Source organism: Amblyomma mixtum, chromosome 10 (genome assembly GCF_055824585.1).
Source record: "Amblyomma mixtum isolate Tamu chromosome 10, ASM5582458v1, whole genome shotgun sequence".
Taxonomy (NCBI): Eukaryota; Metazoa; Arthropoda; class Arachnida; order Ixodida; family Ixodidae; genus Amblyomma; species Amblyomma mixtum.
This window is the reverse complement of record NC_143021.1, coordinates 155,377,177-155,521,355: the sequence shown is the minus strand read 5'-3', so window position 1 is coordinate 155,521,355 and position 144,179 is coordinate 155,377,177. Positions and strand designations below refer to the sequence as shown.

Below are 144,179 nucleotides of genomic sequence, written 5' to 3'. Positions count from 1 at the left end.
GTTATAAAATTCCGCTGGGTTCCCAGTCACGTTGGTACAATGGGACACGTTGGGACAATAAGAGAGCCGACATGTGTGCTGCACAAGCCAGAACCATGGAAATAAAACATGTGAATTTGCCTCCTAGGGATTACATGAAGTTAGTACGTAGAAAACTAAGAGCCAAATGGCAAGCTTCCTGGGAAAATGAAGGAAACAACATGCTGCATACTGTAAAGCCCATTTTAAAAGAATGGAAATCAAGCCGCCATAAAGAGCGTTTTATAGAAGTAATTTTATGTCGTTTACGCATAGGTCACACACATCACACATAGCTTCTTATTAACAAAAAAAGCCAAACCTGTGTGTGAAATGTGTGGTGAGGACCTCACGGTAATTCACATTTTAATTTCTTGTTCGCATCGCGAAGAACTTAGAAAAAATTTTACGGTATTTTACAATGCACACATTCCATTTTATCCTGCATTGCTTTTAGGCGAGCAAACACTTGTCGAGTTTTGGCTTTTTCGTAAGTTTCTAAAGAAAGCTAATGTTTTAAATCTATTATAATGTAACCTCTATACACTTAACATAACATCATGTAACCTTGTGTTTGGCGCATGATAGCCATAGTCGCTTATGCGCCATAAACCCCATATAACTAACTAATATTGTCACGGGTCGTTCAAGCGACGCGGATTGTGGGGACACTAGAGGACCAGGACTACAGGAGAGCAGGCGCCAGATACAGTTCAAGCGGTCGCGGCCGGGCTCACGAGCGATTTCCCACCGAGCTTCTTCCTCTTTGCCGGCGATCGGCTCCCCGCTGGTTGAAGATGACGTTAAGTGGAAAATAACACACATGACATTGCTCTCCTCCCGAAAGGCGCATCGTCCCGATGCGCAGAGAAGCAAAATTAACGCTGAAAAACGCGTAAGGCGCGAAGAGTTAGGCCACGTGCTCCGAGCGGTCACAGTACGGTTTGAGGCGAGCGACGTGAACAACCTCGGAGGCAGGCGGGCGGCGGGACGCACGCGTTACTATCGGCAGCACTTCGTAATTTAACTCGCCTATACGGCCAATCACTTCGTACGGGCCAAAGTATCTTTTGAGTAGCTTCTCGCTAAGGCCACGGCGTCGAATTGGAGTCCACACCCACACGCGATCACCAGGATTGAATTGAACATCCCGATGGCCTTGGTTGTATTGCCGAGCATCGACTTGCTGGCGGGCTTGGATGCGAAGGCGGGCCAGCTGTCGGGCTTCTTCCGCATGTTGGGCGACGAGTTGAGCATCGGCGTGAGTGTAGACGTCTGGCTGGTGGGGCAGCATAGCGTCGAGCATGGTAGTGACTTCCCTGCCGTGCTCCAGGCATATTGGTGAAAATCCGGTAGTTTCTTGAACCGCGGTGTTATACGCAAAAGTGACGTAAGGTAACACTTCGTCCCAGGTTCGGTGCTCGATGTCTACATACATTCAGAGCATGTCAGCCAAGGTCTTGTTAAGGCGCTCGGTCAGCCCGTTTGTTTGCGGGTGGCATGCGGTAGTTTTGCGGTGAGCGGTATGGCTTCAGCTTAGTATCTGGGAAAGAAGTTGGGACACAAACGCGGCACCACGATCAGTGATAAGGACCTCTGGGGCACCGTGCCGAAGAACAACTGACTCGACGAAAAACTTAGCCACATCCGAAGCCGTTGATGACGGCAGAACACGTGATTCGGCATACCTCGTAAGGTAGTTCGTCGCAACTGCGATCCAGCGGTTCCCCGATCGCGACTGAGGAAAAGGTCCGAGTAGATCCATGCCAATTGGCTGGAACGGACTGAGCGGTGGCGTAATGGGGTGAAGGAGTCCCGTAGGCTTCATCGGAGGGGTCTTGCGCCGTTGACACTCGCGGCAGGTTCTTGTGTAATGGCGAACTGTCTTGTCAAGTTGTGGCCAATAATACTTCGACCGTATTCGCGCGAGCGTTCGACTGAACCCCAAATCTCCTGAGGAGGGGTCATCATGAGACGCTTCCATAATTTCGTCGCGTAGATCAGTGGGCACGACCAAAAGCCATGACCTCGGGCTCTCGGCAAAGTTGTCTCGGAGGCATAAATTAGGCAGTACGCGCACAAAAGGACGTGGAACTACGCCTCCTTGACCCTCCCAATGTGAGATCACGACGCGAAGTTCGGGGTCGAGTCGCTGCCGCGCAGCCATATCTACAGGACTTAGAGTACCTAGGAAGATGTCAAAGTCGTCCGTATCAGTAGGCGCAGATTCGAAGGGAGCGCGGGGGCAGGCAGTCAGCATCAGTGTGTCGGCGACCAGACTTTTAGACGATCGTAAAGTCGAATTCTTGCAGTCTGAGAGCCCACCACGCAAGTCGGCCTGCAGGGTCCCTTAGATTGGTCAACCAACACAGAGAGTGATGGCTTGAAATACAAGGTTTGACGAAATCTCGTCTGGTCGGGTGAATACATGTTAAAAATAAAAAAATAAAAAGGCACCGACCAAAAAGGTGTAGTCAATATGACAGGCGTTTCGACTTCCACGCGGAGTGATGGTCTGTGACCACCTGGGATGGGCGTCCGTACAGATAGTGTCGGAACTTTGTGATCGCCCAAATTACTGCGAGGAATTCTTTTTCGGTGGTCGAGTAATTGATTTCTGGCTTGGATAGAACACGACTGGCGTATGCGATGACACGCTCGGCGCCATTCTGATGCTGGATCAAGACGACCCTGAGACCCGTGTTACTAGCGTCAGTGTGGACCTCAGTCGCGGCGTCCTGATCAAAATGGCCTAGTACAGGGAAGCCTGCAGGCGCCGTTTCAGATGGTCAAATGCAATCTGCTCTTCATCAGACCACTGGAAGTGGACGGACTCTTTCGTGAGGCGAGTAAGCGGCGCGTCGATATCTGAAAAGTTGGGAACAAAGCGTCTGTAGTAAGCGCAGAGGCCCAGGAATCTCCGCACGGCGTTCTTGTCTGACGGCATCGGGAAGGAAGCGACGGCCACTGTTTTATCGGGATCAGGACGGACGCAATCGTGACTGACAACGTGACCCAGAAACTTCAGTTCGTCATAGCCAAACTGGTACTTCGTAGGCTTCAGGGTGAGGCCGGCGTTTCTGATAGCCTGCAGGACGGCTTTTAGGCGAACCAGGTGTTCATGAAACGTGCTTGAAAAAATGACGACGTCATCAAGGTAGACAAGGCATGTTTGCCATTTGAGGCCAGTGAGCACGGTGTCCATAACGCGCTGGAAGGTCGCTGGAGCTTTACAGAGTCCGAAGGGCATCACCTTGAACTCATAAAGTCCATCTGGAGTGACGAAAGCAGTCTTCTCTCTGTCGCGCCCATCCACTTCTATCTGCCAATACCCGCTTTTAAGGTCGATGGACGAAAAATAACGGGCATGGCGCAGGCGATCAAGAGCGTCATCGATGCGTGGAAGTGGATATACGTCCTTGTTCGTGACTCTGTTGAGGCGCCGGTAGTCAACACAGAAGCGAAGGGTGCCGTCTTTTTTCTTCACTAGCACCACCGGAGCAGCCCACGGGCTGTGAGATGGTTGGATAATGTCATCAGCCAACATTTCGCGCACTTGATGTTGTATGGTTTCACGTTCTTTCAACGAAACTTGATAAGGTGACTGACGAACAGGATGGACAGCGTCGTCGGTAATTTTTCTGTGCTTGGCTATTGGCGTCTGGCGAACCCCTGGTGACCCTATTGTCACATCGTACGGCGGCGACGAGCGACGGACGACGGAGGCGTACGTCACGGCGGGCGGTGCCGGAGGAGGGGTGACGGTGCAGCGAGGAGAAAGTGCGCGTTGCACTTCTTCTCGGTCGACCTCCGTGAAGGGGGACGAAGAGGAGCAAGTGGTGGGTGGCAGACACTTCTGGAGTTCCTCCCTAACAACTGCGCGGATGACCTCGCGTAGGTGCATGGCGTCGACGGGTAAGCCACCCGGGTAAAGCGCCGGGTGGTCAGCGCAAAGACTGGAAGCAGCAGAAACTCCAGCAAGCCGACGATAATGATCTGCTCTGGCTGCCAGGGCGCGCTCGATGTTAGTCGCCTCGGATATAAAGCCGGCCATGGTTGTGAGAGGATCCCGAATGAGACCGCCGAAAATGTCTGACTTCACTCCTCGCATATGAATGCGCACCTTCTTGTCCTCCGTGGCGCGGGGATCAGCTCGGGCACTAAGGCGCAACACGTCTTCGACGAAACTTGTGACGGTTTAATCGGGGCCCTGGAACCTGGTTTGCAGGAGGTCCTCTGCGCGTTGGCGGCGATGCTGGTTAGCAAAAGTGAGTCGCAGTTGTGCCTTGCAAGTATCCCACGACGTATGGGTGTGCTCGTGGTTCTCATACAAGTGACGGGCGGCGCCCTCAAGGCAAAAATACAAGTTTTGCAGGCAATGTTCCGCAGACTAGCCGTTGTAGCGGGCCACGCGTTCATAGTGCTGAAGCCAATCGTCGATATCTTCGGAGGCTTGACCACGGAACGGGAGAGCTGAACGAGGCGCGACAGGGACGTAAACCATGGCAGGCACGGGCGAAGAATCCGTCTGCTGGCCTTGGCTCACGGTAGACCGAGCCATGTGCACTGCCGGAACGGACCTTGTTGTAAGGTGCGGCAAGAGGCCGAATTCGGGGCCGAGTCCTTGAATTCGCCGGCTGGCACGTATCTCGGCCTCCTCAGCGGAGGGGCGGCGGCCCGGGCTGGGAATGGGACTCGGCGAATCGGGAGGTAGGGGATGACGTCGCATAAGACGGCACCTCCACCAGAATGTCAGGTGACAGGAGGTGACAGTATGCCTAATATGCTCGTGTTAAGGGCTATAACACCATCGGGGACCTCTTACGGACCTCCACTGAATACAGAAAACGCGGCCAAAACATGTCAGGGATGTTCGCGGCAGTTTACCACACTTCCTGTGGTTGTCGGCATGTCTTTTAAAGATTTCGCAATGATATTCCTTGTATGTTCATGTTGTCACTGTGAAATGATTTTAGTTGAACAGATTTGACGCTTAACTACCTTCTCGTGACGTAGAATCTGATTGCATGTCTCCAAAAAAGCCATTTCATTTTCAAGCAACGATAGTGAAGGCGTGCTGCCGCAGTTATCAGCCTTCTTGATAAAGAAAGCTTCCATGATTTTGTGCTGAAGCTTGTCAGTAGCGTAGCTTAGCAACTGCGTCTTATTGTACATTTGTTGACATCTGCATTTCTAGTAAACCAGTAATACCACCTTTTACTCGATTGAAGTGTTGTAGAGCTCTTTCATTCATACATCGCCCTGTTTGGCAAATGCACAATTTTTTAGAAGCAATGGGAATACTTAAAACAATCTGGACAGATTTTTGTGATATTCGTGACGTGATTAGTATTGCGCGGCGCAGACTTCTTGTTATCATCGAATAAATTTTTGACTGCTTGCATGGGGCAGAACAAGGCGTTAACGTTGTATCGGTATTGATCAAAAACTGCTTGGCGATTCTAGACAACGGGCATTTTTCATCTTTGACGACGCTGTTGGCGACATTATCACGTCTTTTAAGGTCACTGAAGGAGGCTTAAAGTTCACGTACGAATTTCCATTCGTAAACAGCATAGTTTTATAAGTGAGAATTTCTTTCGTTGAGAACCACATCTATTGTATGTATAACGTTAGGTAACAAAATACCCTTCTGCCTTATAACAGCTCATACTCTAAAATACAAGGAAACCTGGGGTTGCTATGAATTGCATCTAAGCCGCCTTGGAAAAAAAAGAAACAAAATCGCCCACATATATTAAGCGATATTGTCAAATGAGGCCAAGCGGATACGCATGTCTGCTTTCCCTGCTGACAGTATTTCAGCTGTTTGCGGCAGTTTTCTGCAGAAAAGAAGGGAAAAGGAAAAAGAACAGCAGATAAAGAATAGGAACAGAACACTCAAGTCATTCCGAATCTGCATACAATATCCAAAGACCTTAAATATAGCCAGCCGATAAAACGTTGTTTGTTTTTTCTCCACCATGCAAGTTGTCAGATATGCCCGATAAGAATACGCCGTCCAATATTAATCACGTAACGAAGTTCACAAAAATCCGTCACGAAAGTAGTTTACAGTATTTCCCTGGCTTGTTAAAAAGTGCAGGTTGGCTTAACAGGCCGATGTGTAAATGAAAGAGCGCTACATTACTTAAATCTGATAAAAGGTGGTATTAGTGGCTATCTTGCTGTCCATTGCCGGAAAAACAAATGTCAACCCATCTACAATACGATGCAGTTTCTAAGCTACGATCATTGACGCTTTCTTTATCAAGAAGTCTAACTGGTTTGATTCACATCTGCTTAGGATGCATGTTTTGAACAAAAAACGCACCTTCTCTGTGTAGCCGTAACTTATTTTCATTAGTGAACTTTAGTGAATGTAGTTTTTGAACACATTTCTGTGAGGTTGTTTTAATCAGAGCTGGTGTTCACGAGAGAAGCCCGCGTCCTTCCATCCGCTTCACAAAAAAGCAGACAGCTAACAGTGAGCAGGTGGCAGCTTTTGCACGGCACATTAGTTGATTGGTCGAGAAAAAAACAGCCTCCCAAAGACTTATTTATGTAAATATGAGCCTTACGGCAGCTCCGAATCAGCAACCTATCTCGCAAGCTCCTCCAGTGGCTGTTGGAAACAGCCACTTGGCGGGGCAGTGGCACATTGCTTAACCGCTGCAGCGCTGCGACAGTAGTGGTATGAGGACTCCCCGCATTATATAAATCTATGAGAGTCTTTGCGTGGGAGGGATGTCGCATTGTACTCTTAAGGGTAGGTTAAGCGTCGTCAAATTTGTTCTGTCCTTTTCATCAACACATACCCGCAACTTGAATTCTAATTATGGCCTACAGCCGCTTCTTTGATTTTCCGCAGTGGCCAACTAGCTTGCGTTAGGAAACGCATACTATCGACAGCACTATAGGGTGATATTATTGCTTGAAGTTAATGACAAGATGATTCTGGGGCATGTTCACATGCCTGCAGTTTTATGATCGCTCCAGTACGAAAATGACCAGTGTGGCATTATTAAACAAATCCTTATCAAGATAGAGAATTGGGTATATTTCTGCACATAACCGATATATGCAGCCTTGTATATCCAGATGTACCCAATTCCCTATAAATTCGCATCTGGATTTAGGTCATCTGTGGCGGTAAATGTAAGTTTGGGCCATATATGGTCTGATCTACCCAATTCCTTGTCTATCTATATCTGGAAATTAGATCAGATCTGGTATTAAATGTAAATACAGCCCATATATATGGTCATATCTGTGCATTACCTTATATGTCCATATCTGAGCAGAAAAACAATATCTAGAACCATGCGTATATATGCACGTAAAAAGCGAGGTACGCCCCTTCCCTGCAAGTTCACATAACTCTCCTCGCATTGAAATGGTTGCAGCTAAAGCTTTGTCTTTGGGCTATTAGTTAAATATACACTGCTGTCATGGCAACTCTATCAATTACAGCTCATTAGTAAATCACAGGCGTCGCGCGAACTTAATAAACGACGCCGAATTGTCCGTTTCCTTCTGTATGACAGCCCTCCACTTTCGGCAGTTCCGGAACTTCTTTTCGCACCAGTGGTACGAAGTTGCGCAACTGCAGAAAGTGGGTCATTTACGTCCTCATTTATGCTGCAGACCACATTTACGTCGAGCATTTGCGAACAATGACTCTATGCGTGCCAGCCGGTTTACACGGCTGTTTCCGGTTATCGAGTGCAGCTGTTCCAAATACCATTAGCTCACCCGTCGATCGCTAAACATGCCGTAGTTGGCAACTTGCCGCGAAGGCCATCGTGGCATCAAGCGCTGCTGCTTTATTTGCAGCGCTCCGAAGCGGTATAGGGGTTAAATACAAAGCCATCGTCTGCTGAATCTAGCCACCGCGCATCGCCACAACTAGTGGTGAGGCTTGACGGTCCGGATTTGTAGAAGCTGTCAGCTGCTTTCGGGATCACACGATATCCTCCGTGCATCAGCGTTCGTAGTGCCCTCCGCGAGAGCCAAGCAGACATTTTACTATGAAGCGAAGCAGCCGGCCCACGCCACACAACTAGCGGGAGCTACACAATCATCAAAAAATGTTCCCGCCGAATCGACGAGATAGCAGACACGAACGTCGTTCGCAAACAGCGATTGCGGACACTTGCAGCACACTAGAGTACTGAAACTTTACAAAGATTTTTTGAAGTTCTTTTTTTTTAGAAGATCTTTTAGAAGTTCTGCAATTTATAAAGATTTTTCAGGTAGAAGAGCGCTGTTTTCGGCACAACATTGTGTGCGGTGTAGCGCATCAGACTAGAGCTAGGACGCGCTAGCTAGAAGGATAGTTAACTAATACTGACTAGGGAACCTCTTTTACTGTGTGTCCTTATTAATTGAGAGGCGTGTAGCCATCCATAAGTAATATCCATGATGTAGCAATAGCGCAAATGGAACGCGAGGAACGGAAAGGAAACGACGCAGACAAGCGTCGACTCGCAACGGTGGTTTTTCGCGCTATTGTTACTTCATGGACGTTATCCAACTTGCACAACTTTCAGCTTTGCGACAGTAATATCCGCACCACTTTTTTAGAATTTCGAAAGCGCAGTTGCCCTCTGCGCTGTGGCCGAACAAATTTACGCTACATCCGGCCAAGATACATTCGTGCGAAAAGCAACCCCCCCCCCCCCCCCCCAGTACAAGTAGCTCTGTGAAATAGCCGAAATGTGGTGGGCCACGGCGCCGAGAGTAACTGCCTTCTCGAAATTTTAAAAACTGATGTGGATGTTACCTACGGTCACCTACACGCTTCTCAATAAAGGGATTAGCATTAATAGCTAAAAGCTTAACAGCCGATATTAGTTACCAAGCCTACTAGTTAGCGCGTCTCAGGTGTATTTTGATGCGCTAGACTGTTCGTAATACTATGCCGAAAAAAGTGTTCTTCTTTCTCAAAAAGCGTATTTTTAAAAGTTGCTTAAGTTCTTAGGAGAAACTCCCTTTATTATTGTCGTGTAAAGCTCCTTTATCCCATAACTTTCGCGTAATATTTATGCCGATCCAGAGTACCGGCTCCGTGATTTTGACGTTCGGCTGCTGATCTCGCCCGCGGCAGAGGATTTCGATTGATCGAGGCACAACACAAAAACACCAGTGCATTGTACGATGTCACTTGTAAGTAACCGAAGGCGGTTTAAATTGAACCGGAGCTCTCCTTCGTAGCGACCATCGATCATAGCCGATCTGTCGTTTGGTGTCTTTGTAAACCACGCAATTCGCAATGTTTGCAGCCGCTCAGACCGCGGCATCTCAACGAAACAAAAAGAAATGAAGGACACAAGTTCCGCCTTAAGGCTATGATGTGATAGCGTAAGAAGTTTATTCCCATATATACATAAGGTCGATCCGTACTTTACATTCATAGATGCCTGGAAGTCCGCATACCCCTCTGAGGGCAGTGGTGCAGCGGTTAAGCGACGCGCCACTGGCCTGCGATGGCAGGCGCTCCCAGCAGTGGGAGGGCACTATCCGATGGGCAGGTTGTGATGACTCCGTGGAAGGTCACGTGACCTTGTGGCCCTCCTGCCTCCTAGGTTGCTCCCTGGGCGCCACCTGCCAGAGCCAGGCTCGTGACTTCTCCCTCACACGCCGGACACGCAGACGCCTGGCTTTCTGGGCAACGAGGCCTCAAAACTCTCGCGCTACAAGAAAAACTTCCTCACAGTGCACCAACGTAGCAGAGCACATACTGGCCTCTTTGCCTTTCGCCTCTACCTGAATGCGGTCGTCGCGCACGGATTTCTCTCAGACGTCCTTGCGATTAGAAGCCAAACACCACATCCATTAACACCATTAAAGTTTCAAGGGACAAAATAGAAGCGGACCAACGTCAGGAATATCCGCGACGCTACGCCATCTGCTGTAATGCCTCGCTGCTTCGTCAGACAGTGTTTCACCACTTCTTCGACGGCACGGGGGAGACAGGAACGGCCCCGCGAGTGGGCAAGCGGGGCTCGCAAGAACGCACCAGGAAACACACACAAAACATAAGCTCGACATCACAAACATCAGTCTCGTTCATCGATCAGTTGTTATGTCTTGTTGCGATGCAGCACCAGTGTGCCCCTCCCTGCACATAGCATATTTCCGTGCAGTGCACGATGTCTGCCCAATAAGTCTTGTATAAAATTCGTTTTTAGGGCTCCGTTTCTAGGCGTTACACGTGCTTAAAGCGCGCAGAAGTGATGTCCACCTCCTGTCTTGGGCATTTTCTTGTTTCTCGGCTGAAATAAGATGCTGTGTATTGCGTGTACTTCGTGACTAGCCACACTGTGGTGACCGCATTAGAAAATACTTTACTGTTAAGCGACGACACACATGGGTAACCCACTGCGGTGGCTCAGTGGTTATGGTGCTCGAGGTGCGGGTTCGATACTAGCCATGACGGTGGCATTTCGATGGAGACGAAATGTTAGAGGTCCATGTACTGTGCGATGTCTGCGCACTTTAAAGAAACCCCGGTGGTCTAAACTATCTAGAGCCCTGCTCTACAGCGTCCCTCAGAGCTTTAGCAAAAAAAAAATTGGCTGTGGTTTAGCTGTGGTTAAACCTGTAGTGACGCGATAGCTACAGCTGGTCGAGTGTGTGAGCGCCAGCTCATCCCCGCGGACGGAGATCCTTCGCCGGAGGGCGAGCAACCCGAGCCGCCCATGGGAGGAGAGAGTGATGTGAGGAGAGGATGAGGAGGACGAGCGCTCGCGCGGCGCGAAAAGAAGAGACTCAGGTGTTGGACACGAAAGAAACAACACGGCCTCTTGTTAACCCAGAGCTCCTTTGTAACGGAAAGACGAATAAACGTCTTTTGAATTGTTTTAAGGATCCTAACAATTCAGAAGTGGGATAGAGTGAACGTTCGCCCGACCTTACGAAGTCAACCGGCAAGCCCCACCATGCCTATCACCCGCACCGGAGCATCTTCAACGGATATGGCAAACGAAGATGGCGGACGACCGAGCAACGATGGCGGGAACGACGACGCCGACGACTCAAGTGAAGGCGGATCCGACAACGTGGTGACAAGTGGAAACTTATCCCCGATACCTCCGTCAACGATTAACGTGGCGGAAATCCTGCAGGCCAGCGTTCAGGCCGCAGTGAGAGAAGCCATCAATGGAATTGCCTTGCTTCAGACGCAGCAAGCAGCGGCCACACCCATCATCGGCGCGGGAGAGACAGCTCGGTTAGTGCCATCGTTTGATCCTGTGTCATCCAGCTCTCCGACAGTAGACGCTTGGATAAGACGCGTGGACGACTTGGCACAAGTCTACCATTGGTCCGACTGGCTGACATCTGGCAACGCACTCTCGAGGTTGGAAGGGCCTGTGAAGACATGGTATGACTCCCTCTCTTCCGTCAACAAAACATGGCCGGAATGGAAAGAAGAAATTAAGCGCGCCTTCCCCACGACAGCGGGGTTCCAACGACTCCATCGAAAAATGCAGGAGCGACGACAAAAGCGCGGTGAGCCTATCGAGTGTTATTACTACGAGAAGCTCTCGAAAGCTCGTCGTTGCAACCTCACAGATGAAGATTGCATTCAATACCTCATCACGGGAATATACGATGACGACGTAACTAGAGCAGTGAGCATACGCACGTACGAGTCGCCGGAAGACCTTCTTCACTGCCTGAAATGCCTCGAAGAAAGATTGGGAAACACTGCCCCCAAAAGTTAAAAATCAAGTGGTCCCCCGAACCATTCTCGTTTCCCTGCATATTCCAACGCCTATGGCAACAAAAGCGAAGCAATGGCGTCGACCTTGAACACTACCGACCACAAGAACCTTTCTCCGAAGGCGAGGAGGAAGCCGCGATGAAATGAAAGAGGAGAGCCCCTCTGCTTCAACTGCAGCGAGTACGGTCATGTGTCCCTCAATTACCCGACACCACCGCGAAAGGCGAGATGCAACGCTTGCGGACGAGTGGGCCACGGAGAAAAAGACTGCAGGGCATAAACGGAGAGAGGAGCGCGCGTCGCTCAGAACGTGTTGGGCTTTGACCTCTGAGCCGCTGAAGAGGCGAACGAAAAGTACTTTATGATGGCGAAAGCGAACGGCTGCGACATACGAGCATACGTCGATCTCGGTAGCCAATGCGTAACTCTGCGGGAGGAGGATGCCAACTGAATCGGAGTCGCTTACACGAAGATGACCAAGCCGTTCACTATCGGGGGCTACGGGTCCGGACATGTGACACCGTGTGGGGAAACGAACATCACCCTCACGGTCGACCAAGCTACAGCGGACGTTCCCGTGCTGCTCGTGCCGGACGCGTCACAGTCCATACCCGTGCTACCTTTCACCGAGCAACCACACGTCACGATTGTGAGGCGGAAGAACACAGTGCAAATTTTTGAGGAGCACAGGAACGAGGACAATAGAGGCGACAGCATTGAAATTCCGGAGCTCCCAGAACGACCTGTATGCCTATGGGCGAAGGAAACAACGGTTGTGCCCCCAAAATAAGCGGGTTTCGTTAAGCTCTACGCCACTGGTAGCGCACCACGCTCAGATGTCTTCGTGGACATGCAGCTCAGGTGCCAAGACGGTCGAGAGCATTGCATACCACGCTGTGTCCTCAGTGTGACGGGACCAACCAAACAGTAGTCCCTATAATGAACATTTGCAATCATGAACTGACCATCGAAGAGAACGAACGAGTCGCACGAGCGGAAATTTGCTACCCAGACGATGCATCGCCACGAGAGGGTGAGTCGGACACCAGCGTTGTCCAGCCCTTAATGATACCGAGCAAAGAAATTCAAGTAGGTCCTGGTGTTGCTCCTGAGGAACGTGAAAAGCTCGAACAGCTTATTTTTGAGTATCGGGACTGCTTCGCAACCACCGTTTCAGAGATTGGCTGCACAAATGCCGCTGAAATGAGCATTGAGCTAACAACGCTGGAGCCAGTGAAATTTCGTCCCTACCGACTCTCTCACGCCGAACGGGCACGCACAAAAAAAATGATTGAAGAACTAAAGCAAACTGGCATTGTTGTCGACTCCAAATCGGATTATGCAAGTCCTCTCCTACTGGTGCGAAAAAAGACAGGGGAGCAACGAACTTGCGTGGACTACCGTGCCCTCAACCGTGTCACAAAAAAGGACCGGTATCCACTGCCTTTAATTGATGATCAACTGGACCGTCTGAGAGGGAAATGCTTCTTCACGAGCCTAGATCTTGCGTCAGGCTACTACCAAATTCCTATGGCCGCCGCGGTGGCTCAGCGGCTATGGTGCTCGGCTGCTGACCCAAAAGACGCGGGTTCGATCCCGGCCGCGGCGGCTAGAATTTCTTTGGAGGAGAAATTCTAGAGGCCCGTGTACTGTGCGATGTCAGTGCACGTTAAAGAACCCCAGGTGGTCGAAATTTCCGGAGCCCTTCACTACGGCGTCTCTCATAGCCTTAGTCGCTTTGGGACGTTAAACCCCATAAACCAAACCAACCAACCAAATTCCTATGACCGAGGAATCGAGACACAGGACTTCTTTCGTTACTCCAGACGGCTATTACGAATATGCTCGAATGCCATTTGGCCTGGCCAACGCACCGGCAGTGTTCCAGAGAATGATTAACGCTGTACTGGGTCCCCTACGACACACCGTGGCTCACGCCTACATGGATGACATCCTGTTGCCCACAGCGACCGTGGAAGAGAGGCTTGACCACCTGCGGATGCTTTTGGATGTCCTCCGTGGAGCGGGATTAACGCTGCGATTAAGCAAGTGCCGTTTCTTCTTCGAGAAAGTCGATTACCTTGGCTACGACATTTCTGCCAGAGGAGTGCGACCCGGAAGTTTAAAGTTCCAGAGCATCGCTGACTTTCCCGAACCAACGAACGTACACCAGGTGGCCTGCAAGGGCACCTTGTGTAACGAGGTGTTGGTGCTTGGCGCCACCACGGACCCTTAGCCCCCATACCGAAGCTGTCATCCGTACCGTGGCGATAGGTTGAAAGGTGGAGGGAAGAAACCTTGAACGGTGGCGGTCGAGGAAGTGGTAAATCCTCGGCCGATGGGCTTCTCGTCTGTCTACCAGGCGGGGAGTCCCGGGACCTTCCTCTGTGTATAAGGGTGAATCATAAGCGACAAAGTATGAGGAACCCTTAGCCAGTACATGCCGTACGGAAAAATTTGCAAAAAAATCTGATCGGCCCCCAAAAAGGGGTCGCACCGATGCGAAAAAATTGATACCACAGAAACCAGAAACGTTTCCAAAGTCTTTCATGGTTCACTCAAATACAGATGAACCTGTAGCCAACTTGTGTGCATTTGTGATCGCCAACACCCTAAAAAGGTGTGTAGGCAAAGATTACAAAGCAAAAAAGCAGCGAACCGGAGATCTCCTTGTAGAAACTAACACAAAAGAACAGAGCACTAAAACTGATGTCGTTATAGAATCTTGGAGAAACAAGTGTACAGGTAACCCCGCACCGAACCCTGAACCACTCAAAGGGCGTCATATCTGAATATGAACTCCTACAGAGTACCGATGCGGAAATGGAAGAACTATCTGAACAAGGAGTTATAGCAGCCAGACGAATAACCATCAGGAGAAACAATGTTGAAATCAAGACAAAACTCATTGTCTTAACCTTCAATACCACAACTCTGCCTGACTCCATCCACGCCGCATACCTCCATTGTAAAGTCCGCCCATACATACCGAACCCGAGACGATGTTTCAAGTGCCAGCGCTTTGGACACAGCATGTTGGCTTGCCGAGGTAAACCCGCTTGTGTCACATGCGCAGAAGACGCACATACAGAGGAAAGATGCGAACGCACACCGGAATGCATCAACTGCAATGGCGCACATGGCGCGTACTCCAGGTCGTGCCCAGTCTGGAAAACAGAAAAACAAATTATAACTTTGAAGACCACAGAAATCCTGTCCTACCTTGAAGCAAAAAAACGCGTCTCTTTCCAACAGAAAGGGACATACTCTGAAGTGGTGACGCGGAGACCGTCGCCGCCTTCAGTTTCTGTCGGCACACAGGTCGATCCGAAGGACCTGGGGTCGACAACCAAGTCCCCACCACAGAAGTCGGTGACACAGTCCACAGGGCTGAACATTTCGCGGGAAGACCACGCGATCCTCGCCGCAGGCCCTCAGGCCCCACTTTCAGCAGCGGCATCCTCGGCGACAGACACCGATAACAGCTCTGCTGAACTGGACCTTTCGCCACACCCCTCACCTGCTGGCCCAAGAGACTCTGCCGCTGGAGCAGGGACTGGTTCAGCGGTGCCAACAAAAAAGACGAATGCGAAGGCCACGGGCCATCGCAACCAAGAAGCATCCTCCACGTCCACCGTGGAGGAAATGGATGTCAGCGAAAGTCCGCCGACATCTAAAACACACGCACCCGCGGCGTCTCCGCGGAAATCCAGCGCCACGAAAGTGGCGATGGATTCAACTCCTGGCTCGCCACCGCTGCAGCGGCGGCGAGACTCCCTAGAGAAGAAAGGGAAACCGCGAATCACTGCTCCTGAGAATAAATAACTTTCCCCAATCCCCAGCTTATCACAATGGCGTATATAATACAATGGAACTGTAGAGGTCTACACAGAAACTACACAGACATAACCGAAATGCTGAAAACAATGGCACCTACAGCTGTGTGCCTGCAGGAAACAAACCTTGGGCCACAGCACACAAACATCTTTAAAAAATATAATATTTTCCGGAAAGACCGAGTGCAAGCTAGCCGACTCTCAGGAGGCGTCGCTATCATTACGCAAAGCGATGTCTTTGCAAGAGAGATATCATTAAAGACAAACTTAGAAGCGGTCGCAGTAAAAATCATTAGCCATAAAACGATAACAATATGCTCTGTGTAGATACCACCACACAACACAATTGCCATGCGTGATCTAGAAGAATTTCAAGAGCAGTTGCCTGAGCCATATGTGATAATTGGGGATTTTAACGCACACTCCTCATTCTGGGGAAGTGAGCATACTGATTCCAGGGGTCAGCTCATCGAGGATTTTATTCTTTCGAATAACATATGTTTAATGAATACGGGAAAAGCCACGTACTGTTGCCCCAGCTCTGGAAAAATGACCTGCCTCGATTTAGCATTTGCATCTCCATCGGTTTTGAATGATTGTATTTGGGATGTTTTAGACGACCCTCGGGGAAGTGATCACTTACCTACGGTTTTAAAGCTAACATCAACTACAGTCATCCTCTCTAAGAAGCCACGGCGATGGAAAATTAACCTCCCCGACTAGGCACTTTTCAGAACGAAAGCCACACTAGAAAAAGATTATGCCTAAACCCTTACTATAGAAGAAATAAATGAAAAATTTGTCACATGCTTTATATCTGCAGCAATAGAAGCCATCCCACAAACGTCTGAAATTGCACGAAAAACGCATAAAGTTTGGTGGTCAAATGAATGCTCATTGGCTAAAAATCAGCAAAACAAGGCTTGGGGCAACCTTCGCAGACATCCCACTGCAGGAAACTTGCTCATCTTCAAAAGGTCCAGAGCCAAAGCGCGATCCATTAGACGCAACGCAGAAAGGGCATCATGGCAACAGTACATATCCTCCATAAACAGCTCAATATCATCAAAGAAAATGCGGGAGCAGGTGCGTAAATTCACAGGAAATTTTACTCCATTCACATTTCCAATGCTAACAACACCCGGTACTCAAACAACATTAGAAGAGCAGGCCAACATATTGAGCATTTTTCCACAGTTTGAAGGTCATCCAACTACACACACACATTTCAAAAGCACAAAACAATAGTAGAAGAACAAAGCCTACCACTTGGAACATGCATACATTAAGACAACAATCAGCTTATTACCATGCAGGAACTAAACACAGTACTAACATCCGGTAAAATGACAGCACCAGGCCCAGACAATATACATTATGCCATGCTTGCTCACCTCTCTGAGACTGCCATAGACGCTCTCCTAAAATATTTCAATAATATATGGATGAGTGGAGAAATCCCCCAAGCATGGAAAGAAGCAATCATAGTACCCTTCCTAAAACCAGGGAAACCACAAACTAGTCCCACCAGTTACAGGCCAATAGCACTCACTAGCTGTATAGCAAAATCATTCGAAAGCATTCTAAACATCAGACTAACCTTCATACTTCAGTCCCAGCAACTTTTAGATATACACCAGTGCGGTTTTAAAAAGACATGTTCCACAACCGATCACCTTGTACGCTTTGAGAACACAGTCCGGGAAGCGTTCATCCACAACCAACACTGTATGGGGGTCTTCTTCGACCTGGAGAAGGCTTACGATACCACGTGGAGGTTCGGTATCCTCCGTGACCTAGCGGACCTAGGTATCCGCGGCAGGATGCTGAGCTGTTTGTGCGACTTCCTGACCAATCGAACGTTCAGAGTCCGCCTAGGCGCAACCTTCTCAAAGACGTTTATCCAAGAAACTGGTGTGCCCCAAGGGTGCATCCTCAGCACGACCTTATTTGTCATCACAATGAACTCCATAGGAAAAGTAATCCCAAAATCCATAATGTACTCAGTTTATGTAGACGACCTCCAAATAGCATGCACGTCTTCCAGCATACCTACCTGTGAACGGCAAATACAAATAACAATAAATAAACTGGCTACCTGGGCAGATAGAAACGGATTTAGATTTTCCCCTCAGAGAACGGTAGCGGTTCTGTTCTCTTTGAGACGAGGCCTACAGGCCGACCCCAGACTATATTTAAACCAAACCCCACTGCCTTTCAAACAAGAGCATAAATTCCTAGGGATAACTTTCGATAAAAAGCTCACTTTCTTGCCACATATAAACAGCTTAAAGAAAAAAGCTTCCCAGGCCCTCAATGTGCTGAAAATACTATCAAGAAAACGCTGGGGGTCTGATAGGGCTTCCCTGTTACATATATATCGTTCTCTGGTTCGCTCTAAGTTAGACTATGGGTCCATAGTATATGGCTCAGCAAGACCGTCCTACATAAAACTACTGGATCCTGTCCACAATCTTGGTTTAAGGTTGTCTTCCGGTGCTTACAGAACTTCACCAATAGCAAGTCTGTATGTGGAAACTAATGAACCTTCCTTAGAAGATCGAAGAACTGCACTAACTTGTAGATACATCCTCAAAATCCTTTCTCAGCCCAAACATCTCTGTTAACCAATTGTCCCGAAATGCTCATCCCGAATACTGTTCAACAACAAGCCCCATGCGATTAAGCCATTGCTCTTGCGCTTCGAAGAAAAATGTTAAACTCTGAACATACTAAACGAAATCAAAAATATTGCCCCAAGACACGAAGCGCTACCGCCGTGGTACACTCTCCCCACAGTGTGTGACGTCACACTAACACGCCTCAGGAAAACCTGTACACCACACGACCATATAATACAAGAACGTCTAGCACTACAACAAAAATACAGAAATTATACTGAATTTTATACTGATGGGTCCAAAACTCATGCTCATGTAGGAAGCGCAGTAACACAAGGAAAAAATAAAAATGCAGTACGACTGCCCTCATGTGCTACAGTGTTCACCGCTGAGTCTTATGCCATTTGTGTTGCGGTACAGAAAATAACAAATGAGAACATCAAAAACAGCATCATTTATACAGATTCACTGAGCGTCCTTACAGCATTAAACTCCAAAAATGCCTCGGAGCCACTGATAGGGAGCATCATGCACAGTATATAAAAGGCACAGCACAAAAACATGTTATAAAATTCTGCTGGGTTACCAGTCACGTTGGCATTAGGGACAATGAGAGACCAGAACCATGAGAAACCAGAACCATGGGAAAAAAAATGTGAATTTGCCTTCTAGGGATTACATGAAGTTAGTGCGTAGCAGACTAAGAGCCAAGTGGCAAGCTTCTTGGGAAAATGGACACAACAAGCTGCATACCATAAAGCCCATTTTAAAAGAATGGAAATCATGCCGCCATAAAGAGCGTTTTATCGAAGTAATTTTATGTCGTTTACGCATAGGTTACAGACGCATAACCCATAACTTCTTATTAACAAAAAAGACAAACCTGTGTGTGAAATGTGTAGTGAGGAGCTCACGGTAAATCACATTTTAATTCCTTGTTCGCATCTCGAAGAACTTAGAAAAAAATTTTTTACTGTATTTTACAATGAACACATTCCATTTCATCCCGCATTGCTTTTAGGCGAGCAAACACTTGTCGAGTTTTCACTTGTTTGTAAGTTTCTAAAGAAAGCCAATGTTTTAAATCTATTATAATGTAACCTCTGTACACTTGACATAACGTCATCTAACCTTGTGTTTGGCGCATGATAGCCATAGTTGCTTAAGCGCCATAAAACCCCATATAACTAACTAACGTTGTCAAAGGCCTTAGTGACGTCGAGTCCCAAGATAGCCTTGGTGCCCGTGCCCTACCCAGGATTAACCACGTCTTTTTTGAGCTGTATCATGACGTCCTGCGTTGATAAATTAGCCCTGAAGCTAATCATTGTTTAAGGTATCAACTCATTGTCCTCTACATAACCCTGAAGCCTGTTCAGGACTACATGCTCCATCAATTTGGCCACACACGACGTTAGCAAGATGGGACGCAGATTCTCAATGCAGAGCTTCTTCCCTGCTTTAGGAATAAATGTAATCCTAGCATGCTTCCTCTCTGGCGGAATCTCTCCGGCCGCCCAATATTTATTCATCAAATTCGTGAGTGCTCCCACTGACTTGAAATCCAGGTTCCTCAGCATTTTATTAGTAACCCCGTCCGGACCCGCTGCTGACATGGTACGAAGCTGGCCCATTGCAAACTCCACCTCCGCCACCGTAAAGTCTGCATCTAATTCAAGGTTTTCCCTCTCCTGAGTAATCCGGCAAGCAACCGCCCACCTCTCTGTTTATGTAACGACTTCGCAGTTCATGTATAAATTCCCCATTCGCGCCTTGATACCGATGCACTAACCTAGCCATTTGCCCCTTCTGCGCAGATTTGATTGCCGCCGGGTCTAAAAGGTGCCTCAACAACTGCCATGTTTTTTGCATCCGAATTGCCCATTCATCCGGTCACAAATCTGCCCCCATTGTTTGCACTGCAACTCCAATGTGTAGGTTTCGATTTCTCGTTCTAGCTTGGCCATCTTCCTACGGAGGACACCATTACACCTTTGTTTCCTCCACCTCCGAAGGAGACTCGCATGTGCTTCCCACATGTGTAACAATCTAGAGTCAGCCGTAAAGCCCCCCTCCTCCATCGGAACCTCTTCTGTGGTACTCTTCACGGCCTGCTTGAGTGTGTGCAATCCAGGCTCCTAAGTCCTCGATTTCCCCCCCGTTCACTGTGTCATTCCTGTATTTCCGAAATCGGTCCCAGTCTGTCACGCCAGTTCCTTTAACCGTGTCTTTGTGCTTAGCAGCACTAAATATCGTGGAAAGGATATAGTGATCACTTCCCAGTGGCTGTTCCGTGTTTACCCACTTTGCTACCCTGATATCATTCACAAATGTGAGGTCTGGAGAGGTGTCTATGCTCACGCTGTTGCCTATCCTCGTATGATCTAGGGGGTTGTTCAAGATCGTCCATCGCAGGTCCTGGGCAACATGCCAAAGCTTATTTCCCTTCGGGCTGGCTCGGATGTAGCCCCACTCCGGATGAGACGCATTGAAATCTCCCACCACGATGAGTTGAGACCTAGCCGCTAGCCGTTGCGTCTTTATCAGGAGGTGTGGCAAGCCCACCCCCTTATCTTATGGAGAAGAGTATACATTAAGAACAAAGACTTTTATCGTCCTTTCTTTTGGGCAAAATCTCCAGCAGGACGTAGTCCTCCCTGCTGCTATCTATGGTATGCTGAATCACTGTGGTGTTGCGATGGACTAGCACGGCCGTGAAGACGCTCGATACGCCCCCTTGATCAATCTCTGGTGGTGTGAATGTCTTAAATCCCGGTAATTTCACCGAGCCGCTAGCCTCCTGCAAAGCTATAATGTCTGGCTTACTATCCAGATTTTGTATATGCAACTGCAGGTTCCCCGCTTGCGACGGAAGCCCCTGCAGGTCCACTGCCAAACCTCAATTTGCTGGCGAGGAGCCATGGTGAGGCGCTAGGTTTACTAAAATCGGCTCTACGCATAACCTCAGTCACCATGTTCTTTTCATTTTTCCGAAACAGAGAAACACAATATGCATCGCGCCCGTTTTCTGCATCCGTGCAGTATTATGGAGATAGCTCTACTGAAACATATAATCATTTTCATGAGATTTGCCATCGCATACATGATATAGTTTGATGCCCTTACATAGGAATAGCGCTTGCATTCACGCAACTTTTTGTTGACACTCTTCGCGCGCGCTCACACACGCACACACGCACACGCACACACCTAACATCTGATATAGGCCTAAGAGCTAGACCACCGATAGGCCTCCACCAGTGCTGGTGGAGCCTTACCAGCGGTTAGAAGGCGTTGGATCGGCACAGGACGTGATGCTTTGCAAGTGCAGGCGTCTGTCTTGTGATAGTGTAAATAAAATTCTAGAACGCAACAGGCAACCAGATCCTCCGGCTGTGTCGCTTTCGTCATCTGCAAATGATCTGTAGAGAAATGGATACCTTGGTCCATACGACTGGTTTCATGACACAGGCTGATAACACGTGGTTTCCGAAGCTTTCACCAATTACGTGACCGCACAAAGGTCTCGCCTGTTCATAATGGTTGTGTAATGGATTGTTTACGAAGTAAAGGCTCTAAGGTAGAGCTTTTTCTTGTACCGTCTTCTTCATTAAGTCAACAGACGAGGACCATGGCCGCACGATGATGCGTTTACACCGGGCGGTCGGAGAACACCTTGCCGTTGCCTCCGCATGGCTTATTTTCAGCATGAAATGCTTTTAGCTCCCGTTGTCGGCAGTGTGGTGACGTCACGCCGAGACCGAGAGCCATCATCCGGGCTCTGAAACGAGAACATCCGGGCACCGTACGAGACTTAACGAGATTTAACGAGACTCTCTAAGCCCTCCTACGCGACCGGCATGCAAGCGCCGGTTGGTCTCCAGACGAGTCAAAAAAATAACTGCTGCCAGTGCCTTCTCAATGTTTATCAAGATATCAGTCGAGCTGTGCGTTTGATAATGCACGGAAATATAATTTCCGATTTCTAATAACGTGCAAAAAGCACATAAATGCCACGATACACTTCGTTGTCATACGTGATCTCTTAGGGGCTTCGCGCATCGAAGCAAAGCCGCGCAGGCGCACAGGGGCCCGGGGGAGAAGCGCTGCGTTCAAATGGCAAGGCATCGCGATGAACGGGTGGTGGCATTCCTCCCTTCCTGTACGGTGCGGTTCGGGTGTCCACCGAGATGACATTAGGCCCGTAAACATTTCATGCATACTCTACTCTCTGTTACGGGAGAGGAAGAGATTTTTTTATCCGGCGGTGAGGCTTTCAATCTTAGGTCCGTCTGTATGTCTGGAGTTTTCTTGACCTTAAATAAAATTAACTAAAAGAAAATACCTTGCGGTCGCGAGTGGGTTTCCAATACGGACGGCGCGATTAGATTAGTTTTGCTGGCCACTGCATCAGACCACTACATCATCGCCTTTTGTTCTATGTACATGAACCATGTACAAACCATGCAGAAAACAGTGGCAGATGGACATGACACGTAATACGACACTCTACAGCAGCACAGCACTCGCTCTTACATCGCCGCAGCCGATCATCCCGTGTCCTAAACTACCAGTCTCTTGCGCTGTGCTTTATCTTCTGCATCAACTTCCAGCCGTGAGCAGTGGATCCCAAATCGAAACTGCAGAGCTAGCACACCTAATTCGCATTTGCCGTAGCCTCGCCAAATTGACCAAAATTTGTTTTTGTGCCACTCTTTGTGCCTTGCACTGCGCTCTTCACAAAGCTGGTGGCAGTCCTGCGTAACCAGGACGTCAACGTATGCAACTGATTCTCTCCAAAAACTCTGATGTGATTTTTCAGAAATTTTTGACCGCTTCAGGACTGACCCTTCGCCAGGAGTGACACATTAGCCGCTGTAAGGTTTTTTTAGGTGAGCCGGCAAGGATGCGTTCATGCATGAGACCTTTCAGGACCGGTTTGGCAGACGCGCCAGCTTTGTCGTTCTTCAGCGTCGGAAGTAAAAAAACAGCGCACTTTAGAAGAATTCTCGGCCTGCGGTCCACGGCTCGAGAAAAAGTAAAAGGAGAAAAAGAGAAAGGCGCACGCAAAGGAACAGCAGGAGACAGCACCCTCTCCCTACTGCCCTTTGCTCTCTCCTCCCCCTTACCCCCGCAACCGGTCACCCACGTACCTCTTGAAAATAACGCCCATTTCTCCCTGTGACCTGCTCACGTCCTTCTTCGCGCATAACACCATCGTCCCTCCCTATTCGTCATTAATTTAATTCTGCGAATCTTGTGTCGCGTTGTCATAGCCTTTTTGAGAGGAACTTTGTCAAAGAGTTGTGTCGGAAGGGTACGGTGAAATTCAAGCAAGTTTAGGTTGAAAGCGATTCCCAATTCTTCCTTGTTTATTTTGAAATCAGCGACAGCAGTGCTTTGCACATGCGGTTGGAGGGCGGTTTGGTTGTTCGATTCCCAGTGTCGCCGGGTAGCTATCAGTTTCCAATGCATACAAATTTTCTCGTGGTTTCTCTTAGGTGAAATGATTCAAAAAAAGTCTTTCACCTAACCTTATGTAGAAGAAAACACTGTTCCATAGCGCTCTTTGGTGCAAGGCTGCCCTTGCACCATTAAAACTCGTCGACAAAAGAAAACATCCTTATAGAAAAACACGGAACGAAAACAATTCTATGCATAGGCTAAGTATGCGTCAGGAGCAAAAACGCGTTTGCAATCCGTAGGTAAAAGGCGTCAGCAAAACCTTGGCCAGCATTCTCGGAAAGGAAGCAGTGCAAACTGGGTACCAGCCGGACACCATTATCAGGTGCCTCCTCCACTGTCCCAAAGACTCATTGTCCTATAGAAAATATGCAAGGCGTGGTACACAAAAACCCTGCTCGAGTGCTTGGCGTCTAGAGTGGCGTTTACTTGACGGGATTGAGTTGAGGAGTTGTGTTGAAAACCGGTTACTGGTTTCATGTAAACATCGCACAGTCGGGTCCGGGAGTCGAGGAAGTGAGTACAGTCGACTCCGCTGCCGAAGGGGGGTGGGTTGACTCGCTCAACCCCAACGGAAGATAGCACGTAAACCAGATCGAGATGAAGAGTCGGGTTAGCAGGAGGGGAGAGGATAAATTGCGATCCTGTTTTTACGCTTGTGCCATCGCGCCTGCGAGACAGCGGTGACATGCCGCAATCTTGGAGGCTGCCACTGCCCTCACCGCTACGCTGCTCGACGTTTGGTGTCGCTGCATTCGAACCGGTCTCGACTCGCTAAAATCTAGTTCATGCAAACACGCAATCGTCGAGTCGGGCTGACCTTACACAACTCGACCCCCGGATTCAATCTACCGCAGTCCGGTTCGTGTAAGTAGCGCTTAGGCTGGGGACACCAACAATATGACGGAAAGGGTGAAGCAGCACAAAGCTTATGCCAAGCAAATGAACAGCAGCACAGTGGTCGTACTTCCCAGCCATGCCACCACAGAGGTGACTTTGACGGCACTTCACGGCGGAATTCACGGAATTCACAGCGGGCGGAAGTCACAGGGAGAGCATAGCGAAGAAAAGTACACAGGACAGCGACCGGCAGACAAGACGGGGAAGCTTTGTACACAATAGACCTCTCCCGGCCACACAATACACCTCTCCCAGCGCACGTGTTTCTGGTCGAATGGGCAAAACATGCGCCGTACCGTGAAGGCTCACACCGAGAAAAGAAAGGCTGCGAGGCGTTTCGAATCAGGGAACAAAGGTGGTGGGGGAGCGCTCGGCACCAGAAAAACCGGTTCAGAACCGAAGTCGACGATTTTGCCTATCGGGGCACACCTTTTTAATGTCACACTGTTTACATCAGGGAGAGGTATATTGACAAAATACAAAAAAGTATCAAGTTCGCGTCGCTCGCAAGCTAGTGCCTAAGCATTGTTGTACACTTTACAACACGCATAAATGCACTGCATATTCAAGGCCGCGTGCATGTCGCGTCCTGTCGCTAATGAACAGCGTGAGCGGCGCATTGCGCAAGTGGCCCGGTTGGAGCGCCCAGCTGCTGCCTTAAAGCAGAAACAGGGCCAGTTTTGAAACATCGTGTTATCCTACAAGATCTTATTTAGCTGGGGTTTACTTCTCAATTAAATGGAAATTATAATCATAAAATTTAAATTGGATTTGCCTCTGCATTGCAGTTTTCTGACAAAATTTGTCAGAATAGCTCACAACATGCCGTTCTATGAACTCTTCGTTATTGCTTCACAGTTTGCACACACTTTTGACATAAAGGCAGAAATTAGCAGCGATTAGCGCTGCTAATAAGTTATGAGAATATCAGACTACTCAGCATGTGTATGGCCGGTGCGGAAAAGGCTTCATGCCACATGGATACTTTTATTTTCTGCAGTCTGCAGTCTCTCTTCTACAGACCTTCTCGCTTAGCTTTTTGAAAGAAGCAGGCATACATGAAAAACTAATTTTTGACCCGCTCGCACACTTTATTGCATGACACACCTCAGCTACTTTTTCATTCATAAGAAGGGTGAGGTTTTTATTTACCTGTTTGGGAGCCTCGGGATCCTTGCCCAGCCATGGATTGGTGCTGAGATGACCTGACCTTCTTCATTCCCAACTTTTGCCAGTTTCTTACTGCAGGCCATCTACACCAGCGATGATTTTTATCATTTCTGAAAATTCTACAGTAAACATATCCTAACCTCGAGCTTGGCACAAGATGGCCTAACCTGCCTAGTGCCATAAAACCCAACACAACACCCAGTCTCCAACATTTCCACCATGCCCGTCATTTCCACCATGCCCGTCATTTCCACCATGGCTAGCATTTCCAGCCCACTCTCCTTCCGAGAAGGACAAGAGAACTTTCATGATGAACGAAAACAGATTTGGGGGCCCCACCTATTTCTCGCGTCGTTATACAATAGCCATCATGGGAAGTAGCGGGGCCAGTTGGTTCATTTTTCTACTTCAAACAGTGCGCAGGGACAGGACGTAGTCGAGAAACACAGCAGACACAGTGCTCGAGAAACACAGCAGTCGAGAAACACAGCAGACAGTGCTGTGTCTGTGTGTTGCTCGACTGTGTCCTGTCGACCAGGCTCAGGCACTAAGTGAGATGCCACTGGTGGAGATGCCCGTCATTTCCACCATGCCCGACATTTCCACCATGCCCGACATTTCCGCCCTCCGCGCACGTTCATCACCACTATACCGTCATCCCATGCTACATGATGCCCTCATTTCCTCCCCCAGATACCTGTCAAACCGCATTGATCATTGTCACAAAGTTGGCATTGAAACGTGTAACACTGCCAACTGCCAACTGCCAACTGCCAACTGCCAACTGCCAACTGCCAACTGCCAACTGCCAACTGCCAACTGCCAACTGCCAACTGCCAACTGCCAACTGCCAACTGCCAACTGCCAACTGCCAACTGCCAACTGCCAACTGCCAACTGCCAACTGCCAACTGCCAACTGCCAACTGCCAACTGCCAACTGCCAACTGCCAACTGCCAACTGCCAACTGCCAACTGCCAACTGCCAACTGCCAACTGCCAACTGCCAACTGCCAACTGCCAACTGCCAACTGCCAACTGCCAACTGCCAACTGCCAACTGCCAACTGCCAACTGCCAACTGCCAACTGCCAACTGCCAACTGCCAACTGCCAACTGCCAACTGCCAACTGCCAACTGCCAACTGCCAACTGCCAACTGCCAACTGCCAACTGCCAACTGCCAACTGCCAACTGCCAACTGCCAACTGCCAACTGCCAACTGCCAACTGCCAACTGCCAACTGCCAACTGCCAACTGCCAACTGCCAACTGCCAACTGCCAACTGCCAACTGCCAACTGCCAACTGCCAACTGCCAACTGCCAACTGCCAACTGCCAACTGCCAACTGCCAACTGCCAACTGCCAACTGCCAACTGCCAACTGCCAACTGCCAACTGCCAACTGCCAACTGCCAACTGCCAACTGCCAACTGCCAACTGCCAACTGCCAACTGCCAACTGCCAACTGCCAACTGCCAACTGCCAACTGCCAACTGCCAACTGCCAACTGCCAACTGCCAACTGCCAACTGCCAACTGCCAACTGCCAACTGCCAACTGCCAACTGCCAACTGCCAACTGCCAACTGCCAACTGCCAACTGCCAACTGCCAACTGCCAACTGCCAACTGCCAACTGCCAACTGCCAACTGCCAACTGCCAACTGCCAACTGCCAACTGCCAACTGCCAACTGCCAACTGCCAACTGCCAACTGCCAACTGCCAACTGCCAACTGCCAACTGCCAACTGCCAACTGCCAACTGCCAACTGCCAACTGCCAACTGCCAACTGCCAACTGCCAACTGCCAACTGCCAACTGCCAACTGCCAACTGCCAACTGCCAACTGCCAACTGCCAACTGCCAACTGCCAACTGCCAACTGCCAACTGCCAACTGCCAACTGCCAACTGCCAACTGCCAACTGCCAACTGCCAACTGCCAACTGCCAACTGCCAACTGCCAACTGCCAACTGCCAACTGCCAACTGCCAACTGCCAACTGCCAACTGCCAACTGCCAACTGCCAACTGCCAACTGCCAACTGCCAACTGCCAACTGCCAACTGCCAACTGCCAACTGCCAACTGCCAACTGCCAACTGCCAACTGCCAACTGCCAACTGCCAACTGCCAACTGCCAACTGCCAACTGCCAACTGCCAACTGCCAACTGCCAACTGCCAACTGCCAACTGCCAACTGCCAACTGCCAACTGCCAACTGCCAACTGCCAACTGCCAACTGCCAACTGCCAACTGCCAACTGCCAACTGCCAACTGCCAACTGCCAACTGCCAACTGCCAACTGCCAACTGCCAACTGCCAACTGCCAACTGCCAACTGCCAACTGCCAACTGCCAACTGCCAACTGCCAACTGCCAACTGCCAACTGCCAACTGCCAACTGCCAACTGCCAACTGCCAACTGCCAACTGCCAACTGCCAACTGCCAACTGCCAACTGCCAACTGCCAACTGCCAACTGCCAACTGCCAACTGCCAACTGCCAACTGCCAACTGCCAACTGCCAACTGCCAACTGCCAACTGCCAACTGCCAACTGCCAACTGCCAACTGCCAACTGCCAACTGCCAACTGCCAACTGCCAACTGCCAACTGCCAACTGCCAACTGCCAACTGCCAACTGCCAACTGCCAACTGCCAACTGCCAACTGCCAACTGCCAACTGCCAACTGCCAACTGCCAACTGCCAACTGCCAACTGCCAACTGCCAACTGCCAACTGCCAACTGCCAACTGCCAACTGCCAACTGCCAACTGCCAACTGCCAACTGCCAACTGCCAACTGCCAACTGCCAACTGCCAACTGCCAACTGCCAACTGCCAACTGCCAACTGCCAACTGCCAACTGCCAACTGCCAACTGCCAACTGCCAACTGCCAACTGCCAACTGCCAACTGCCAACTGCCAACTGCCAACTGCCAACTGCCAACTGCCAACTGCCAACTGCCAACTGCCAACTGCCAACTGCCAACTGCCAACTGCCAACTGCCAACTGCCAACTGCCAACTGCCAACTGCCAACTGCCAACTGCCAACTGCCAACTGCCAACTGCCAACTGCCAACTGCCAACTGCCAACTGCCAACTGCCAACTGCCAACTGCCAACTGCCAACTGCCAACTGCCAACTGCCAACTGCCAACTGCCAACTGCCAACTGCCAACTGCCAACTGCCAACTGCCAACTGCCAACTGCCAACTGCCAACTGCCAACTGCCAACTGCCAACTGCCAACTGCCAACTGCCAACTGCCAACTGCCAACTGCCAACTGCCAACTGCCAACTGCCAACTGCCAACTGCCAACTGCCAACTGCCAACTGCCAACTGCCAACTGCCAACTGCCAACTGCCAACTGCCAACTGCCAACTGCCAACTGCCAACTGCCAACTGCCAACTGCCAACTGCCAACTGCCAACTGCCAACTGCCAACTGCCAACTGCCAACTGCCAACTGCCAACTGCCAACTGCCAACTGCCAACTGCCAACTGCCAACTGCCAACTGCCAACTGCCAACTGCCAACTGCCAACTGCCAACTGCCAACTGCCAACTGCCAACTGCCAACTGCCAACTGCCAACTGCCAACTGCCAACTGCCAACTGCCAACTGCCAACTGCCAACTGCCAACTGCCAACTGCCAACTGCCAACTGCCAACTGCCAACTGCCAACTGCCAACTGCCAACTGCCAACTGCCAACTGCCAACTGCCAACTGCCAACTGCCAACTGCCAACTGCCAACTGCCAACTGCCAACTGCCAACTGCCAACTGCCAACTGCCAACTGCCAACTGCCAACTGCCAACTGCCAACTGCCAACTGCCAACTGCCAACTGCCAACTGCCAACTGCCAACTGCCAACTGCCAACTGCCAACTGCCAACTGCCAACTGCCAACTGCCAACTGCCAACTGCCAACTGCCAACTGCCAACTGCCAACTGCCAACTGCCAACTGCCAACTGCCAACTGCCAACTGCCAACTGCCAACTGCCAACTGCCAACTGCCAACTGCCAACTGCCAACTGCCAACTGCCAACTGCCAACTGCCAACTGCCAACTGCCAACTGCCAACTGCCAACTGCCAACTGCCAACTGCCAACTGCCAACTGCCAACTGCCAACTGCCAACTGCCAACTGCCAACTGCCAACTGCCAACTGCCAACTGCCAACTGCCAACTGCCAACTGCCAACTGCCAACTGCCAACTGCCAACTGCCAACTGCCAACTGCCAACTGCCAACTGCCAACTGCCAACTGCCAACTGCCAACTGCCAACTGCCAACTGCCAACTGCCAACTGCCAACTGCCAACTGCCAACTGCCAACTGCCAACTGCCAACTGCCAACTGCCAACTGCCAACTGCCAACTGCCAACTGCCAACTGCCAACTGCCAACTGCCAACTGCCAACTGCCAACTGCCAACTGCCAACTGCCAACTGCCAACTGCCAACTGCCAACTGCCAACTGCCAACTGCCAACTGCCAACTGCCAACTGCCAACTGCCAACTGCCAACTGCCAACTGCCAACTGCCAACTGCCAACTGCCAACTGCCAACTGCCAACTGCCAACTGCCAACTGCCAACTGCCAACTGCCAACTGCCAACTGCCAACTGCCAACTGCCAACTGCCAACTGCCAACTGCCAACTGCCAACTGCCAACTGCCAACTGCCAACTGCCAACTGCCAACTGCCAACTGCCAACTGCCAACTGCCAACTGCCAACTGCCAACTGCCAACTGCCAGTTGGTTTGCCGGTTTCTGCTTGTTGGGCTTTGTACCTTGCTGGTTGAGACCGTTACAGTTGTCAACGAAGCTAGAACCTTTGGGCCCAGCTGTGACCAAAAGCTGAACGGACACAACTCCAGGTCTCTGCGCGCAGCAGCGTTGGCTGCAACCAATACGAGGCCTCATCGGGCGGCGGACGTGCTGTTGTGTTTCTACCCCCCCCCCTAACTCTCTTTGTGTGTTCCCGTCACACCTGTCTCCACTTAGGCCATGCCCAGATGCAATGCGTGATTCTGCGAAAGGGGTCTTTCTTCATGCACGCGCTCCGATGCAACCTCCTGACAGGTGGAACCGAACACGAGGGACGCATTCGACTCCTGGTTTCCACGTACCACCACTTCTGCCTAACTGCCACGACATGTTTTCCGGAGTTCCCCTTAAACGGCACCCAAGGCAGCAGTATTGACCCTGCGACTTTGTGTGTGTGCATCTGTCAGGGTGACATGTCTTATCACCTGCTGCCACCTGCGGATACGAGCGTCTGCCAAGCGTCTGCCATTCCTCTCTCTTTTGTCAACCGCGGGGTGACGCCGCAGCAGGTGTTCGCCTTTGGGGCATTTGCTTGGAACAAGATATGGAATCCACCTGGCCGGAAACCACTAGCCCGTCAACACGCTCTTCTGGACATTTCCGAGTACCCAAGGGCCTCAGCGGATGAAGCGAGGTGACGACGCTGCAGGTGTTCGCCCTTGGCGCTTCCTCGAAACAAGATATGGAATCCACCTGGCCTGACGGGCCACTTCTGAGTACCCAGGGGCCTCAGCCGAGGAAGACAACGAAGCGGTGAACGACCTTGGAGCACCCGGACGAAGTCCCTACGATTGGTTGGAAAAGGCGGGAATATCTCGGGAGTGTCTATTTGAAGCGCTCGACACATTCATCGAGGAGCCATTCCCGGGCGACTCCCTGAGCGATTCCCTCAACGTTTCCCTGAGACTTCTCAGTTTTTACCTTGTTTGTCATTTTTGTAAATAATCATGTAAATATTTTGTAAGCACGACATGCGACCTTCGTCTTCATCTGTACAAATCCATCATCATCGCTCAAAGCACGACATGCGACCTTCGTCTTCATCTGTACAAATCCATCATCATCGCTCAAAGCACAACATGCGACCTTCGTCTTCATCTGTACATACCATCATCATCGATCATCATCTTCTTCGAAGGGTTGGTCGCCATACTTGCGGGTGCCATTAAAGCGCGCTCCATCCTGCGCTCTGTCTCCTGTCTCACAAGTGGTGGAGTGTGCTCTCGATCCCTGCGTCCTCTCCGCCGCAAGACTGCAGCTACGTTCCGGTCGCCACGTGCTCGTACCATCCGCACCGATGGATACCGTCAGCGACAACACCACTCGTACTCCCGGTGGGCCCCCCGTTCTTCTTCCTCTCGATTCGAACCGTCTGGAGCCAGCAATGATGAGCCAACCCGGTTCTTCCCAATCTTCTGGACACCCCACTTGGACCATCACCGCACTCCAGCGCGAGCCTCCCATTTTTGCTGGTCTTCGTGGGGACGATGTCGAGGACTGGCTCGACCAATATAACCAGCTCAGTGCCTATAATCGTTGGGACTCAGCGATGAAACTTGTAAACGTGTCGTTCTACCTCACTGCCGTGGCCAAGACTTGGTTCGTCAACCACAAAGATGCCATCCCGGACTGGGCTCACTTCTCGGCACAGATACGACAAATCTTTGGCACATCTGGTGCAAGCCCCGCTGTCTACAAAAAAAAGCTAGATACGCGCGTTCAGCTACCCGGTGAGTCCTACACATCCTACATTGAAGACGTGCTTGCCCTGTGTCGACGTGTCAACAGCGCTATGTCAGAGAACGATCGGGTACGTCATCTTCTGAAAGGGCTTGGGTCATTTGCCTTCAACACGCTTGCTGCTCAGAATCCAACGTCAGTCCAAGACATCCGAACAACTTGCCATCGTCTTGACGACCTTCAGTCGCTTCGATTAAAAGACATCTGGGACACCCCACTTTCACCCGACGTGGACTTACGCTCCCTCATTCGCTCCATTATCCGGGAGGAACTGCATGGCTCCACCTTACCGCCAGTTGATTCCCACCCGCCTCCAGCCCCGTCGTCCTCGCCTTTGCGTGATCTCATCAAAGACGAGCTCGCTTCGGTCACTCGCCCCTTGGCTGCGGAACCACCTGTACCGCGTTTTGTGCCTACCTATGCCCAGGTTGCTGCGACGCCTCCTGCTGCTGTTTACCCGTCGCATCCACAGCCCGTCCAGCAAACTCCGGTCTCTGTGTCCCCGAGCCCCGCTATGTGTCCTGTTTGGAGTCCGCCTGCACGTCGCAGCGCTTCTCAAGAAATACCGACTGTAAGCGGATGCATTCCGGCGCCGTTTTAGAGATGCCAGGCGGAAACAGGGCGAGACGTTCCAAGAGTTCTCATACAAGCTAAAAGCCGATCTCATTGAGTGGCTGAAAGCGGAGGAGGCTTATGAGAGTCGCGACATGGTCATTGAAGCAGTCTGCCTCGAACAGCTTTATGGTTGTCTGGGGGAGGAAATGCGCTTGTGGGTGCAAGACAGGCCAGATAAAAAGACCGTAGAGCGCGCGGCAGAACTTGCTGATGAGTTCGTGGCCCGTCGGGAATCGGAAAGAGCACGTGTTCGGCCCATGTCTCAATCTGACAAAGATAGTCGGGCGCGTTTTCCAGCAAATGAGAGAACTAAGAAATCGGCGAGAAACATGTCGTCGAATAGTCCTCCCGCACCCAAAATAAAGATGCTAGCAACAAGGAAGACGCTAAGAAGGAAAAGGCTTTTGAAGCCAAAAAGACGATCGTGTGTTTCCGGTGCCGAGAGCCCGGACACCTTTCGACCAGCTGCCGTAAGACAAAACTTATCTTCTCATTTCTGGACAACGAGGACGACAACTTCCGATTGTTGCAGCCCTATCCACGAGACCTACAGGTTAACGGAAAACCATGCAAAGTTCTCCGCGACTCCGCTGCAACGATGGACGTTGTCCGGCCAGAGTATGTTAAGCCAGAAGAATTTACAGGTGAATGTGCCTGGATACGGCAGGTAGTGGAGGAGAATAGCGTGTGCTTGCCAATTGCCCGCGTCGCAATCGAAGGACCATTCGTGGTACTTCACACCGAAGCAGCAGTGTCACAAAACCTGCCCAAGCAGTATCCGTACATTTTTTCTAATCGCTCGGATATGCTGCTCGGAGAAAAGGGCCTTCGTTTTGGGGATCACGCTGTCCAGGTTCTCACTCGTGCAAAGGCTCGAGAAATCGCAGCGCAAGCAAAGCGCCTGGAGGAAGAGGGCAGGAATGAAACTTTGATCCAAGAGCATGTCCACAGTGACGAGCCAGACCAGGACTTACTCACTTCTAGCACAGGGGTAAAGAGTACCGATAGTAGTGCAGGCTATAGTGAGTCTTCCGAATCAGGCGCAAGTGATGAGCTGGGGCTAGGTGAGGAATTGAATACCGATCATGTGTTGCCCCACTCGGATGGCTTTCTCGAACTCCTTCGTGTGGACAGAGCAACGTTCACCGCTGAGCAAAAGAAAGACCAAACTCTACGAAACTTGAGTCACCAAAGTGACATGGGTGTGTCACGGAAGAACTTTCCAACTCCGTTCTGGCCCGCTATACCGCCAGTATAAGGATAGGAAAGGTATCCAACACGACCCACTTATTGCCCGCGTCGCGATCGAGAGCCCGCTCGGGGTGAGTCTGACCGAGGCAGCCGTCTCCCAAAACCTGCCTAAGCAGCATCCCTCGATTTTCTCTAATCGCTCGGATATGCTGCCCAAAGAAAAGGGCCTGAGTTTTGGAGATAACGCTGCGCAGGTCCTTACCATTTCGAAGGCTCGTGAATTCGTAGCGCCAGCAGAGCACGTAGTTGAAGAGGGCAAACCTGACAGCGACTGTGGAGCTCCAAGCCAGAGCGTGGCGTTAGCTGAAAAGCGCGATGCCGCACAGATTGACCTTGCAACCCAGAAAGGCGTAGGCGCAGCGCAAAAATGTAGTCCTCCAGAAAGCAGTCGCGCGCTGAAAGCGGCAACTGCAAGTTCTATTGTAAGCGAGGAATGCGCCTCAGCGCTGCCTCGAAACAATGATCAGTTCAACGATGAGGGAACGACAGCCGCTCGCGACCAAACACCCGAAAATGAGTTATGCTCCAATGAAACCAGTGTGTCTTTGCCCATTGCCTGCGTCGCGATCGAGAGCCCGCTCGGGGTGCGTCTGACCGAGGCAGCCGTCTCCCAAAACCTGCCTAAGCAGCATCCCTCGATTTTCTCAAATCGCTTGGATGTGCTGTCCAAAGAAAAGGGCCTTAGTTTTGGAGATAACGCTGCACAGGTCCTCACCATTTCGAAGGCTCGTGAATTCGGAGCGCCAGCAGAGCACGCGGGTGAAGAGGGCAAACATGGCCCTGTAAGCCTGTCAAACTCTCACAGTAGTGAGCCAGAGCAGGCTGGATCACAAACTGACAATTAGGCGGACGCTAGCGACTTAACCTGTGACGGTTCCACGTTAGGTAGTGACGCGTCGGGCAAATCAACAGCGAGGGTTTCCACAGAGCGGCAGCGTACAGAGGTGGCCAAACGGGAAGTGTTAATGAAGGGGAAAGTGCGGCTCATGTTGATTGCTGCACGAAAAACCGGACAACCGTGTAACCGCCCCAATTTGGCACCTCAGCGCCGCATTAAAGGAACACAAGCCAACAGAACGCAACGCGCGAACCCCATCCGAGAGAGGCGGATACGCTGGCACGGCATTCGCACTCGTTCGTTCCCTTCTCGCATTCTGCTTTCTGAGCGTCAGCCAAACTTCAGAATCGCGAGACTTGGACGAGGAACAGTTCAGGGTCCCAAGCTGAAGCTTCTATCCTTGTGTCATTTTGCACCTGTTAGAGTAGCTATCGGACCGCGGCCGCGCATGGGGCGGCTGAAGAACAGGAATCAGTACATTCCTTGAGTCGGAACGCTGTTTGTAGGCGGATTTGAGGAATAATCCCGTCTTGAGTTAAATGCTTGTTTCTTTTGTTCATTTAACTCACCTGTACAGAAATGCAAGCTGAAATTCATAGCATTGTGTAAATGTCTCATCTGCTAAAGCAGCTGTCGGACCGCGGCCGCGCAAGGGGCGGATACGAGGCATAATCTCATAGTGAGTTTAATGCTTATTTTTTGTCTTTTGTTCATTACACTCTCTTATGCGAAATGAGAACGAAATTTCGGAGCTTCGCGTAATAGGGCGAGAAAATGGCAACGCTGATGGCCTCAGCCGAAGCTTTCCCGTGCAATGCCCTTTCCTGACTCCCCAGACGTTAATCCGCTAGGCAAAATTTGTATTTTTTTTTGCTTTAGCGGGAATCATTTTTTTGTCTGCTTGTATGTGTGTTCAGCAGCTCCACCTTCCCTTTATGCTCTCACGGGAGGTGGCTTTCTGTGACATAAACCGTGGTACGGCACCCCCCCCCCAAAAAAAAAACAAAAAATTTAGAAAATTTTTCTCCCTTTTGGCTAAACAAGCTCTGTGTATTCTGGTTTGGTCAAACTTGTCAACTTTCGGAGGAGGACGTAAATTTCACACGACAGCTCATTTACTCGAAGGAGGTTTTGTTGACCGCAGACAGCTTGGCAGGTCTTAAAGTTGGTTTGCCGGTTTCTGCTTGTTGGGCTTTGTACCTTGCTGGTTGAGACCGTTACAGTTGTCAACGAAGCAAGAACCTTTGGGCCCAGCTGTGACCAAAAGCCGAACGGACACAACTCCAGGTCTCTGCGCGCAGCAGCGTTGGCTGCAACCAATACGAGACCTCATCGGGCGGCGGACGTGCTGTTGTGTTTCTACCCCCCCCCCCCCCTAACTCTCTTTGTGTGTTCCCGTCACACCTGTCTCCACTTAGGCCATGCCCAGATGCAATGCGTGATTCTGCGAAAGGGGTCTTTCTTCATGCACGCGCTCCGATGCAACCTCCTGACAGGTGGAACCGAACACGAGGGACGCATTCGACTCCTGGTTTCCACGTACCACCACTTCTGCCTAACTGCCACGACATGTTTTCCGGAGTTCCCCTTAAACGGCACCCAAGGCAGCAGTATTGACCCTGCGACTTTGTGTGTGTGCATCTGTCAGGGTGACATGTCTCATCACCTGCTGCCACCTGCGGATACGAGCGTCTGCCAAGCGTCTGCCATTCCTCGCTCTTTTGTCAACCGTGGGGTGACGCCGCAGCAGGTGTTCGCCTTTGGGGCATTTCCTTGGAACAAGATATGGAATCCACCTGGCCGGAAACCACTAGCCCGTCAACACGCTCTTCTGGACATTTCCGAGTATCCAAGGGCCTCAGCAGATGAAGCGAGGTGACGACGCTGCAGGTGTTCGCCCTTGGCGTTTCCTCGAAACAAGATATGGAATCCACCTGGCCTGACGGGCCACTTCTGAGTACCCAGGGGCCTCAGCCGAGGAAGACGACGAAGCGGTGAACGACCTTGGAGCACCCGGACGAAGTCCCTACGATTGGTTGGAAAAGGCGGGAATATCTCGGGAGGGTCTATTTCAAGCGCTCGACACATTCATCGAGGAGCCATTCCCGGAGCGACTCCCTGAGCGATTCCCTCAACGTTTCCCTGAGACTTCTCAGTTTTTACCTTGTTTGTCATTTTTGTAAATAATCATGTAAATATGTAAATGCAGTTTTTCCTTCACTTCCCCTACTCCCCATCTCCGGCCCACGTTCCTTCCTCCTTCGGCACTGCGGCGGTGCTCCTGGACCCGATGCCTGGTGGGACACGCTACTAGTACGGCAAAACATATCACCCTCCAGTGAATAGCAGCGGCTGATTGTCATGGTGCTGCAGCTAGTCCCACCGCACCTCGTACAGTTACACTGCAGAGGGCTGGAAGGTGCAAGAGGCTTAACCGCGGATTAACAAGATCAGCCGCGAAGTCATGTCAATCGGCTCACGCCAATGGCTTGAGGGCCTCCTTTGAGGAGCGTTTGCATCTGTACTCTTGAAGCTGTCCGGAAATAATTTTTAAAAAATTATCAAGGTACAGGAGATTAGTTGCATTGTCGCGCACAGCTTTCTTTTACTATTCATCTTCTTGCTCAAAATGCAATGAAAACGAATAAAACCTCTCTCGCAGATGGCACGACGCTCGTCCGAACTTACCCGTGCAACTCGTGTAAGCTCGGGTAGTAACTCGGGTTGCTAGGTAACGGCACAAGATCGTACGTGCCATTTTCACCAATACGATTGGGGTGTTAGCTTGTGGTTAAGCGTTTGGTTTAGAGGCCGGCACGAGGCCGTCATGTGTGAAACCCTGCGCCTGTGCGAGGGTGGTGCCCTCTGGGTGTGTAGGCGACAGGATGTATGGATGGATAAGAGCGCCCCCTTCGAAACGGGGTGGTGGCAATTGCCACCATGCTCAGCTTTTCTTTCTTTATTTTTTTAACTGTGTTGTCAATTCTCATTGAGATTCGCTATCTTCTTTAAATACGGTTTCCTACACCTCTAACCTTATGCCACATCTCTGCTTTTCAGCCACCAATCCTCCAATCGCTTTTTGCTAACTTCCACTGCACATTTATTTACGTGACCATTGTAATCCTTAAACCCTAGGGCCGCCGGAAGAGTGACTGTGCCTGCATCGACATCCGAATGGATACCATCACATTTCAGTATGAGGTGTTCAACTGTTTCCACAGATCTACCACACACTGCACATGTGTCATCTTCTTCGTTAAATTTCTTTTTGTAGTTGCGCGTTCTAAGACACCCTGACGTAGCTTCAAAATGTAGGGCACTGCCTCTTGAGTTATCATGGAAAAATTCTTTCCTGATCTGCCTTTTCCAGTATCGATATAGTTCTACACTATGTTTATTTTCCATTGCATTGATCCAATTTTTAACTTCCGCGTTTTTCACCTGTCGTTTAATGCTCTTTCTTTCTCCGTCCTCATGACCGGCATACTTACTGGTTAGTTTTCTAGTTCTTTTCCGCCACTGTGAGTCAACGCTCTTCCTGTATAAATATCTAAATACCTGAGCTGCCCACCTGTTATCGTCAAATTTCATCAGGCGTTCTTCATACCGTATTTTACTCTTAGCTCATATCCCGTGCTTCGAACGATGCCCAGCCCATATCTCCTTGTACTGCCTCGTTTGTGATTTTTCCGTGGGCACCTAGTGCTAATCTTCCAACAACTCTCTGATTTACGTCTAATCTCGACTGAACTTCTGCCCTTAAGCACAGAACCGCATTGCCGAAAGTAAGCCCCGGCACCATTATTCCTTTCCAAATAGCTCTTAGTACTTCACATTTGTTGTACCCCCATAATGCCCTATGTTTCATTATCCCGGCGTCTCTTCGTCATTTTGCCCTAAGAGCCTGTTCGTGCTTTTCCGTGTATATCTGCCCTTCGTTTAGCCATATCCCGAGGTATTTGTATTCGGCCACTTTGGGTATTTCGTGGCCTTGTATTGTAAGAACCTGGTCAGTTGTATCGTTAAAAATCATCACACCTGATTTAGTCGCGCTAGAACTGAATCCCAGAGCGTCTCCTTCCCAGGCGGCAGCAGAGCGGCGCCATCTGTTGGAGCGCAGCTGAAGCGGTTGCTGGGGAACGGTAACTCAAGGTAGTTTGGTAGCCGCACCGCCACTAGCATAGGCGACGCGCCGAGCTGGGCTCCAGTGGTGTTGTTTTCGCAACAAAAATTGATCGCGAAAACCAGGTCAAAGGATGTCGAAATGGAAGAAAAGGAACAACTAAATAGTGCTCCTCCAACCGATGCAGCCACCGCGGTAACGCAGTGGTTATGGTGCTCGCCTGCTGACCCGAACGACGCGGGTTCGATCCCGGCCGCGGCGGTTGAATTTCTTTGGAGGCGAAATTCTAGAGGCCCGTGTACTGTGGGATGTCAGTGCACGTTAAAGAACCCCGAATGGTCGAGATTTCCGGAGCCCTCCACTACGGCGTCTCTCATAGCCTTAACCGCTTTGGGACGTTAAACCCCATAAACCAAACCAAACCATCAAACCAATACAAATACTATGTTCCGAATATTAAATGAATGAAAACTGGAAACATATGTTAGGATGGACAATAAAAAAAGGAACTCTCCTGGTCAAAGAGCATAACGTCAAAGAGACAAGTCCCTGTGGGAAAAATCGCCCACTTTTGCTTCTAAACTGGTTTTGCATGAGTCAATCATGTTCCCGCCGCCTTCCTTCTCCCGATTAGAGACGCCTTGGTAAGTGGGTATGAGTAGCACCTGCTGCCCCTCCCGGTCAGAAGCCACATGATTTGCCCGTCACACCAGAGACACGTGCGCCGATGACGTATGCAGGGAGAGGTGTATTGAAAGTGGGCGTTTTCTTTTTTGGTTTCTACCTCAGCAGGTAATATGGAAAGGCGCAGCACAAAGATGCGGCTCTGGATGCACGTGAGAAAGGAAGGAACGGGTGTTGGGCATTCTAGGACACAATTATTATGTGGTGCGGGGCGACTGGTTGTGGGAGGGAGGGGCTCTTGAAGGAGCGTGGCGACGCCTTGTGTTGTTGTGAGCCATGCCATACACTCACTAGTTCTCTATTTCGTTTCTGCGAGCTCCGAGGAGCATGAGGCATGTCTCGGAATTCCGTACAATGTTTATGTTCTGGGTTAGCTAAAAAGGCGATTGCAAAAGTGTAAAACTTGGACTGAAATTTTGGTCATGTGTCGGGTACCTTTGTGGTCGGTGCAATCTGGATGACCGGTAGCTCCGTGCGCTCTGTCAAGAAGCTCCGAGCGTAGTTCTTGCGCTGATTATATTTTTCAGCTTTTCGTTACTGCAGTGCACGTCGTCAGGCACTTCCCAAAGAAGATTTCGTTCATTAGGCCTTCATCTCTTTCTATTTGGGGGAGCGAGGAATATTTGTGTTATGAAAAAGATGCCCACAAATCAAGCTAGAACAATGCATAGCCGAGTGCCCCACTGGAGAGACATTTAATGGACAACAATCATCGCGTCCTGAAGAGCAAACCGTGTGTCCTTACTCTTCTCCGCAAATGAGGGGTATACCAAAAAAAAAACACGAAATATAAACGCAGAGAAAAAATTATGGGGGCATCTGAGCAATTCTTATGATTAATAACTGCCAGGGCTCTGCTTTTTGCTGAGTTGTTTTTAGGGGCTCGGGCGCTGAACGTTCTGTCGCTGCAGCAGCTAGCTTAGCACGTTTCGCTGCGTTAGGTTCGCCACGTATTTCATCGGCAGTGAACTGCCGCCTCCGGCCACGCTTTGCTGTCTCGCCTGTCGGTGTAGATGCGAGCGATTGAACTTGGACGACGAAGGCCTAATAGCGCCGCAACCTCACTCACCGAAAGCTGAAGGCCAAATGTCGGCGGCGCCAGGGCTTCTCTTTTGTCTAATATCTAGCCGCGTTTACACGAATACGACAGTGGAGCATCGTATTTCCTAGCGTATCTCGCGGAGGCGACCCGCCATTGTTTACATGTACATCAGGTCAGGCGGTACAGTGGCATCTCGCCCAGTGCCTGAGCCTGGTCTTTGTTGTACAGGTGAGGGTTATTGTATAACGACGCGAGGCATGCGATGGGGTGCCGAAATCTGTTTCTGTTCATCACGGAAGTCGTCTTTCCCTTCTCGGAGGGGGAGAGTCGCATTGATGACGTAACTCGCGTGCGGCGTCTCTGCCACGCGTGCCTTCCAGTCTAGGTAGTTGTGGCCTGCCATGGCTTTCTGGCTACGTCGGGGTTTCGGTATAACGAGCCAAGTGGCTTGTCACACAGGAAGGTTTCGTGACACTTTCACGAAGGGCACTTCTCTTGAACGAATGACACTTCTGGTGCGCGCGCCACCGCGGTGGCTCAGTGGTTACCGTGCTCGGCTGCTGACCCGAAAGACGCGGGTTCGATCCCGGCCGTGGCGGCTGAATTTCGATGAAGGCGAAATTATAGAGGCCCGTGTACTGTGCGACGTCAGTGCACGATAAAGAACGCCAGGTGGTCAAAAATATCCGGAGCCCTTCACTACGGCATCCCTCAGAGCCTGAGTTGGTTTGGGACGTTAAACCCCATAAAACCACCAAGCTTCTGGTGCACGCTGTCACACGGCAAAAAGGAGTGTTATATGGCAATGATGGCAGTGACGAGGGATGTTGCAGCAGCTTTGAGAGGTTTTTTTTTGTGTTATTACCTACAAAATATAATTTTTTCGCAAATGTAGTTACTCCGAGTCAATTTTCAGATTTATTTCCACATCTGAATACATGTTCACGACGAAAAGCATCACGATCCGTTACAAGTAATACCCCTGCTACACGGGCGTTTGGAATGCCTTCCAACTGAATGTCAATCGACTCGACTGCCGCATTGTGCTGCTAGACAAGTTTTTTAACAGCATTCGGCTGAGATACATTCCAGTTAACGGAGCTGCGCGAATTCATTCGAGATATTGGGATGCCTCCGAAGCTCGAACACAGCCCGCACTACCCGCACTGACCAACAGCCGCCGCCATCGCTTAGCGCCCCCCCCCCCCTCGGCCCTCCCCCCACAGCAACACCGGAGTGCTCTGGTTTTGTGGTTGTTGATTTTAATAATAACTCCTGTATTCGTGTCTCACACGGTACAGAACCGTGGAGGCCGACAGTCAAAGTTGTCATAAATGACAGCTTGACAAAGTCGCACGCCCCAAGCACTAGACAGTGGTACAGTGTGTGGGATATACAAATATCCTTCATCGCCCCCGCGCCGTGTCACGCGACGAAAGCGCGCGCCGCCGGGCGTGGGGAGAGGGGGCACCCGGCCACTCTCCTCACTCCCAGCTCGGACGTGACGTCACGCCTACGCCCTGGCGTCTTAGGGACGGGGTGAACGACACTCCTTGGAGGTAACCGGTTGCCCAAGGGGGTGGCCATGTCAGTGGTCAAGGCAGCCAGACGATGCAGCCGCATCTAAACTTCCTGGTCATCTCTGTGCAGGTCCTTGCAGCGCAAATTTTCCCGGTTGCCTATGAAGATTCTGGCGAATACTCACGCTGCGACAACACAGCAGCGTTTGTGACAACACAAACGCCTACAGGGAACCCCAACGACATTGGCAGTGGAAGTTACAACGGCAGCAGCGGAACCGCTTTTGAACTTTTCCCGCCCTTACATGTTCTCCGCTCAACAACACTGACAGTCACGGAACCTTCGAGCACCGCCCACCAAAATTTCTGTGCCAGTGGGCAAGGCAGCAGCCGGACGATGCAGCCGCATCTAAACTTCCTGGTCATCTCTGTGCAGGTTAGTGCTAAACGTGCAGTGTGTGAATTCAAGAGTGATTCATTGTGCCTTATTGTGCTGCCTTGCCCACAAGTGTTGTGTGAATGCGTTGCGGGGTGCTTTGAGTCTTTGTGCGTAATTCGTCTCCTCTTGAGTGGAGATGTAGAATTGAATCCTGGCCCCTCGACGCAAGATCAACTGGCCGCTATTCTTGAGAACCAGATAGCTTCAGCGGCAGAAATCAAAGCAATTGGAAAAAAACTTGCCCACATTTTGGACACCAACAAAAGGTTGAGCTCAATTGAAGCCAGTATTGAATCCCTAGTGCAAACAGCCCAAAAAGTGGAAGAGTGTGAACGGTCAGTTGGTTTGCTTCGTGGGGAAATTGCTGCGATGACACGTAGAATTGATTACCTTGACAGTTACAGCCGTCGGAATAATTTGATTGTATACGGCGTGAAGGAGCAAGAAACAGAGACAACGGAGTCTCTTATGGAGGCAGTATTAACGGGAATCTTCCAAAAAACGCTGGGAATCAATGTGACCAGTCTCGAGCGAATTCATCGAATTGGGCAGAAAACAGCGGACAAAACAAGGCCAGTGATTTTGAGGCTATATGACTTCTCTGAAAAAATACTGCTGTTTAGTAATGCGAAGAAGTTAAAAGGCAAAAACGTGTCCTTGTCCGATGACTACACGCCTCGAATCCGGAAAATAAGGAAGTTGCTATGGTCGACAGTTGATAGTACTACGGAAACAGCTCATCTCAGGCGCGATAAGCTCGTTATCGGGAACGATGTTTACGTGTGGGACGAAGAAAAGAACGAGCGTCGAAAACTCGCCAACTTTGAGGACCAAATCGCAGATGCGTCAAGTTCCATCGGGAACGATGCCGATGTTCCAAAAGTGAATAAACATAGAGGCCGTAAGCAGAAAAAAATCGCCGACATGGCACCGAAGTGACAGTCCAGGGAAACAAAGTCTATGCGATTGGTGTCTTTGAACGCGCGCAGTGTCATTAGCAAAACAACCGATATTGAAGGTTTACTTTACGATCTTGATCCCCATGCTATGTTGTTAACTGAAACATGGTTACATAACGATGTACCGGACAGTGATGTTGTACCGCCTTCGTACAAAATAGTACGGCGTGACCGGCCGTCTCGTGGGGGAGGAGTGGCTATTATTGTAAAGAACTCCATAAATCTGACACCACTCGATGGCATCCCTGGACATGAAAGCTTGTTCTCCAAGGTAGAAGTTTTTGGTAATACTGTTGTTATCGGTGTTGCGTATCGCCCACCTAACGCGGACACTCTTTTTCTTGAGCAGTTTTGTGACTATGTGCAGCGTTTCAGGGGAGTTCATACAAAGTTGATTATAGGCGGTGATTTTAACTTGCCTCATATTGACTGGCTAAATATGACAGTACCGGGTGGCGATTTAAAACATTCTAACTTGCTTCTAAGTGTTACTTTTTCATGTGACCTCACCCAGGTTGTTCACGTGCCTACACGAATCACACCTTCATCGCGGTACACTTTAGATTTGTTGTTCGTTAGTCCTGCTATTTCCTGCACTCATGTTGATGTTATGAGTGCTGTGTCTGACCATGAACTAGTATCGGCAACTTTTCATCTCCAAAGTAGGTCTGAAAGCAATAATTCACCTGTTATTGTTAAAGACTTTAATAGAGCAGATGATGTGAATATTCTTGACTACCTAGAGACACGTTACCAGGGCTTTGAGAACCACGAGGACGTAAATATGTTATGGTCCAGGTTTAAAACATTGTGCTTCGAATGTCTGGAACGGTTTGTTCCGAACAAGCTCAAAAAGAAAAGACATAATCCATGGATTACAAGAGATATTATACATATGCAGCGGAAGCTAAAACGACTCCGGCGAATGCCTTCTCGGCCACTAGCTGTCATTAGAAGCTTACGAAATGAGCTCAAGAATAGGATAAAGCAAGCTAAAGACAACTTCTCTTCCGTTACCCTCGGAAACTTTCTCCAACAGGCACCGGCAAAATTTTGGAGATTTATAAATGACAACAGGTCAAATGAAATTTCTTTATGTGTTAATGGCATACAAGTTACAGATTCTACATATGTAGCCAATGAATTTAACAAGTATTTCCACTCAGTGTTCGCGCCTAAAGACCAGAGCATTGGTTTTGCACCCGAGGAGTTCCAGACGACAATGCACGACGTAGTTGTGACTTGAGAAGGTATTGTTAATTTACTCTTAAACTTGGACGTGAAAAAAGCAGTGGGGCCAGACAATATTCCTACAGCATTTCTGCCCCGTTACGCAGAGGGGATATCGCACTACTTGCACGCAATCTTTACTGCTTCGTTGTCAAGCTCAGCACTGCCTGCCGACTGGAAAAACGCGCCTGTTGTCCCTATTTTCAAATCCAGTGATCGTACAACGGTATCCAATTACCGCCCCATTTCCTTAACTTCAGTTAGTTCGAAGCTATTGGAACACATAATTTGCAGAGAACTAGTTCAATATTTAGAAGAAAACCGCTTATTGTCAGATGCCCAGCATGGGTTTGGGCACGGGCTCTCCACCATCACACAGTTAATTACTACCTGCCATACCTTTTTTCTTGCAATTAATGACAGAGGCCAAATCGATGCAGTGTTCCTTGACTTTGCCAAGGCTTTTGATAAGGTGCCACACAATAAACTGATACAAAAGCTTTATAACTTTGGAATAAACAGAATACTTATTGACTTTATAAAAGCCTATCTTGACAACCGAGCACAGTATGTTAACGTAAATAATAGTTCTTCAGATAGCCTTCCAATGACATCAGGTGTACCCCAGGGGTCTGTCCTGGGCCCGGTTTTGTTCCTTATTTATATCAATGATATTGTTACCGAGATAGACCCTGGAAAAGTAGTTAAACTTTTTGCGGACGATTGTGTTGTGTACACAACGGTCAGGTCACCACACGATCAAGAACTCCTTAACGCGAATCTTGGCAATATTTACACCTGGTGCGAAAAGTGGGAAATGGCTCTGAACATAAAAAAATGCTCTGTTCTTCGTGTCTCAAACAAGAAGCAAACATTCGCGGTGGCTCAGCGGCTATGGTGCTCGGCTGCTGTCCCAAAAGACGCGGGTTCGATCCCGGCCGCGGCGGCTAGAATTTCTTTGGTGGAGAAATTTTAGAGGCCCGTGTACTATGCGATGTCAGTGCACATTAAAGAACCCCAGGTGGTCGAAATTTCCGGAGCCCTCCACTACGGCGTCTCTCATAGCCTTAGTCGCTTTGGGACGTTAAACCCCATAAACCAACCAAACCAACCAAGAAGCAAACATTAGCTCACACATACAATATTGGTCGGGATGTAATTAACGAAGTATCAGTTGTAAAATATCTAGGAGTCACAATAACATCAACTTTAAACTGGAACAAACATATTGACAACATATGTTGTACCGCACGTAAGGCCTTATGGGGGATTCGAAGAAAATTGGCGACAGCCCCAACACAGGTGAAGCTCACTGCATACAAATCCTGGTTAGACCGATTTTGGAGTATGCGTCATGCATATGGGACCCCTACACCAAAACAAATATAGATAAGTTGGAAAAGGTAAAGTGAATGGCCGTCCGTTTTATTTGCAACCGCTACAGACGAACAGATAGCGTAACAAAGATGATTAATCTCTTGGATCTTCAGACCCTCCAATCCAGACGCACAGAATACAGGCTTAAGTTCTTGTACCTCCTGTACAATAATAAGCAAAAATAAACAAGACTCTCTACCTTACCCCTGCACCTCGAGCTAACACACGGTTTAACCACGGGAAAAATCTTAAAAGAATACCAGGCTTGCATCGATTCATTTAAATATTCCTATTTCCCTACGACTGTGTCCGACTGGAATAAGCTGCCTCAGAATGTTGTCGATTCTCCTGACGAAGTGGAATTCATTGCTGCTTTGAAAAGTTTGAATGTATGACCTTTTTCTTTGACTTCATTTTGTATTTTTGGTATTATTCATGTGTGTTTCCCACTCCTGCTTGGACTACCGAAGGAGTCTGCAGTATTCCTAAATAAAAAAAAAGGTTAGAAAGGGAGCCGCGCGCGGCGGGAAGGGCTCTCTAAGCTCTCTTCTCGCCGCGGTGTTACTGCCGTTTTTGCCCAGCCGACGCCCTGCCTGCCCGCGCCTCCCGGACTACCCAACGCCGGTCGACGTCGACTTGGTAAGGATAGAACATTCTTCCGCAGTGTGCTTTGCCTTGCGCTAGGTTAATAAACGGTTTCCTAGCGTACTCTGTTCGTTGCCTACTTCGTCCGAACCCGCCGTGGCTGTGACTTTGCGCCACGGGTTGGGGACACGAGAACGCCTGCGCATAGCTGGCACGGAAGCTCGCCTTTCCGACCGGCTGCACGCGGAGTGACCCCATATCTTGGCACCCGAACGTGGGGCGAACTAGGCATTGAGCAGTGTACTTTGTTGGAGCGAACGACTGTCGACGCGCTAACAAAGGATGGCAGCTGATAGGCCTGACTTCCAGTCTTTGTTCATGCTGTCAGAGCTAGCGGCACAGAGCCAGGGCTCCCTACTTGACTTGCCTTTGGAAGGTGTAAATCTTGAGTGTTCCACGCGGAATAGCCGAGTTGCTTTCCCGGGCGCGTCGGCAGGACTCAGGCCTGGTACGGAGGGCACCTCGCCGCTCCGTGGTGCTAACAATGGGACACCTAGGCCTCATCATTCGACACCATCAGCGGCTGCGCCCAACTCCGGGGGCATTAGTCCGCAGTCATCCGAGGTGCTCTTGCAGAACGCGATGCAAGTTGTGCAGAGCTTAGCGGGTATGTTGCAAAACAATTTGCAAGCCCCGGCCCAGGCACCCCGTCTTAGGATAGACGTACCTACCTACACGGGGTACCATGACAGAACAGGGGCTAATGAGTACCTCGACCGTCTGCTGCATTATCAGCAAGCGACAGGAATCGCAGACGCCGAACTTCTCGCGCGTGTTCTGCCTGTCTCTTTGACGGAGCAAGCGGCCCGCTGGTACCGACTAACCGGCAACCGAGCGAGGACAATGGAGGAGTTTAGCGCAAGCTTCCGCGACGAATTCTTTCCCGCTAACTACGAGTGGCGTTTGAGGAGAGAGCTGGAACTGCGCACCCAGCACCCCGACGAGTCTTTGTTAGAGTACGTCCGAGCGATGGACAAACTGTATCGCCTCGCTGACCCTCGCGCCACGAACATGGAGAAAGTTGAGCGTGTCACACGACAAGCGCACCCGTCTTTCGCGGCCTACCTGAGAGGAGGCAGGTTTAGAGACCTGGACGAGCTAGCTGCTGAGGCGAAGCGCATTCAGGGAGACATCCTCTCAGCGCGAGCGTATCGGCCGCCACCACCCTCATCGCAGTCACTTGAGCCGCGCTGCGCGTGGAATGGCAGCTCAGCGCGTAGTCCGTCTAGAGCTGAAGCGACAGCACAATTTGCTGACGAGCGTGTCCCGAGGGGTTGGGAGTTGTCCGACCGCGCTTTGGACCCATTCAGCTACGCGTTGCGAACAGCACACGCTGCCGCAGAGCGCAACACACGTAGCCGAGATTGCGAGGCCGACACGTGGCCGCGCGAGCGGCCCCCACCGTCCGCACCGCGAGATCGAGATCGAAACGACCGACCGGAACGTGGCGACCAGCGCCTAGCCCGTCGGAGCCCGAGCAACCGCTGCTACAGGTGTGACCAACCGTGGCACTTCGCCCGCGACTGTGGCCGCCTCCCCGCCCGTGAGCAAACACGGTCGGGAAACGGCCACAGCCGCCGGTGATCGACCTTCGATCCCGCGCGGCGTACACAGAGAAACCCGGTTTATTAGTGCCTTTGGCATGTCGCGTAGGAAGTTCTGTTGACTTACCAGCGCCGTTCATTGAGCTAACGATAGCTCGAAAGAAATTCACCGCGTTACTCGATACAGGGGCAAGCGCTTCTTTGTTCGGTGACGAGGTGCTAAACCATCTCCGCCAGAACAAAATCCGGTAGAGAAAGTGCGATACCACTTTTCGCCTCGCGAGCGGCACAGCGCGATCTAGCGGTGCGGCTAGGATAGTGGTTCGCTGGGAAAGACGCGTGCGGCGACAACGCCTCGTTCATCTTCCCTGTTTATCCGTTCCTGTAATTCTTGGGCGAGACTTCCTAGCCAAGACAGGCATTGTGATAGACATAACCAGCGGAGGCTATCGGGAGCGCACCGCCGGCGCCTTGAAGCTTTTTGCGAAAGCGCCCGCGGCCTCGCAGTCAATTACGGCTCGGAACGCGAAGCGAGCGGGGAGAGACCGTGGAAAATAACCCCCGCCGGCCCGGAAACAAGCATGCGGGCGGACAGTCGCCGCTGAGAGAGGGCCCACAGAGAATGTTGTCGCGGTAGAAATCTGTTCTACCGTGCCAGGGAGGGCAATGCACCCTTTGTTGTCGGAGGTGAACAGCGTATCGGAGAGGGAGAAGGCACGCTTGTCTACTCTCCTCTACGAATTCAACGCCACATTCACGGACCGGCCTGGCCTCCCTACACTAGTAAGGCACAGAATAGACATGGGTGATGCACTGCCGTGGAAGTGCAATCCTAGACCAATTAGCTTGGCTAAGAGAAAAGCACTAGACGACGCCTTAGACGAACTTATCGACACTGGCGTTGTGGAGAGGTCTAACTTCCCGGTAGTCTTAGTTCCAAAGAAAGACGATACATATCGGCTTTGCGTGGACTGCCGCAGACTGAATGAGGTTACGACAAAGGATGCGTACCCTCTACCAACCATTTCTTCCCTAGTGTCGAACCTAGGTGGGGCGAAGTACTTTACTACGCTCGATTCTAGCCGCGGATACTTTCAGGTAGAAATGGATGAGCGTGATAAGGAGAAAACTGCTTTCACTTGTCACAGAGGTCTTTTCCAATTCAATAGAATGTCTTTTGGCTTGGTAGGAGCACCCGCTACTTATCAGCGCCTAATGGACCGTGTTCTGGGAGATGCGAAGTGGCAACACGCGCTCGCATACCTAGACGACATCGTGGTGTGCTCGCAAAAGTTCGAGGAACACCTGCGCCACTTGAGGGACATCCTAGGGAGGCTGAGGTCCGCGGGAATCACTTTGAACCCGAAGAAGGCGCAGATCGCCGCGACCCGAATAACACTGTTGGGGTTCACGATCGACAAAGGCCGCATTCTGCCGTGCGAGGATAAACTCGAGGCTTTTCTGAAGTTTCCGTCGCCGTCAGATCTAGCCGGTCTCAGACGCTTCCTGGGAATGGCGAACTTTTATCGTCAGTTCATCCCAGATTGCACAGCGCTGTAGGCACCTTTGACAAAGCTTTTGCAGAAGGGCGAGCACTGGAGTTGGGGTCACGAGCAAGAGGCTGCACTGCGCAACCTCAACAAGGTGCTCGCGGACACGGCTGAGTTGCAGCTACCTGACCTGAACAGGGAGTTTGTGATTCAAACAGACGCAAGCGACCTGGGCTTATGAGCAGTGTTGCTTCAGGAGCATGAGGGTGTCCTCCGACCGATAGCGTTCGCGAGCCGTTCACTGACGCCGGCAGAGAGAAACTACTCGGTGACAGAGAAGGAATGTCTCGCGATAGTTTTTGCTCTGCGGAAGTTCGACTACAACGTCGACGGGGTGGCATTTGTGATCGAGACGGATCAAATGGCGCTCACATGGCTGAGACGACTCAGCGAACCGAGCGGCCGCCTGGCGCGTTTGGCCCTGTTGCTGCAGCGTTACAACTTTACCGTGCGCTACCGCAGAGGGAAGAACAACGCCGTGGCTGACGCACTCTCGCGAGCGCCTGTCCAGAGCGAGGAAGGTCACGCGACCGACCGCCCGACAGAGAGAGAGAGTGAGGGATTGTCCCCAGCCGTAGCCGATGTAAGGGACGCGGACCGACCGTTGACCCCGGGCGAGAGCGTGAACCACGTGGACTACGCGAGTTCCGTGGGGATTGTGTTCAGCAGAAAGGAGTTGCTCGAAGCTCAGCAGATGGATTCGTTTTGTCGAAAAGTGTTCGACGGGCTCCGGTAGCCGGAGGGCCGGGCCGCCGCGCACACGGGGACAGCTGGTTTTGCTGTCGGTGCGGAGCGCCTGGAAACAGCTGGTAGTGCTGTGAGCGCGCTGGATTCTTATCTGCTGGATTCCGACGGCGTCTTGCTGAGGTATATCCCCTCCGAGAACGACACAAGCGAGGCGTTCAAGGTGGTGATACCGCGAGTGTTGAAAGCGGCACTGTTAAGTTACTTTCATGACTCGTGCATCGCTGGGCATACAAGCGGCCCCAAGACTTACATTAAGTTGTGTTGCTTTGCTACCTGGCTTGGCATGAAAAGGGACGTAACACGCTACGCCCGTTCGTGCCATGTGTGCCAATGCGTGAAGCCCCGGGGTGGACGACCGCCCGGCCTCATGCAGCCGATTAACAGCCAGACTCCCTGGCAAATCGCGGCGTGTGACATCATGAGACCGTATCCCACGACACCGAGTAGGAACAAGTTCCTGCTGGTGGTCACGGATCACTTCAGCAAGTGGGTTGAACTTTTTCCCCTTAGAAAGCTGACGGCACAAGTGATCATGGTGAAGCTGATGGACGTATTCACCAGGTTCGGTTTCCCAGAGCAGCTGAAAACGGACAACGCGTCCTACTTCACTGCGAAGGTGTTCGTAGATTCGTGCGCTGCACTCGGCATTAAGCACAAGAAAACGACCACCTATCATGCTCAGTCGAACCCCACGGAACGGGTGAACCGCAACATCAAGCACATGCTTGTCGCGTACTCTGAGAGGCACAAAGATTGGGACTTCTACCCGCCGGAGATCGCGTTCGCTTTTCGCTCGACCGTTAACCGCTCGACTGGGTATGCGCCGTCTTCTCTCAATCTGGGTAGAGAGCTGCTAAATCCGATGGACCGGGTTCTAACGGACAGCAGGAAGACGCCAGTCGCTTAGTCAGCACGAGCTGAATACGCGACGCAGCTGCGCGCTAAAATGACGGAGGCCTTACGCAAGGCTCGCCGCAACTTGAGTACTGCTAGGGCGCAGCAGAAAGCACAGTACGACCGCTCGCACCGAGATGTTCACTACGAAGTGGGCGATCTGGTGCTTCGGCGCCAACACGTTCTGAGCGATGCTAGCAGACAGTTCGCGGCCTCGTTGGCACCGAAATGGATCGGGCCGTTTCGCGTGCGAGAGAAGCTTTCCTCGCTCGTTTACAGGCTCGAGGACTTGCGGTCGAAACCGACAGGCGGACCGGTGCACGTATGCGACTTGAAACGTTACGTGCAGCGAGATGAGTGGGTCCAGGACACAGCCCGATCCGCGCCGCAGTCGGAAAACGAGCGCTGCGATCAGCCGGCGAACTCCGCGTCCCGCTATAACTTGCGCCGTAGGCAGAAATAAAATCTGCCTGCGCGGACTAGAGCGAGGGCGCAGGCCGACACGCAGTCTCGTTAGATGCATGAACGTACGGGCCGCTCATGCCGATCGATGTTACGTAAGGCTTACTTGCGTTAACCCTCATGACTCTCGTGACGGCCGTACAGCTACGTAGCACTCGCTGCGGGAGTTGGCTACATCTGTGTTGGCCTTTTTCAGCGCAGATGGAAAAGAAGCAGGGCACATCAGAACGACATCGTTCACCACTACCGCCAACAAGCCACCATCCAGCTTCGGCAACGCGCCGCGCCCATGGCCCGCCGCTACGCCCAGCCCGCGACCTGAAGCCGCCACCCTGCTGCCACCTGGGCGCCCCTGCTACCTGCCACACCGCATCGGAGCTAACCGCCTGCCTAACGCCTGCCGACTGTACGCCGCTGCACCCGCCTACCCAAGAACAAGCTGGTCAAAACACAGAGAGCGCAGCCGTGGCCCTATTACCACCTCAACCCAGGGCGCTCGCCAGCTAACCAGGCATGCCAGGGCAGCCCAACCGGGGCCCTCGCCACTGTAGTCGCCTGACACAGCATCTCAGGGCGGCGCAGCCACGAACCTGCAGCCTCCAAGCCTTCTCGGCCGTTGCCACGGAGGCGGTCAACCACCTTGACCGGAGCGGCGCAGTCGCGCGTGCTCGGAGGACGGCGACAGGTGGCAAGCTAACGTCTGGCATCGGCATCACCATCTCGCGGGTGGCCAAACCTACGGACCAGCTGATCGGTGCGGGCGTGGCGCGGACGGCAACAAGTGTACGGGAGCCGAAGACCTTCGACCCCTGGATGGCGGAGAAGATTAAGTAACGTTGCGCCTACTTCTCTGTTCGGGAGGCTTCTTAAGGAGGGGAGGATGTGGGATATACAAATATCCTTCATCGCCCCCGCGCCGCGTCACGCGACGAAAGCGCGTGCCGCAGTGCGTGGGGAGAGGGGGCACCCGGCCACTCTCCTCACTCCCAGCTCGGACGTGACTTCACGCCTACGCCTTGGCGTCTTAGGGACGGGGTGAACGACTCTCCTTGGAGGTAACCGGTTGCCCAAGGGGGTGGCCATGTCGTAGGGGTTAAAAAGGGAGCCGCGCGCGGCGGGAAGGGCTCTTAAGCTTTCTTCTCGCCGCGGTATTACTGCCGTTCTTGCCCAGCCGACGCCCTGCCTGCCCGCGCCTCCCGGACTACCCAACGCCGGTCGACGACGACTTGGTAAGCTACTGAACCTTATATTATCGGATAGAACATTCTTCCGCAGTGTGCTTTGCCTTGCGCTAGGTTAATAAACGGTTTCCTAGCGTACTCTGTTCGTTGCCTGCTTCGTCCGAACCCGCCGTGGCTGTGATTTTACGCCACGGGTTGGGGACACGAGAACGCCCGCGCATAGCTGGCACGGAAGCTCGCCTTCCCGGCCGGCTGCACGTGTAGTGACCCCATAAGTGGTATTGCGAATTAAAAAAAGAAAACACAGTACACAATACGCCCTGATCAATGAAATTCCACCCTTGCAGAGTGAATAGAGCACATGGAATTAGCTTGTTATAAGGCAGAAAGGAAAGACAAAACAAATTCACTGAACGCACAAAAGTTACAAAACTGCATACACAATTGAAGTAGAGTGAGGCTGGAGAGAACAATCGTAATTACCATCCACTCGCCCTATGGCAAGGAGGTTATATTAAAACTCCCTATGGAAACAACTTGAGTGCATATACAATTACAACGGCTAAACCAAGCATGGTCACAAGGAGAAAGGACTTAACGGAAAGGGAAGTAGATTGAGAACAAAAAAAAGCCTAAAAAACAGGCCTAAAATGAAGTAGTCCAATTGCGGCTCGTCACTGACGAAGCCAAAGACAATCATTCGGAGATGCAATATTTTCATGTGTGTTGTTCGCTTTTTTTTGCTTCTCGTTAGCGAATATTTTGTGCACACGCTAAATGAGTGCTTGAAGACCATAATACATGACTGAACATTAACTGTATAAGCGTGAAATTTCCCCAGAAATGCACAGGTGAGGTCGACTGGACTCCTGTACTGTTGTTTACGTCGCTGTGTACAAACTGCTACTGCTCGTTTGCATGACATAATACACTAGCTGCGCATCACTTATCTTAATTAATCTCACTGTTGTACCGGTTGTACTCTTGCTTATTTACAAAGTTCGACAACTCTGTAGGAAGCGCCGATGCGACTGCACGCTGGGAAACACTTGGTAGCCTGGTTGCTGATATGGCGTAGGACCGGCGCTTCTCGGTAATCGTTCCTTTCTCCGATAAGAAGAGTAGCTCATTTTGAATCAGTTTACGCAGAAACATATTCGGTTACCATTCGCATTCATTGAAGCGGCCTTATTTTTCACCCAGAAGCGGCGGCAGCGATTGTTGCCAGCTGCCGAAAGCACTGAGCGGCAGTCTGAGTTCCACCGGCGCTTCCCGTTCAGCGCATGCGCGTCCTGTAAAGGAACCGACAGTCGATTTCCGATCACTTTTGGTAAAACTACACTCGCTGTCCATTTGGGTTCGCTGAAACTAGAGAATTCGCTCTCCAGAATCGCCGAAATTCAGTACACATACCCTGTGGACTCATCAGGCCTACCTCGGAAGGGGGTCGTCATCTGCAAAGCGGGAGTAGCTGTTCAAGTGTGCGCATTATTTTTATTTGCATATGAATTAAAACATGGTTTCATTAAAAGGCGCTACCAAGGAAATGAAACGGAGGTTTTTAATTCCCAAAACAAAATTTCTGAATGTCGGAGAACTGCTGTTCAGGCTACGCATTCGCCTTGCCAGACCAAGTGGAGTTAGCCCAGCAAACTCACTACGAGGAAAGTATGTTCTGAAGCGAGTGTCACTGAAGCTCATCGTGTGCCAGTGCGCAAATGACACGTTAAGCGAATGCCACTTCCCACGAAACACAAAACGTCTTACAAACTTCTCGGAACAGCTCCAAATGACTACAAACGTCTTGCGCTGCGTTCAAACGTCTCATAGATGTCGACAAGAAGTTTACTCTGCGACGTCTCTTATACATCTGCAGTAAGACGTTTGCTGTGAAACTTCTGTGAAACATTTGTAGTGAGATGTTTTCTAGACGTTTCTAACACGTGGAACTTAAGACCACGTCAAGGAGACGCGCTATAGCAATCAGCAGAGAGTTGCCGCCGTGGATTAAACATGCTGTAAATCACGGCACGTAAATTAGATGGTTCTCCTGCTTGACATTTCGAAGAGCAGGCGCGCCGGTGCAAAGACCGCTCTTTGTACTCGAACAATGACAGCGCGTTTTCTCCTACGGAGCCCGAATCACGTTCCACATCGAGTACAGCTAACCCGCCACTCGTAAGGCTGAATTTAAGTAACATATAATTTTCCTGAAAGCCGACGGTAATTACGCAAGTAAAAAAATTTTCCTTCATGTTGCAAACGCCTCTGTTACGCCTCGGCTAGCCGGCGGCAGCACGCGGATTGTCAGGCGCCCGCCGCCTTCGCTGAGCTCACTTGTGCGCAATCTTTTCATGGCCTCCGAGATTACCCGCTGCGATCGTCTCGGGGGGGGGGGGGGGGGGGGGCGAATCTTGGAGGCAGTAATCTTTCTTGAGTCACGCCGCAGCTTGGTGCTTGGTGTCGCTGTGTATGCTGGCGATGCAAGCTAGTTTTCCAAAGTGGTTTTAACCGTTTCAAGCACAAATAAATCTTAATGGAAGCTGAAAGTGCTTAGTTTAACATTAAAGTATGAGATTTAGTTTGTTTTTTTTTGGTTCTTTGAAGGTTTGTTTATATTTACGTTTAGAAATTTAGTACTTCATTTGGCCATTTGGCGTTTCAGACGCTAGCGAAAGCTACGCGCGCGAAGTGGATGCTTCGTAGGTTGCACATTTCGCTGCGGTCTATTTTGCTCGCTGGTTGGCATTTCATGCCGCTGCAGTTTGCAGTTTCCCCTTTTTCTGCGGTACCGTCTACTACCAGTGTTGCACTGAGATGTGAGCCTCGTTTTCCGCAAAAGTGTGTAGCCTTCCATTTCTCTTGTGTGGTGAAAGTCTCGGCCTTGCTGTAGGAAAGCCACTATCGCGCCTGATTGAACGGCCGGCTAGTGTGTCACTCCTTTAGTTTATAAATCACAAAACAGTATCAGCCAGTGTTCTACATACCAAAGTGCAGCGTTGAATGCATTAAAACAGGGCATTTGCATGTATTTGAGCTTTTGTTAAGTGGATACAGCTAGGCTGCCCTCGCATGCGAGTTGCTTTCTTTACCAAGGCGGTGACAAAGTGAACGTGACAAAGCTTCAAACCAACCAGCTTTGTTTAAGCGTAGGTTAATAAGACGCGAATTTTTTCCTACATAATGATTAAAATTCTTGCTAAAGACTCTCTTCTGGCCACCTGTGTGCTCCAATTCTCCTTGCTGTGATTGCCGTCAGTGAAACTCGCGTTAAAAAGGCTTTCGTTATCTTAACTGCGGAAAGGACTCTGCAGTATTAATTATCACGAAGTAAACATGAGGCCCGTCGTGACGGCTGTGTGGCATTGTCGTTCGGCTGCTGATCCCAAGGTCGGAAGTTTTTCGATGCCGGCCGCGGCGGCCGTATGTCGATGGAGTCGAAATACAAAAACGTCCGCGTACTGTGCGAAGTCAGCATATCTTAAAGAACCGCTGGTGGTCCAAATTAACCCGGCGACTTCCACTACGGCGTACCTCAAAGTCAATTTGTCGCTTCGGTACGGTAAACCCCACAATTTACAAGTGATCATGAAGTGGAAGTTGTATCGATTTCATGACATTCAATGACTGCATGCGTAAACTAAGCAAACCACTGAAGCAATACAGTTGCTGACTGTTTTTGTTGCAGGTCATGATGAAAATATGGGAGAATACTTTGTAGAAAAACTGTGATTGCCTAATTTTAGTTCATTTGTGCGGAACTGCCCTGAGCTATTTCTTCTGCTATGTGGCCTTTTGTATGCCTAGCTGCTGCAAGCTTTGTGATTTGCCTGAGGTCTGTGGTTGGTTATTCGCCCATAGTATTAAAATGAAACGAGAGAATCTTGACAATCCGGGTGTGTTACTGCACTGACTTGTCAAGCTTTTGTTTCATTACGATTGAGAGCCCTGCACTAAGGTAGTTTACTCAGTGGTGCTGCTCTGTATGTGTGCAGGCTGTTTGACTGTGCAGTGAAGTACTACGGCTCTTTGCAGGCATGGCTGCTTTTATTTTTTGGCAAACCATTGCACCGTGGACAGCTGGCGTTGTCCCTGCTTCACTGTGTACATTTCGTTATGGGTGCAGCCTGTTCAACAGTGGTTTTCAGAGGTCCTCCTTGCCTGCTGAACTCCTCAAGTTTTGGAAAGCACTCTTTGCAGCTGACACTTTTTCTTTCACTTCATGATTTCTTGTATAGGTGTAGGCTGTTTGCTAATCATTCCACAAGCCCCATTATTTGTTTGTCCTTTAGAACTCCAACTGTTGGCCGGAGGAGCAAGGACCTGGTCTAGTTTCACGCAAATTAATCGCAGCACCTTGTACTTGGTTGTTCAGACGACTTGGCCTGGAGATTGTTTCAGTTCTGAGGGGAGCATATGGACTAATGCTTCTTGTGCAGTGGTGTAAGTAATCTCTTGCCCGCTATTTGAGCTTCATCGTACAGATTAGAATGGGCTTGTTTGGCAATGCAGTGTTAAAAACCTTATACACGCGCACTTTTATTTGTCTTATCTTTCAAATGTGCCCCTGTGTGGCTGTCAAAGTAAGGTCCAAGATTTAACCCATCTCTGGTGTATACTGAAGTGATGCAGGTATTACCAGGGCAGCAGAATCTCTGCTGTGTTTTCGTGCGACGGTGCAAGTTGTCAACCATCAACCACTTTTGATTCAGCCGCATCTTGCCGGTAAGAGAATGCCTGTTTGCAAGATGCAGCTTAGGAGGTTCAGTGAGTACAGTGTGCATCACAGTAAGGCAGTGCACTTGCTATTGACTGCTTGGCTTTCAGTGTCCATGCACGCTGTTTGAATTTTGCTTCTGTTAAAGGCCTCCACAGTGATTGACTTCTTGAGTTTATGGTGAACCGTAGCACTCTGCTGAAATGCCACTTGTAATGCCATCATATGCATCTATGTTTTTAGCAAGCTTATGTTATTGCCTGTGCCATCACTCCTTGCCATTTCCTGGTCTTATTTGCTTCCGACTCCTCACTGGCCATTCTACATGCACCTGACTGACTGTGCTTTTGGGGAATCTAATATTTTTCACTTCTGCAGGCTGTTGAACAGAGCTGGATTTGACTTCCCCTTGTTACCATCTAGTTGGCATCCTTCTTGCAAGAAAAGCGATTTTTGGAACACCTAGCGAGCTCTTCACTGCCATCCACATCACAGCAACAAGGCCCGGTGCCGAATTAATTTTTGATTTAACAATTTGTTGCTGCTCAACACTTTCCCGCCATCCAAGTGCTTACCGTTGTAATGTCAGCCAAACCAGTGAAGCTACCTCCTCCGTGGCTTCTAACATTAATTTCCTGGTGTGTGTGGGGGTGTATGCACTGGATTCAATAAACAGTAACACAGTGACTGAAAAGTGTGCTAGCACATGCATTTATGGTTGATTACTACAGCCATACATCCCTTGAAATGTGGGCTCAGTGTTCAGGTCATTGCAAATCAGCTTTGAGTTCATTTTTGAGTGGTGTATACCAGAAAAATGAGCTATAACATTTTTAAAGCTTTAGAGGGTTTACAGGCAGCACTAAAATCAGTCTTCAAATGCGTAAAATAATCCAGGCACCTTTTTCGGAAAAAAAAAGGAACGTCTAAAAAAATTCTAGAAAAGTTCTACCTCAGAAGTTTTCTAGCCGTATACAAGCGTAGCGTTAGCAGAGCTAATAGAGGGCTAGTCAATGTCTTAAGTCTAAAAAACTGCTTAGATGAAACTTCTTTTAGATGTCAAGCTTTTTTACGAAGACATTTTTTAGACGTCTATTAGCGCTTTTTGTGTTCCGTGGGTTGTTGAAAGTGGCACTAAATGCGCCATTGAGGCAGGAGTATAATGCTCTCGCGTTAAAAACTGTTCCAATCCGTGCTAAATCTGGAATACCATATTGCAGTAATGCATGCGTTGTGTGCCGTGTTTTGTAGCAATGTATAGATATCGAGCGGTGTCACTACAGAAAGCTTTATGAATTTGTCTCGTTGCGCTTGCATTTCGTGCTGTCGCCCAGGACGCCTTCCGCGTGAAGTCTTCAAGAGAAACTTCATTTATTGTTCTGGCTTCTGTGGCCAAGTGTTCAAGGGCGTGTGGTGATGGCTTGGCTAGACTACATGCTGGGAATGCTGCTGCATGAAATGAACGTCGCTCTTCAATTCTCGGTCGCTGTTTGCGAAGGGGATCTCGGCGCCTCTTTACCGCGACAGATGCCCCGGCCCGCTGTCGTCTTGTCGTGGCGTCTGTGGCGCCAGGCGAAAGTGCGCCTCTTCGGACGGCTTCTTCCACCTCTGTTCCCATTCATGTCGCAAACTCCGCCTTACTGTGCACCCTAGGCCATCCATTTACTGTTTATGTCTCTTCGCTCAGTTTCTAGTCTTTTCGTCTTGCTTTTCTGCCATGAAGAAGTCGCTTCCCACCGCTCAGCATAGAGCGCTAATTTTTGCAAGTATAAATTCCTCCTAGAGACATGCACTGGTGACTTATGGCGATAGTCGAGCTGTTTACAAAGCCACACACTTTTTTCGTTGCGCCTTAAAGGTTATAAACGCGGTGAAACTTAACATTATCCCACATGTACTTTTTTCGGGTGGCTTCTTGCGTCAAGTCGAAGGTGTAGCCTCGAAATGCATGCCTGTATTAGTACACGCTTGAAAATACTCATGGCCACAAGTGAAGAGCATCGCACAAAAACAAAATATATCAACTCTTCGCATTGATGGAGTGTAGGAAACTATCTCCTCGTTTTCCGTCACTCTATGATTTTCTGAGTTCTGTTTCTATAATTTTACTTGGTCCATGGGGCAGACAGCGTGCTCACTTATTCCTCAGTCAAGGTTGCCATAAAGGCCATAAAGAACAATACTTCTCTTGCATTCTTGATCACTGATTTTGCGAATATAGTTTTCTCAAAATTCAGCGCATGTTGCCAGCGCGATATTCGCTCAATCGGTCGCATGACACGACGCAGTTATGAAGACGCCCGCTACGTGCGCTTTCGGGGCTCGTGCTTGCGTTCGTGCGTGGTGCGTGGGTGTGTGCAAACGTGTAGCATAACGCGTGTGTAACGAAAGATATGCACAACGTAGCACAACGTAGGGACGTAGCACAATGTATATTGCCGCGAATCTTTGTAGCGTTTGTTTGTAGTGTTTGTTTGTTCATGCTTCAAGGCTGCCGGCACGCCGCTTTATCGCTTCGTTTGTGACGCAAGACGCGCCTAGATGTATCTCGATTGATCGCATCCAGGCGGAGCCGATTCTACGCCCGAATGTTCTAGTAACTTTCCAGCACGGCTGACACCGGCAATGATTCTGTTCGATGACCGCCGAGCACGCTTGTTGCTACGCCGGTGCCGAGTGATTCAGTTCCTTGCGGGCGCAAGTCAGCCCAAATAAAGAGTTCCGTTTCGAAGACATTCTCGCTGTTTTCCTGTTTGCCCTACTGCAGTCACCACTACGTGACATCTGGTGGAGGTGCTAACGGATGTCCCGGTCGCCCTCACACCCTGGGAGACGTCAAAGCAGCCCGAGCTGTCTCGAAGAAGATCCCGAGAAAGCCGCAGAAGTCGTCCCAACCGAAGGCGAAGGGCGAAGCAGCCGTCGTCTCTACAGGCGTCCACTAGAATTCGGACTGCTACCGGACAACACGCGAGCGATGAACGACCCCTCAATTTCGACGTCAGCCATGGCTACGACACCAGCCCCTATTATTTTACACCAGCCCCGACTGCCGCCAACGTTCAACGCTTCACCGGGCGAGGATCCCGAAGAATGGCTGGAACAGTTCGAGCGTGTCGCCGTGTTCAACAGTTGGGACGACCAGACCAAACTGAGCCATGTTTTCTTCGCCTTGGAAGGACCCGCGAGAGTTTGGTTCGAAAACCGCGAAGCTTCTCTAGCGACGTGGGAATTATTCAGGCCGGAGTTCCTGAAGGCCATCACGAGCAACATCAGGAAAGAAAGAGCTCAGCTCCTTCTACAATCACGCATACCACACCCGAATGAGACTAACCGCGTACGTAGAAGACATGAAGCGCCTTTTTCGACGGGTCGATCCTGACATGACAGAATTTGATGCGTGATGCTAAACAGGCACTTTTCGGCGCTCTCACCCGCAATCCACCGACGACGGTCGCGGAATTCACCACTGAAGCAGTCGCCATTGAGATAACCTTGCAAGCACGAGCCCGTCATTTTCCTCGACTGCCCCAAGTGACCTCGACTGCCCTCTCGGATGGCGAAGCATTCGGAGGCAACCTGCGGGATGTTATCGGCGAAATTGTACGGGAAGAGCTGCGTCGCCTACTACCATCTTCCAACCAGCCTCAAGTAGCGACCCTTGAAATCGTACGCGAAGAATTGCAGCATGCGCTTGGCACCCCGTCATCTTCGCCTCCTGCTGAAGCTCCAGCCTTAACCTACGCCGCTGCACTGCGCAGTCCTCAGCCCAACGCAAGAGCCAAAGTCCGCCTCTTCGACGTGAACCAGCTGTTCCCGAACGCCGCGCAAGCCCCAGGAAGTGCGACGCCTGGAGGACTTCCAACGACCGCCCACTGTGCTTACATTGCGGCGAAGCCGGTCATATACTTCGTCCTTGCCCGTACATACGCATCGGCCTGCGAGGTTTCACCATCGAAGCCCCACGACCATTCCCTGGTCAGCGACCACGGAAAATTGACGACTACCTGCACAGAGGGGAGTACGTGTCCTCAAGCCGTCTGTCCCGCTCGCCGTCGCCGTACACCGCACGTTTTGCATCACCGGGCCGCAGCTACGCCACGGCTGTCCGAGGAAGGTCCCCTAGCCCCCGTAGGGGAAACTAAACAAAGCAACCTGTGGAGGCCAGGTTGCTTGCCGAGGAAACGACGAAGATCCTCCAGCGACCATGCCGTATCAAGACGTCGCACCCACTACGCCAACGCCGCATACAATGACAACCTCGATCACGACGCGAACCACCTTTAAAACGACGCCGTCATCGGGAAAAGCTTCGACCACACGCCCCACCCACAATTCACATACGTACCCGACGAAGCCGCAACCCGACGCCGAAGACTACGTGCAACGCCAGAGCCAGGACATCCGACTTAGAAGTCGTTATCGACGGCCGGAAAGTTACCGCTCTCGTCGGCACAGGAGCTGATTATTCGGTGATGGATGGACCATTCACTGCGCAGCTGAGGAAAGTAACGACCGCTTGGGACGGCCCGCAAATTCGCAACTCAGGGGGCCACCTCATTACGCCATCAGGACGGTGCTCAGCGCGAGTGACTCTCAAGGGACATACCTATCGCGCAACCTAGTAGTGCTACGGCAATGTTACCGCGAAGTGATCTTGGGCATGGATTTCCTTAATGAGCATCAGGCAATCATCGACCTGCGATCCAAGCTGATCACACTTTCCACGGACGAGGCCATCCCGTCGATGAGGACTCCGGAAATCACGTTGCACTTAGTGTCCAGGAGGAACAAGTGAGTGTCCCACCCCGCTCAAGCGTCATCGTCACCGTAGGCTTTACAGAACCGAATAACACTGAAGCCATTATCGAGGGGAACATGCAGGTGCTTCTCGACCGAGGAATCGGCATCGCAAGAGGCATCGCACATTTCCGCAAAGGACAAGCCGATGTACTGCTGACTAACTTGAGCGAAGAATACCGGCACGTTAACAAAGGAACGGCGATTGCTTTCCTCGACGAAATATCCGGCGTACGAGACTTCTTCGCCCTCTCCGACCAATTCGAAGAAGATTCGCCTGACCAAAAGAACTCGCCCTCTTTCGACATAAACCCAGCCCTGCCCCGGAACAGACCCGACCCGATCCGCTATCTCCTTCGAAGCTACAGTGAGTGTTTTTCGTCATCGCCGAAGGTCCGACAAACGCCGATTGCCAAACATCACATTACAACCGACCAGCACGCTCGACCACTCCGCCAAAGCCCCCACCGAGTGTCACCACGAGAACGACAAGCCATCCGGGACCAAGTGGAAAAAAATTAAAATGCTTCACGACGACGTCATCCAAGCTTCAACCGGTGCAGCCCCTGGGCTGCACCAGTTGTTCTAGTGAAAAAGAAAGAGAGCACACTTCGATTCTGTGTTGATTACCACCGCTTGAACAACATCACAAAGAAGGACATTTACCCCATCCACCGCATCGGCGGCACACTGGACCTGCTCTACAACGCTAAGTATTTCTCAACGATGGACCTCAAGAGCGGCTACTGGCAAATAGAGGTCCATGAAAGAGATCACGAGAAGACCGCATTCGTCACTCCAGATGGCCTCTTCGAGTTCAAGTTGATGCCGTTTGGTCTCTGTTCCGCACAAGCGACATTTCAGCGAGTAATGGATACAGTGCTGGCAGGCCTGAAGTGGCGGATTTGTCTGGTATATTTAGATGACGTCGTTGTCTTTGCCTCGAACTTTGAGGAGCACCTAAAAAGCCTTCGAACAGTACTATATAGACGCAATCAAATCGTCCGGCCTAACTTTGAAAGCAGAGAAGTGCCACTTTGCCTATGAAACGCTGCTTTTTCTAGGCCACATTGTTAGCAATAAGGGATTACGCCCAGACATGACTAAGCGGAGCGCGCCTCCGGCGCCCCATTTATCTTCTCCTAGCGAGCGCCCTCACGCGGCGGCCTGAGGAGGCCGTCACGTGGTAGCCGCAGCGCCGAGCGAAGGAACGACTACGGCCGAACAGACGAGTTGGGGCCCCTGCTCTCCTTTGGTCGTGACGTCACGCTGTCACGTGAGCGAAGGAACGACCTCCACCGACGGCAGAAAAGTGCTAGCAGTATTGCTTTCGCAATAAAAGACTTCGAACAGTACTAGACGCAATAAAATCGTCCGGCTTTACTTTGAAAGCAGAGAAGTGCCACTTTGCCTATGAAGAGCTGCTGTTTCTAGGCCACATCGTTAGCAAGAGGGAGTACGGCCAGACCCGCAGAAAACCGCTGCTATCGCAATGTTTCCGCCACCGGCCGATAAGAAAGCTGTGCGCAGATTCCTCGGACTGTGCGCATACTGCCGAAGATTTGTGAAGAACTTTTCGCGCATCGCCGAGCCACTGACCCACCTGACAAAGGCAGCCGAGCCATTTAAATGGGAAGTGTCGTGTATAGTGGTTGAATGCGGGCGCGAGAGATGGCGCCACCACCCCGTGTGGGGACTGGGGTGAACGCACAGAGCGGCGGGAAACGAGCGCGGGCAATTGCCCGGTGGCCGGCGCCATGGTTGGAGCTACGGCAGTGCAATAAATGTGTGTGTGCTGTTAACAAGGGTCGTCATTTCCTCGGTAACGCGACATGGTGGCAGCGGTGTGTCAACGGTGAAGTGAACACGGAAGACGACCGAGAGGTGAGCGACCACGCAGCCCTTAGTGATTTCGGCAAGGCTAGCGGCCAATTCTATTCTTTACGCCACAACAAATTGATCATAGGTAAAATATGCTACGCTTATTGTGCAGCTACTGACGAAGTATGCGAAATCGGACCAGCCAGGAGTGCAATTACCCCAAAAAGAGACATCACACCACCAGGTTCACCCACCGCACATTCAAGCTCAGCATAGCTATCTCATGATCGAACGCAAACAGACTACATATCGCTTCTTTTCACTAATGTCCGAAGTGTCATCAACAAACGTACATCACTATCGTCACATATCGATGCATGCTCGGCTGATATTGCTGTGCTCACCGAAACTCGGCTCTCAGCAAAAATAAAGAATAGCGAAATACTAGACTGCGAAAAAACATGCAAGTTTTACAGATACGACCGCGATTTCCGAACAGGCAGAGGTGTACTGATAGCCGTGAGCTCTGCTATCAATTCCTTTGCTATCTCTATGGATTCACCACTAGAAATCGTTTGCATCCATGTTAACTTTCCAAAGGGTGACCTTATCTTTTGCGCTTGTTATAGATCCCCATCCTCACCTACTACTTTTTGCGCCGACCTTCATGATGCCCTGAATAAATTAATTGTTCGACACCCGAAATCACACTTATTCCTACTGGGTGATTTTAACTTCCCAAACATAGTGTGGCGAAACTGTATTCCCTCCCTTAAGCACCCATCCTCCGAGTGCACTAATTTTTTAGACACCTGCGCTGATTTTAATCTAACCCAGCTAATTAACAAACCCACACGTACCACCAGCACATCGTCTAATATTTTAGACCTCTGTTTTACTACAGCTCCAGATTTGGTCTCTCCGCCAACGTGCCTAGAATGACTGAGTGACCACTCACTGCTTCACATCACAATTAGGAAGAATGTTCGTCCTAAGAAAATAGTTAAGACCATATGTGATTACAATGCCGCCGATACCACGTCCATCACAGCTGAACTAGCCTCATTCATTGCCGACTACACTGAGAACTTTTCCGAACTTACTATTGAAGAAAACTGGTCATTGTACAAAAATAAACTGATAGAATTAATAGATAGATACGTACCTAAAATTAGGATTGTCTCAAATACTACCTCTCCGTGGTTTACCAAAACCCTACGCCGCTTATGCAACAAAAAGAAGCGTATTTTTCGTCGCGCTAAAGCATCTAACCTTCCTGAACGCTGGGCAGCATATCATCGCATTCATGCTGAATATTTAATAGCTGTTAAAGATGCTAAACAGAACTTTTTTGACAACACCCTCCCATCACTTCTGCAATCTAATCCGCGTAAATTCTGGAATATTGTTGGGGGCAAAGAAGATAAGGTAATTCAACTAACCCGTTCTGACAATATTTCCATTCCTCCGAACCAGTGTTGTTCCGTTTTAAATGATGTGTTTGCTTCCGTTTTCCAGAAAAGTGCTAATATTTTATCGTCTGTAACTACTTTCTCTTATTTGCCTATGGACCCTATCAGTATTGACTGGGTCGGCGTGCAAAAGTTGGTTGAAAACTTGAAAATGTCTTCTTCGCCCGGTGACGATGCAATCAGCTCTAAAATGCTGAAACTCTCTGAACCCTACTCTTCTATTATGCTTTCAATGTTTTTTTCCCAGTCACTCTGTTCCTCAGTACTTCCAGGCGATTGGAGGGTTGGCAAGGTTGTTCCAGTACCAAAATCAGTTAACACTCATTCTCCCGATAACTATCGTCCTATATCATTCACAAGTATACCATGTAAAATTTTGGAGCATATCTTATACTCTCATCTGAATGATTTCCTTGAGTCTAATTCTTTCTTTTCAGCAGAACAACACGGTTTCAGGAAGACATTTTCATGTGAAACACAGCTTGTATGTTTTACTAATGACCTTTTTGCTTACACTGACTTGAACATTGATGTAGACTGTGTGTTTTTGGACTTCAACGAAAGCTTTTGATACTGTTTCCCACGATCTCCTAATTCTTAAGCTTAGCATGCTTAATATTGACCCTAACGTACTGAATTGGATTAAAATCTTCTTATCGAATCGAACTCAATATGTCTCTGCTAACGGCTGTTCCTCCTCTCACACCTCTGTGACATCCGGTGTACCACAAGGGTCGGTACTGGGACCTCTTCTCTTCCCAATTTACATTAACGATATTCCTGAATGCATCTCTCATGCTTCTATCAGGCTTTTCGCAGACGACTGCGTCATCTATCACAAAATATCTAGCCAAACTGATTCTATTTATTTTCAGGATGGTCTCACAAGCGTATCTAACTGGTGTGATCAGTGGTGCATGCGACTAAACGTTAATAAATGTAAAACGATGCATGTGTCACGTCGCGCTAACATCACTGATAACAAGCGTACTTATGTTCTTCACGACATTCCACTTGAATCAGTGAACTCCTACAAATACCTAGGCGTTCATATCTCACGTAACTTATCATGGCATAGACACGTCGAACATGTCGCAAATAACGCCAACAGGACTCTTGGATACTTGCGCCGAAATTTCTCTACCGCGCCTCTGCCGATAAAACTAACCCTTTATAAAACATTAGTACGACCAAAGTTAGAATATGCATCTGCAGTTTGGGATCCTAATATAATCACACTGATAAACACACTAGAATCCATTCAAAATCGTGCAGCACGTTTCATCTTAACTAACTATTCCCGTTACGCCAGCATTACTTCTATGAAAAACACACTTGCCTTACCAGACCTTTCTTCGCGCCGGAAGTGTTTTCGACTATGTCTTTTCCACAGACTGTATCACCATAACCCTCTTTTAAAGGATCATCTTTTTTCGAGCCCTTCATACATTTCATCCCGTTCTTCCAATCATATATTTAAAGTCGGTGTTCCATTTTCGAGATCAAAATTGTGTCATGATTCTTTTATTCCTAAACCAGCGTTGACTAGAACGACCTTCCTCCCTCCATCGCTGCCATTACCGATGTTGAGAACTTCAAGAAAACTGTTTTCTGCCATCATATAACTTGTTTTGTATAACTATGCACTGTATTTTTTTTTGTTGTACCACTCCTTTCTGTAATGCCTTCTGGCCCTGAAAGTATGTGAAATAAATATATAAATAAATAAATCAGCCTCCAGCATGTCTGACGAGAGAGAAGACGCCACAAAAAGGGCCGCCGCAGCGCAGCATGAAAATGGCGGGAATTTCTTCAATCCCGTCGCCATCGAGCTTCCCGAAAAGTTGGACTTCCGCGACCCAGCGGACTGGAAACGCTGGATTGCAAGGTGGGAACGCTACCGACTCGTCTCTTCACTCCACCTCCGTGACGAAACAACGCAAGTAAACACCTTCTTGTATGCAATGGGGAAGGAAGCTGAAGATATTCTAGCGTCACTGAAGTTGACAGGCGCTGAAATGGCGAACTATGCTACTGTTAAAAGCAAGTTTGAGGAGGATTTCATACCCTGCACGAACATAATTTACGAGAGGGCAAGGTTCAACCGTCGGGTTCAGCAAAGCAGTGAGTCGGTCGAGGCGTTCATTATAGACTTGCACAAACTTGCCGAGACGTGCGAATGCGGCAAACTCAAGGATGAGCTCATTCGTGACCGCCTCGTAGTAGGACTTTTGGACGTTGGGCTTAGCGAGAGGATGCCACTCGATCGCAAGCTTACTCTACAGTCTGCAACAAAAATGGCGCGAAACTCAGAGGTTGTGAAAAGGCAGCAGAACGAGTTGCACGAGACGGCTGAACAAAACGCTGCAGTTGAGGAGCTACGACGCCCGAAAGGACGACCAAAGAACAAATACGCGCCACAGAAAGCAGCCAAGCCTCCAGGCGGACAGGAAACCGGCCAGAACGTGTGCAAATGGTGCGGCAGTGCACAACAGCACTTCAAGACAGTGCCCGGCATCGGGGAAAGTGTGCAATAACTGTGGAAAAACCGGTCACTTTGCCACAGTGTGTTTGTCTGCACGCCAGCAGTTATCGAGACGGCCATCGACGAGTATTCCTTGGGGAGATCAACAATACCGATGGTCAGGAACCTTGGTTCATCACAGCATTTGTTGATGGAAGTCCCGTCCAGTTTAAGGTCGATACTGGAGCAGATGTTACTGTCATCCCATCCTCATAGTATTGCCACGTATCATTGTAGTGTCCGTTCGTTCGCGCAAGGCCGCAGGAAAGTAGTGTTATCATTTTTGTTCTTGACGCGAGAAGCGACCGTTCTAATCTCGAATTTTCGCAGCCATGAACAGCTGCATCTACGTGTTTCCAGATTACTCTAGATGATCTCGACCTGTTATCTCGAAGTTTCCTTGCCGACTTTAAATTGAACGATGCCGTGAGCAGCGGGCATTCGTAGATCGACGATTGACGAGCACGCTTGTTGCTTACGCCGCCACCGAGTGATTCAGTTCTTTTGCGGGCGCAAGTCAGCCCAAATAAAGAGCTTCGTTTGCAAGTATTTCTGGTGTCTTCCTGACCGCTGGACTGCCGTCACTACAACGTGACATCTGGTGGAGGTGCTGGGTAGCCTTCCATGTTCCGGACACCCCCTACAAGTCGTGACGCAAGCCCTCTGAGTCATCTACCGCAGGACCTGAGTCCAGTCCACCGCGCAAGCCGATGCCTGCAAGGGGACGCACCTGAGTTCGGGATTCTGCCGAACCCTACCCGGAAGCGAAAGCCAGCAGAAACGTCTACCATGAGCTTGCCCCAGACGACGACTCCAATCATTCTTCAGCAGCCCCGAGTGCCACCAACCTTCGACGCTTCGCCTAGCGCCGACCCCGAAGAATGGCTGGAACAGTTCGACCGTGTGGCTGTCTTCAACAACTGGGATGATGCTACGAAACTTAGGTACGTCTTCTTCGCCTTGGAGGGACCAGCAAGAATCTGGTTTGAGAATAAGGAAGCTAGCCTCACGAACTGGGAAACCTTCAAGGAGCAGCTTCTGAAGGTCTTCACGAACGTCGTGCGAAAGGAGAGAGCCCAGCAGCTGCTACAGTCTCGCATGCAACATCCAAACGAGACCGTTGCAATGTACACTGAGGAGATGAAGCGTCTCTTCCGGCGTGCCGAGGCAGACATGAAAGAAGAAGAAAAAGTAAAGCTTCTTATGCGAGGAGTCAAAGAGAGACTCTTTGCCGGCCTCGTCCGCAACCCACCGAAAACCGTCGCGGAATTTGTAGAACAGGCATCCACGATGGAAAAAACTCTTGATGCCCGAGCCCGCCAGTATGACCGCCAGCAGCGCGTTTTTTCAGCAAGCTGCCTGGACAACGCTAACAGCAATGACCTGCGGGAGGTTATACGTCAAGTTGTGCGTGAAGAGCTCCGACGATTGCTGCCAACGGGAACGCAGCCGCAGCTTACTTCGCTCACTGACGTCATCCGGGGCGAAGTTCAGCAGGCCTTGGGTGTGACGCCATCATCCACGCAGCCTCTGCAGCCCCCAGTCATGACTTACGCCGCAGCAGTGCGCCGTCCTGCACCTCGACGACGGGACCCAAGCCCCTATCGCTCACAGCAAGCTGCGTTGGACCGCTGCCCTCTCGCCCCAACCCGCCCGTTCTACGAGCGCCGCACACAGACGAGGAAATGCGACGAGTGGAGAACTCCCGACCAGCGCCGTCCACTATGCTTCCACTGTGGCGAAGCCGGTCACGTCCTCCGGCACTGTCCATACAGAAGACTGGGCATCCGAGTGTTTTCTTACGACGCTCCACGACCCCGACCCGGCCAGCGACCAGCCGAAATCGAGAAGTTTTTGCGTCGGGAAGGATGCTCATCGCCGAGCCGCCTATCACGTTCTCCGTCGCCATCTTCACCGCGCTTTGTATCTCCTAGCCGAGGTTACGCGATGCGTGGACGCTCCCCCAGCCCCCGAAGGTTAAATTGAATAAAGCAGCCTCTGGAGGTGAGGTTGCTTCTAAGCGCAAGGACCAAGATTCTCCATCAACGAAAACACAAGACTATGCCTCAACTACGACGACCCCTACGACAACGACGACCCCTACGGCGACGACGACGACCCCTACGACAACGACGACCACTACGACAACGACGACCCCTACGACGACGACGACCCCTACGACGACGACGACCCCTACGATGATGACGATCCCTACGATGACGACGATCCCTACGACGACGACGATCCCTACGACGACGACGATCCCTACGACGACGACGATCCCTACGACGACGACGACAACTACGACTATGACGACAAATACGACAAAAACTACAACACCGACGACGACGACTACGACGACACGGCCAGACTTGAAGCTTTTACCGCTGTTCTTACACCTTATTAGGAACGCTAAAGGACTCTAAGTTCTCGAAGCATTCTCCGAGTTGATTTTCATTTTAAAGCATCGAGACGATGCTTCTTTGGGAGGGGGGTAATGCCACGTATCATTGTAGTGTCCGTTCGTTCGCGCAAGGCCGCAGGAAAGTGGTGTTATCATTTTTGTTCTTGACGCGAGAAGCGACCGGTCTAATCTCGAATGTTCGCAGCCATGAACAGCTGCATCTACGTGTTTCCAGATTACTCTAGATGATCTCGACCTGTTATCTCGAAGTTTCCTTGCCGACTTTAAATTGAACGATGTCGTGAGCGGCGGGCATTCGTAGATCGACGATTGACGAGCACGCTTGTTGCTTACGCCGCCACCGAGTGATTCAGTTCTTTTGCGGGCGCAAGTCAGCCCAAATAAAGAGCTTCGTTTGCAAGTATTTCTGGTGTCTTCCTGACCGCTGGACTGCCGTCACTACAACGTGACAGTATATGGACAGCCGCATGGAGAAGCTTAAACTGCCAGACAAGAGACTCTTCGGACCAGGCAGAACGCCGATCATGTCAAGAGGAATGTTCAGTGCTACCATTGCTTGGCGAAACAAAGCTCGTCAAAGAGTTTTTGTAGTGGAAGGTCTGCAAACGGCGTTGCTGGGACGACCCGCCATACGTGTTTTAGATGTCCTAGCACACCTGGATGCTGTGGATGCAAACATTCAACAAAGGCCTGCTCAAAATGGTGAGCTACCCGAGGCTAGAGCATAGTTCCGCTCGTTGTTCACTGGGCTAGGGGAAATGAAGACGGCATACGAAGTGACACTCGAGCCAAAGGCTACACCTTGTGCTGTAGCCGTGCCTCGACGAGTGCCAGTTCCTCTCTTGCCCAAAGTAAGAAAAGAACTTGACAGAATGCAGAAGCTGGGGGTCATCAAGCAAGTGGACCACGCAACGGCATGGTGTGCACCGATGGTGATCGCTAAGAAGAAGAACGAGATACGAATCTGCATAGATTACACTTAGCTATACCAGCAGGTGATACGTGAAAGAGTCATCATGCCCACAGTCGAAGAGAACCTGGCAAACCTGGCAAATGCAAAAGTGTTTAGCAAGCTGGATGCAAATGCCGGCTATTGGCAAACACCGCTTGCACTGGAATCGCAAAAACTAACCACATTCATCACGTCATTTGGAAGATTTCAGTTCTTACGACTACCCTTTGACATAGCCACAGCGCCGGAATTTTTTCAGAGGAAAATGCTCCGCATCCTAGAAAGGCTACCAGGGCAGGCTTGCCACCAAGATGACATAGTCGTGTACGGCAAAGACCGGGGGGACCACGATGCCAAGCTCGCAGCAGTGCTCCGATGCCTCAAGGAGGCTGGAATGACACTGAATCCGGACAAGTGGGAACTCCGGAAATCAAGAGTGATGTTTCATGGGCACATTCTCGACAGTGATGGCATCATTGCTGACCCAGAAAAGACAGAAGCCATTAGAAGGATGCCACCGCCAGAGAACACGGCCGAACTAAGGTCGTTCCTGAGCATGGTTAATGGGCATGGTTGTTACTGCTGCGCTCCAATTTTCCAGTATGGTTAATCAACTGGCAAAATTTCTCCCGAAGCTGACTGAGAAGACCCAGCCACTGCGAGAACTGCTACACAGTGAAGCGAGTTGGTGTTGGTCCCAGGTTCAACAGAGCATTCGAAGCAATCAAGGGAGACTTGATGTCAACTCCGGTATTATGATACTATGGTCCACAGAAGCTTTTGACCATATCAGCGGACGCATTGTCTTATGACATGGGAGCCGTACTCCTCCAGACAGACAGTGAAGGCAGGCGGCAGCCTGTAGCCTATGCCTCACGAGCGATGACATCGACAGAGCAAAGGTATGCTCAAGTGGAAAAAGAAGCACTTGCGACAACATGGGCGTGTGAACGCTTCAGAATGTGCGTTCTGGGACTGCGCTTTCACATGGAAACCGACCACAAGCCATTAGTGTCTCTGTTCACAACGAAGCGTATTGATGAAATGACTCCAAGACTTCAACGTTTCCGCATGCGTGTGCTCGGGTACGATTTCACCATCACACACACACACCGCGGAAAGACATGCACACAGCAGACGTGCTATCACGCAAGCCACTACACTGTTCAAGTGGAGACCTTGCATCAGCTGTTCAAGACTACGAGCTCCTGACAGTCTAACTACTGCCAGCCTCAGCTGAGATGTTGGAGAGAACCAGAGTTGAGCTCACAAAGGATGCTGCAATCTCATTGGTTATTCACTACTGTAAAACCAAATGGCCTAAAACAGAAGGATTGACTCCGGAAGTACGGAAATATGCAAGTGTGGCTGACGATTTGTCTGTTGTGCATGGACTGCTGCTTAGGGGGACAAGGCTCGTCTTTTCACCAAGTCTACGCCAAGAAGTTCTGGAACGACTGCATACTGGACATCAGGGCATAGTTAGATGCCGATCCAGAGCACGTGAGGCTGCATGGTGGCCAGGGATCAGTCATGACATTGAGGTATTCGTGAGCAGATGCCCAACCTGTACCAAGCACCGCCGAGTACCAACCGAGCATCTCCTTCAGACTGACCTCCCAGAGCGCCCATCCATGGCAAACAGTTGGCACCGACTTGTTCCACCTGGATGGTAGGAACTACATCATCGCAGTCGACTACTACTCAAAGTTCTTCGAAGCGGAAGAGCTACATGGAACGCAAAGCAAGCGGGTTGCTAATTTCTTCAGCCAACAATTTGCTCGCTATGGCATCCCAGATGTGTTGCGGTCAGATAACGGCCCACAGTTCACTTCGCTAGAGTTTGCACAATTTCTGAGCAGGTGGGGTGTCAAACACATAACTTCCAGCCCTCACTATGCTCAAAGTAATGGGGAAGCCGAAAGAGCTGTACAGACTGCAAAAAACATACTTCGTAAGTCAGAAAGTATCGCTGAAGGCCTTCTTGCTCATAGAGCAACACCAGGACAGGAGGGATACTCACCATCTGAATTCCTCATGGACCGCAAACTGAAAACAACTGTTCCTACACTGCCCCAAGCACTTTTACCAGAGTGGCAGTACAGTGAGTGTTGTTATCATCGGGGCTATGTCGAGATTCCACCCCTAGCTGTACGGACGACTGTTAAAGGGGGTCAGCGATCGCCACGCACTGTGCTGGCTTGCCAGTTTGAAGGACCCCTCCGGCCACCTCGCTCGATGGAGCCTGCGGCTCCAGCAGTTTGACGTAGCCGTCGTTTACAAGACCGGACGCGAGCACTCTGACGCCGACTGCCTGTCACGAGCCCCTGTAGATGCAGTACCACCGCCGGACGACGATGAGGACGCCTTCCTGGGACCCATCAGCCCCAGCTCTTTTGAACAACAGCAACGCGCGGACCCCGACATAAAATGCATCATCGAATACTTGGAAGGCAAGGTTTCTTCACCGCTGCCTCGTTCAAGCGAAGATTGTCTTCGTTCTGTTTACAAAACGATGTCCTCGAAGAACTTTGCAGCAAACAAGACAGCCTACCTCCTTGTTGTACCTGTTAGTCTGCGCGGAGAAGTTCAGGCCTCAAACGACGAGCCGACAGCTGGACATCTCGGGTTTTCTCGCACCCTTCGCCGCATTCAAGACAAGCATTACTGGCCCCGACTATCTTCTGATGTCGCACATTATGTGAAAACCTGCCGAGATTGTTAGTGACGTAAGACCCCTCCAACTCGACCAGCAGGATTTCTGAACACCATTGAACCCCCCTCAAGGCCCTTTCAGCAGATCTCCATGGACTTGCTTGGCCCTTTCCCGAAATGAACATCTGTAAATAAGTGGATCATCATAGCGACCGACTACCTGACGCGATACGCCGAGGCTAGAGCCCTACCGAACGGAACAGCAGCAGAGGTCGCCAAATTTTTCGTGGAGAACATTCTTCTGCGACACGGCGCCCCCGATGTGCTCATCACTGACAGAGGAACAGCATTCAAGGCGGAACTGACGCAAGACATCCTCCATTACAGCCAAACCAGCCACCGGAGAACAACTGCATACCACCCGCAGACCAAAGGACGGACCGACCGCCTCAACAAAACCATCGCCGATATGCTCGCCATGTATGTTGATGCCGAACACAAGAGCTGGGACGTCATCTTGCCTTACGTAGTCTTCGCCTACAACACCGCAGTGCAGGAGACCACCCAGATGACACCATTTAGGCTCGACCGTGGCAAAGAGGCCACGGCCACGCTAGACGCCATGCTGCCGAACGTTACCGAGGAAGATAACGTCGACGCCTACTTTCAACGCCTCGCAGAAGAAGCCCGGAGACTTGCCCGATTATGGATCAAAAACCAGCAGCGGACCAACGCCAGACGCTACAACCTACGAAGAGACAACACGGACACCGATTCGCCGCCGAGGATTGAGTGAAAAATTTTTGCGCCGCTATTTCGGCCCGTACAAGGTTCTTCGTCGGCTAGGTGAATTGGACTATGAAGTCGTTCCTGACCAAATGACTGCATCCCAGCGACGCCGCGTGCGACCAGAAGTAGTCCATGTCGTACGCCTAAAGCCCTATCATGCATGCTAAAAGACGCCGTGTTTCCACATTCGGTGTTTATTTTTGCACAGTCAGTTTATCATTATTTATAGCCGCATTATGTTCTAACGCATCAAGTCTATGCTTCTTTGAGAGGGGAGTAATGCGGCGAATCTTTGTAGCGTTTGTTTGTAGTGTTTGTTCATGCTTCACGGCTGCCGACACGCCGCTTCATCGCTTCGTTTGTGACGCAAGACGCGCCTAGATTTAGCTCGATTGATCGCATCCTGGCGAAGCCGATTCTGCTTTGAGCCAGAATGTTCTAATGTTCGCTATCAGCTTTGAAAAGAGCACGGCGGACTGCGGCGGGGATTGTGTTCGACGACCGCCGAGCACGCTTGTTGCTATGCCGCCGCCGAGTGATTCAGTTCTTTGCGGGCGCAAGTCAGCCAAAATAAAGGGTTTTGCTTCAAAGACATTCTCGCTGTTTAGCTGTTTGCCCGACTGCAGTCACCACTACGTAACAATATCACCGGGATGTATCGTTTTCTTTTCTCTACATTCTGGAGGCACCTTTTGGAAACATTATACCTTAGTTTCTGTAGAGTTCAATAGATTCACTATAGACCTCAATAGGTTTTCTATAGAGTTCAATAGATTTTCTGTAGAGTTCAATAGGTAATATCTATAGGAATAGATTTTCTATAGAGTACATTAGATATTCTATAGATTTTCTATAGAGTTCTATAGATTTCTATATGTATTCTATATATTTTCTATAGATTTCTATAGGTATTCTGTAGGTTTCTATGTTTTTATAAATTTTCATAGCGTTCTATTGATTTTCTATAGAGTTCCATAGATATTCTATAGATTTTATAGAGTTCTATAGATTTCCTATAGAGTTATATAGATTTCCTATAGAGTTCTATAGATTTTTTATACAGTTCTATAGATTTTTATAGAGTTCCATAGATTTCCTATAGAGTTCTATAGATTTCGTATAGGGTTCTGTAGATTTCTATAAATTGACATACTAGAGAACCTAACCTAACCTTACCTGACCTGACCTGACCTAACCTAACCTCCCCTCATCTAACCTAACCTAGCCTAGCCTAGCCGAACCTAACCTAACCTAACCTAACCTAACCTAACCTATGGAATGAAGATGATGATTCAGCACCGCCACCAACGACGACGAAGCGCTAGCGCCGCCCGTGAGAGGCTCGTGCTGGAGAACTGCCGCTTGTGTGCCGGGCTCTCGCCTCGCTGGTTCCTAGACGACTTGCGCCCGGGTCTTCGTTGCCGGCGCTTCAACGTGCCAATAAACCACTCTTCATTTGGTGGAGGTTGCTGCGTTCACCGTTCCCCATCACCGTGGACCTTCGCAGCCGCACCATCCCGATGTCCAAGACCAGTCAACAGCCCGCCCCCCCGCCGCAGCCCGTCATCTGCTCCGGTGCAGTCCGGAAGCGCGACCCCGCTGTTTTCAGCGGCCACAGCGACCAGGATGTAGAAGATTGGCTGGAATCATACGAACGGGTGAGCCGCCATAATAATTGGGATGACAACGTCAAACTGACCAACGTTATATTCTACCTGAGCGACGTAGCGAACCTGTGGTTCCGAAACCACGAGGCCGACATCCCCACCTGGACTGTTTTCAAGAGCACACTTGCGGAGGTTTTCGGCCGTCCCGCCGTCCGGAAACTGCGCGCTGAGCAAAGCCTGCGTGTCCGAGCTCAGCACAAGGACGAGACTTTCACGAGCTACATTGAAGATGTAGTTGACTTATGCAAGCGTGTTGATCCGGCTATGTCCGAAGCTGACAAGATTAAGCACGTCCTGAAAGGCATCGACGACGACGCTTTTCAGATGTTGCTGGCGAAGAGCCCCACCACCGTCGCCTCGGTTTATACACTGTGCCAAAGTTTTGACGAGTTGCGTGAGCAACGCCTTTGCGCTCGTCGCCCTCCCCTGCCTGCCGACTCCATCTCCGGCCTGGGCATCAACCACGACTTGCTAGCCACAATCAAAGACTTCGTGCGGGAAGAGGTCGCCCGGCAGCTATCGCTCATATCTAACCCACACCCGTCACCGCCCGTCCTCAGTCCTGAGATCTGGAATGCCATCACGCAGGAGGTCGCCGATGCACTTCCTAGTCTTCGGCAACCGGCACCTTTGGCTCCCCAGGCCGGTCTACTTCCGATCCAACCTACCCCAGTTGCCGCCCCGTTAAGCTACGACCCTCCAGTAAGCGTGCCGCCTGCGCCCGCACCCGTGCCTCTCACGTATGCAGAGGCTGTCAGAAGACCACCGCGGCCGCAGGCCTATGCCTATGCTCCTCCTGCGGTGCCTGCGCCTGTTGTTTCCCGACAGCGTTTCGCGCCCGCTGCCTACAATCCTTGGCGCACGGCTGACAACCGACCGATCTGCTACGCCTGCGGTTTTCCAGGCCACGTCGCTCGCCTATGTCGACGTACTCTGCCTGCGCCTCTCCACCCCCTGCCGGACTACCGCGATACAGATCGCACCTTTCGCGCATATTTCGAACCACCGCATCAGGGGACCTCACCTGACCGCGCGCTTGGTCGCCAGCCCTACGTTTCCCACCGCTCGCCCTCCCCTCGCCGCCGCTCCTTGTCGCCCATGAGGCGTCGCCCCGTCCCCGCCGATTCGGAAAACTAGCAGCCGCAGTTCCTGGGGCACGAACTGCGCTATCATCGCCCTGCTTAAGTCCTCGCCTTTCACCGCCGAATTTTCTTGACGTGTTTGTAGACGGCGTCAAGACACTTGCGCTTGTGGACACTGGGGCCTCCGTTTGTGTCATTAACGAAAACTTCTGCCGTTCGCTTCGAAAAGTTACCACCCCATCTTCTGGACTCTCCCTCCGTACAGCTAGCGCCGAGCCCGTTCATCCGTCTGCCGCTTGCACAGCACGCGTAGTCATCGCCGATGTTTTATATTGCCATGGACCTGGCTCGAGCTACCTGCGCGCTAAGCCGTGACGAGGACGAAGTGGTCGCGTCGCAAGTGACCCTAGCCAGAATACTCGCCCGTGGAGGCACCGTTAAGGCATCGTCGGATATACGCAGTGCGGCTCTGCAATTCTCGGGGGCGGGTTTGGTGGCGGCGAGTTCAGTTGAAAATGTAACCAATCGATATCGAAGGTCTATAGTCGCACCATTTTCTCGAAGAAAGTCGAGACCGAGAATGACGTCTCGTGAGCATTCAGGCAGAATGAGGAACGTTGCCACGAACGTGCATCCGCGCACCGTAATTCTGGCCGTACACATTCCCAGCGGCGTAACCACGTGGCCACCAGCCGTACGTATCTGTGACCCTGCCCACGGCATCATAACTTTCTTCAGTTCCTTAGCCATCCTACCGCTCATTATCGAGTAGTCCGCATCCGTATCCACTAGTGCGCTAACCTCCTTAGAGTCAATCAGCACGGGTATGTCAAGGGAGACCTTGGTCTTACCAGACCCAGTCGTCGGCGCCGTCTTCGTCGTCGTTGTCGTCGTCGTCATCGGTATCGTGGTCGTCAATTCGGGAAGGGTCAGTCGGCGCGTCGGTGGAAGCTTTTCGGCATGCGGCGTTCGGCGGCCTCGCCTCCAAAGGTCGCCTGTTCTAGTTTTCCCGGTGCGGGCTCGAGGACCCACGCTGTGCACCAGGTCCATAACCGGACTGATGAGGCGACGAATGGCGAGGTGAAGGCGATCGGGACGTTCGGCGCGGAGGAGGTGGTGAACCACGCCGGCGGGTGACGTATTCGTCAAACTCCTGAGGCTGTTCGGCATGCCGCGGACGGGGACTACCTGCAGACAAGCCTCGGAATCCCAGAGGCCGATATGGACACCGCCGGAAGACGTGACCGGCCTCGCCACAATGGTAACACAGGGGACGTCGGTCTGGCGCACGCCAAATATCGGTCTTTCTCGGCGCCTGTCCTCGAGCTTGCCAGTAGGGAACCGGCTGCTCGGCGTGTACTGCGACTACCGAAGGGGCATACGGTGGCGCGCAGGGAACCGGCGCAGGACGGCGCAGCACGTCCGCATACGTCGCTGGCGGCCAAGCAGCTGGCTGTGGTGGCGGCTCTACTGGAGCGACGGGTGGTCTGAGCGCGTGCTGAACTTCCTTCCGAATGGCGCTAGTCAGAGAGTCCACAGGAAAAATCCCCCGAAGTTTCTGCAGCTCCTCACGGACCACAGAACGCACGATGTCCCGAAGGGAGCTTGTATTGGCCCCCGAAGCAGCATCCAGGGGGTGTAGAGCCGAGATAGGGTTTAGCTGCCGGTCGTAGAAATTGTACCGTTGCTGGATCGCCCTCTCCATGAGCACAGCCTCGGAGAGGAACTCGGCGACTGTTCTGGGCGGGCTTCGCACAAGACCGCAGAACAATTGCTCTTTCACGCCTCTCATCAGGTGTCTGAGCTTTTTCTCTTCCGTCATGGTCGGGTCCGCTCGGTTACAGAGGCGCGTCACTTCCTCCACGTACATCGCTACGTTCTCATTTGGTAGCTGAATGCGAGCGGTCAATTCACGCTCGGCCCGTTCACGGCGATCGCTGCTGGTGTAAGTCTCCAACAGCTGGCGACGAAAGTCCTGCCACGTCGTTAGACTCGTCTCGCGGTTTTCGTACCAGATACGAGCGGCGTCTTCGAAGCTGAAGTAGACGTTCCGGATCTTAGCACTGTCGTCCCAGCCGTTGAAACGAGCAACGCGCTCGAACTGATCAAGCCAGTCTTGGGCGTCCTCCGAGTATCCGCCGTAAAAGGGCTTCGGGATCCGGGGATTTTGCAGGCTCACAAAAGAAGCAGGTATGAACGGGGCGCTGTCTGACCTTGCTGCCGTGGTCGTAGCCATGGGTGCGCTCTCTTGAGGCCGGAGTCCGAATTCTGGAGACAAGCCGCGGAGCCTGCGGCTGACACGATGGACGGGGGTTCGCACAAGAGGCACCGGGCTTGTGCTTCGGCTCTCCGAGGAAGGATGGAGCATCAGCCGAGAATACCCAAGCGACCTCCACCAGATGTCACAGGCCAGACGGAGAACAGTCGTAGACGTAGAGGGGGACCGCAGAACGGCCGAGGGTTTTGCCACGGACCTGGCTCGAGCTACCTGCGCGCGAAGCCGTGACGAGGACGAAGTGGTCGCGTTCGCGTGAGGCGCGCTCGAGCTGGCTCTGTTCTGGGCGATGAAAACCCTCGGCCGTTCTGCGGTCCCCCTCTACGTCTACGACTGTTCTCCGTCCAGATGGATAGCTGTTGCAACCGATTACCTGACGCGTTACGCCGAAACGCAGGCTCTCCCTCAAGGCACAGCGTTCGAAGTTGCGCACTTCTTTATGCGTGCAATAGTGCCTCGACACGGCGCTCCGTCCGTCGTCATTACAGACCGAGGGAAGGCATTCACAGCTCAGCTTGTCCACGACATCTTTGAGCTGAGTCACACCAGCCATCGAACAACGACAGCATACCATCCCCAAGCAAATGGGCTCACAGAACGCCTGAATAAAACACTGGCCGACATGATTTCCATGTACGTGGATGTGGAACACAGAATCTGGGACCAAATACTCCCGTACGTCACATTCGAGTACAACACTGCGACTCAAGAAACAACCCGCTTTACACCATTCCGTCTAGTCTACGGCGGAGAAGTGCGGATGATGCTGGACGCCATGCTCCCGTGCGTGGATGATGACTTGACACCAGATGCGGGCTCCTTTGTCGAACAAGCCGAGCAAGCTCGCCAGCTTGCTCGTTTGCACATCACAGCTCAACAAGACACGGACTCCAGACGTTACAACCGGCGCCACAGGGAGGTTACCTACAACATCGGTGACCGTGTGTGGGTGTGGACCCCTGTCCGCCAAAAGGGATTGTCCGAAAAACTGCTGCACCGATATTTCGGACCTTATGAGGTGCTCCGTCGTGTTGGAAACGTGGATTATGAGGTTGTTCCACGTGGAACTGTGTCTACCGGTCGTCGGCAACCACGGACTGACATTGTGCATGAAATGCGACTTAAGCCATACTTCTCGCGTGAGAGCGATGACGCTCCACTTTAAACTGTGTTCGGGTTCTGCGTTTTAATTTATTTCTTTTTGTTCGTTTTCTTTAACATTGTCTTCCTGCTTTTCCTGTTCGTTTTCTGCTTTGTACATACCCTCGCATCGGGACGATGCTCTTCTTTTTCGGGGGACTAATGCCACGGACCTGGCTCGAGCTACCTGCGCGCTAAGCCGTGACGAGGACGAAGTGGTCGCGTTCGCGTGAGGCGCGCTCGAGCTGGCTCTGTTCTGGGCGATGAAACCCCTCGGCCGTTCTGCGGTCCCCCTCTACGTCTACGACTGTTCTCCGTCTGGCCTGTGACAATATGTTGTCGAATTTTTAGTTCTCCGTGCAAGCTCCCATGACGTCATCCTTGGCTGGGATTTTCTATCCCGCCACAGCGCCGTCATTGACTGCGCCCGTGCGCATGTCTTTTCTACGCTCTGTGATGCGCCCCTCGACGAGCCTTCGATTCGCCGTGATGCTAAGTTTGTTGTCGCCGAGGACACTCACATTCCCCCTGACAGTGCTGTGCTTGTCCTTGTTTGCGCGCCTCTGTTTCTGACGCCACCGTTCTCTTCACGCCTTCCCCCATCCTTGCTTCTCGCCGACGCCTCTCTGTTCCCTTCGCCGTCATCGACATTCAACATGGTACTGCCGCCATCCTCGTCTCTAACACCTCCTTCTCTGCCCTCTCCCTGCTCCGTGGCGAGTGCCTTGGCCATTTTGAAACCGCTACCTTGATCATTTCCTTGGACACCGATGTGACCTCCTCCAGTCCCGACATCGCTGCCCTCACCCCACGTAGCCCTACTCCCGATCACCCACTGCCTTCGGACATTTTCGACCGCTCTATTGACCGCGCCCTCGACACAGCTCAACACGCGCAGCTTCTTGTCCTGCTCAACCAGTTTCGCTCATCGTTTGACCACCAGTCCTCTTCTTTCGGCCGTGCGACCAATGTCGAGCACCACATTGAAACCGGTACCCATACTCCTCTCCGCCAGCGCCCCTACCGTGTGTCACTTCACGAGCGCCGCCTCATCGCTGAGCAAGTGGACGACATGCTACAACGCGGCATTATTCAGCCATCTGCCAGTCCTTGGTCATCCCCAGTTGTCCTGGTGAAAAAGAAGGACGGCTCGATACGATTTTGCGTGGACTATCGCCGGCTCAACAAAATTACGCGGAAAGACGTCTACCCGCTACCCCGTATTGACGACGCCCTTGACTGCTTGCAAGGCGCCGAGTTCTTCTCATCTCTGGACCTTCGTTCCGGCTATTAGCAAGTTCCGATGTCTGCGTCCGACCGTCCTAAAACGGCATTCGTTACGCCTGACGGCCTATATCAATTCACCGTAATGCCATTCGGTCTGTGTAACGCTCCCGCCACGTTCGAACGAATGATGGACAACATCTTGCGCGGCCTCAAGTGGAACATTTGTCTTTGCTATTTAGATGATGTTGTGTTTTCGCCAGATTTTCCAACGCATCTCCAGCGCTTGCGCCAGATATTGAGCTGCCTGACACGTGCTGGCCTTCAGCTTAACCTCAAGAAATGTCACTTTGGTGCCCGGCAACTGACAATACTCGGCCACCTCGTATCCAAAGATGGCGTCCTACCTGATCCTGCCAAACTACGGGCTGTGGCTGAATTCCCTAAACCAACCTCTACGAAACAGGTGCGCCGATTTGTGGGCCTCTGCTCCTATTTTCGGCGCTTTGTCCCTAATTTCGCCTCTATCGTCGCGCCCCTTACGAAACTCCTCAATGGTCCCGCCGACCTGTCTACGTGGGACTCTGCCTGCGATGAAGCTTTTGCTGCGCTCCGTCGCCTTCTTACTTCGCCCCATATTCTTCGGCACTATGACCCCAGTGCTCCTACTGAGGTGCACACCGACGCAAGCGGAGTCGGCCTCGGTGCTGTTCTGGCCCAGCGCAAGCCCGAATTTTCTGAATACGTTGTTGCGTACGCTAGCCGTGCTCTCACCAAAGCAGAGTCGAACTACACCGTGACTGAAAAGGAGTGTCTGGCCATAGTGTGGGCTCTCACGAAATTCCGCCCATACTTATACGGCCGCCCGTTCACCGTCGTTACTGATCACCACGCCTTGTGCTGGTTGGCCTCCCTCAAAGATCCCTCAGGACGCCTTGGCCGCTGGGCACTCCGTCTTCAGGAATTCGATGTTACCGTTGTCTATCGATCGGGCCGCAAGTACTCCGACGCCGACGCCTTGTCACGCTAGCCACTGCCCTCTCCTGCGCCCTCTTCCATTGTATCTGATTCCCCACTCGCAGCGCTCACTGCTACCGACATGCCCAATCAACAACGCCAGGATACATGGATTTCTTCCTTGCTGGATGCCCTTCGTGCGCACTCTACGTCCTCCTTCCCTCGGGCCCTTCGTCGCCAAGCTTCCCATTTCGCCATCCGCGATGATCTTCTGTACCGCCGCAACTATCGTCCGCACGGCCGAAAGTGGCTCCTCGTGATTCCCCGCCATCTTCGGTCTGAGATCTGTGCGCACTACCACGCCGACCCTCAAAGCGCTCACGCTGGATCGCTAAAAACCTACGAGCGGCTACGCCAGAGGTACTACTGGCGGGGCATGTACAACTTTGTTCGTCGATACGTTCGCTCCTGCACAGCCTGTCAGCAGCGGAAGTCGTCACCTCGACCCTCGACTGCCCCGTTACAGCCATTACCGTGCCCGGCTCGCCCTTTCGATCGTGTGGGCATCGACCTATATGGGCCGCTCCCCTTCACGACCGCCGGCAATCGATGGATTATATTCGCCGTGGACCACCTCAGTCGGTATGGAGAGACCGCTGCCCTACCTGCGGCTACTGCTCGCGACGTCGCCCTCTTCCTTCTTCATCACTTCGTCCTGCGTCACGGCGCTCCGCGAGCACTTCTCAGTGACCGCGGCCGTGTTTTCTTGTCTGAAGTTGTTCGCGAGCTTCTCGATGCGTGCCACTCAGTCCACCGTACCACTACCGCTTACCACCCCCAAACTAACGGCCTCACCAAACGATTCAGCCGGACTCTTGGGGACATGATCGCCATGTACATTAGCTCCGACCGCTCTAATTTGGATCAAGTCCTTCCGTTCGTGACCTATGCATATAACACCGCATCCCTGGCAACCACCGGCTTTTCCCCTTTCTTTCTTTTATTCAGGCGCGAGCCTTCCTGCCTCCGGGACACCATCCTTCCCTACAACCCAGACAGCTCAGAACTATACTTCCCTTTCTGACATTACCCGTCATGCTGAGCAGTGCCGCCAGTTGGCTCGCTTCTTCACCGCCGAACGTCAAGGGCTCCGGAAACATGAGTCGGACCAAGACACGCCCGCTACATACTTCTCCTCTGGATCATTGGTCTGGCTCTCTGTTCCGGCTGCGTCCAAATTTTCGGCCAAGCACATTGGTCCTTACCGCATCTTAGAGCGTACGTGACCAGTGAACTATATAATCGAACCGGTACACCTTCTTTGGACCATCGCCGCCGTGGTCGCGACATCGTTCATGTCAGCCGCTTGAAGCCTTATTACAGCCCTCTCGTCGTCTCCTCGCCTTGAGTCGCCAGGATGGCTCCCTCTTTCCGCCGGGGCAGTTGGAATGAAGAAAATGATCCAGCACCGCCAGCAACGACGACGAAGCGCTAGCGCCGCCCGTAGCAGGCTCGTGCTGGAGAACTGCCGCTTGTGTGCCGGTCCCTCGCCTCGCTCGTTCTTAGACTTCTTGTGCCAGGGTCTTCGTCGCCGGCGCTTGAAGGTGCCAATAAACCGCTCTACAAATGTATTGCGCGGGCTCAAGTGGAACATTTGTCTCTGCTATTTGGATGATGTTGTGTTTTCGCCCGATTTTCCGACGCATCTCCAGCGCTTGCGCCAGATATTGAGCTGCCTCACCCGTGCTGGCCTTCAGCTTAACCTCAAGAAATGTCACTTTGGTGCCCGGCAACTGACAATACTCGGCCACCTCGTATCCAAAGATGGCGTCCTACCTGATCCGGCCAAAGTCCGGGCTGTGGCTGAATTCCTTAAACCGACCTCTACGAAACAGGTGCGCTGATTTGTGGGCCTCTGCTCCTATTTTCGGCGCTTTGTCCCTAATTTCGCCTCTATCGTCGCGCCCCTTACGAAACTCCTCAATGGTCCCGCCGACTGTCTACGTGGGACTCTGCCTGCGATGAAGCTTTTGCTGCGCTCCGTCGTCGTCTTACTTCACCCCCTATTCTTCGGCACTATGACCGCAGTGCTCCTACTGAGGTGCACACCGACGCAAGCGGAATGGGGCCTCGGTGCTGTCCTGGCCCAGCGCAAGCCCGAATTTTCTGAATACGTTGTTGCGTACGCCAGCCGTGCTCTCACCAAAGCAGAGTCGAACTACAGCGTGACTGAAAAGGAGTGTTTGGCCGTAGTGTGGGCTCTCACAAAATTCCGCCCTTACTTATATGGCCGCCCTTTCACCGTCGTTACTGATCACCACACCTTGTGTTGGTTGGCCTCCCTCAAAGATCCCTCAGGACGCCTTGGCCGCTGGGCACTCCGTCTTCAGGAATTCGATGTTACCGTTGTCTATCGGTCGGGCCGCAAGTACTCCGACGCCGACGCCTTGTCACGCTAGCCACTGCCCTCTCCTGCGCCCTCTTCCATTGTATCTGATTCCCCACTCGCAGCGGTCACTGCTATCGACATGCCCAATCAACAACGCCAGGATACATGGATTTCTTCCTTGCTGGATGCCCTTCGTGCGCACTCTACGTCCTCCTTCCCTCGGGCCCTTCGTCGCCAAGCTTCCCATTTCGCCATCCGCGATGATCTTCTGTACCGCCGCAACTATCGTCCGCACGGCCGAAAGTGGCTCCTCGTGATTCCCCGCCATCTTCGGTCTGAGATCTGTGCGCACTACCACGCCGACCCTCAAAGCGCTCACGCTGGATCGCTAAAAACCTACGAGCGGCTACGCCAGAGGTACTACTGGCGGGGCATGTACAACTTTGTTCGTCGATACGTTCGCTCCTGCACAGCCTGTCAGCAGCGGAAGTCGTCACCTCGACCCTCGACTGCCCCGTTACAGCCATTACCGTGCCCGGCTCGCCCTTTCGATCGTGTGGGCATCGACCTATATGGGCCGCTCCCCTTCACGACCGCCGGCAATCGATGGATTATATTCGCCGTGGACCACCTCAGTCGGTATGGAGAGACCGCTGCCCTACCTGCGGCTACTGCTCGCGACGTCGCCTTCTTCCTTCTTCATCACTTCGTCCTGCGTCACGGCGCTCCGCGAGAACTTCTCAGTGACCGCGGCCGTTTTTTCTTGTCTGAAGTTGTTCGCGAGCTTCTCGATGCGTGCCACTCAGTCCACCGTACCACTACCGCTTACCACCCCCAAACCAACGGCCTCACCGAACGATTCAACCGTACTCTTGGGGACATGATCGCCATGTACAGTAGTTCCGACAGCTCTAATTGGGATCAAGTCCTTCCGTTCGTGACCTATGCATATAACACCGCATCCCAGGCAACCACCGGCTTTTCCCCATTCTTTTATTTTGGCGCGAGCCTTCCTGTCTGCTGGACACAATCCTTCCCTACAACCCCGACAGCTCAGAATATACTTCCATTTATGACATTATCCGCCATGCTGAGCAGTGCCGCCAGTTGGCTCGCTCCTTCACCGCCGAACGTCAAGGGCTCCGGAAACATGAGTCGGACCAAGACACGCCCGCTACACACTTCTCCACTGGATCATTGGTCTGGCTCTCTGTTCCGGCTGCGTCCAAATTTTCGGCCAAGCACATTGGCCCTTACTGCATCTTAGAGCGTACGTCACCAGTGAACTATATTGTCACGGCTATACAGTCGGGACAGCCAGGTCACGTTTTACTGAACAGCGCCAGGTAGCAGCGAACTCCCGAGCGGAACCCGAAGAAGAGACGACGAAGAAGCCCCGCCCGCCACCATGGCTAAGGCTAGCCAGGATGGCGGTTGAGACAGTTCGGCCAGGAGACGGCGCCACGAGAATGTCCAGGAATGTGGCATTGCTCCCCCCCTCTGGAAAGCGCCGCCCGCGGCGCTGGAGGGCGTGTGGTCCGGCAGCCGCTTCCCCGGGCACAGGCTTTTGGGGCACGAACATCCGCTGATCATAGAGTGCCCTTGCAGAGGCGCAGTAGTCCTGGTGTATATAGTAGGTATCGTCGACGGGCGCGGAATCCACTTTCTCGGCCGTCGTGATCTCGTACGCGAGGAGAGGGAGGCATTAAGACAATCATCATAGATGCGGATAGCTGGAGCATATGGACGGTCAGGATGGAGAATGCCATGATCTTTGCGCTCTTAGTCGTCTGGACATAGGCTACTTCCAGTTGGAGCAGCACGCGGTCGTTCAGCGTTCGCGACAGTGAAGCGTGGGTACTCCGTCCGACGAAATATTCAAGCTGCAGCGTGTTATGCTTGAACAGCACGGCAAGTGTGGAATGGATGCTGACGTTGCCGAATTCCATGTGGCGGTTCTGGCCGATCACCATCTCGACGGGTGCGCACGGTGAAGAGCTGAGTGGAGAGAGAGAAGGTAGAGACGAGTGAGCTGCTAGCGGGCGTGGTAAGGCTTCATTCGGGCGACGTGCACAACTTCGGACGTTGGTCGCCTAGAGGAACGAACAGTTCCTTGAGGGAGAACTTCATAGTTTACCTCGCCGAGTTGGCGTAACACTTCATAGGGGCCAAAGTACCGCCGAAGAAGCTTTTCAGAGCGCCCTCGTTGACGGACTGGGCTCCACACCCAAACATGTTCTCCGGGCTGGTAAGTGACATCCCTGTGGCGATGGTTGTAACGGCGAGCGTCTTTTTCTTATTGATGTCGGATATGCTGCCGAGCAAGTTGGCGGGCGGCCTCGGCTTCGTGAACAAAGCGGTCGGCCCCCACGACAGTGGAGTTTTCACTACCAGGAAGCAGCATGGCGTCGAGCATTGTCACGGCCTCGCGACCATGGACTAAGCGAAATGGTGTGAAGTGAGTAGTCTCTTGCAGCGCGGTGTTATATGCGAACGTAACGTAAGGGAGTACTGCATCCCAGTTGCGGTGGTCGTCGTCGACATACATGGAAATCATGTCGGCGATCGTCTTATTTAGGCGCTCAGTGAGTCCATTAGTTTGGGGGTGATAAGCTGTTGTTCGTCGGTGACTCGTGCCGCTGAGTCGCATAACTTCCTGTGTCAGCGCCGAGGTAAAGGCCGTGCCTCTGTCAGTTATAACGACCGTGGGTGCGCCATGACGAAGCACGATGTTGTGCATGAAGAAGGTGGCAATTTCCGCAGCTGTTCCGCGGGGAAGAGCTTTCGTCTCACAGTATCGACTGAGGTAGTCGGTGGCGACCACAATGTACCGGTTACCCAGCGAAGACTCCGGAAAGGGGCCGAGTAAATCCATGCCGACTTGGTAGAAAGGAACTTGTGGTGGATCAATAGGCTGCAAAAGTCCGGCCGGCTTAGTCGACGACGTCTTGCGACGTTGACACTCGCGGCAAGTTCGGACGTAGCGTTTCACAACCTCCGCGAGCTTGGGCCAGTAATATTTTTGCCGTATGCGGGCCAACGTTCGGGAGGAACCAAGGTGACCAGAGGAAGGATCATCGTGGGACGCCTGCAAGATTTCATCGCGAAAGGCATTAGGGATAACGAGCAGATAGGCAGGCTCCGTCGACCTATAGTTCTTTTTGTACAGGATACCTTCCCGTAAGCAGAATGATGACAGGCCGCGTGAAAAGATGCGGGGCGGAGTCTGAGCGCTTCCTTCGAGATAGTCAATCAGGGACCGTAATTCAATGTCGTCTCGTTGGCGGTGAGCCAGGGTGGACGCGGAAATGACCCCAAGGAAAAGGGAATCGTCATCGAGGTCCACGGTACTGGCAGGAAGTGGGGCACGGGACAAACAGTCTGCATCACTGTGCTTTTGCCCTGATTTATACACGATGGTGACATCAAATTCTTGCAGTCGGAGGCTCCAGCGTGCGAGTCGCCCTGAGGGATCCTTGAGATTTGCCAAACAACACAGCGAGTGGTGGTCGCTCACCACTCGGAAAGGGCGGCCATACAAATAGGGTCGAAATTTCGTTACTGCCCACACAATAGCTAGACATTCTTTTTCGGTGGTGGAATAGTTCACCTCAGACCGTGATAACGTGCGGCTTGCGTAAGCGATTGCGCGTTCGACACCATCCTGCCACTGTACAAGTACCGCACCAAGGCCAACGTTACTCGCGTCTGTGTGCAGTTCTGTGTCAGCGGCCTCATCGAAGTGCCCAAGTATGGGTGTATTCTGAAGACGCGTGCGTAGCTCTTCAAAGGCATGTTGTTGCTCCCGACCCCAGACGAACGGTTCGTTATCTTTGGTGAGGCGAGTAAGGGGCTCAGCTATTCGGGAGAAGTTCTTCACAAAGCGCCGATAGTAGGCGCAGAGACCCAGAAAACGGCGCACACTTCGCTTGTCAGCAGGAATGGGAAAAGAAGCGACGGCGGCAGTCTTGTCGGGGTCTTGACTAACGCCCTTGGCGCTCACAATGTGGCCCAAAAACCTCAGCTCCTGGAAAGCGAAGTGACATTTCTCGGGCTTAAGGGAGAGACCAGCTGAACGGATAGCTTCGAAAACAGCGCGTAAGCGGCTGAGGTGTTCTTCGAAAGTGTCGGAGAAGATGACAACATCATCCAGGTACACAAGACACGACTGCCATTTGAGATCAGAAAGCACAGTGTCCATCATCCGTTGGAAAGTTGCCGGAGCTGAGCATAGGCCGAAGGGGAGCACCCTGAATTCGTACAAACCGTGCGGGGTAATAAATGCGGTCTTCTCCCGGTCACGTTCGTCCACCTCTATCTGCCAGTAGCCGCTGCGTAAATCGAATGATGAAAAGTATCTGGCGTGGCGCAGACGATCTAGGGAGTCATCAATGCGCGGCAAAGGATAAACGTCTTTCTTAGTGACTTTGTCCAGACGTCGGTAATCAACACAAAACCGGAGGGTCCCATCTTCCTTTGCAACTAGGACCACAGGCGACGCCCACGGGCTCTTCGATGGCTGGATCACGTCGTCGCGGAGCATTTCTTGAACTTGCCTTCGAATTGCATCCCGTTCCTTTGAAGATATCCGGTACGGCGACTGGCGTAATGGTCTCTGGCTTTCATCAACTATAATTCGATGTTTTGTTATCGGCGTTTGCCTAACTCTGGAGGTTGACGCAAAACAGTCCTGGAAAGAGTCAATGACAGTCTGCAGGTTGCGTTTTTGACTAGGCAGGAGATTCGGGTTCACGTCGAGTTTAACCGGAGCATTCGTTGATTCCACGGACTTCGTAGTCCCTGTCAACGCGTACTGTCCGGCGCATTCCCCGAGTTCTTCAAAATAAGCAATCGTTGTGTTGGCCGCTAAACGTTGGGGTTCACAACTGAAATTTGTTATCAGTAGTTCGGCTCGCTTATTGTTCAGTTCTATAAGCCCGCGAGCTACACACACTTGCCGACCCAGGAGCAGTGACATGTTGGCTTCAGCGATGCCATGAGTGCCGGCGCTGTCATCGCACTCCACAGTTACTAGCATGGTGGTTCTCGACGGAATCACCACGTTATCATCGCAGACCCGCAACTTAGTCCTGCGTTGCTGCGGTTCGTCGCCAACAGTACGGTGTGCGGCAAACGAGACGATCAGCTCCTTAAAGTCGATGACAGCCCCATATTCCTGTAGGAAATCCAGACCGAGAATCAGGTCTTTAGAACACTCAGGAAGCACAGCAAAGCAGCCGGGGAAAGTGACGCCGCGGATCTGAATTCGTAAGGTGCAAACGCCGGTCGGCGTCACAACATGGCCGCCGGCTGTGCGGATCTGGGGCCCAGTCCAAGGTGTCAAAACCTTTCTAAGGGTCGTGGCTAGCCGGCTGCTTATCACAGAGAAATCAGCGCCGGTATCTACCAGTGCGGTTACTTCACAGTTATCGGCGGTTACTGGAATTTCCGTAGAAGCCAACTGCTGGCTCTTCGTCGGCGGTGGGCTCGTCGGGTCAGGTGGTCGTTGGTCTCGTCGTCGCTGCAGATCGTCGAGTGGAGGCTCTTGTTTCTTTCTAGCTGCGGCGGCCCTACCGCCAGAGGACGCCGTCTTCAGTTTTCCCGCCGTGGGGACCTGCCTCTGAATTCGCCAGAGGTCGACGGGCGGCTGGGAGAAGAGAGTCTCCTGGGCGATGGGGATCGAGACTGGCGTCGCGGCACGGTCTGAGCCTGCACGTTGGACGTCAGGTATTGTTCAATCTCCTGGGGTCGCTCGCCGTAGCGTGGTCGAGGAGCGTCTGAAGCGAAACCCCTTAAACCCATCTGACGGTAGGGGCAGTGGCGCAGGATGTGGCCGGGCTCACCGCAGTGGTAGCAGAGTGGCCGGTTCCTCGGCGTTCGCCACATGTCCGCTTTACGCATGGCGGGCCGGAATTCCTGCGGCACGGTGGTGGGCACAGTTGGACGTGGGTACTGCACAGCCGGCACAGGTGAAAAAGCTTGTGCCACTGCCGCAGGCCGTCGAAGTGCCTCGCTGTAGGTCATGATGTAGGGTTGCGGCTGCGGCTCCGGAACAACTGGTGCTGGCTGCACCACTCGACGGATTTCATCCCGTACCACGTCCGACAGGGCTGCGACGCTGGCCTGTGGAGCTGCGAAGCGGAGTTTCGCGAGTTCTTCGCGAACGATGCTCCTTACAAGGTCTCGAAGATCTTCAGGAGGCAGCGTCGTAGGCGTGCAGGTTTGAGCGGCTGCCATACTAGCCTGCCGGCCGTACTGTGCACCGCGTTCCTGCAAGGAGCGTTCCATGCTCACTGCCTCCTTCGTAAAATCGGCCACTGTCCTTGGAGGGTCGCGGACAAGTCCAGCAAACAGCTGCTCCTTAACGCCCCGCATCAGGTGCCGCACTTTCTTTGCCTCGGCCATAGCATGGCCTGCTCGACTGAAGAGGCGCGTCATGTCCTCAACGAACATGGTGACGCTCTCATTAGGCTGCTGCGATCTCGAGTGCAGAGCGACTTCCGCCTTCTCTTTTCGTTCACTGCTGCGGAATGTCGCCAGCAGCTCGCGAAGAAAAACCTCCCAGGTGGCAAAAGAGGACTCGTGGTTCTCGAACCAGATCTTTGCCGAGTCCTCTAGCGCGAAGTAAACGTTCCTCAGCTTGCGCTCACCGTCCCACTGGTTTAAGGCTGCCACATGGTCGAAACTGGCCAACCAGTCTTCAACATCCTCGAACCTGTCACCGTGGAACGTCGGCGGTGACCTGGGCGCGTGAAGTACGAAGGGAGTGTCAGCTCCAAAATGTTGAGTGGTCTGGCTAGCTGTGGTTGATGTCATATCTCTTGCCGGTTTTGTCAGGCCGCTGAACTCCGGCTGTAGGCCTCGCAGGCGGCGGCTCGCTTTGTGGACGGGGGTTGTGTCCACGCACTGAGGGCTGGCTTCAAAGGTGTCTTCAGAGTCAGTGTACATGGGACATTACCCAGCCGGCTCCACCAAATATGTCACGGCTATACAGTCGGAACAGCCAGGTCACGTTTTACTGAACAGCGCCAGGTAGCAGCGAACTCCCGAGCGGAACCCGAAGAAGAGACGACGAAGAAGCCCCGCCCGCCACCATGGCTAAGGCTAGCCAGGATGGCGGTTGAGGCAGTTCGGCCAGGAGACGGCGCCACGAGAATGTCCAGGAATGTGGCAATATCATCGAACCGGTGACACCTTCTTTGGACCATCGCCGCCGTGGTCGCGACGTCGTTCATGTCAGCCGCTTGAAGCCTTATTACAGCCCTCTCGTCGTCTCCTCGCCTTGAGTCGCCAGGATGGCTCCCTCTTTCTGCCGGGGCAGTTGGAATGAAGAAGATGATCCAGCACCGCCACGAACGACGACGAAGCGCTAGCGCCGCCCGTAGCAGGCTCGTACTGGAGAACTGCCGCTTGTGTGCCGGTCCCTCGCCTCGCTCGTTCCAAGACTTCTTGCGCCAGGGTCTTCGTCGCCGGCGCTTGAAGGTGCCAATAAACCACTCTTAACCTAACCTAACCTAACCTAGCCTAACCCAACCCAACCCAACCCAACCCAACCTAACCCAACCTAACCCAACCTAACCCAACCTAGCCTAACCTAGCCTATATTAAAACTTCCTGTTGGGCGAGTTGGTAGTTCATATTGAATTAGAAATATTATAACAGCAGCACGACAGCACGGATAAGCCTAGAAGCCTACCACATACAGAAACTTGGCAGCGAGTGCATCAGCGAACCTTCTTTATCTCTGTTCCAGGCTGAGATTGACTATTTTAATGCAGCTACTTAGATGGAAGATAAACCGAAGTGTGATGCACTTGTCTACCCGCGCATGCGCTCGCGATTTGATGGCTCTGACTCAACCTTTTTGTTTTTTTGTCATTTTTTCTGACGATCCTTCGGCTTATAAAAGGTGTGGCTTTCACCGAATAAATTCAGTGGACAGTTAGCGCTTGTGTGTGTTTCCTCTCTTTTTTGTCCGTGTCTTTGTTTGCGCTATAATATTTCTAACCGAGCCTAACCTAGCCTAACCTGACCTAACCTGGCCTAACCTAGCCTAGCCTAACCCGACCCGACCGGACCTAACCTAACCTAACGTAACATAACCTAGCCTAGTCTAGCCTAGCCTAGCCTAGCCTAGCCTAACCTAAGCTAAGCTAAGCTAAGCTAAGCTAACCTGACCTGACCTGACCTAACCTAACCTAACCTATCCTAAGCTAACCTAAGCTAACCTAACCTAACCTAAGCTAAGCTAACCTAACCTGACCTGACCTGACCTGACCTCACCTGACGTGACCTGACGTGACCTGACCTGACCTGACCTGACATAACTTGACCTGACGTGACCTGACCTGACCTGACGTGACCTAACCTAACCTAACCTAACCTAACCTAGCCTAGCCTAGCCTAGCCTAACCCAACCCAACCCAACCCAACCCAACCCAACCCAACCCAACCCAACCTAGCCTAGCCAACCCAACCCAACCCAACCCAACCTAGCCTAGCCAGCCTAGCCAGCCTAGCCTAGCCTAACCTAACCTAACCTAGCCTAACCTAACCTAGCCTAACCAAACCTAGCCTAACCAAACCTAGCCAAACCAAACCTAGCCAAACCAAACCTAGCCAAACCAAACCTAACCTAACCTAACCTAACCTAACCTAACCTAACCTAACCTAACCTAACCTAACCTAACCTGACCTGACCTGACCTGACCTGACCTGACCTAACCTAACCTAACCTAACCTAACCTAACCTACAGGCCACCAAAAAAGGCTGCCTGCATACTTTGGAGGTGCTTGCAGGCAAAGCAACCTCTCCAGTGCATGTGTCTCTGCATCACATGTCTCGCGCCTGTCTTGCCCATTATGCTAACATTTGCGCACGTTTTCTGAGGCTGCATCACCTGGCATCGACGCATCTGCTATAAAGCTGCGGCATCGCATCCAAGAAGGCACTTTGGCAGCAGCATTGTTCAAAAGAGAGTTTTCCTAAATGCTCCTGCATACTGTTACAGGTTTTTTTGGGGGGTGTTATTGTGTTACTGCCACTGCTGCTGCCAAAGGAGCGAACCTTGTTTCTGTCAGTATGGAGTGTGTTGAGTGTGAACAGGAAATCTTGGATCCCAAAGAGAGTATATCTTGCATGCTTTCGTACCATGTACGAAGCTGCGCAGGAGTGTCCGAGGCAACAATAAAATCTAAGAAATCAGCCTACCAGAAATGGAAATGCCCATGAGAAAGAAAAAGCACCGTTGACCCTAGAAGATATGTTGGTCGTACTTCAGGAGATTAACCGAAAACTTGATGTTTTGTTGCCACTGAAACTGTCGATGGAATTGAGCAATCGGGGCAGTTTATGTCCGAACAGATGACAGTCCTGATGACGCGCACAGAACAAAATGAGCGAGATATTAAAGCAATCCAGACTAGGCTCGCAAAAATGGAAATGAACAAAGAGCAGCTTGAATCGCTCAGTGTCCAACTTGATGACCTCGAATGGGGCAACCGAAAACTGAACTTAGAAATTCATGGTGTACCACAAATGGAAGGCGAAAATCTTTTGTCAAAACCTAACCTTGCCATAAAAACGCTCTCGCCAGTGAAAGTGAATAGCCCCAGCTATCAGAACACGACATCACGGCAATTCATCGATTGCCGGCAAAGCGTGACAAAGTGCCTGGCATCATCTGCCGTTTCACGAGACAGAGCATGAGGGACATGAGACAGACAAATTACTAAGCTTTATGATATGAGCAAGTGTCTGAGCATGTGTGTGAAAAACGAGGTGTTGAACAATATATCTTTTCTATCCAAATTAGCTGGTTTAGAAAAACGAGATGCAATGTACAGCACAAGAAATATAGCGCAATTGAACGTAAAAACATACAGAACTTTCTATGGTAATCAAACATTAGAAAATAAACTACCGCGACTTCTTAACAAACTCGCACAAAACGATATTGATCTCCAAAATACAACACGCCACAAACTGTTCGAGTATTTTTTACACTACACCTAACCTTTTTTTTTCTGTGATTTGTTTACCTAATTCTTCTTTCTTTCACCATCATTGCAAGTTTTCTTTCCAGTCAGGACAATGCTGTTGATTTTATGCTGACTACTATAACCTGATAAGAGCTCTGCTATGTGTATTTTTTTTCCTTTGTTACCTGTATTTCCTGTATTTTCTTTTTTTTGCGTGTGTGTGAAACCAGACCACTGCATTCCTGTCAAAGTGGAGGCCCGTTGCTCTTTCTAGCACGAGTCTGCCAGTGATTAATTTAACTGCCACGCAGTTTGCTCACAATGCAGTGGGCAGGTTGTGGTGATGAGCACACCTGCCTCGGTTGGGTTGATCCCCTTAAGCTTTATTCTGATGTACAGAGTCGATCACACTCGTCTAGAGCAGATTAGAGACGTGAACGCACAGGCACCAGTGCCTGCGAAGCAGCTGCGAAAAGATTTCAGTTCATTTGCAGCACACCGTCTGAGCACCCTAGACAAGTGTGATGGACTCTCTGCTACACTGTTGTACTGAAAACACCCTGTGCCCTGTAGTGGAAACCAACTCACGGCCAGCTGACAGCCGCCGGTCAATGTAGGACTCAGTGCTAGTGCAACCGTTGGGGTCTGTTTAGCACAAATTTTATTCCTTTTGTAAAGACGAAGACGAACATTCTGTGCAGCGGCGGCAGTGCCATCGCTGCGCGTGCTTTGGGCTCGCTTTGGCTGACCGCAGACCTGTCGCCACGCCTCTGAGTTATGCCAACGTCGCCCCAAGACCTGCCGCCCGTCCACTGACTTACGCCGAGGTCGTTGCTCAAACTCAGCCGCCTACGTACCCTATAGTGTCAGTGCCCGTACCAGCGCCGGCACCTTATATGCGACCCTCTCCACGAGGCCGAGACCCCTGGCGCACGACGGATAACCGGCCTATTTGCTACACCTGCGGATTGCCTGGGCACGTAGCCCGCTATTGTCGTCGCCGTCTCCCAGTCACGACACCGCCGGTCGGGTACTGGCCTCCAGCGCATCAGTACTCTGCGTCTGCTGAGCCCCGTCCGTCGACTCGTCCGTTCTCCCCCGACCGCTCACCTCTTGCCGATCGCCGTTCCCCTGCGCCGCGACGCCGCTCCATCTCTCCGATGCGTCGTCGACCTAATAGTTCTCAAGAGGAAAACTAGATGCCGCAGTTCCTGAGGCAAGAACTGCGTCCCCATCGAACTACCAAAGACCTCAGCTGTCACCTGCGAACCTTATTGACGTTTAGGTCGAGGGAATTTCTGTCATGGCCCTTGTCGACACTGGCGCCGCAATTTCAGTGATAGACGCACAACTTTGTCGCCGCTTGAAGAAAGTTAAGACGCCAATTGCCGGTCTCTCGCTGCGCACGGCCAGCGCTCAGTACATCAAGCCGTCAGCAGCCTGCACACCACGAGTTTTGATTCAGGACGTCCTATATACAATCGAGTTCGTCGTCCTGCCGTTTTGTTCCCACGATGTTATTTTGGGCTGGGATTTCCTGTCTCGTCATGCTGCGGGCATAGATTGCGCTCGCGCTGAAGTCGGATTCTCTACCTCGCCCCAATCGCTGCCGGACGCTGCTCTCTCGTCGCCATGTATTAAAGCCGTCGCCGCCGAAGACATCGACCTGCCTCCGTGCTCTTCCGTCCTTGTGCGCCTCTGTTGTGACCCTCTCCGTGATGACACTGTACTTTTCACGCCCGCTCATACTTTTCTCCGCCGGAAGTGTCTTCCCCTGCCTTACGCCGTTCTGACTATTTCTGCTGGCCTATCCGTACTGTGGGTTTGTAACCCGTTCTCCGGCCCTAGTGCTTTGCGCCGTGGCGAATGTGTCGGCAGTGTCCAACCCATCGCGTCTATTATAACCCGTGAGGAGACTGACGAAATATCGCACATCAATCTCACTGCGCTCAGCCCACCATCTTCTATGCCCACTCCTTCCTCTACAAAACTGTTTCTCCGCTCCATCGACGCAGATCTTCCTCCGCCGCAGCGCAAGCAGCTTCTCCACTTGCTCCACCAGTTGAGCGCCTCCTTCGACTGCCATCACAGCTCCCTTGGCCAAACCTCGACTGTCACACATCGCATCGACACAGGTGCCCAGGCTCCTCTACGGCAGCGCCCCTATCGTGTGTCGACAACCGAGCGCCAAGTCATTGAAGATCAAGTCGACCAAATGCTCAAGAGCGGCGTCATTCAGCCCTCAAGCAGTCCTTGGGCTTCGCCAGTTGTGCGTGTCAAAAAGAAAGACCGCTCCATCCATTTCTGTGTAGACTACCTCCGCCTTAACAAGATCACGCGCAAGGACGTATATCCCCTGCCTCGCATCGATGATGCGCTAGACTGCTTGCAAGGTGCCGAAATATTTTCTTCTTTAGATTTACGCTCCGGGTACTGGCAGGTACCCATGGAAGAGGCCGATCGCCCAAAAACAGCCTTTGTAACCCTTGACGGCCTATATGAATTTACTGTGATGCCTTTCGGCCTTTGTAATGCTCCTGCCACCTTTGAGCGGATGATGGATACCATTCTGCGTGGGCTGAAGTGGAAGACCTGCCTCTGTTATCTCGACGACATCGTCGTGTTTTCGCCTGACTTTGACACTCACCTCTCCCGACTGAAGCACGTTTTGACCTGCCTCTCTGACGCCGGCCTTCAGCTCAACTTAAAGAAGTGTCATTTTGCCGCCCGCCAACTTACCATTTTAGGCCATGTTGTCTCTAAGGACGGTGTCCGTCCGGACCCGGCTAAACTTCGTGCTGTGGCTGCGTTTCCTCGACCTACTTCTATCAAAGATCTGCGCATCTTCCTGGGTCTGTGCTCCTACTTCCGTAGGTTTATACGCAACTTTGCCTCAATTGCTGCACCTTTGACACAACTTCTGTCCGGCAGTTCCGATCTTTCTCAGTGGCCGCAAGTTTGTGACGACGCCTTCGATTCTTTGCGCCGTATCCTCACCGCACCGCCGATACTGCGCCATTTCGACCCAAACGCACCTACCGAGGTCCATACTGACGCCAGTGGGGTAGGCATCGGCGCCGTACTCGCACAACGCAAATCTGGCTTCATCGAATACGTCGTTGCCTATGCCAGCCGCACGATAACAAAGGCTGAATCTAACTACTCGGTCACTGAAAAAGAGTGTCTGGCGATAGTTTGGGCCCTTACCAAGTTCCGCCCTTACCTCTACGGACGCCCGTTTGACGTCGTGACCGACCACCATGCGCTATGCTGGCTTTCCTCTCTGAAAGATCCATCCGGTTGCCTCGCAAGGTGGGCCCTTCGCCTCCAGGAGTACGATATCCGCGTCGTGTATCGTACTGGTCGCAAACATCAAGACGCCGATGCTCTGTCCCGCTGCCCACTTCCAGCCAATATTTCCAGCCTTTCCGCCTTCGACGCCTCCTCACCTATGCTTCACATCAGCGCCATGCCTTCCTCGCAGCGTGCCGACTCATGGATCTCTTCTCTTATTGACTTCCTCGCCAACCCTACGGCTGCTTCGCCTTCGCGCGCTCTTCGCCGCCATGCTTCCCATTTCTCAATACGTGATAACCTCCTTTATCGCCGCAACTACACCTCAGACGGCCGCAAGTGGTTGCTAGTTATTCCTCGTCACCTTCGCTCGGAAGTCTGCGCCCATTTTCATGCTGACCCGGAGTGTGGTCATGTCGGAGTGTTCAAGACCTACGATCGCATCCGACTACGATATTATTGGCGTGGCATGTACACATTCATCCGCAAATACGTGCGGTCATGCCTTACCTGTCAACGTCGCAAGCCACCTCCTCATCGTTCTGCTGGAGAATTGCAGCCGCTACCTTGCCCGCCACGCCCATTTGACCCCGTCGGCATTGACTTATACGGTCCCCTCCCGTACACTTCGGCCGGCAACCGTTGGGCTATCGTCGCGGTTGATCATTTGACAAGGTATGCCGAAACCGCAGCCCTTCCAGCCGCCACAGCCTCAGAGGTGGCCTCGTTTATTTTAAACCGATTCATCCTTCGTCACGGCGCCCCTCGCGAACTGCTGAGCGACAGAGCAGTTCTGAAAATACATGTTCTGAAAATACTGAATAAATAAAGATGTTTTCAATCAATCAATCGCCTACGGCCGCTGAATAATTTAGAAAATAATTTATTTCAGTCTGTTTCAGTTTCATCAACCGAGAAATGTTGTGACTAGCAGTTGAACTGTCACGTGAAACGTGCAAACCTGTGATATAGACGCTGATACTTTGTTTTGACTCGCTACTGCACATAAACCAGCCTGCGTCAAAGGCTAGAATTACAACAAACGAGTTATTGCCGTTTTATTTCGTGCCTCATGTAACCTAAATTCAACTACAGGTAACAGCACTCGTTCTGCCGATGAAATTAAAACAACGTCACGAAGAAATTCGCATATAAATTATTTATTTGCTGTAGGCAAATACCACAGGGTGCTCCATGTATACGAATGTCGAAATCGTCGTTTGAAAAGAGAAAATACGCAAGCAATAATTTGGTATCTATAGTGCTTTATTGAATTAGATCAGGGCTAACAATTTGATTAAAGCCATACACAAACATGAAAAGGAGAAGTAATCACTCAAGATTTCACATAAACCTGACTTACAATGCTTTAGAATTGGCGCTAGTACATTACAGAAGAGTCAATTAGGTTTCTTCCCACACATCATACTTCATTCAATTTTGTTGTGCCGCCGCGGTGGCTCAGTGGTTATGGTGCTTGGCTGCTGACCCGAAAGACGCGGGTTCGATCCCGGCTGCGGCGGTTGAATTTATTTGGAGGAGAAATTCTAGAGACCCGTGTACTGTACGATGTCAGTGCACGTTAAAGAACCCCAGGTGGTCGAAATTTCCGGAGCCCTCCACTACGGTATCTCCATAGCCTTAGTCGCTTTGGGACGTTAAACACCATAAACCAAACCAATCAATTTTGTTGTCTCATAAACTGGGCGCCATTCTCCCACTTTCCAGCGCAGACAGCTTCGGATGGGTAAACCTACGCGCTAGGCTATCTGGTTGGTTTGGTTTATGGGGTTTAACGTCCCAAAGCGACTAAGGCTATCAGAGACGCCTTAGTGGAGGGCTCCGGAAATTTCGACCACCTGGGGTTCTTTAACGTGCCCTGACATCGCACAGTACACGGGCCTCTAGAATTTCTCCTCCAAAAAAATTCAGCCGCCGCAGCCGGGATGGAACCCGCGTCTTTCGGGTCAGCAGCCGAGCACCATAACCGCTGAGCCACCGCGGCGGCTCGCTAGGCTATCTCATTTTGTCTGAAAAAAAGAAAGTGTGCCGGGTTGCAAAAAAAGTGGGGCTGAACCGAGCTCCGAACCGGTTCGGAACGGTTCCTTTGAATCGTTCCGGTTCGGGTTCAGTTCCAAGATGGCGAATAAAATATGGGTTCGGTTCGTCGGCTCCGGTTCCGGGTGGAAATTCGGTTCCGGTTTCGGGTTCAGGTTAGGTTCCGGTTCGACACCCTGCCCAAAACTAGCAAGGCTAGAACCGTTTATCCCCCTGATTAACAAGTACAAATAATACACCTGTGCTTAAGAATACACTTGAAAATCACCTTTTGTGAAGTTTTGAAAATCTCTTTTGTATACGTGTACGTAATATTCTATATTTCAGTGTTTTCGTTGTTATGACTGTCAAGATGCTACAAATGAATTTCGGGCTCCTGCCGCGCTATTTCTTGTCAAATTGCAATTTTCCTTCGTGTTCATTACATATGCGTTTGTATCCTTTGTACCTTTGTGCTTGTCATCAACAGATGTCAACTCGAAATTTGCAATCCCTTCTCTTGCGTTGTCTTGTGCGAGTTTTTACTGATGACTCTCTTAGTCCCTCCCCTCTCTAATGCGCAGAGTACCTTAAGGGCAGAAAAAAACGAAATTAAATTTAACGTTCATTTGCACTGCACGGCACATAAATACCCCCGAAAGGAGAAGATTGGATAGTCGTCGCCGTAGCTGAGTTGGTAGAGCACGGGACGCGAAATTCGAAGGCAGTGGGTTAGGATCCCACTGGCAGATTGTGGTTGTATTTAAGGCGAAAGCCTTCGATGTCTCATACTGTCGTCAGCAGCCGTGTCGGCAGACTTGTCCGCATTTTAAAAAGAATCTGCGTCGAGGTTTGGAATCGAACCAGGGCCTTTCGCATTTGAAGCAGAGACGCTACCACTCCGCCAGGAAGGCTCTTTTTTTTCTTTATTGCATGGAAGAACTTCCGTAGAAAGGAGGAAAACTTCAATCAGACTGGTTCGCGTCTCAAGTTACCGGGCTGCTTAATAGGAGCCCGCCATAGCCCTAACTCAACACTGCATCCCCATCAAAACATCAAAATTCAGGGAGGCACACACATGCATCTAGGCACGGCAGCCAGCTTGGAGGTTCTTCGCGTGCAGCATATATACACTCCTCACCAAAGCACACTGTTCACGAAACACAGATTTGGACGATCTTGGTGGCTCGGCATTTCTGTCCATCATACGGCTTTTCCAAAGACTGAATAGTCCCATCAACATAAACAGATCATAAGGCATAGCAGAGTTTTTGTCAACAGGCAGAAATCTAATAGTGTATGGTGTAATTTCAATGTCCTTCTTAAGAGTTCGTTGTAGTATGTCCCAAAAGAACATGGCATCACGGCACAGGATGAAGCAATGATCAATTGTCTGAGGCACGTTACACAGACGGCAATTCACATTCCAGGGTGCAAACATCCCCTTGTCATTAAGAAATGTCTTGACAGGCAGCGTCGCTGTGTGTAGTTTCAAAAAGAACGTTTTAGCGGCTGCCTGAATGCACATCCGCCTAACACGCTTTAGAACACTGATGTCCAAAGACCCCAGATAAGGCTGCCGATACAATGGTGTAGGGAACAAAGACTCAGTGAGGGCCTGGGTCATCTGTTTTCTCGAGAGGCTATGCAGGTAACCTAAAGAGAAGCGCACAGTGAGGAAATTGAAAGTGTCGGCAACCTCCTTAAGGAATCCCCATAAAGTCCCCTCACAAGCCTGCACAGTCGGTGCGAATAAGTAAGGGAAATGAAAACTAAGCCGCCTAATGAGCACAGCTACCAGAAACGGGTGGTTTGTCGATTTTAAAAAGAAAAAACGGGAAACAAGTTGATGCACGAACAGGTGAACAAGACCCACTCCACCACCCTCTAAGGGAAGGAACAAGTTGTCTCGCCTCATGGGCTCCCATTGAGAGCGCCAAACGAATGTTGCAAATATTCTGTGTATTGCTTGCACCTTCCTCCTCGCACAATGCAGGACTTGAAGGACATACGCGAGCTTTGCAAACAAAAATATGTTACAGACCTGTGCCCTCGCAAACACTGAGAGTTCCCTACCCATCCAAGCCTGTGTTGGCCGCCGTAGAGTTACAAATTGTGAATCCCAGTAGGCTGTACTGTTGCGAACTGGGCGCAGCGGAACGCCTAGGTACTCAAGAGGGCTACTGTCCCAGCATATGCCACCGAACTGGCTTCGCCTAGTTCCCCAATAACCCAACCAAAAACCTTTGGATTTCTCTAAATTAAGAGCCGCGCCTGATACAACACAGAACTGTTTAGTCAAGTTTAGAGCCTCAAGTACACTCTTTTTGTCAGAACAAAAGAGGGCGACATCATCAGCATAGGCTAAAACTTTAACTTCACATTGAGCCAGAGAGAAACCGCGGATAGCTGCGCTGTTACTTATACTGAGACAGAGGGGTTCCAGATATAGGGCAAACAACAATGGAGACAGTGGACATCCTTGACGAACGGATGCTTCCAGTGGTATTGGTTTCGTTAGCTCCTGATTAACAATAACCCTTGTATAGGAGTTCTTATAGCACAGCCTTATGCGTTTGAGCAAGACGTCACCAATATTAGCATACTCCAAGACCACGAACAAGAAATCGTGCCGAACTTTATCAAACGCCTTCGCCAAGTCAATTTGAATCAGAGCTACTTGGCCTGTCTCATCTGATACTGTCTCTAATACTGAACGTGCAATATGGATATGTGTTTTAATACTGCGGCCTCTAATACCACAGACCTGATGCGAACCTACCAAGTCCATAATGACTAGCTGCAGACGACTGCTAATAACCTTGGCACAACTTTTGTAATCAACATTGCAGAGGGAAATTGGACGATATCCCTCAACAATTTTCAACCGATTAGTATCTTTGCTTTTGGGAATTAATATTGTGTGCCCAGAATAGAAAGTGGGAGGCAGGACACTCACATCATAAGATGCTTGGAAAACTTCCATCAAAACAGACACTAGGTAAGGCGAAAAGGTTTTATAGAATTCGCTAGTAATACCATCTGGCCCAGGAGATTTCTGGCTCCGCAGGGCAGAAATGGCTGATTGAATTTCATGAAAAGTGATAGGTTCCTTCACTATAGCACACTTCTCATCGTCAAGTCGAGGGAAGTTTCCGAGTAAGGAACTGTAATCGAAACCCTGATTTGGATCTTCGCAACTGCCAAACATCTTTCGATAATAGTCAAAGAAAGCAGCAAGAATACCAGGCGCATCGTTGTATGTGCAATCACCATACTGAATTTCCAATATTTCCTTCGCAAGAGCATTCTCTTTTTCACCACTCAGGGCCCGACGAGAAGGTTGCTCATCAAGAAACCTTCGGGACCTAGATCGTATCAAGGCCCCCTTAGATCTTTCTGTCGCAAATTGTTGAAGCTCTGCTTTTACGTTATAAATCTCTTCGAGATAGGCACCGGGCTTATCCTCTCTAGCTCATGTAGCTCCGTTAGGGTACGCCCAAGCTCACGAAGGTGGTGTCTCTTCAGGAAAGCGATTCTTGCTGAGGCCTCAATTGCCAAGTTTTTGATCTCCTGTTTAAACAAATCCCACTTTTGAAAAACGGACAGATCACGGCGTGACCATACGTCCTTCAAACAAGTAGGTACAGCACGCTGAAAGATTTCGTCTGAGAGCAGACAGTTATTCATCTTCCACAACTCCCATCGAGGGTGAAGTACATGCCGAGTGTACCTCCCTATCTGAAGAGACACCATACAGTGGTCACTGAAGAAGATCGGCCGCACCCAGTAGCCAAACACACTTGCTAACGCGTCTACAGAAACGTAAATTCTGTCAAGGCAAGCATTAGAGGAAAACTGAGAATGAGTGAAATGCATACTGTCGCCTTTTTCCTGTCCCACGTCCACAAGACTATATTCAGAAACCAAGTCGGTAAGTAATGCAGCACTAGGGTCGTATCTCTTACATACCACTGATCGGTCCTCATCCCTACAAACGCAATTAAAATCTCCCAACAATATAATTTTGCGGTCCGTGCACAAATGTTCAACTAATGACAGAAAGAAAAGCCTTCTATCGCGCTGCTTTGTGGGGGCGTAAACACAAATAATCCGCCACTGTACACCTGAAATTGTGAGATCACAGCATATAAGTCGCCCCTCGTCATCTATGCAATAAGACATGGCTGTTATCTCTAGCGTGTTCGCCAGGAATAGCATACAACCTCCTGATAAGCCTCTCGCGTGGCTAACAATAATGTTGTATTCCGACAAAAAAGGCTCCAGAGCAGCTGCTGTATCTTCATAAGAGGACAACTTTGTTTCCTGGATAGCGGCCATACACACACTCCATTTGTTTAAGAGATGCCGTACCTGCTGTTGCCTCCTACGATTACGCATACCCCTAACGTTAAGGGTAGCGACTTGATATGCTGCGACGCTCGCCATTTTTGGTGCCAGTCTTAACAAACGCCATCCCCTGGAATGGGGTGGCCCGCCTCCAAATTGGCAGCCTCTCGGGCAGACATCGCCCTCCTCTTTAACGCCACCCTTCCCGTGGCCTCTACACATTGTGCCTTGTGGTCAGCGCCATCGATACACACCTCGTCAGCATCTGCTGGACGTTTCAAAGGTGCGGTGCTGTCCATGTCTTCCTCTGAAACAGCCAAGGCCTCGGCCCACGAACCCGAGGGGAGCACATCACTCGCTGCCACACTAACAGCCGACAGAGAACCGGACACGCCAGAGATCGACGCCACACACGGCTCACCGTAACCCTTCAACGACGAAGCAGAATCAGCAACAGAGGAGGATCGGCGAGCATTCACTGGCTGTATCGCCTCGTCTGACTCCACAGGAGGCATATCTGGACGTTGGCCTGTGGCGACGAGGTGTTCCTGTGCAGCAAGCACAGCAGTCTCTGTAGCGCTCACGGGGGGGGGGGGGAGGGGGGGGGCCGGGTCCGGCGGTTTTCGTTCTGGAGGCGCGGATGCTAGATGGCCAGTCGCTTGAGATTCCGTGTTGATTTGAGGTGTTGAAGCCTTCTGTTCCCTATCTATTCGATGCTCACGACTTAGTTCTCCGGTCGCGTCGACAACCTCAGACACATCCATGATGTGTTCTGATGCCACGTCATCTTCCCGTGACCACTGGCCTTGACGCAGCCTGTCAGCGTACCTCAAGACACAGTTCTCCGCAGTATGGCCAAAGCGTCGGCACTGGGTGCACCGAGGCGTGCGACACTGGCGCCGTACATGCCCAACCCGGCTGCATCGGAGGCACAGTGGAGGTCTCCCTGGGATAAGGACTAATGCCTGCACTCCATAAACATTAAGTGTGTGTGGGATTGTGCTTGCTGACACTCCATCCTTGAGTGTGAGGGAGATTTCACGGTTCGACGTTTCCATATGCTCCATCCCTGGGCACCGCCACTTTTCACGCTCCACAGACTGAATCGTGCCATAAGGCTCTAATGCTTCCACAATCATCCGGTGTTCCATATAGCGGGGAAGCCAAAGGAGCTTAACCTTGACGTTCTTAGTATCCGGGTCAAACACCATGCACCGCAGTCCTTTGACAGGAAACTCCGCTTTGTTAACAAGCTTCTGTTTGGAAGAACTACTCTCGCAGGTAACCATCCACACGTGGCTCATTTGGTATTGACCAATGCACAAAATTTCCCGGAGATCCAATATCTGTGCGAGTGCGTCACGGAAGTCAGGCGCTCGGTACGGGCGACCCTTAAGGTCAGCATGCAGGAAAATGGTATTAAGGACAACATTACCGGTAGGCAATCGGGGAAGTACAACTTTGTACGAGTCCGTAGTGTCCTGAGACGTCGCTAGACCTCGGCCAACGGCCGATGCGCTGTTTCCAGCAAGGAGCACGTTGAAGCACAGCCGCACAGGTTTGAGCGTGAGTAAAGGTGCATCTAGTGAATACATGGCTCTCGTAAATGAAATATACCAAAATAAAAAATAAAAATAAGAAAAGGAACAAAAATAAACAGTAAAATAAAATAAAAATATAAAAAACAAAAATAAAAAAAACCAAAATAAAAAATAAAGTGAAAAATTAAATGGGAAAGATAAAATATGAAAAAAAACTGTGAGCCAAGAATAGGTTTCGTTTTGCGGCAATTTAGAGACGCAAAGTGCCCCTGAGTTTTTTTCTCCTGCTTCCTAATAAAATATTAGTTACTTCAACTATTGATCTCCCATTGATAAACATCGCCAAATTGAAAGAATTAGAGGTCCTTACTCTCCTTTGTTTGGGAGACTGTTGGCGTCCGTCGTGTAGGTCATAACGACCACCTCTTTTTTTTTTCTTCCCTGGTCTGTTCAATAGCTTAACGACGGCCGTGGTTCTGGCTGTCTTAGTGTCATAGGTAGCAAAAGAGGACTTTCGCGCACCTACCGCCCCCCATCGTTCGATCACGTTTCACGTGTGGCACTCGGGGTAATAGAGGACGTACTACGTCCGCTCCTGTGGACGAGTGTGGCGCTGGTGAACACTCTCAAGGCTTGGTTGCACTGCCCATAATTACCACCGAAAGCAGAAGATTGGACAGCTGTCGCCATAGAAATACGCAGATAGTGGCTTCAAATCCCACTGGCAGATTGTGGTTGTTTTTGTTCTGATTTCTATTTAATTATTAATTATTTAAACGGTTCATTTTCCACTGATCAACGCCACAAAGCAGAAAAAAATCCCCTATATCTGACATGATAAAATTCCGGCAAAAGAGCACTCTCCACACGAGACATGGTACAGTACGAGCGCAAACTGACAACTAATTTTGTTCGTAGAACGCGCCACTATGTAGAGAAACAGAAAAAAAAGCATGCGCTGTCAATACCGCGCATGTTACAAACTATAGACAGCAAGGCCGAATCTTACAACTTCTTATCAAGAAAGGCCATTTCACTGTTTTACAGCTCAGCAGAAGAATCGTCGATACAATCACGCTCATTTTTCTTTATGATATAGGCTTCCATCAGTTCTGGAAAATGTTTAGTTGGGCTAGTTGGTATGGATGTTTAATAAAACAGCGCAAAAGACGACGCACCAGAGAAAGGAGAACACAGGACTGCGCTCGTCCTCTGTTCTCTTTTCCGTCGTTTTTTGCGCTGTTTTATTAAGCATCCATCAGTTCACGTGCGATTGTGCTGCGGCTCATGCTCAGAATTCTTCTTTCACCCAGCAGCGGCCTGCAGTCCCGGCAAGTCAGAGAATGTTCAGGCAAGTTTGAACCCACCCCAGTTGATAACGATAGGTCATGTTCCCGTGCACGATCGTTAACGCAGCGTCCAGTCTGGCCTACGTACTTTTTACCACAAGTTAATGGTACCTCTTATATGAGAGCGACGGCGCGTTCCCCAAAATGCTTAGCGTGCTTCTTGCCACAAGAACTTTCCTATGTTCCTTGTTTGGTGATGCGGGGGCATAGCTTTACCCGCTTGAAAGCTGCAGTAAACACCATTGGCACCCTGAACTTACCCCGCAACATTTATGTTGTGGGACGCCCATAACAAAAGGTTTGGTTTGGTTTGGTTTATGGGGTTTAACGTCCCAAAGCGACTAAGGCTATGAGAGACGCCGTAGAGAAGGGCTCCGGAAATTTCGACCACCTGGGGTTCTTTAACGAGCATCGACATCGCACAGTACACGGGCCTCTAGAATTTCGCCTCCATCAAAATTCCACCGCCGCGGTCGGGATCGAACCCGCGTCTTTCGGGTCAGCAGCCGAGCACCATAACCACTGAGCCACCGCGGCGGCCCCATGACAAAAGGAGCGCGAAAACAAGACGACGGACGGAGACAGAACAAACACCACGAGCGCTCGTGATGTGTGTTCTGTCTTCGTGCATCGTCTTTTTTTTTTGGCCCTCCTTTTGTCATTTATGAGAGATGTTGACTTGCCAAACCTTCCACCTTTATGCACATAAACACCATACATAAACACCATGAACAACATACAAATATTGCAAACGCGAAGAAAACTTCAGCGATTGAAATTTTTTTTCCTACTCAAAAATAACAATCTCTCCATGAGCCCTGATTTCTTTCTTAAGCCGATCACAACCCGACTAACACGACATCGTCACACGGAATCACTAACACCGTACAGCGCTAGAATCAATGCTTTTAAATACTCTTTTTTTTCCCCCACAAAATAACTCAATGGAATGAACTCCCCCCTGAGGTTGTAAACAGCATCGATGCCATTAACAAAATTGCTTATTGATAATTGCTGAGTTGTTTTTCCTTGTTCTTCACTATGTTCTATTACTGATATGTTAGTTTCTTCCATGTTATTTGCCGCGCTTCTTTTTATGCTATTTTGCCCCTACAGCTTAGACCTATCTTTGGGTCTGCAGTATTCTATAAATAAAAAATAAAATAAAATAAATACGGAGTCGCTATCGGCCTGCCTTTGCATTCCGACCTTTTTGCACGCTTTTCCTTTCATCCTTTCGCGCAATTTTACCATGTCAGAGTAATTCACCAGCTAGCCCGACAGCTTGTTCTACTTAAAGATCTCTATGCTCCACGGTTTCGGTGACTGCTGGCTTCCGTTTATTGCAGAAGTCAGCAATAAAAAGTAAATAAACCATCGTGATTAATACGTTAGCGTTAGAAGTATCCGTGCAAACGAAAATGGTGATGGCCGTAACGCGTGACGTGCGTGGAACCTTCTGAAAAATTCAGGGGGCACTTTGACTGTCTAAAGTGCGTAGAGGCGAAAGCCTTTTCCGCACCACTTTGACTGCTTCTGGGGCACTGGTGGCGTCACATATAATTGAGTACTAATTACTAAGTGATAACGAATCACTAATTAACGGTTAATTACTGAGTAATGTCTGAATGCTAATTAACTGCTAATTAATGACGCTTAAGCTTCGCATTTAGGAGCGGAACACGACGGCGTGTTTGTAGCGCTGCCAGGGAGTCCACGGAACAGAACGCCACCACCCGTTCGGTGCGATTGATTGATTACAAACATCTTTATTTCTTCAATGTTCTCAGAGCATGTGGGTGGGCCGCCTAGTCCGGTAGTCCACTGGCTGCTGCTGCTGCGCTGGCCCTCCCCACCAGCCAGTGCTGACGGTCAGGATCATCGCTGAGCAGAATAGCCTCCCACTGCTCCTCCGAGGGGATGGGAATGGGGTCAACGAAGGAATTATATTGGCATGCCCACACCATATGGTAGAGGTTACCTACCGCTCCACAATGTGGACACTGCGGAGAGTACAGTGTAGGGTACCACTGGTGTAATTTAGCTGTTGTTGGGTATGTGTTGGTTTGTAGTCTCCTAAGGGTGTTCTCTTCTAACTTGTTGAGGGATTTGTGTGGTGTTGGGTACTCCTTTCTGGCTGTTCTGTATGGCGCAAGATTGTCAGCATACACTGCTAAACCTATTAGGTCGCGGCACCTTTCATGGTCATCAGGGGGAGACGCCCGGTATAGAAGAGCTCGGGCATGCCTGTGGGCGGCTTCGTTTCCTCCTGGTAGTTCCAGGTGACCGGGGAACCAGATGACTGAGACCTGGTTGGGTGGATGCTTAGTCAGCAATGACAACCCTGACTTGTGAATTAATCCGTTATTGAAGTTGCGACAGGCGTTCTGGGAATCAGTGAGCACAACGGCGTTGGGGTTAGATGCTACAGCTAATGCAATAGCTGCCTCCTCTGCGTGAGTGGGGTTAGATGTTTTCACTGAGGCGCAGTTTTTTCACTATCGACCCTGAAGGCGTTGAGACCACAATAGTCATGACTCCATTCTTTGGTCCTGCTGCGTCCACGTAAAGGGTGTTAATTTCCTTGTCCCATTTCTTCTGCAGGGCTTCACCTCTTGCTTTCCTCCTCTCGGTGTTATATGCGGGATGCATATTCCGCGGAATGGGGTGCACGTTTATGCGTCTTCTCACATCGCATGGGACCTCTTCCCTTTGGTCAATTGTATAGGGCAGATTAACATGGATTTTATCGAGCAGTTCTCTGCCGTGTTTTGTAAGTGCGAGCCGATTCAGTTGTGAGAGCCATTGTGCTTCCCACATCTCTTTGAGGGTATTATGTACTCCTAGAGCCATGAGCTTTGCCGTTGGCGTGGAGTTCGGTAGGCCCAGTGCCGTCTTGTAGGCTTTCCTGATGAGTACCTCCAACTTTTCAATTTCCGACCTGGAGAGGTTAAGGAATGCCGTCCCGTACATTATCCGAGAGATCACGAAAGCTTGCACTAAGCGGATGGTGTCCCTTTCCTTCATGCCATGGTGTTTATTTCGGATACGATGTCAGCGCACGTTAAAGAACCCCAGGTGGTCGAAATTTCCGGAGCCCTTCTCTCCGGCGTCTCTCATAGCCTCAGTCGCTTTGGGACGTTAAACCCCAATAAACCAAACCAAACCAAACCGATGTATCATGCGGAGGATTTGCTCGGTGGATGTTTTAAGCCTCTTCATAGTGGTGGTGTTCAGTCGCCCCTGCGGGATATACTGCCCTAGGATCTTGATCTCCGTGCGTTTCTGTACTGGGTGGTTCTCTATATACACCGAGATGTTCTGCGCTAGGGGTGTCCTCGGGTTCTTCAGGATTAGCAACTCGGACTTTTCCGGCGCACACTGGAGGCCTCTCTCCCTGGCGTACCGGTCCACCGTGTCGGCTGCTGCTTGAAGACGCTTCTAGATCTCGGCGTCACTCCCCGAGTTGCACCAGACAGTGATATCATCCGCATACAATGTGTGTTTGATGCCGGGGATTTCTGAAAGAAGGCCTGGTAGATCTTTCATAGCCAAATTGAACAAGAGAGGTGACAGTACCGCCCCTTGCGGAGTTCCCCTCGGGCCTAGAGTGATGGGATCTGATTTTATTCCACCGAAGTTTATAGTGGCTTGCCAGGCTTATAAGAAGTTTTTGATATAGTTGTAGGTTCTTGCGCCACAGTTGATATCGGCGAGGCTTTGCAGGATGTTTTTATGTAGAACGTTATCGAACGCTCCTTTCAAATCAAGTGCCAGGATGGCCCTTGTCTGTGACTTGGGAGGTGTCTCAAGGAGGTCATTGTACAGGTACAAGAGGGCGTCCTGCGTCGATAGGTGAGGGCGAAAGCCGAATTGAATATTAGGTAGGAGGTTGTTTTTTCTAAGTATCTACTCAGTCTCGTGTTGATGACCCTCTCTATGAGCTTCCCCAAACACGAGGTCAGCGATATCGGTCTTAGATTATCCAGTTTAAGGGGTTTGTTCGGCTTCGGAATGAACCGAACCTCGGCTGTCTTCCAGGATATTGGTAACGTTCCTGTAGCCCAATGCTGTTCGTTGACGCATTCCACCAGCGAGGCGATGCCTTGCACTTTGAACGCAACGCTTTTTGAGGAAAGGAAATGGCGCAGTAATTCTCTGTCATCTCGGTGGACACCTGAACCGCAGCGTACAGGAAGGGAGGAAGTGGGAGTGAAAGAAGAAAGACAAAGAGGGCCCGTAATGAAGAAAATGAAAACTGTATTTGAGGAAAGGAAATTACGCAGTAACTGTCTTACGTATCTCGGTGGATACCCGTCATATTTCAGTCGGGCACTTTTGTGACCTAAAGTGCGGTCACTGATGTGTGGTTAAGATGTTAAGCTTCGCCTATAAGAGTGGAACGCGACAGCGTCTTGCAACGCTGCCAGGGAGTCCATAGAACCATAAGCCTCGTGTCCGCGATTTTTCGCCTCGTGTCCGCGAATTCAGAAAAAAGCTATGGAAATACGGGAAACCAAGAAAAGATTGGGGTGAAAAAGTGTCGCTGGTTTTCAACAAACTAGATAAACGGTGAATTGTACTTTTGGGACAACGAGAAATGTGAAGTGTCACCAATTGCAGCTCATCCGGTTACACCGGTACCTTTACTAACCGAGGCAAAAAAACCAAAACACAAGTACACGGGCTGTATACGCAAGCACCGTCCACAACGTCCCAAATAACTTTCGTGAACATTAATGCGCGTAGTATTATCAATAAGCTCGGTCCCTTGGAATCTTTATTATTAGGTTTAAAGCCAGAATTCATGGCTATAACAGAAACTTGGCTGACAAGCGAAATCAAAGCCTTTGAAGTAATTCCCCCCAACTACTCCATAGCACGCAAGGACAGGCTGATGCGGGGCGGAGGCGTGGCATTAGTGATAAGAAAAGATATACATTTCGTTACGTTACCTGAAGTTGAGGGGGTTGAAGTAATTTTTTGCAAACTCTGCTTTTCTGATTCTGCAATCGTTGTGGGTTGCGTCTATCTTAGTCCTTGTTCTGATCCTATCATACTTCATTCATTGTATAAGTATATGCAACATCATGTTAAGGGGGTGAGACTAATACTTTTAGGGGATTTAAATCTTCCTGATATTAACTGGAATACACTGCACCACACCTCACTCAATCTTCCTGATATTAACTGGAATACAATGCACCATACCTCACCTTGCTCTGATGTTGTTTTTGATATAATGCTTTCTTTTAACCTCTCGAAAATTGTAACAGATCCCACACGTGTGCAAGGAACCAGCTCTAATGTTTTAGATTTATTTTTCCTGAGTAGTCACTTCTCCTGTCGAGAAACAAAGGTTGAAATTTTAAATGGCCTGTCTGATCACAAACTTGTAATGTGTTCTGTCCCGCATCACTATCGTGCCCCTTGTTTTCCATCTACAATAACGTACCCAGACTACAACCGAGCTGACGACACTACCATGCTTGATACTTTATCACACGAACTAACACCATTTCAGCAACTCTCAGATGACATAAATACTGACATAGAAACATTGTGGCAGATATTCAAAAACGTGTCATATTGCGTTACTAATTATGTGCCAACCAAGACTAAGAGAATACGCAAACGTAATCCATGGATAACTCGAACCGTAATTCATGCCAAGCGAAAAGTTCGACGGCTGAAAAAAGTGCAGAAACGCCATCCATCACCAAAAACAATTGAAAAAATAAACTCGGCCATCACTGATTTGAAAACCAAAATAAAAACAGCTAAAACATTTTACTTTACTAATACGCTGACTCGTTTCTTAAAAGATGCTCCCCAAAAGTTCTGGCGTCACGTGAACCCTAAATCACGAAAAGATAACCAAGCTTCTCCAGAGGAAAACAGAAATATTGCAACCACGCTGAATACCTACTTTACTTCTATTTTCACTACAGACAACGGAATTAAGCCTCGTATTAGTTTTTGCTCAGGAAATAAATTAGAGCCCCTTACTGTAACAGAAACAGGAGTCTTAAACCTCTTATTAAACTTGGACACAAAGAAAGGATCAGGACCTGATGGAATCTCTAACATTTTCTTGCGTAGATATGCCGAATGGGTAGCAAAATATTTAGTAATACTTTTTAAAAAGTCATTGTCATCGCACACCATTCCTAAAGAATGGAAAATAGCTAAAGTGACACCTATACACAAAACAGGAAGCATATCAGATCCCTCAAATTTCAGACCAATTTCACTAACAAGCACTGTATGCAAGTTACTAGAGCACATTATCTTAAAGCACACAACAACCTACTTAAAGGAAAATCAAATTTTAATACATTTTCAGCACGGCTTTCCGAAAGGAGTTTCTACAGTCACACAACTAATCGAACTTACACATGACATATCCTTCGCTATTGATCAACAGAAACAAATTGATCTCATTTTCATAGACTTTTCGAAAGCTTTCGACCGCGTATCACATTCCAAGCTTATTATGAAACTTAATGCAACCCTTGGAGCTGGCCCTATAGTAGATTGGATCGCTGATTATTTGACTGACCGTAATCAATTCGTCGAAATTAACAATGCTAAGTCCGAAACAGCTAATGTTACATCCGGCGTGCCACAAGGAAGTGTTCTTGGCCCAGTATTATTTTTAATTTTTATAAACGACTTACCTACTAGTATTTCTCACAATATTAAACTCTTTGCCGACGACTGTGTACTTTACCAGAAAATTAACTGCGTCAATGGCTATATAGCTTTAAAGAACGCTTTAACAGCAGTGACCAAGTGGTGTGAAGAATGGCAGATGACTATTAATGTTAAAAAATCAGTTTCTTTATCCCTAACCAGAAAGATACACCAATCAAATTTCCAGTACACATTAAGCAACATTCCTCTTGATTCGGTGTCCGAATATAAATATTTAGGCATAACACTGACCTCTGACCTCAGATGGGATTCTCATGTTAACAATGTCACATCAACCGCCTTAAAACAGTTATTTTTCATACATGTGTTGCTCGATTTCTTTGCCTCAATCTATCGAAAAGGTGAAACAGCTTATTTGCTGCGCTCAAATTTCGCATTAGGAAGTAACGTAATCGTCGGTAATTTTTTCATTAACAGACGCCTCAAACTAGCACCATCAGAAACAAAGCTCCCAGGGTATAACACATATGTCAGACCAATTCTAGAGTATGCTAATGTTGTTTGGTTTCCTTTCACTAACAAGCTTACTAAACAAATAGAAGCAGTGCAGAGGAAGGCGGTCAGATGTATATTTAATAAACACAGGTTGACAGACTCACCAACAGAACACCTCAAACACGCAGGACTACTAACCCTTCAAAACAGAGCAAAACTAGCGCGCCTTAAAACCATGTATCAACTCGTACACAATCAATTAAAAGTCGACACTTCAAGATACATATCAAAATCACAAACGCGACAAACACGTAATAAACACATACACACTCTAAGCGAGTTTTCATTCCGTACTGACACTTTCAAATATTCATACTTCCCTCGTGCTATACGTGAATGGAACACCTTGAACACATCCATTGTTAGTAATCCATCATTAAATTTCTTTAGCACACGTGTGGAAAATCAACTACTTATATCTTAGTATTTATTGAGTTCATATATGTCATTACGAAGTTATTCCTTCCGTTTGTGTTTTCACTTGTGGTATTATTTGTCCGCCAAAATCTTGTCACATGCTCCTCATTCTGGTTTATTTGTTATACGTATCTTCTAATGTATAATCTTGTGTCATATTTTTTATGTACTTTGATTAATTACCATTGTAATTTTTTTGTGTGCCTCTGTACTTTTGAATGCCCTACCTGTTACGATCGCTGATGGGATTGACAGTATCGAATAAATAAATAACAAATAAATAAATATTATTTGGAGACCTCACCAGAATATTTAATAGGCAAATTAGAACGAATTTAGAAACTATTCAAACATATCCAAGAAAACAGACCTTCACTCCCGGCCTAGCTGAGCGTAGAGTTTTTGTACCTGCTTTATCACGGACGCTTCTACATGACAAAAGCAGAATACCTTCAGGAACCATTCTGCCACTCCTCGAAAACTAACAGTGCGAAATCCATCACTTCTCAAACAAATATCCTGGTTCCCTTTAGTAAGGTATCTCTTAAAAGAACAATAGAAAACACTTCACCATCTAGTGTTGTGAACTGTACCTCAGCCGAATCCTTTAGAGAATGTTAATCACCTTGAATTGACATCATTACCATCCGATACCCCTGTGATCACAAATTGTTATCCGCTATTGACATTTTCCTACCTTGCATCTACTCCTGCGTGGGTTCATTACCCTGAGTGTTTATTTGCAACTAAAAAATAAATTGTAAGACGGGGGTTTATTAAAGGCACTGGGACCTTATTGAAGGAGCAGGGCGGCAACAGTCTGCGGTCAGCCAAAGCGAGCCCAAAGCACGCGCAGCGATGGCACTGCCGCCGCTGCACAGAATGTGTTCGTCTTCGTCTTTACAATTGCCCCCGGGGAGAAAAGGAGCCAACCTGGCGACTCAGGGCGCAGGCAGGACGGCTGGGTCGTAGAATGGCTTGAGGCGCTGGACGTGAACAGTCTCGCGTCCACGGCGGCGGCGATCAGAAGATGGGTTGAGAGGTTCTACAGTGTAATTAACTGGAGATGTGCGCTCCAGTACGCGGTATGGGCCATGGTACTTGGCAAGAAATTTTGATGACAAACCCGGAGTATTCGTCGGAATCCAGAGCCACACAAGGGAGCCGTTGGCGAAGTATGGTGTTGTTTGGCTGAGGTCGTGGCGGGATTTCTCTCTGCACTGGGTGTCAGTCGTGAGGGCACGGGCGATGCGGCGACAGTCTTCGGCGTGCTGGGCGGATTCAGATAGAGGCGTATACTCGGAAGCATCGGGTTGGTACGGGAGAATGGTGTCGATGGTAGCAGAAGGGTGACGGCCGTAAAGGAGAAAGAAAGGAGAAAATCCGGTAGTGGACTGCGTTGCAGTGTTGTACGCGTAGGTCACGTACGGAAGGACAAGATCCCAGTTTGACTGATCTGAAGAGACATACATAGACAACATGTCACCGAGGGTACGGTTAAAGCGCTCGGTGAGACCATTGGTTTGCGGATGATATGCGGAGGTGCTTCGGTGAATTATATTGCACTTGGTGAGCAGTGCTTTCACAACATCCGACAGAAAGGCGCGGCCTCTGTCGCTCAGCAGTTCGCGAGGGGCGCCGTGACGAAGGATGAATCGGTTTAAAATAAACGAGGCCACCTCTGAGGCTGTGGCGGCTGGAAGGGCGGCGGTTTCGGCATACCTTGTCAAATGATCAACCGCGACGATAGCCCAACGGTTGCCGGCCGAAGTGTACGGGAGGGGACCGTATAAGTCAATGCCGACGCGGTCAAATGGGCGTGGCGGGCAAGGTAGCGGCTGCAATTCTCCAGCAGAACGATGAGAAGGTGGCTTGCGACGTTGACAGGTAAGGCATGACCGCACGTATTTGCGGATGAATGTGTACATGCCACGCCAATAATATCGTAGTCGGATGCGATCGTAGGTCTTGAACACTCCGACATGACCACACTCCGGGTCAGCATGAAAATGGGCGCAGACTTCCGAGCGAAGGTGACGAGGAATAACTAGCAACCACTTGCGGCCGTCTGAGGTGTAGTTGCGGCGATAAAGGAGGTTATCACGTATTGAGAAATGGGAAGCATGGCGGCGAAGAGCGCGCGAAGGCGAAGCAGCCGTAGGGTTGGCGAGGAAGTCAATAAGAGAAGAGATCCATGGGTCGGCACGCTGCGAGGAAGGCATGGCGCTGATGTGAAGCATAGGTGAGGAGGCGTAGAAGGCGGAAAGGCTAGAAATATTGGCTGGAAGTGGGCAGCGGGACAGAGCATCGGCGTCTTGATGTTTGCGACCAGTACGATACACGACGCGGATATCGTACTCCTGGAGGCGAAGGGCCCACCTCGCGAGGCGACCGGATGTATCTTTCAGAGAGGAAAGCCAGCATAGCGCATGGTGGTCGGTCACGACGTCAAACGGGCGTCCGTAGAGGTAAGGGCGGAACATGGTAAGGGCCCAAACTATCGCCAGACACTCTTTTTCAGTGACCGAGTAGTTAGATTCAGCCTTTGTTATCGTGCGGCTGGCATAGGCAACGACGTATTCGATGAAGCCAGATTTGCGTTGTGCGAGTACGGCGCCGATGCCTACCCCACTGGCGTCAGTATGGACCTCGGTAGGTGCGTTTGGGTCGAAATGGCGCAGTATCGGCGGTGCGGTGAGGATACGGCGCAAAGAATCGAAGGCGTCGTCACAAACTTGCGGCCACTGAGAAAGATCGGAACTGCCGGACAGAAGTTGTGTCAAAGGTGCAGCAATTGAGGCAAAGTTGCGTATAAACCTACGGAAGTAGGAGCACAGACCCAGGAAGATGCGCAGATCTTTGATAGAAGTAGGTCGAGGAAACGCAGCCACAGCACGAAGTTTAGCCGGGTCCGGACGGACACCGTCCTTAGAGACAACATGGCCTAAAATGGTAAGTTGGCGGGCGGCAAAATGACACTTCTTTAAGTTGAGCTGAAGGCCGGCGTCAGAGAGGCAGGTCAAAACGTGCTTCAGTCGGGAGAGGTGAGTGTCAAAGTCAGGCGAAAACACGACGATGTCGTCGAGATAACAGAGGCAGGTCTTCCACTTCAGCCCACGCAGAATGGTATCCATCATCCGCTCAAAGGTGGCAGGAGCATTACAAAGGCCGAAAGGCATCACAGTAAATTCATATAGGCCGTCAGGGGTTACAAAGGCTGTTTTGGGGCGATCGGCCTCTTCCATGGGTACCTGCCAGTACCCGGAGCGTAAATCTAAAGAAGAAAATATTTCGGCACCTTGCAAGCAGTCTAGCGCATCATCGATGCGAGGCAGGGGATATACGTCCTTGCGCGTGATCTTGTTAAGGCGGCGGTAGTCTACACAGAAATGGATGGAGCGGTCTTTCTTTTTGACAAGCACAACTGGCGAAGCCCAAGGACTGCTTGAGGGCTGAATGACGCCGCTCTTGAGCATTTGGTCGACTTGATCTTCAATGACTTGGCGCTCGGTTGTCGACACACGATAGGGGCGCTGCCGTAGAGGAGCCTGGGCACCTGTGTCGATGCGATGTGTGACAGTCGAGGTTTGGCCAAGGGAGCTGTGATGGCAGTCGAAGGAGGCGCTCAACTGGTGGAGCAAGTGGAGAAGCTGCTTGCGCTGCGGCGGAGGAAGATCTGCGTCGATGGAGCGGAGAAACAGTTTTGTAGAGGAAGGAGTGGGCGTAGAAGATGGTGGGCTGAGCGCAGTGAGATTGATGTGCGATATTTTGTCAGTCTCCTCACGGGTTATAATAGACGCGATGGGTTGGACACTGCCGACACATTCGCCACGGCGCAAAGCACTAGGGCCGGAGAACGGGTTACAGACCCACAGTACGGATAGGCCAGCAGAAATAGTCAGAACGGCGTAAGGCAGGGGAAGACACTTCCGGCGGAGAAAAGTATGAGCGGGCGTGAAAAGTACAGTGTCATCACGGAGAGGGTCACAACAGAGGCGCACAAGGACGGAAGAGCACGGAGGCAGGTCGATGTCTTCGGCGGCGACGGCTTTAATACATGGCGACGAGAGAGCAGCGTCCGGCAGCGATTGGGGCAAGGTAGAGAATCCGACTTCAGCGCGAGCGCAATCTATGACCGCAGCATGACGAGACAGGAAATCCCAGCCCAAAATAACATCGTGGGAACAAAACGGCAGGACGACGAACTCGATTGTATATAGGACGTCCTGAATCAAAACTCGTGGTGTGCAAGCTGCTGACGGCTTGATGTACTGAGCGCTGGCCGTGCGCAGCGAGAGACCGGCAATTGGCGTCTTAACTTTCTTCAAGCGGCGACAAAGTTGTGCGTCTATCACTGAAATTGCGGCGCCAGTGTCGACAAGGGCCATGACAGAAATTCCCTCGACCTAAACGTCAATAAGGTTCGCAGGTGACAGCTGAGGTCTTTGGTAGTTCGATGGGGACGCAGTTCTTGCCTCAGGAACTGCGGCATCTAGTTTTCCTCTTGAGAACTATTAGGTCGACGACGCATCGGAGAGATGGAGCGGCGTCGCGGCGCAGGGGAACGGCGATCGGCAAGAGGTGAGCGGTCGGGGGAGAACGGACGAGTCGACGGACGGGGCTCAGCAGACGCAGAGTACTGATGCGCTGGAGGCCAGTACCCGGCCGGCGGTGTCGTGACTGGGAGACGGCGACGACAATAGCGGGCTACATGCCCAGGCAATCCGCAGGTGTAGCAAATAGGCCGGTTATCCGTCGTGCGCCAGGGGTCTCGGCCTCGTGGAGAGGGTCGCATATAAGGTGCCGGCGCTGGTACGGGCACTGACACTGTAGGGTACGTAGGCGGCTGAGTTTGAGCAACGACCTCGGCGTAAGTCAGTGGACGGGCGGCAGGTCTTGGGGCGACGTTGGCATAACTCAGAGGCGTGGCGACAGGTCTGCGGTCAGCCAAAGCGAGCCCAAAGCACGCGCAGCGATGGCACTGCCGCCGCTGCACAGAATGTTCGTCTTCGTCTTTACAAAATGAATAAAATTTGTGCTAAACAGACCCCAAAGGTTGCACTAGCACTGAGTCCTACATTGACCGGCGGCTGTGAGCTGGCCGTGAGTTGGTTTCCACTACAGGGCACAGGGTGTTTTCAGTACAACAGTGTAGCACAGAGTCCATCACACTTGTCTAGGGTGCTCAGACGGTGTGCTGCAAATGAACTGAAATCTTTTCGCAGCTGCTTCGCAGGCACTGGTGCCTGTGCGTTCACGTCTCTAATCTGCTCTAGACGAGTGTGATCGACTCTGTACATCAGAATAAAGCTTAAGGGGATCATCCCAACCGAGGCAGGTGTGCTCATCACCACAACCTGCCCACTGCATTGTGAGCAAACTGCGTGGCAGTTAAATTAATCACTTGCAGACTCGTGCTAGCAAGAGCAACGGGCCTCCACTTTGACAGGAATGCAGTGGTCTGGTTTCACACACACGCAAAAAAAAAGAAAATACAGGAAATACAGGTAACAAAGGAAAAAAAATACACATAGCAGAGCTCTTATCAGGTTATAGTAGTCAGCATAAAATCAACAGCATTGTCCTGACTGGAAAGAAAACTTGCAATGATGGTGAAAGAAAGAAGAATTAGGTAAACAAATCACAGAAAAAAAAGGTTAGGTGTAGTGTAAGAAATACTCGAACAGTTTGTGGCGTGTTGTATTTTGGAGATCAATATCGTTTTGTGCGAGTTTGTTAAGAAGTCGCGGTAGTTTATTTTCTAATGTTTGATTACCATAGAAAGTTCTGTATGTTTTTACGTTCAATTGCGCTATATTTCTTGTGCTGTACATTGCATCTCGTTTTTCTAAACCAGCTAATTTGGATAGAAAAGATATATTGTTCAACACCTCGTTTTTCACACACTTGCTCAGACACTTGCTCATATCATAAAGCTTAGTAATTTGTCTGTCTCATGTCCCTCATGCTCTGTCTCGTGAAACGGCAGATGATGCCAGGCACTTTGTCACGCTTTGCCGGCAATCGATGAATTGCCGTGATGTCGTGTTCTGATAGCTGGGGCTATTCACTTTCACTGGCGAGAGCGTTTTTATGGCAAGGTTAGGTTTTGACAAAAGATTTTCGCCTTCCATTTGTGGTACACCATGAATTTCTAAGTTCAGTTTTCGGTTGCCCCATTCGAGGTCATCAAGTTGGACACTGAGCGATTCAAGCTGCTCTTTGTTCATTTCCATTTTTGCGAGCCTAGTCTGGATTGCTTTAATATCTCGCTCATTTTGTTCTGTGCGCGTCATCAGGTCTGTCATCTGTTCGGACATAAACTTCCCCGATTGCTCAATTCCATCGACAGTTTCTTTCAGTGGCAACAAAACATCAAGTTTTCGGTTAATCTCCTGAAGTACGACCAACATATCTTCTAGGGTCAACGGTGCTTTTTCTTTCTCATGGGCATTTCCATTTCTGGTAGGCTGATTTCTTAGATTTTATTGTTGCCTCGGACACTCCTGCGCAGCTTCCTACATGGTACGAAAGCATGCAAGATATACTCTCTTTGGGATCCAAGATTTCCTGTTCACACTCAACACACTCCATACTGACAGAAACAAGGTTCGCTCCTTTGGCAGCAGCAGTGGCAGTAACACAACAACACCCCCCAAAAAAACCTGTAACAGTATGCAGGAGCATATAGGAAAACTCTCTTTTGAACAATGCTGCCGCCAAAGTGCCTTCTTGGATGCGATGCCGCAGCTTTATAGCAGATGCGTCGATGCCAGGTGATGCAGCCTCAGAAAACGTGCGCAAATGTCAGCATAATGGGCAAGACAGGCGCGAGACATGTGATGCAGAGACACATGCACTGGAGAGGTTGCTTTGCCTGCAAGCACCTCCAAAGTACGCAGGCAGCCTTTTTTGGTGGCCTGTAGGTTAGGTTAGGTTAGTTTAGGTTAGGTTAGGTTAGGTTAGGTTAGGTTAGGTTAGGTTAGGTTAGGTTAGGTTAGGTTAGGTTAGGTTAGGTTAGGTTAGGTTAGGTTAGGTTAGGTTAGGTTAGGTTAGGTTAGGTTAGGTTAGGTTAGGTTAGGTTAGGTTAGGTTAGGTTAGGTTAGGTTAGGTTAGGTTAGGTTAGGTTAGGTTAGGTTAGGTGAGGTCAGGTCAGGTCAGGTCAGGTCAGGTCAGGTCAGGTCAGGTCAGGTCAGGTCAGGTGAGGTGAGGTGAGGTGAGGTGAGGTGAGGTTAGGTTAGGTTAGGTTAGGTTAGGTTAGGTTAGGTTAGGCTAGGCTAGGCTAGGCTAGGTTAGGTTAGGCTAGGCTAGGCTAGGTTAGGCTAGGCTAGGCTAGGTTAGGTTAGGTTAGGTTAGGTTAGGTTAGGCTAGGCTAGGCTAGGCTAGGCTAGGCTAGGCTAGGCTAGGCTAGGCTAGGCTAGGCTAGGCTAGGTTAGGTTAGGTTAGGTTAGGCTAGGCTAGGCTAGGCTAGGCTAGGCTAGGCTAGGCTAGGCTAGGCTAGGCTAGGTTAGGTTAGGCTAGGTTAGGTTAGGTTAGGTTAGGTTAGGTTAGGTTAGGCTAGGTTACGTTAGGTTAGGTTAGGTTAGCTTAGGTTAGGTTAGTTTAGGTTAGGTTAGGTTAGTTTAGGTTAGGTTAGGTTAGGTTAGGTTAGGCAAGGTTAGGTTAGGTTAGGTTAGGTTAGGGTAGGTTAGGTTAGGTTAGGTTAGGTTAGGTTAGGTTAGGTTAGGTTAGGTTAGGTTAGGTTAGGTCAGGTCAGGTCAGGTCAGGTCAGGTCAGGTCAGGTCAGGTCAGGTCAGGTCAGGTGAGGTGAGGTGAGGTGAGGTGAGGTGAGGTGAGGTGAGGTGAGGTTAGGTTAGGTTAGGTTAGGTTAGGTTAGGCTAGGCTAGGCTAGGCTAGGCTAGGCTAGGTTAGGTTAGGTTAGGTTAGGCTAGGCTAGGCTAGGCTAGGCTAGGCTAGGCTAGGCTAGGTTAGGTTAGGTTAGGTTAGGTTAGGTTAGGCTAGGCTAGGCTAGGCTAGGCTAGGCTAGGCTAGGCTAGGCTAGGCTAGGCTAGGCTAGGCTAGGTTAGGTTAGGTTAGGCTAGGTTAGGTTAGGTTAGGTTAGGTTAGGTTAGGTTAGGTTAGGCTAGGTTACGTTAGGTTAGGTTAGGTTAGGTTAGGTTAGGTTAGTTTAGGTTAGGTTAGGTTAGTTTAGGTTAGGTTAGGTTAGGTTAGGTTAGGCAAGGTTAGGTTAGGTTAGGTTAGGTTAGGGTAGGCTAGGCTAGGTTAGGTTAGGTTAGATAAGGTCAGGTCACGTCAGGTCAGGTCAGGTCACGTCAGGTCAGGTTAGGTCAGGTCAGGTCAGGTCAGGTCACGTCAGGTCACGTCACGTCAGGTCAGGTCAGGTCAGGTCAGGTTAGGTTAGCTTAGCTTAGCTTAGCTTAGGTTAGGTTAGGTTAGCTTAGGTTAGCTTAGGATAGGTTAGGTTAGGTTAGGTCAGGTCAGGTCAGGTCAGGTCACGTCAGGTCACGTCACGTCAGGTCAGGTCAGGTCAGGTCAGGTTAGGTTAGCTTAGCTTAGCTTAGCTTAGGTTAGGTTAGGTTAGCTTAGGTTAGCTTAGGATAGGTTAGGTTAGGTTAGGTTAGGTCTGGTCAGGTCAGGTCAGGTTAGCTTAGCTTAGCTTAGCTTAGGTTAGGCTAGGCTAGGCTTGGCTAGACTAGGCTAGGTTATGTTAGGTTAGGTTAGGATAGGTCGGGTCGGGTCGGGTCGGGTTAGGCTAGGCTAGGTTAGGCCAGGTTAGGTCAGGTTAGGCTAGGTTAGGCTAGGTTAGAAATATTATAGCGCAAACAAAGACACGGACAAAAAAGAGAGGAAACACACACACAAGCGCTAACTGTCAACTGAATTTATTCGGTGAAAGCCACACCTCTTATAAGCCGAAGGATCGTGATAAAAAATGACAAAAAAACAAAAAGGTTGAGTCAGAGCCATCAAATCGCGAGCGCATGCGCGGGTAGAGAAGGGCATCACACTTCGGTTTATCTTCCATCTAAGTAGCTGCATTAAAATAGTCAATCTCAGCCTGGAACAGAGATAAAGAAGGTTCGCTGATGCACTCGCTGCCAAGTTTCTGTATGTGGTAGGCTTCTAGGCTTATCCGTGCTGTCGTGCTGCTGTTATAATATTTCTACTTCAATATGAACTACCAACTCGCCCAACAGGAAGTTTTAATATAGGCTAGGTTAGGCTAGGTTGGGTTAGGTTGGGTTGGGTTGGGTTAGGCTAGGTTAGGTTAGGTTAGGTTAAGAGTGGTTTATTGGCACCTTCAAGCGCCGGCGACGAAGACCCTGGCGCAAGAAGTCTTGGAACGAGCGAGGCGAGGGACCGGCACACAAGCGGCAGTTCTCCAGCACGAGCCTGCTACGGGCGGCGCTAGCGCTTCGTCGTCGTTGGTGGTGGTGCTGGATCATCTTCATTCCAACTGCCCCGGCGGAAAGAGGGAGCCATCCTGGCGACTCAAGGCGAGGAGACGACGAGAGGGCTGTAATAAGGCTTCAAGCGGCTGACATGAACGACGTCGCGACCACGGCGGCGATGGTCGAAAGAAGGTGTCACCGGTTCGATGATATTGCCACATTCCTGGACATTCTCGTGGCGCCGTCTCCTGGCCGAACTGTCTCAACCGCCATCCTGCCTAGCCTTAGCCATGGTGGCGGGCGGGGCTTCTTCGTCGTCTCTTCTTCGGGTTCCGCTCGGGAGTTCGCTGCTACCTGGCGCTGTTCAGTAAAACGTGACCTGGCTGTCCCGACTGTATAGCCGTGACATAATTGGTGGAGCCGGCTGGGTAATGTCCCATGTACACTGACTCTGAAGACACCTTTGAAGCCAGCCCTCAGTGCGTGGACACAACCCCCGTCCACAAAGCGAGCCGCCGCCTGCGAGGCCTACAGCCGGAGTTCAGCGGCCTAACAAAACCGGCAAGAGATATGACATCAACCACAGCTAGCCAGGCCACTCAACATTTTGGAGCTGACACTCCCTTCGTACTTCACGCGCCCAGGTCACCGCCGACGTTCCACGGTGACAGGTTCGAGGATGTTGAAGACTGGTTGGCCAGTTTCGACCGTGTGGCAGCCTTCAACCAGTGGGACGGTGAGCGCAAGCCGAGGAACGTTTACTTCGCGCTAGAGGACTCGGCAAAGATCTGGTTCGAGAACCACGAGTCCTCTTTTGCCACCTGGGAGGTTTTTCTTCGCGAGCTGCTGGCGACATTCCGTAGCAGTGAACGAAAAGAGAAGGCGGAAGTCGCTCTGCACTCGAGATCGCAGCAGCCTAATGAGAGCGTCACCATGTTCGTTGAGGACATGATGCGCCTCTTCAGTCGAGCAGACCCTGCTATGGCCGAGGCAAAGAAAGTGCGGCACCTGATGCGGGGCGTTAAGGAGCAGCTGTTTGCTGGACTTGTCCGCGACCCTCCAAGGACAGTGGCCGATTTTACGAAGGAGGCAGTGAGCATGGAACGCTCCTTGCAGGAACGCGGTGCACAGTACGGCCGGCAGGCTAGTATGGCAGCCGCTCAAACCTGCACGCCTACGACGCTGCCTCCTGAAGATCTTCGAGACCTTGTAAGGAGCATCGTTCGCGAAGAACTCGCGAAACTCCGCTTCGCAGCTCCACAGGCCAGCGTCGCCGCCCTGTCGGACGTGGTACGGGATGAAATCCGTCGAGTGGTGCAGCCAGCACCAGTTGTTCCGGAGCCGCAGCCGCAACCCTACATCATGACCTACAGCGAGGCACTTCGACGGCCTGCGGCAGTGGCACAAGCTTTTTCACCTGTGCCGGCTGTGCAGTACCCACGTCCAACTGTGCCCACCACCGTGCCGCAGGAATTCCGGCCCGCCATGCGTAAAGCGGACATGTGGCGAACGCCGAGGAACCGGCCACTCTGCTACCACTGCGGTGAGCCCGGCCACATCCTGCGCCACTGCCCCTACCGTCGGATGGGTTTAAGGGGTTTCGCTTCAGACGCTCCTCGACCACGCTACGGCGAGCGACCCCAGGAGATTGAACAATACCTGACGTCCAACGTGCAGGCTCAGACCGTGCCGCGACGCCAGTCTCGATCCCCATCGCCCAGGAGACTCTCTTCTCCCAGCCGCCCGTCGACCTCTGGCGAATTCAGAGGCAGGTCCCCACGGCGGGAAAACTGAAGACGGCGTCCTCTGGGGGTAGGGCCGCCGCAGCTAGAAAGAAACAAGAGCCTCCACTCGACGATCTGCAGCGACGACGAGACCAACGACCACCTGACCCGACGAGCCGACCGCCGACGAAGAGCCAGCAGTTGGCTTCTACGGAAATTCCAGTAACCGCCGATAACTGTGAAGTAACCGCACTGGTAGATACCGGCGCTGATTTCTTTGTGATAAGCAGCCAGCTAGCCACGACCCTTAGAAAGGTTTTGACACCTTGGACTGGGCCCCAGATCCGCACAGCCGACGGCCATGTTGTGACGCCGACCGGCGTTTGCACCTTACGAATTCAGATCCGCGGCGTCACTTTCCTCGGCTGCTTTGCTGTGCTTCCTGAGTGTTCTAAAGACCTGATTCTCGGTCCGGATTTCCTACAGGAATATGGGGCTGTCATCGACTTTAAGGAGCTGATCGTCTCGTTTGCCGCACACCGTACTGTTGGCGACGAACCGCAGCAACGCAGGACTAACTTGCGGGTCTGCGATGATAACGTGGTGATTCCGTCGAGAACCACCATGCTAGTAACTGTGGAGTGCGATCACAGCGCCGGCACTCATGGCATCGCTGAAGCCAACATGTCACTGCTCCTGGGTCGGCAAGTGTGTGTAGCTCGCGGGCTTATAGAACTGAACAATAAGCGAGCCGAACTACTGATAACAAATTTCGGTTGTGAACCCCAACGTTTAGCGGCCAACACAACGATTGCTTATTTTGAAGAACTCGGGGAATGCGCCGGAGAGTACGCGTTGACAGGGACTACGAAGTCCGTGGAATCAACGAATGCTCCGGTTAAACTCGACGTGAACCCGAATCTTCTGCCTAGTCAAAAACGCAACCTGCAGACTGTCATCGACTCTTTCCAGGACTGTTTTGCGTCAACCTCCAGAGTTAGGCAAACGCCGATAACAAAACATCGAATTATAGTTGATGAAAGGCAGAGACCATTACGCCAGTCGCCGTACCGGATATCTTCAAAGGAACGGGATGCAATTCGAAGGCAAGTTCAAGAAATGCTCCGCGACGACGTGATCCAGCCATCGAAGAGCCCGTGGGCGTCGCCTGTGGTCCTAGTTGCAAAGAAAGATGGGACCCTCCGGTTTTGTGTTGATTACCGACGTCTGGACAAAGTCACTAAGAAAGACGTTTATCCTTTGCCGCGCATTGATGACTCCCTAGATCGTCTGCGCCACGCCAGATACTTTTCATCACTCGATTTACGCAGCGGCTAGTGGCAGATAGAGGTGGACGAACGTGACCGGGAGAAGACCGCATTTATTACCCCGGACGGTTTGTACGAATTCAGGGTGCTCCCCTTCGGCCTATGCTCAGCTCCGGCAACTTTCCAACGGATGATGGACACTGTGCTTTCTGATCTCAAATGGCAGTCGTGTCTTGTGTACCTGGATGATGTTGTCATCTTCTCCGACACTTTCGAAGAACACCTCAGCCGCTTACGCGCTGTTTTCGAAGCTATCCGTTCAGCTGGTCTCTCCCTTAAGCCCGAGAAATGTCACTTCGCTTTCCAGGAGCTGAAGTTTTTGGGCCACATTGTGAGCGCCAAGGGCGTTAGTCAAGACCCCGACAAGACTGCCGCCGTCGCTTCTTTTCCCATTCCTGCTGACAAGCGAAGTGTGCGCCGTTTTCTGGGTCTCTGCGCCTACTATCGGCGCTTTGTGAAGAACTTCTCCCGAATAGCTGAGCCCCTTACTCGCCTCACCAAAGATAACGAACCCTTCGTCTGGGGTCGGGAGCAACAACATGCCTTTGAAGAGCTACGCACGCGTCTTCAGAATACACCCATACTTGGGCACTTCGATGAGGCCGCTGACACAGAACTGCACACAGACGCGAGTAACGTTGGCCTTGGTGCGGTACTTGTACAGTGGCAGGATGGTGTCGAACGCGCAATCGCTTACGCAAGCCGCACGTTATCACGGTCTGAGGTGAACTATTCCACCACCGAAAAAGAATGTCTAGCTATTGTGTGGGCAGTAACGAAATTTCGACCCTATTTGTATGGCCGCCCTTTCCGAGTGGTGAGCGACCACCACTCGCTGTGTTGGTTGGCAAATCTCAAGGATCCCTCAGGGCGACTCGCACGCTGGAGCCTCCGACAGCAAGAATTTGATGTCACCATCGTGTATAAATCAGGGCAAAAGCACAGTGATGCAGACTGTTTGTCCCGTGCCCCACTTCCTGCCAGTACCGTGGACCTCGATGACGATTCCCTTTTCCTTGGGGTCATTTCCGCGTCCACCCTGGCTCACCGCCAACGAGACGACATTGAATTACGGTCCCTGATTGACTATCTCGAAGGAAGCGCTCAGACTCCGCCCCGTATCTTTTCACGCGGCCTGTCATCATTCTGCTTACGGGAAGGTATCCTGTACAAAAAGAACTATAGGTCGACGGAGCCTGCCTATCTGCTCGTTATCCCTAATGCCTTTCGCGATGAAATCTTGCAGGCGTCCCACGATGATCCTTCCTCTGGTCACCTTGGTTCCTCCCGAACGTTGGCCCGCATACGGCAAAAATATTACTGGCCCAAGCTCGCGGAGGTTGTGAAACGCTACGTCCGAACTTTGCCGCGAGTGTCAACGTCGCAAGACGTCGTCGACTAAGCCGGCCGGACTTTTGCAGCCTATTGATCCGCCACAAGTTCCTTTCTACCAAGTCGGCATGGATTTACTCGGCCCCTTTCCGGAGTCTTCGCTGGGTAACCGGTACATTGTGGTCGCCACCGACTACCTCAGTCGATACTGTGAGACGAAAGCTCTTCCCCGCGGAACAGCTGCGGAAATTGCCACCTTCTTCATGCAGAACATCGTGCTTCGTCATGGCGCACCCACGGTCGTTATAACTGACAGAGGCACGGCCTTTACCTCGGCGCTGACACAGGAAGTTATGCGACTCAGCGGCACGAGTCACCGACGAACAACAGCTTATCACCCCCAAACTAATGGACTCACTGAGCGCCTAAATAAGACGATCGCCGACATGATTTCCATGTATGTCGACGACGACCACCGCAACTGGGATGCAGTACTCCCTTACGTTACGTTCGCATATAACACCGCGCTGCAAGAGACTACTCACTTCACACCATTTCGCTTAGTGCATGGTCGCGAGGCCGTGACAATGCTCGACGCCATCCTGCTTCCTGGTAGTGAAAATTCCACTGTCGTGGGGGCCGACCGCTTTGTTCACGAAGCCGAGGCCGCCCGCCAACTTGCTCGGCAGCATATCCGACATCAACAAGAAAAAGACGCTCGCCGTTACAACCATCGCCACAGGGATGTCACTTACCAGCCCGGAGAACATGTTTGGGTGTGGAGCCCAGTCCGTCAACGAGGGCGCTCTGAAAAGCTTCTTCGGCGGTACTTTGGCCCCTATGAAGTGTAACGCCAACTCGGCGAGGTAAACTATGAAGTTCTCCCTCAAGGAACTGTTCGTTCCTCAAGGCGACCAACGTCCGAAGTTGTGCATGTCGCCCGAATGAAGCCTTACCACGCCGGCTAGCAGCTCACTCGTCTCTACCTTCTCTCTCTCCACTCGGCTCTTCACCGTGCGCACCCGTCGAGATGGTGATCGGCCAGAACCGCCACATGGAATTCGGCAACGTCAGCATCCATTCCACACTTGCCGTGCTGTTCAACCATAACACGCTGCAGCTTGAATATTTCGTCGGACGGAGTACCCACGCTTCACTGTCGCGAACGCTGAACGACCGCGTGCTGCTCCCACTGGAAGTAGCCTATGTCCAGACGACTAAGAGCGCAAAGATCATGGCATTCTCCATCCTGACCGTCTATATGCTCCAGCTATCCGCATCTATGATGATTGTCTTAATGCCTCCCTCTCCTCGCGTACGAGATCACGACGGCCGAGAAAGTGGATTCCGCGCCCGTCGCCGATACCTACTATATGAACCAGGACTACTGCGCCTCTGCAAGGGCACTCTATGATCAGCGGATGTTCGTGCCCCAAAAGCCTGTGCCCGGGGAAGCGGCTGCCGCACCACACGCCCTCCAGCGCCTCGGGCGGCGCTTTCCAGAGGGGGGGAGCAATGCCACATTCCTGGACATTCTCGTGGCGCCGTCTCCTGGCCGAACTGTCTCAACCGCCATCCTGGCTAGCCTTAGCCATGGTGGCGGGCGGGGCTTCTTCGTCGTCTCTTCTTCGGGTTCCGCTCGGGAGTTCGCTGCTACCTAGCACTGTTCAGTAAAACGTGACCTGGCTGTCCCGACTGTATAGCCGTGACAATATAGTTCACTGGTGACGTTTGCTCTAAGATGCAGTAAGGGCCAATGTGCTTGGCCGAAAATTTGGACGCAGCCGGAACAGAGAGCCAGACCAATGATCCACTGGAGAAGTGTGTAGCGGGCGTGTCTTGGTCCGACTCATGTTTCCGGAGCCCTTAACGTTCTTCGGTGAAGGAGCGAGCCAACTGGCGGCACTGCTCAGCATGGCGGATAATGTCAGAAATGGAAGTATATTCTGAGCTGTCGGGGTTGTAGGGAAGGATTGTGTCCAGCAGACAGGAAGGCTCGCGCCCAAATAAAAGAAAGAATGGGGAAAAGCCGGTGGTTGCCTGGGATGCGGTTTTATATGCATAGGTCACGAACGGAAGGACTTGATCCCAATTAGAGCTGTCGGAACTACTGTACATGGCGATCATGTCCCCAAGAGTACGGTTGAATCGTTCGGTGAGGCCGTTGGTTTGGGGGTGGTAAGCGGTAGTGGTACGGTGGACTGAGTGGCACGCATCGAGAAGCTCGCGAACAACTTCAGACAAGAAAAAACGGCCGCGGTCACTGAGAAGTTCTCGCGGAGCGCCGTGACGCAGGACGAAGTGATGAAGAAGGAAGAAGGCGACGTCGCGAGCAGTAGCAGCAGGTAGGGCAGCGGTCTCTGCATACCGAGTGAGGTGGTCCACGGCGACTATAATCCATCGATTGCCGGCGGTCGTGAAGGGGAGCGGCCCATATAGGTCGATGCCCACACGATCGAAAGGGCGAGCCGGGCACGGTAATGGCTGTAACGGGGCAGTCGAGGGTCGAGGTGACGACTTCCGCTGCTGACAGGCTGTGCAGGAGCGAACGTATCGACGAACAAAGTTGTACATGCCCCGCCAGTAGTACCTCTGGCGTAGCCGCTCGTAGGTTTTTAGCGATCCAGCGTGAGCGCTTTGAGGGTCGGCGTGGTAGTGCGCACAGATCTCAGACCGAAGATGGCGGGGAATCACGAGGAGCCACTTTCGGCCGTCCGGACGATAGTTGCGGCGGTACAGAAGATCATCGCGGATGGCGAAATGGGAAGCTTGGCGACGAAGGGCCCGAGGGAAGGAGGACGTAGAGTGCGCACGAAGGGCATCCAGCAAGGAAGAAATCCATGTATCCTGGCGTTGTTGATTGGGCATGTCGATAGCAGTGAGCGCTGCGAGTGGGGAATCAGATACAATGGAAGAGGGCGCAGGAGAGGGCAGTGGCTAGCGTGACAAGGCGTCGGCGTCGGAGTACTTGCGGCCCGACCGATAGACAACGGTAACATCGAATTCCTGAAGACGGAGTGCCCAGCGGCCAAGGCGTCCTGAGGGATCTTTGAGGGAGGCCAACCAACACAAGGCGTGGTGATCAGTAACGACGGTGAACGGGCGGCCATATAAGTAAGGGCGGAATTTTATGAGAGCCCACACTACGGCCAGACACTCCTTTTCAGTCACGCTGTAGTTCGACTCTGCTTTGGTGAGAGCACGGCTGGCGTACGCAACAACGTATTCAGAAAATTCGGGCTTGCGCTGGGCCAGGACAGCACCGAGGCCCCATTCCGCTTGCGTCGGTGTGCACCTCAGTAGGAGCACTGCGGTCATAGTGCCGAAGAATAGGGGGTGAAGTAAGACGACGACGGAGCGCAGCAAAGCTTCATCGCAGGCAGAGTCCCACGTAGACAGTCGGCGGGACCATTGAGGAGTTTCGTAAGGGGCGCGACGATAGAGGCGAAATTAGGGACAAAGCGCCGAAAATAGGAGCAGAGGCCCACAAATCAGCGCACCTGTTTCGTAGAGGTCGGTTTAAGGAATTCAGCCACAGCCCGGAGTTTGGCCGGATCAGGTAGGACGCCATCTTTGGATACGAGGTGGCCGAGTATTGTCAGTTGCCGGGCACTAAAGTGACATTTCTTGAGGTTAAGCTGAAGGCCAGCACGGGTGAGGCAGCTCAATATCTGGCGCAAGCGCTGGAGATGCGTCGGAAAATCGGGCGAAAACACAACATCATCCAAATAGCAGAGACAAATGTTCCACTTGAGCCCGCGCAATACATTTGTAGAGCGGTTTATTGGCACGTTGAAGCGCCGGCAACGAAGACCCGGGCGCAAGTCGTCTAGGAACCAGCGAGGCGAGAGCCCGGCAAACAAGCGGCAGTTCTCCAGCACGAGCCTTTCACGGGCGGCGCTAGCGCTTCGTCGTCGTTGGTGGTGGTGCTGAATCATCATCTTCATTCCATAGGTTAGGTTAGGTTAGGTTAGGTTAGGTTCGGCTAGGCTAGGCTAGGTTAGGCTAGGCTAGGCTAGGCTAGGCTAGGCTAGGCTAGGTTAGGTTAGATGAGGTGAGGTTAGGTTAGGTCAGGTCAGGTAAGGTTAGGTTCTCTAGTATGTCAATTTATAGAAATCTATAGAACCCTATACGAAATCTATAGAACTCTATAGGAAATCTATGGAACTCTATAAAAACCTATTGAACTGTATAAAAAATCTATAGAACTCTATAGGAAATCTATAGAACTCTAGAAAATCTATAGAATATCTATGGAACTCTATAGAAAATCAATAGAACGCTATAAAAATTTATAAAAACATAGAAACCTACAGAAAGCCTATAGAAATCTATAGAAAATATATAGAATACATATAGAAATCTATAGAACTCTATAGAAAATCTAAAGAATATCTAATGTACTCTATAGAAAATCTATTCCTATAGATATTACCTATTGAACTCTACAGAAAATCTATTGAACTCTATAGAAAACCTATTGAGGTCTATAGTGAATCTATTGAACTCTACAGAAACTAAGGTATAATGTTTCCAAAAGGTGCCTCCAGAATGTAGAGAAAAGAAAACGATACATCCCGGTGATATTGTCACGTAGTGGTGACTGCAGTCGGGCAAACAGCTAAACAGCGAGAATGTCTTTGAAGCAAAACCCTTTATTTTGGCTGACTTGCGCCCGCAAAGAACTGAATCACTCGGCGGTGGCATAGCAACAAGCGTGCTCGGCGGTCGTCGAACACAATCCCCGCCGCAGTCGGCCGTGCTCTTTTCAAAGCTGATAGCGAACATTAGAACATTCTGGCTCAAAGCAGAATCGGCTTCGCCAGGATGCGATCAATCGAGCTAAATCTAGGCGCGTCTTGCGTCACAAACGAAGCGATGAAGCGGCGTGTCGGCAGCCGTGAAGCATGAACAAACACTACAAACAAACGCTACAAAGATTCGCCGCATTACTCCCCTCTCAAAGAAGCATAGACTTGATGCGTTAGAACATAATGCGGCTATAAATAATGATAAACTGACTGTGCAAAAATAAACACCGAATGTGGAAACACGGCGTCTTTTAGCATGCATGATAGGGCTTTAGGCGTACGACATGGACTACTTCTGGTCGCACGCGGCGTCGCTGGGATGCAGTCATTTGGTCAGGAACGACTTCATAGTCCAATTCACCTAGCCGACGAAGAACCTTGTACGGGCCGAAATAGCGGCGCAAAAATTTTTCACTCAATCCTCGGCGGCGAATCGGTGTCCGCGTTGCCTCTTCGTAGGTTGTAGCGTCTGGCGTTGGTCCGCTGCTGGTTTTTGATCCATAATCGGGCAAGTCTTCGGGCTTCTTCTGCGAGGCGTTGAAAGTAGGCGTCGACGTTATCTTCCTCGGTAACGTTCGGCAGCATGGCGTCTAGCGTGGCCGTGGCCTCTTTGCCACGGTCGAGCCTAAATGGTGTCATCTGGGTGGTCTCCTGCACTGCGGTGTTGTAGGCGAAGACTACGTAAGGCAAGATGACGTCCCAGCTCTTGTGTTCGGCATCAACATACATGGCGAGCATATCGGCGATGGTTTTGTTGAGGCGGTCGGTCCGTCCTTTGGTCTGCGGGTGGTATGCAGTTGTTCTCCGGTGGCTGGTTTGGCTGTAATGGAGGATGTCTTGCGTCAGTTCCGCCTTGAATGCTGTTCCTCTGTCAGTGATGAGCACATCGGGGGCGCCGTGTCGCAGAAGAATGTTCTCCACGAAAAATTTGGCGACCTCTGCTGCTGTTCCGTTCGGTAGGGCTCTAGCCTCGGCGTATCGCGTCAGGTAGTCGGTCGCTATGATGATCCACTTATTTACAGATGTTCATTTCGGGAAAGGGCCAAGCAAGTCCATGGAGATCTGCTGAAAGGGCCTTGAGGGGGGTTCAATGGTGTTCAGAAATCCTGCTGGTCGGGTTGGAGGGGTCTTACGTCACTAACAATCTCGGCAGGTTTTCACATAATGTGTGACATCAGAAGACAGTCGGGGCCAGTAATGCTTGTCTTTAATGCGGCGAAGGGTGCGAGAAAACCCGAGATGTCCAGCTGTCGGCTCGTCGTTTGAGGCCTGAACTTCTCCGCGCAGACTAACAGCTACAACAAGGAGGTAGGCTGTCTTGTTTATTGCAAAGTTCTTCGAGGACATCGTTTTATAAACAGAACGAAGACAATCTTCGCTTGAACGAGGCAGCGGTGAAGAAACCTTGCCTTCCAAGTATTCGATGATGCATTTTATGTCGGGGTCCGCGCGTTGCTGTTGTTCAAAAGAGCTGGGGCTGATGGGTCCCAGGTGGTGCATCTACAGGGGCTCGTGACAGGCAGTCGGCGTCAGAGTGCTTGCGTCCGGTCTTGTAAACGACGGCTACGTTAAACTGCTGGAGCCGCAGGCTCCATCGAGCGAGGCGGCCGGAGAGGTCCTTCAAACTGGCAAGCCAGCACAGTGCGTGCCGATCGCTGACCCCCTTTAACGGTCGTCCGTACAGCTAGGGGTGGAATCTCGACATAGCCCCGATGATGACAACACTCACTGTACTGCCACTCTGGTAAAAGTGCTTGGGGCAGTGTAGGTACAGTTGTTTTCAGTCTGCGGTCCATGAGGAGTTCAGATGGTGAGTATCCCTCCTGTCCTGGTGTTGCTCTATGAGCAAGAAGGCCTTCAGCGATACTTTCTGACTTACGAAGTATGTTTTTTGCAGTCTGTACAGCTCTTTCGGCTTCCCCATTACTTTGAGCATAGTGAGGGCTGGAAGTTATGTGTTTGACACCCCACCTGCTCAGAAATTGTGCAAACTCTAGCGAAGTGAACTGTGGGCCGTTATCTGACCGCAACACATCTGGGATGCCATAGCGAGCAAATTGTTGGCTGAAGAAATTAGCAACCCGCTTGCTTTGCGTTCCATGTAGCTCTTCCGCTTCGAAGAACTTTGAGTAGTAGTCGACTGCGATGATGTAGTTCCTACCATCCAGGTGGAACAAGTCGGTGCCAACTGTTTGCCATGGATGGGCGCTCTGGGAGGTCAGTCTGAAGGAGATGCTCGGTTGGTACTCGGCGGTGCTTGGTACAGGTTGGGCATCTGCTCACGAATACCTCAATGTCATGACTGATCCCTGGCCACCATGCCGCCTCACGTGCTCTGGATCGGCATCTAACTATGCCCTGATGTCCAGTATGCAGTCGTTCCAGAACTTCTTGGCGTAGACTTGGTGAAAAGACGAGCCTTGTCCCCCTAAGCAGCAGTCCATGCACAACAGACAAATCGTCAGCCACACTTGCATATTTCCGTACTTCCGGAGTCAATCCTTCTGTTTTAGGCCATTTGGTTTTACAGTAGTGAATAACCAATGAGATTGCAGCATCCTTTGTGAGCTCAACTCTGGTTCTCTCCAACATCTCAGCTGAGGCTGGCAGTAGTTAGACTGTCATGAGCTCGTAGTCTTGAACAGCTGATGCAAGGTCTCCACTTGAACAGTGTAGTGGCTTGCGTGATAGCACGTCTGCTGTGTGCATGTCTTTCCCCGGTGTGTGTGTGTGATGGTGAAATCGTACCCGAGCACACGCATGCGGAAACGTTGAAGTCTTGGAGTCATTTCATCAATACGCTTCGTTGTGAACAGAGACACTAATGGCTTGTGGTCGGTTTCGATGTGAAAGCGCAGTCCCAGAACGCACATTCTGAAGCGTTCACACGCCCATGTTGTCGCAAGTGCTTCGTTTTCCACTTGAGCATACCTTTGCTCTGTCGATGTCATCGCTCGTGAGGCATAGGCTACAGGCTGCCGCCTGCCTTCACTGTCTGTCTGGGGGAGTACGGCTCCCATGTCATAAGACGATGCGTCAGCTGATATGGTCAAAAGCTTTTGTGGACCATAGTATCATAATACCGGAGTTGACATCAAGTCTCCCTTGATTGCTTCGAATGCTCTGTTGAACCTGGGACCAACACCAACTCGCTTCACTGTGTAGCAGTTCTCGCAGTGGCTGGGTCTTCTCAGTCAGCTTCGGGAGAAATTTTGCCAGTTGATTAACCATACTGGAAAATTGGAGCGCAGCAGTAACAACCATGCCCATTAACCATGCTCAGGAACGACCTTAGTTCGGCCGTGTTCTCTGGCGGTGGCATCCTTCTAATGGCTTCTGTCTTTTCTGGGTCAGCAATGATGCCATCACTGTCGAGAATGTGCCCATGAAACATCACTCTTGATTTCCGGAGTTCACACTTGTCCGGATTCAGTGTCATTCCAGCCTCCTTGAGGCGTCGGAGCACTGCTGCGAGCTTGGCATCGTGGTCCCCCCTGTCTTTGCCGTACACGACTATGTCATCTTGGTGGCAAGCCTGCCCTGGTAGCCCTTCTAGGATGCGGAGCATTTTCCTCTGAAAATATTCCGGCGCTGTGGCTATGTCAAAGGGTAGTCGTAAGAACTGAAATCTTCCAAATGACCTGATGAATGTGGTTAGTTTTTGCGATTCCAGTGCAAGCGGTGTTTGCCAATAGCCGGCATTTGCATCCAGCTTGCTAAACACTTTTGCATTTGCCAGGTTTGCCAGGTTCTCTTCGACTGTGGGCATGATGACTCTTTCACGTATCACCTGCTGGTATAGCTGCGTGTAATCTATGCAGATTCGTATCTCGTTCTTCTTCTTAGCGATCACCATCGGTGCACATCATGCCGTTGCGTGGTCCACTTGCTTGATGACCCCCAGCTTCTGCATTCTGTCAAGTTCTTTTCTTACTTTGGGCAAGAGAGGAACTGGCACTCGTCGAGGCACGGCTACAGCACAAGGTGTAGCCTTTGGCTCGAGTGTCACTTCGTATGCCGTCTTCATTTCCCCTAGCCCAGTGAACAACGAGCGGAACTATGCTCTAGCCTCGGGTAGCTCACCATTTTGAGCAGGCCTTTGTTGAATGTTTGCATCCACAGCATCCAGGTGTGCTAGGACATCTAAAACACGTATGGCGGGTCGTCCCAGCAACGCCGTTTGCAGACCTTCCACTACAAAAACTCTTTGACGAGCTTTGTTTCGCCAAGCAATGGTAGCACTGAACATTCCTCTTGACTTGATCGGCGTTCTGCCTGGTCCGAAGAGTCTCTTGTCTGGCAGTTTAAGCTTCTCCATGCGGCTGTCCACATACTGTCACGTTGTAGTGACGGCAGTCCAGCGGTCAGGAAGACACCAGAAATACTTGCAAACGAAGCTCTTTATTTGGGCTGACTTGCGCCCGCAAAAGAACTGAATCACTCGGTGGCGGCGTAAGCAACAAGCGTGCGCGTCAATCGTCGATCTACGAATGCCCGCTGCTCACGGCATCGTTCAATTTAAAGTCGGCAAGGAAACTTCGAGATAACAGGTCGAGATCATCTAGAGTAATCTGGAAACACGTAGATGCAGCTGTTCATGGCTGCGAACATTCGAGATTAGACCGGTCGCTTCTCGCGTCAAGAACAAAAATGATAACACCACTTTCCTGCGGCCTTGCGCGAACGAACGGACACTACAATGATACGTGGCATTACCCCCCTCCCAAAGAAGCATCGTCTCGATGCTTTAAAATGAAAATCAACGCGGAGAATGCTTCGAGAACTTAGAGTCCTTTAGCGTTCCTAATAAGGTGTAAGAACAGCGGTAAAAGCTTCAAGTCTGGCCGTGTCGTCGTAGTCGTCGTCGTCGGTGTTGTAGTTTTTGTCGTATTTGTCGTCGTAGTCGTAGTTGTCGTCGTCGTCGTAGGGATCGTCGTCGTCGTAGGGATCGTCGTCATCGTAGGGGTCGTCGTCGTCGTAGGGGTCGTCGTCGTCGTAGGGGTCGTCGTTGTCGTGGTGGTCGTCGTTGTCGTAGGGGTCGTCGTCGTCGCCGTAGGGGTCGTCGTAGTTGAGGCATAGTCTTGTGTTTTCGTTGATGGAGAATCTTGGTCCTTGCGCTTAGAAGCAACCTCACCTCCAGAGGCTGCTTTATTCAGTTTAACCTTCGGGGGCTGGGGGAGCGTCCACGCATCGCGTAACCTCGGCTAGGAGATACAAAGCGCGGTGAAGATGGCGACGGGGAACGTGATAGGCGGCTCGGCGATGAGCATCCTTCCCGACGCAAAAACTTCTCGATTTCGGCTGGTCGCTGGCCGGGTCGGGGTCGTGGAGCGTCGTAAGAAAACACTCGGATGCCCAGTCTTCTGTATGGGCAGTGCCGGAGGACGTGACCGGCTTCGCCACAGTGGAAGCATAGTGGACGGCGCTGGTCGGGAGTTCTCCACTCGTCGCATTTCCTCGTCTGTGTGCGGCGCTCGTAGAACGGGCGGGTTGGGGCGAGAGGGCAGCGGTCCAACGCCGCTTGCTGTGAGCGATAGGGGCTTGGGTCCCGTCGTCGAGGTGCAGGACGGCGCACTGCTGCGGCGTAAGTCATGACTGGGGGCTGCAGAGGCTGCGTGGATGATGGCGTCACACCCAAGGCCTGCTGAACTTCGCCCCGGATGACGTCAGTGAGCGAAGTAAGCTGCGGCTGCGTTCCCGTTGGCAGCAATCGTCGGAGCTCTTCACGCACAACTTGACGTATAACCTCCCGCAGGTCATTGCTGTTAGCGTTGTCCAGGCAGCTTGCTGAAAAAACGCGCTGCTGGCGGTCATACTGGCGGGCTCGGGCATCAAGAGTTTTTTCCATCGTGGATGCCTGTTCTACAAATTCCGCGACGGTTTTCGGTGGGTTGCGGACGAGGCCGGCAAAGAGTCTCTCTTTGACTCCTCGCATAAGAAGCTTTACTTTTTCTTCTTCTTTCATGTCTGCGTCGGCACGCCGGAAGAGACGCTTCATCTCCTCAGTGTACATTGCAACGGTCTCGTTTGGATGTTGCATGCGAGACTGTAGCAGCTGCTGGGCTCTCTCCTTTCGCACGACGTTCGTGAAGACCTTCAGAAGCTGCTCCTTGAAGGTTTCCCAGTTCGTGAGGCTAGCTTCCTCATTCTCAAACCAGATTCTTGCTGGTCCCTCCAAGGCGAAGAAGACGTACCTAAGTTTCGTAGCATCATCCCAGTTGTTGAAGACAGCCACACGGTCGAACTGTTCCAGCCATTCTTCGGGGTCGGCGCTAGGCGAAGCGTCGAAGGTTGGTGGCACTCGGGGCTGCTGAAGAATGATTGGAGTCGTCGTCTGGGGCAAGCTCATGGTAGACGTTTCTGCTGGCTTTCGCTTCCGGGTAGGGTTCGGCAGAATCCCGAACTCAGGTGCGTCCCCTTGCAGGCATCGGCTTGCGCGGTGGACTGGACTCAGGTCCTGCGGTAGATGACTCAGAGGGCTTGCGTCACGACTTGTAGGGGGTGTCCGGAACATGGAAGGCTACCCAGCACCTCCACCAGATGTCACGTTGTAGTGACGGCAGTCCAGCGGTCAGGAAGACACCAGAAATACTTGCAAACGAAGCTCTTTATTTGGGCTGACTTGCGCCCGCAAAAGAACTGAATCACTCGGTGGCGGCGTAAGCAACAAGCGTGCTCGTCAATCGTCGATCTACGAATGCCCGCTGCTTACGGCATCGTTCAATTTAAAGTCGGCAAGGAAACTTCGAGATAACAGGTCGAGATCATCTAGAGTAATCTGGAAACACGTAGATGCAGCTGTTCATGGCTGCGAACATTCGAGATTAGACCGGTCGCTTCTCGCGTCAAGAACAAAAATGATAACACCACTTTCCTGCGGCCTTGCGCGAACGAACGGACACTACAATGATACGTGGCAATACTATGAGGATGGGATGACAGTAACATCTGCTCCAGTATCGACCTTAAACTGGACGGGACTTCCATCAACAAATGCTGTGATGAACCAAGGTTCCTGACCATCGGTATTGTTGATCTCCCCAAGGAATACTCGTCGATGGCCGTCTCGATAACTGCTGGCGTGCAGACAAACACACTGTGGCAAAGTGACCGGTTTTTCCACAGTTATTGCACACTTTCCCCGATGCCGGGCACTGTCTTGAAGTGCTGTTGTGCAATGCCGCACCATTTGCACACGTTCTGGCCGGTTTCCTGTCCGGCTGAAGGCTTGGCTGCTTTCTGTGGCGCGTATTTGTTCTTTGGTCGTCCTTTCGGGCGTCGCAGCTCCTCAACTGCAGCGTTTTGTTCAGCCGTCTCGTGCAACTCGTTCTGCTGCCTTTTCACAACCTCTGAGTTTCGCGCCATTTTTGTTGCAGACTGTAGAGTAAGCTTGCGATCGAGTGGCATCCTCTCGCTAAGCCCAACGTCCAAAAGTCCTACTACGAGGCGGTCACGAATGAGCTCATCCTTGAGTTTGCCGCATTCGCACGTCTCGGCAAGTTTGTGCAAGTCTATAATGAACGCCTCGACCGACTCACTGCTTTGCTGAACCCGACGGTTGAACCTTGCCCTCTCGTAAATTATGTTCGTGCAGGGTATGAAATGCTCCTCAAACTTGCTTTTAACAGTAGCATAGTTCGCCATTTCAGCGCCTGTCAACTTCAGTGACGCTAGAATATCTTCAGCTTCCTTCCCCATTGCATACAAGAAGGTGTTTACTTGCGTTGTTTCGTCACGGAGGTGGAGTGAAGAGACGAGTCGGTAGCTTTCCCACCTTGCAATCCAGCGTTTCCAGTCCGCTGGGTCGCGGAAGTCCAACTTTTCGGGAAGCTCGATGGCGAAGGGATTGAAGAAATTCCCGCCATTTTCATGCTGCGCTGCGGCGGCCCTTTTTGTGGCGTCTTCTCCTCTCTCGTCAGACATGCTGGAGGCTGATTTATTTATTTATATATTTATTTCACACACTTTCAGGGCCAGAAGGCATTACAGAAAGGAGTGGTACAACAAAAAAAAATACAGTGCATAGTTATACAAAACAAGTTATATGATGGCAGAAAACAGTTTTCTTGAAGTTCTCAACATCGGTAATGGCAGCGATGGAGGGAGGAAGGTCGTTCTAGTCAACGCTGGTTTAGGAATAAAAGAATCATGACACAATTTTGATCTCGAAAATGGAACACCGACTTTAAATATATGATTGAAACGGGATGAAATGTATGAAGGGCTCGAAAAAAGATGATCCTTTAAAAGAGGGTTATGGTGATACAGTCTGTGGAAAAGACATAGTCGGAAACACTTCCGGCGCGAAGAAAGGTCTGGTAAGGCAAGTGTGTTTTTCATAGAAGTAATGCTGGCGTAACGGGAATAGTTAGTTAAGATGAAACGTGCTGCACGATTTTGAATGGGTTCTAGTGTGTTTATCAGTGTGATTATATTAGGATCCCAAACTGCAGATGCATATTCTAACTTTGGTCGTACTAATGTTTTATAAAGGGTTAGTTTTATCGGCAGAGGCGCGGTAGAGAAATTTCGGCGCAAGTATCCAAGAGTCCTGTTGGCGTTATTTGCGACATGTTCGACGTGTCTATGCCATGATAAGTTACGTGAGATATGAACGCCTAGGTATTTGTAGGAGTTCACTGATTCAAGTGGAATGTCGTGAAGAACATAAGTACGCTTGTTATCAGTGATGTTAGCGCGACGTGACACATGCACCGTTTTACATTTATTAACGTTTAGTCGCATGCACCACTGATCACACCAGTTAGATACGCTTGTGAGACCATCCTGAAAATAAATAGAATCAGTTTGGTTAGATATTTTGTGATAGATGACGCAGTCGTCTGCGAAAAGCCTGATAGAAGAATGAGAGATGCATTCAGGAATATCGTTAATGTAAATTGGGAAGAGAAGAGGTCCCAGTACCGACCCTTGTGGTACACCGGATGTCACAGAGGTGTGAGAGGAGGAACAGCCGTTAGCAGAGACATATTGAGTTCGATTCGATAAGAAGATTTTAATCCAATTCAGTACGTTAGGGTCAATATTAAGCATGCTAAGCTTAAGAATTAGGAGATCTTGGGAAACAGTATCAAAAGCTTTCGTTGAAGTCCAAAAACACACAGTC

General features: G+C 50.8%; 1 protein-coding gene across 1 annotated transcript; it reads right to left on the bottom strand.

Moving 5' to 3' along the window:
* Positions 1 to 105,969: 105,969 nt before the first annotated feature.
* Positions 105,970 to 107,292, bottom strand: LOC149327432 (uncharacterized). The gene has a single exon (XM_089563508.1). The coding sequence runs from the start codon at positions 107,248 to 107,250 to the stop codon at positions 106,060 to 106,062; it is 1,191 nt and encodes a 396-aa protein (XP_089419634.1). The 5' UTR covers positions 107,251 to 107,292; the 3' UTR covers positions 105,970 to 106,059.
* Between the last annotated feature and the right edge of the window lie 36,887 nt (positions 107,293 to 144,179).

Coding starts and splice junctions, on each gene's coding strand:
- LOC149327432 (XM_089563508.1), bottom strand. CDS start 107,250: ATGAGCCACGTGTGGATGGTTACCTGCGAGAGTAGTTCTTCCAAACAG.